The sequence below is a fragment of the Rutilus rutilus genome (assembly GCF_951802725.1).
Source record: "Rutilus rutilus genome assembly, chromosome: 17".
Classification (NCBI taxonomy): Eukaryota; Metazoa; Chordata; class Actinopteri; order Cypriniformes; family Leuciscidae; genus Rutilus; species Rutilus rutilus.
Window position 1 is genome coordinate 17978622 of NC_140230.1, and position 102389 is coordinate 18081010.

Consider the following 102389-nt stretch of genomic DNA (forward strand, 5'->3'; position numbering starts at 1 on the left):
AGTCACGCTATTTATGCTTCACACAAACACATTCATTAACACATGCAATGGTTCAGGCTCAAAAATCATGCAGCCATGTTTAATCAAACAACTAATCAAGCCTCTACTCTCTAGCCTCTAGCCAATGCATGTCCAAGGACAGATCATTCCACAAGCACAGCTGTGTCAGACATCCAAGACTGGGATTCTAATCATTTACTGCAGCATAACAGAAATGTCCATATAACACAAGATCAAGCTTTATGTCAGCTTTCTAAGGACAAAGTCAATCATCAAAGATTGAATTTTGAGTAAATCTATGACAGCATGTGTGTAAAATGTCATTTAAAAATTGTCTGTGTGTGTGTATATATATATACATATATAGTCTGCTCTACAAAAAAACAAAAATATTACTTGGCTAAAACATAAATCTGTATTATAAAACAAATAATTCTTGGTGATGGCTTCTTTGTTTCTATAACCAACTTTCTGTAATGTCAAGGACTGTTTTTCTTTCTAGTGGAAGGATGACATTTTTGAATTTGATTAATAAAATTGTGTTGAAATTAAAACATGTGACTCTAATGTCACTGCAACGTGTCTGCAGTAATACGAATGACGCAGGAGATTCTGAGAAACAAAAGTCCTATTCGGACGGGAATAGTTTCCCAAACGTAGTTTGAGTTACAAATCTTTTCACCCAACGTCTGTGATTTCATGTACCAATTCAGACAGGACTAACGTCCGTGTCATCCGCCAGAACTCAGTCTATTAGGGACAGGGAACGCAAAGGAAACAAAAGCAAAACACAACAGAACAGACTTAAACATAACCCTGACAGTTATTATGTGTTAACTGTTTTGAAAAAGAAATAATGGACTTGTTCAACTATAATTAGTTAAGTATAGTATGTTGTGTACAATTTTACACAGACTGTAAAAGTATCACAGACCTAAAAGTATCAAATATTCGATATAATCAGTTATATAATATTGATATAAAATAATGTAAAGTATCTTCTATAATTTCTTATCTATTACACAATGCATCATCAAAACAGGTCCTAAATCTGAGATATAGATCTGAGATATAAAGTGAGATATAGTTCACAATGCCAGCCTCCTTTCCCTGTTGTGAAGACCAAATTAACCAAATTAACCATTCAAATGTAGCTGATCAAGCTGATTGACAAGCATGTTCATGAAACTAGCTTAACAAGCAAATCTTGCTTTGTCAAAACAAGTAATTTAGCCATTTAACTAGTTCCTCTTCAGTCAGTCAGTCAACGTCACGTCAAGACCGACGAATAGGAATCTCGCTAGAGAGGCCAATCTACTTTTTTACACTTAAAAAGGCCGCTACAGGGCAGGGATTTGCTGGTCCATACGGACAACACTGCGACCGTTGCGTACATCAACTAACAAGGTGGTCTACGCTCCCGTCGCATGTCGCAACTCACCCGTCATCTCCTCCTATGGAGTCAGAAGCATCTGAGGTCGCTTCGAGCCATATGTATGTCCCCGGTGTGCTCAACTGTGTGGCCGACGAGCTGTGCTCCTGGGAGAATGGCAACTCCACCCCCAGGCGGTTCAGCTGATCTGGAGAGAGTTCGGGGAGGCTCAGGTAGACCTGTTTGCCTCCTCAGAGACCTCCCACTGCCAGCTGTTTTACTCCCTGACTGAGGGAACACTCAGCACGGACGCACTGGCACACAGCTGGCCCCGGGGCCTCCAAAAAATAAGCGTTTCCCCTAGTGAGCCTACTTGCACAGACCCTGTGCAAAGTCAGGGGGGACGAGGAGCAGGTCCTTCTGGTGGCTCCCTATTGGCCCACCCAGACCTGGTTCCCAGAACTCATGCTCCTCGTGACAGTCCCTACCTGGCCCATTCCTCTAAGGAAGGACCTTCTGACTCAGAGACGGGGCACCCTATGGCACCCACGTCCGGACCTCTGGAAACTCCATGTGTGGTCCCTGGATGGGACGCAGAGGTTCTAGGTGACTTACCCCCAGAGGTACTTAACACCATCACTTCAGCGTGGGCGCTGTCTACGAGACGTGCTTACGCCTTGAAATGGAAACTGTTTGTCGAGTGGTGTTCTTCTCGCTGAGAGGACCCCCAAAGATGTTCGATTGGGTCCGTGCTTTCCTTCTTGCAGCAAGGGTTGGAGCGAAGGCTGTCTCCCTCCACCCTCAAAGTACATGCTGCCGCTATTTCAGCATATCACGACCGCATAGATGGCAAAACAGTAGGAAAGCACGACTTGGTCGGCATTAGGGGGGCGAGATGGTTAAACCCTCCTCGACCCCCCTCCATACCCTCTTGGGACCTTTCCCTGGTGCTCCGAGCACTCCAGGATGCTCCCTTTTAGCCTTTGCAATCAGCAGACTTAAAGCTTCTCTCCATGAAGGCTGCTGGTTGCACTGGCCTCTATCAAGAGCCTACAGGCATTTTCGGTCGACGAATCGTGCCTAGAGTTCGGGTCAGGTGACAACCATGTTGTACTGAGACCCCGGCCTGGCTATGTGCCCAAGGTTCCTACCACTCCCTTCAGGGACCAGGTGGTGAACCTGCAAGCGCTGCCCCTGGAGGAGGCAGACCCAGCCCTGGCTTTGCTCTGTCCTGTCCACGCTCTGCATCTGTACGTGGACAGAACTCAAAGTCTCAAGACCTCAGACCAGCTCTTTGTCTGTTACGGAGGCCAGCAGAAGGGAAAGGCTGTCTCCAAGCAGAGGATGGCCCACTGGATAGTGGATGCCATCGCCTTAGCTTACTAAGCACAAGGTGTGCCCTGCCCGCTTAGGTTGCATGCTCACTCCACGAGAGGTGTTGCATCCTCCTGGGCGCTGGCACGTGGTGTCTCGCTAACAGATATCTGCAGAGCTGAGGGCTTAACAGGTTCGCTAGATATTATAGCCTTGCTGCACCCTACTGTGCACCCTTATTGCTCCAGAGTGAAAAACCTGTTGAGTCCTCCAACACCCTCGACCCGGACGTGGTGGAGCATCCAACGCCAGGCCTTTATCCATTGAATCCTTGAGAACCGGGTCTAGGCTGGGTCTCATTTGTGTGACCCTGCGGGGATCCCATATGTGTATTTCTTCCACGGCTGCACCTAAACGGAAGCCCGTGTCTTTCCCAGTATTCATATGCAGTACAACCTTCGGGTTAGTCCATATGCATATCTCCACTTAACTCCTTCGGGGAAGAATGTGAGTTCTTGCTGGATGGGGTCAGCAGCTGTGGCCCTTTGGTAGGGATTCCTATTCGTCTGTCTCGACGTGGTGTTGACTGACAGACTGAAGAGGAACGTCTAGGTTACATATGGTAACCCTCGTTCCCTGAAGGAGGGAACGGAGATGCCACGTCCCGTCGCCACATCTGCTGCGGCCCGCTGGGGCAGCCAGCTTATCGGCTCGGCTCTTAAGCAAAAAACTGAAGTGCAATCGCACCTTCTGCTCATTATATACCCGCACTAAGTGGCTGAACAGCTGATGCAAATGATTGCACGCCAATGTGCATTGGCTCGTTTAGTTTCACTCAAAGTAGATTGGCCTCTCTAGTGAGATTCCTATTCGTCGGTCTCGACATGGCGTCTCCGTTCCCTCCTTCAGGGATATAGTTAATGGAAAGGATTTTTTTACGGAAATATCAGAAATTAAAGTGGAATGCCTTACAAACAGAACAAACGAACAAAATGATTTTCATGATTTTCAACTCTGTTAATGTAAGGATGATAAAAAATGATGTAATACTGATACATTGAATGGGTTGATATAAGTTAAAAGATACTTAAAATGGTTCATAAAAAGGAGAAAGTTAAAATACACTTATGGTCTGTAGATCGGTAATCCATTGCTTTTTGGGTAAAAGAGGCTAAAGAGATTAATAGGATAAAAAGACGATCTGTTTAAAATGCTGTTTTATTTAACTTCTATAACATTTTGGGGAAATGCACCTTAAATTACAATATGCAGTGTTTGCTTGTTTACATAAGTTTCACTTTCTTTTTGCCGTAAGTTTAAGTACCAGTTTGTGATTGGAGGATCTGTTAACGATTGCTAATGCCTCGTTCAGCCTGTGTACGGAACGTGTGGCTTACGTTCGTCCATTACAACATTGGACTTGACTGAAGCTACATCGTGTCCATGTCGTACTTTCTATTTCCTCTTTTACAGAGGCGTAACATTAAAAGTTATGAAACTTCTTTCTTTAAGAATAGTCTTTTGAGCATGATTCATAACACTACTTCTGTGATGTGATGAAGTGTGAAATAAAAGGCCATTTTAGTGTACCTAAAGAGTCATTTTCATGACTGTTTCTTAACACACATAAAGGGACTATGTGTAGCTTTTTAGGTATTTTATTATCTAAAATCAATATTTTTATTCATAAATATGCCCTCAATGGTGTACAAATACCTATGCCAATGATCAGACTAATCCTCGTAAACGAAGAATTTATTATCTTTATATACATGGGACGGGTAGGTCCACGGAGGCTTCCATGTAGTTCCGCCATCTTGAAAAACTATAATAGCAGAGAGGGACAAAAAGTACTAGGCCAACGCGTTTCCACAACGCGTTTTTCGTTCAGAGCCAGCGTCACGTGACTGAAGCCAGCAGAAGCGGAGGAGCAGAGCAGTGTCACTGCCCCGGCAAGTTTAAAAGGCTGCACTGTACGGTTATTTATACACCGTTCATTCATACATATGCTGAGTCACAGGATGAGTCCTCGTCGTCGAAAAGGTCCAAAATAGACCGTAAAAGGAAACGTGACCGGAGATTACAAAAACAAGGGTTAATGTCGGGATAGCTAATGCAGGAGAAAGCTTTCAAAAGAGACCCTGAAGTTGCCTGCTTTCTTCTCGACAGGTAAGTCAATGTTACGGTCTTAATTACAAACTTTTTTTTCATTGCTTGGTTGTGTACTTTATTATATAGACAATAGAACATTTATAGTTAAAAGTTAAACAGGCTCTTTGATGAATAGCAGCTATTGAGTAAAGTAACGTTAGAGAAGGCTCTGATGATGATGACATCTAACAATGCACGTATTTCAAAAAATATAACGAGTAAAGAAGGCATTACTTCTAATTACCATAGTTAATGTTTTTCACAGTCAGTAATTCATACTGTAACATTCTTTTTTTCGTTGTTTCAAGTTTCAGTTTGTTTTAAATAACAAACCAGTTCACCCGAAGAAAACCTCGAAGTGCTATTATAAGACATCCTGTCATAGCTTTTTGGTACATAACGGCTACGGTAGATGCAAGGCGCATTTGAAAAAGTGAGGCGCTGGAGAGCATTATTCGTTTGAATGCAAAATACAATTTCACCACTAGATGGGAGAAATTCCTACACACAGTCCCTTTAAAGAATTGTATAAATCTTTTCTTATTTGTTAATAATGTTCAGCTGAAATTTCAAATGATCTCCTAATCCAACATGAATTCTAAGTGTACTTATGCAATAATAATTATTTTCATTACAGTTTCCATACTTTCTCCCTCAAAATTAATAATAAGAGAATCGTTTACAGTACAGTAAAGGAACCAAAACAGTAAAGTGAATTGGCAATGGAACCAGAATCTAATATACCCTCCTAATAAAAAAAACATATGCTGGTGACCTGCAGTACCACTCTTTTCAGCAGAGCAAAAATTACGAGGGAGGGAACAAAAACTGATCCAGTGTGATCTCATGAGTGCTGACTAATTATGTGTTTATCTCACCAGTTACAGTGAACCATATGGTGCTGAATTCATTTGAGCAGGTGGACAAAACCCAATCCTCTCCAATTGGACAATGTCAGTTCTTCTACCTTACTGTTTTAAGACAACCCCTCAAAATCAATATGACTAATGTCCTGTATGCCAAGGGGACATTTTTGTATTGCATTGTTTCTACTGTATTATATAATATTATATTGTTTTATAGTTATAAAAATAATTTTTAAATTAGTTCACCCAAAATAAAAATCATATTATTTACTCACCCCCATCACCCAGACAATGCCAGTGAAAGTTTCTCACTATCTACTACGTATCTTCCACCTAAAATATCCCACTCATTTCTCTCTCACTCACCATTCTGTCCAGGTGTCCTCCTCCGTCTCCTCTTTCAACTTCTCCTCCTCTAGTCCAGAACAACTTGCCCGCCTCAGGGCCAAAGGTGAACCAGGAGGGAGGTCAGAAAAAGAGAGAGAGAGGTTCTGTATATGATTCTGGGGTAGAAAAGGCCTCTACTCTACTTTAGTCCACATAGAGAAAATAAGAGATCTTGTCCACTAAGCACCTTAATCAATCTGTCTAATCACAGCTTCTATTACTCTTCACACACAAAGAGTAACTATAGGGGGTCTGCAGTCACATGACTGAGGAATATCATCCTCTTAGCCTCTTAGTTGTCTCAAATGTAGTAAAGTGGGCTTAGTGGCTTTAAAATACTGTGGAATCATTCGCTATGTTATAATTCACTATATTCACTTATCATCACATCATTTCTTTCATGCTGCCTGTACTGAAATGAATTGTAAGGCGAGTCTCATGTGTGCCTTGGGTGCAGATCGCTATTAATATGACACATTTAGTTGTTGCCTATGTAGAGCGTTCCAAATCAGTCACTTATATGAAGTTCCATTTCTGTTCGGATGCTGCTATAGAAGACAGTGAGAAAGAGCACTGGGTTTTGGAGCAGAGGCTGAGCTATTGTGTTTATAACATGCAGACGCACAGTGAGGCCTGTTTCTGATACAACTTATCACACACTTAAAATTCTAATAAGTGTGATGTGTCACTGAACAGAGAGCAGACTCCGAATAAGTATTTAGGAAACTTTATTTAGCAGCCAGCAACCTCTGTGTATCAAAACGATCTTGTATTTGATCCCAAATCCCAAATTTGATCCCAAGAATTTTGCTCTTGTTTGTGACATAATGGTCTTTTTACTAAGCAAATCCCATTTTCATATTTTCCCCTAACCATGCCCCTAAAATTAACCTTGGGTCATTCTAAACCCCGGGTAAAAGAAATCCTGGGTTATCTTGATTCAAGTTTCACATTGCTCATAATTTACCCGAGGTTAACAATTAATCTTGAGTATTCATAAACTGACGTTTCAGACTGTACATTCCTAACCCTGGGTTAACGTCCTTATTTACATACTTGCAGTGTCAGTGTCTCTGACTGGACGAACGCTTCATGCAATGTTTACACAAAAGCTCTAACGTTGCGCATCATTCTATTACTGTATATATTGCCAACTGTACTATCAAGTTTATCCTGAATGGACCTTCTTCACTCCAGTTGTCACGTTTTCTGTCGCCGTTTGACATTTTACCCTTCAAACGCTGAAGATACTGTTTAACACAATGCACACACAGTGTTTCCGTGACTGTCCAAAGCATGTGAATACGTTCCTAAATAGTTCCTAAATATTTCTGTCATTGTAGATGGTTTCCAAATCTCACCTGGCGTCATATCTGAGCTTCTCAAATCGTGACACATTAGCACTAGAGTGTGCAGCATTAGTAATACGAGGTGTAATCTGCAATATGATCCTGGAGCCCTGGTTAACTCCAGCTGCTCCTCAACATTGCATTTCGAAACAAAATGTAAAGTAGTTACACAACATTTTATCAGTCCTTTGTTTAAAATCAACATGACATGCACATTAACCCTAATTCCGCAATGCACATAGGCCAACCTGGTATAACAGAATTCATCAGTGCATGATATTCCAAAGAAAAAAATCTCTTTAGCTTCAAAATCAAATCATCTATAATCAAATCTATAATCAATATGTAATCAAATAACCAAAGTCTAAAAACTTGTTCCGCCTATAAAATAACTTATTGTCCGCTGACATCACCTAGGCCATGCAGGCTATTGGATAATGTTAATTAATAGCCACATAGCGTATTAGACATTCAGGTTTGGCTGTGTTCCAGTACGTTAAGCCCACTTTTTACAATCCAATTAATTCCTCCGTTTCACTTCAAAATACATCACATTACAAAGTAAAATGTGTTGTGAATGTCATTTCATGTTGACTTTAAGCAACAGTTGTGTTATTAGTATTTGTGGAAACTATTTGTGTTGAGTGTGCTCTACTCTACATGGAAACGGCCTTTACTCACCAGCCATGACAACAGTGCACATGCTGCCATGCTCATCATAGTCAGACACATGGTTACAGACAGAAATGGAGGGGTGGAGTTTGTCCATCAGACTGTGTGAGCAAGGAAGAGACACGTGCTAATAAGTACATGCACACATTTGACTGTGATTGGCAGAGAGCAAGGAAGGATCAGAGGAAAGTGTACTTCACCTGCACCCTCTTTAACCTTCCTCTTTTATCCTTCCATGCTCTCCGCCTGCTCATCCTCCTCTCTTCTCATTTATTTTTAGACGGCTTAGTCGAGGGGTGGAGGATGTTCCCGAGGCCTTCTGTATCAAGCACACAGATCCTAAATGAATGATTGTATGTGAAATGGAGTCATTTATCCAGGTTTCTTATTCTTTGAATTTATTTATTAAAAATTATTCGTGATCAATGAATTTGTGTCCCAGGTGTTGATTTTTATAAAAGAAATGTGTTATATGCAGTTCACATTAAAACATTTTACAATATGTCGTCTTTTATTTTTGCTACTTTTTAAATACCTTTTATGTATAAGTTTAATTTTACCCAGATCAGCAATTTCAAAACAATGATAATATAAAGATTATTCAACATAACCCAATTCAATATTTTGTGAAAATTATGTAAATTAATTTAAATTACATCCCACAGTTCTGCCACCATAACAAAGAGCTTTGCGACAACAGTTTGAGACATCGGTGAAAAGTATGCTTGAGGTGAAATATCTATATCTATATATCTATATATAATTCAAAGGCTGCTCTTCGAGTAATAATCCCAATTTTTTTTTGTTCCGAGGGCAGCTCTAAATCCAGAACACAGCTGTCATATTAATGACATACCAGCCAACCACACAGTTCAGAGCCAGACACTTTGTCCTTCTCTCTATTTCTCTCACACTTTCTGTCGGTCTACTGATGAGGCTGAGAATTGTTGCTGTGGTGATGTCATTTGTTGCCTAGCAACAGCTGTCCCTGGGCAACCCGCAACCAGGGCCTCTGCATGAACATTTGGGATTATTTGTGGGGATGTCGATTTCATCAGCGGTTTCTTGCAGCACTCTGCAAAGGTAGGACACGAGACTATGTGAGAAGAGATAAGATGAAGAAAAGACACAATGGGCTCTTAATTTGAATAAATCCTCAAAGATCTGCAGTTTTCAATTAAATTTGTACTAAAATTATTATTCTAACCTTTTATCAAAATAGAAAAATGTAAAATAAAAACATTTTCACTAGTGGCCTTTTGAAACCCATTGAATGTAACAAAGTCAGCATGAAATGGAAGTTTAGTCTTTTCTTTTCTTTTGTGACAAATATCCAAGTGAAAGGGCTTCTTGAACCAGAAAAATGTAGGGCAGTACTTGATTTTGTCCAACGGGAATGGATTGGATCGTTGTGGTTTTTATTGCTACAATCTCATGTGAGTGACAGGTTACCCCGACCTCGACCTTAAATCCTTTAATGAATTCAATCTTTAATTATTTGTGTTCTTATGGTGTTTGTGAATGTGAGAACACCCATGGGGCACAAGGGTGTGGGGGGTTGAGAGCCCCGGGGAGTTTCTACAGCTCTGGACACCTTTCAGTCCTACTGCTGACAGGCTCCGTCTTCAATTACTGCCAGTAAATGAACAGAAAAAGCAATGCTGAAGGGGATGATGGAAAAGCTTGTTGACAGCAGTAGCCCATTTCACCACATCCTTACAGCTATGTTATGTTGACTATTTATGCTCATCAATTCTCCACAAATTCTCTATGTCTGTTACACTTGCAGTGTACCAGTATCTCTAAATCACATTTCATGCCATTATTTTTGGCCCTAACTTTTAGCCCATTCCACATGCTGTTCCTATCACAATTAGAAATGCTTCAACTGGAATGTTTCAAGAAGTTGATAAGACTTTTATTTAAGGTAGTTTTTTTTTAGTTATTTATTTCATTTTAATTGTTGTTGCATCTTTTTCTATTTTATACTCATTGTTGTGGCGCTTTGAGAGCAAAAAAAAAAAGCACATTACAAACAAAATGTATTATTATTATTAGCCTTGTATTGTTAGTTAGCATGTCTGTGCTGTTTCTACGATTTTAGACTGTAGGAAAGATTGTTGACTGACCTCAGGGCACTCGTTCTTTATCAATACACAATCTGATGACAGTTTTACATGATTTTCGGTTGTGGAAGACCATTTACCTGTTAGTTTAAGATGGTTATTAGCATGCTACTGCAGTTATTGAGTGTTCACCACTGAACACCTGCGGGAACTACGAGTGCTCTTTATCTGTGAGCGCGCGCCCTCCACTGGTGTGATGTAAAACAAACCACCGTCACAGCAGCTACGCAGTGAGTATATTCTTGTGTTTGTGCGTTTTACAGTGAGTAGCCTAATATTGTTGTTGTTTTGGCTGTTCGTTTAGATACCTCTGGAACATTAAACGAGACTGTAATTATCTTGGCTGCAACTGAATGCCTACTATCGGTAGGCCTAAATATGGTAGTAATGGCCCCAAAACCAAAATAAAACAATATTCATGAGACAATTACATTTTTTTTAATGATAGTTCTTTAAAAGTAACTGAAAATTGCCGTACTTTTATAGCAACGTGAGCTTGTGAACTCTTTTGTACAAAATGTCAGATTTCCATATTTCCATTGCACACACAATTTTAAGACTCTCATCCATTCACGCATATTGTTGAGGATAATACACTGTCACTGATGCATACATAAAATACCTAGAAAGCGCATCACCCCGTTTATTGATCGTAAACAATCATAGCAGTAGGCTACACTGGAAAATAACGTAACAAATATTAATATTCTGGAGCAAATGAAAATAATAAAATCAAATCATTGATTCAATGCAATTATATAGTCTGCCATAAAAGTCAGGAGTGTGCAAATGATTATTTGATCAATCTAATGCAATTTACTAAACAAGAAATTAATACAAAAACTAAATCTTGTAAGGTACAAAGTAAAAACAAAAATAAAGAGTTTAGGAACAGAAAGAAGGAAATTTCATTGGATTACACCGCTAATCATAATAACTACAATAATAATGATTCAATAATGTATGTTGATCACACTGGCTCATTTTGTCCGTATGGCTGCTTTAATACACATTCAACCAAAAAATTGCACAATCCTTAATCAGCTACAGAAGGACAAATAATCGTGCATGTTCACAACTACATCTACTCATTGAGGTCTCTGTGAACTGGGCAGTGAAGAACAAGGCCCTTACAGTGTTTGGGTTGATCAAAGCCTTTGCAATCAACCCCATACTTCATATTACAATATAAAACAGTACAATTGTGCTCAAGTTACAGTATAAAAACCTACTCGGTATGATCCCTACACTATCACAGCTGGTGACATGAAACTGCTCCCTCTAGTGGCAGAGGAAGTGATGTAATATATGTCTTTCTCTCCCATCATTCCGTCTTCGTCTTCGTCTCCGTCATCATGGTAAGGAGTCTTATTGTCCTCCCAGGAAGGCTCATGATGATCCTTGTCATCATAGTATACTAAATGATCCTGTCAGAGTAGAGAAGATTGTAGTGTTGTGATTAGAGTCAAAGCACATATGTGTTTCTATGACAGAGAGGATTATGATCTGTGAGTAATAAGCCTGAATTATGCATGGAAAATGAACATGCCATCAAATATGTATGATTTACCATCTTAAATGCTACAAAGGATTAGAGGATATAGAGAGAGGGAGAGAAATGGCCTCTTACTGTCATTGGCTCCTCTTTCTCGGTGTCATGGTGCATGAGCTCAGGATCAGACTCAGGTTCACTGATGCTCGGCTACAAAAGGAAAAGAAAAGGGTCAATTGCTGCGCTTTATGGAAGCTTGTTTCTGTCACTGAATAAAAAAGAACAAAAGTCTTTTTTTTCTTTTTTCTCGCAATTGCGAGTTTACAACTAACACTTCTCAGAGGAAAGAAAAGTCACAATTGTGAGATAAAAAGTAAAATAACTTTTTTTCTTTTTTATTCAGTGGCAGAAACAAGCTTCCATAATTATAGGTGAAAAGTTTCTTCTGAAAGATTTTCAGATTTTTTGGTAGATTTATTTCAGACTGTCCTAATCCAGTTTGAGGATGGAAATCCATCCAGTGTTGCTATTGTCAAAACAAAAAAAATATATATATTTATATATATATATATATACAGTACAGGTCAAAAGTTTGGAAACATTACTATTTTTAATGTTTTTGAAAGAAGTTTCTTCTGCTCATCAAGCCTGCATTTATTTGATCAAAAATACAGAAAAATGTATTTATTTCTGTGATGCAAAGCTGAATTTTCAGGATCATTACTCCAGTCTATCACATGATCCTTTAGAAATCATTCTAATATGATGATTCATTATCAAAGTTGGAAACAGTTCTGCTGCTTAATATTTTTTCATAACCTGTGATACTTTTTTAGGATACTTTGATGAATAAAAAGTAAAAAAATTTTTTTTTGAAATAAATCAATACTTTTATTCAGCAAGGATGTGTTAAATTGATAAAAAGTGATAGTAAAGAAGATTTATATTATTAGAAAATATTGTTTTATTTTGAATAAATGCAGTTCTTTTTAACCTTTTATTCATCAAATATATTAGGCAGCAGAGCTGTTTCCAACACTCATAATAAATCAGAATATTAGAATGATTTCTAAAGGATCATGTGATAGACTGGAGTAATGATGCTGAAAATTCAGCTTTGCATCACAGGAATAATTTTTTTTTTTTTTTTTAAATATATTCAAATAGAAAACTATTATTTTAAGTTGTAATAATATTTCACAATATTACTGTTTTTTTTTCTGTATTTTTGATCAAATAAACGCAGCCTTAATAAGCATTAGAGACTTCTTTCAAAAATATATAAAAAAAAGTAATGTTTCCAAACTTTTGACCTGTACTGTATATATATCATTAAATTAAATTAAATAATACAAAAATAAATGGAAAGTTTTTAATTAAAACAAAATTTGAAATGTTGTCTGGACAACTAACTGAAATAAAACTTCTTAGATCATAAAACAGGAACTGAGCAAAACTAATAAAAGAATCACAAGAATTTCCGTCTTCCTTAAAAGCACTTTCACTATTTTAAAGAAAACATTTCATGCATTTCCACTAAAATTCCCATCATATCCCCTTTTGCTTTGATTAGATTAGATTAGATTCAACTTTATTGTCATTACACAAGTACAGGTACAAGGCAACGAAATGCAGTTTAGGTCTAACCAGAAGTGCAATAGCAGCAAGTGCAGGATATACAGTGGTTCCATAAGTGCAGAACATGGATATGTACTGAATAAATATAGAGTTGAATACTATTATAAACAAAAATTTACAGATAGATTGTCCTATGAATATAATATACAGATAACTATTACTGTGAACAGAGTTTACAGCTAGATATGTACTGGATATAATAATATACAGATGGCTATTACTATAAACAGAATGTTTACAGATAGATATGTACTATGAATATATATACAGATGGCTGTTACTATAAACAGAATGTGAGCATAATATACAGATGGCTATTACTATAAACAGAATTTAACAAATAGATATATGTATAAGTTAGGCTAATGAGCAGTATAACAATGGATTTAAAGTAGTGCAAATAAAGTTTGGACAGAAGCTATCCGAGTGAAAGTGCAGTGGAAAGTAATTGATGTAATTGATGACAGCAGCACTCAAGCTACATTAACTTCTGATGATCATGATCTCCAGCATGATTTGAGATAATCCAAAGAGCATCTTGTGCTTCAATGAATGCAAGAACATCTGACTGTCTGTACAAAGATTTTTAACATGATCAACGTTACAAGTATACTTGTTTGATTAGTGACGGAGGTCACACTTTATATGAGGTGCTTTAAACTACTATGTACTTGTCAAAAAAATGATTAGGTAATTGTACAATGTTGAATTACAAAAGGTTTAAAGGTATAGGGTAATGGGTAGGGTTAGGGTGTAATCAACAGTGTAATTATAGATGTAATTACAGAAATATATTACAGCAGTAATTACATGCAGGTATTTTTAAATATAAGTACAATGTAAAAACATGTATGTACACAATAAGTGCAGTGTGTCAAATTATTTTAATGTTTAATGTGCATTATAGTAAAAGAAACAGTAGCGTGCAGAATATTGAATATTTCCGATCCATTTAATGTCAAGACACCACACACACACACACACACACACACACATATATATATATATACTGTGTATATAGCAAATTTAAAAGGAACTCAGCTGCATTTGCTCAAAGTGTAAAATAGAGTATGAATCTCTCGGCTCTACTCACTCTGTCTGAATATGAATATGTCTTCGTAGGAGGAGGAGGTTTGTGAGTGGGTGGACGGCTGCAAGAACAGACACAAACAGACGATCAGTAAAGTGGGAAACATTCACCGGTCATTTATACGCAGTGTTGGGGGTAACACATTACAAGTAACCTGAGTTACATAATCAGATTACTTTTTTCAAGTAACGAGTAAAGTAACGCATTACTAATTTACAACAAAATATCCGAGTTACTTTGTTTTCTCATTTATTGGCTGAAACCACTCCTGTCCCCATGTTGAGAGAAATCGGGAGCATGCCCAGCCCATGTAAAAATAGTAATAAATAAATCAAATAAAAACGCAAAAGTAACAACGCATTACTTTCCATAAAAAGTAATGCAATTAGTTACTTTTTTAAGGGAGTAACTCAATATTGTAATGCATTACATTTAAAAGTAACTTTCCCCAACACTGTTTATAAGTAACTTGTTTTTACCCCAGGGTACCAGTCAAAGACAGAATATGAAAGAGGTGGCAGTACTTACTCTGTGTTTTTCCTCTGGCATTTGCGGACCATCACTATGGTGGCAATTATGGCTATGAGGATGATCACACAAATAATACCACCAATAATACCTCCAGTAGAGGCACCCTGTCTTGGCTCAGGAAATTCTAAAGGGAGAGACAGAGAGACTTAGATCTCTATGAGTCATAGAATAACAATTAAATGTTTCTTTTTCTTTTGAAATAAAACAGTTCAGTGCACTTCTGTACAAGTATACTCTTGAGTTGCTGACCTCAAATCATTCTCCTCAGTCAAAACAGCTTGCATGACCACCCGCACAACATTGCCACATCTACACAACTTCTGGTAGTTTATAAACACCACTTAAATCCTGCTGTGCTGTTTTCTCACAGCAGATCCTGCTTTCTTAGGCTGGATAAATAAATCCCAGATTCCACACACATGGAGTCATGCTCATCTGTCTTGTACAGCTAGTTTAACATTACCATGAAGATCTTCTAATCTAAGCCAAGAAAAATGATACATTCATTTCTGATGACATTATGCAATTTCTTTTCATTTATGATTATAATTATTATGCATATTCAATGCAGATTGATGGGAAGAGTGCTCATCTTAGAAATAAAATCAGAGATAATGTGAGAATAATGTTTCACACCTCTGGCATCAGGAAAGACATTTTCATGTCATTTTTTTCCTGAAATATATTTGTGCATTTGTCATTATGGAATGTTATTTTTATGGTATGTGTAAAATATTTGATGTCTACATGGTATGTTTGGGCTCAGTAAGAACCATTTTATACAGTGTCCATATACAAATATTAACTTAACAATATGACTAACTGTATAATTATGTCAAAGCTGTTCCAGGAAACAATTATATATTAAATATAGCCTACATCAGTATTACTTGCTGCTCCTGGAATTACACTATAATGTAATTATAATAATCATTGTATTAAACATTAAAATTGTAAATCATTATTTTATTAATTATTACTTAATATTTTATGTAAAAACTAATAGATATCACCATACTTCCCCAGTTGATTGAATACATCAAGAATTGCAACAAAAAAAAGTTGTATTACAAGTTTTCTAAAATGTTTTATTTAAATATGGAAATGAGTTAGTATCTAATTAAATATGCACTAATTTGCATCATTTCCAGAAATCTGAACATTGGATAAGAGTTTCAGATTCTTGGTTCAAAATTCTTGTTTCATTTTTGGTGACTTCTTTGAGTCAAAGGTCTTAACAGGGGATTCCTAGTTATTGATTTTATTTTTTTTTTTTTTTTTTTTAATCACTGTCAACATGACAGTTACTGGAAAAAACGAATTTATTTGGAATCTACAGACAATAATAGATGAATACAATAAAATACAAAAAAAAAAAAACTGTAAGTAGGCCAGGTATGTTTTCTTTCCACTAAGTCCCTTTGAACAAAACCACAGTGGCTCCCAACCCCAACACTGCACATTTTTGGATGCCTCTCTTATTTGATCAGGTGTGTTTGATTTGAGAGATATTTATTATTTAAACTGTGCAGTCATGACTTTCATGGACTCTATAGGACCAAGGTTGGGAACCACTGTGCTGTGCTAAGCTAAATAAATACATGTAAAATAACTTGATGTTACACTAGATGGCGGTACAGCTGTAAAAAAAAAAAAATTCCTCCAGGACAATTTATTCTAGACACAGACTCCCTGATGCCACCACCATAAAAGTGCAGCGTTTACCGTGAAAATATATCCGCTCGTCTCTCGGATCACTCACTTTGCTTTGCAGGTGTTATACTGACAGGCAGGTTAACGTCTGGCGTAAGGCCGAGAGCCTGCCTTGGCGATTTTCCACAAGTCATCGACATGGGAATGAAAGAAGAAGTAAAAAGAAAGAGAGAATCTTGGCCAGCTAGACAAACCGGTTTAAAGGACAGAATGGATGCTTTTATTTACAAGAAAGACAAAAGTTTGGCTGAAGGAACGTGTGCGCGTCACCGTCACGTCTCGCTGAATATCTGCCTTGTCAATCACATGTCGTTCTTTCACTTCGTTCGTCTCGCGCTGTCAATCTCTCGTTCTTGTCCTAAAGCGCTCTTTCCTCTTTCCTCTCGCTTGGTTCAGCTGAAATCTCATAGCAGATAACACATCCGAGAATGTAACGCATATAATTTTATAAAAAAATAAAATAAAATAAAATCTTTAGAATACGGTTTTCTGTTGAACCGCAAAACTGAGCATGAACATTTTTCGTAGAATGATCCTAAACTGGATATTTTACCGTTGCCCATGGCAATATACCAGTGTATAATTGTGACCCACCTAATTATGACGTAGTAGGCGTTGTATTGACCTAATCCTAATGCAATTCTAACCCTAACCCTACCCATATAGAATATCCGGGCCTCATCTGGGCACTCAACTATAGGACAAAATGTCATAGGCTGTTAAGACGGTTTTAGTGTGACTTGTGGCCCATGTGACCTTTGCCGCTGCCACAACTGAGCCATATGTGCCATAGTTGAGTGGCCAGATGAGGCCCGGATATATATGCTATTGCCAGCCACGCTCAGGTCGAGTCTTCGCCGTCATTCCATGCGTTACGTGGGCCAGAAGAATGTGGGAGATGTGGGCCACAACTGGACCAGATGTCATTTGCTATCTGGGTAACCCTAACCCTAATGTCACTTCTTGGTCACATGAACAACACCTGTGTTCTGACCCCCACCAGATTATCATTACTACCAATTACTACCCCCCCAACCCCCCAAGTCCCCAGTATAGGTAGGTTTAGGATTAGGGGATGGGGTTAGGATTAAGCAATCAGTAGTGTCTTCAACGAGTTGGGTAATAATTTGGCAGGGAGTCGAAATTCGTCTCAAAATCTGCACTACTTCCATTAAGGTGGGTTCACATTTAACGTTACTCGTCGAATTTTCGCAGGTGAAATGCAGTCATTTCAACAGGAATCCACGAGATTGAGAATTTCGTGTGTATTCACATCAGAATCCTGATCACCTTGTTGGGGTTTATTTTGTGATAATGACCATCTGAATGTACATTATCCCTAACACCACATATACTAAATAGTTCATAAAAACAGCACATACTTGAGCATGAATTACAGAATTATCCCTTCACACAAACAGAATGAGCAAAACTCCACTCAAATCTAAGAACACAATCAGGGAGACAGCTGATTCATTTGAAGAAAGAGCCTTTAGCAGTATACCACTAACACAGAATGAGATGGAGAGAGAATATGAGGTGTAGAGGAAGTGAAGGTCACTGCAGACAGAAGCAGAATGAGGGAAGAATGTGTGTGTGTGTGCGTACGTGTGTGTGTGTGTGTGTGTGTGTGTGTTTGCGTGCGTGCGTGCGTGCGTGCGTGTGTGTGTGTGTGTGTTTGCATGCGTGTGTGTGTGTGTGTGTGTGTGTGTGGAGCAATGGCGCAAGAAAGCAGGGAAAAAACTCAATCTATCATCAATGTGACATCTCCGTTTATAAACTCCAGTCTACAGCTCAGAGTCTCAGGACGTCCGTGTGAGGCTGTTTACTGCCACATAAATGGTGGACACAGATATTGCAGTGCATTAACTTAACAGTGTCACAGAGACCAAATTTGCTATGTCATGTTAAAGGAATATCTCACCCAAAAATGAACATTTTGCAATAATTTTCTTGCACTCATTTCAGTACAAACATGACTTTATTTCTTCCAAATTCCTACTTTATATTGTACTGAAAATTACATTCATTAGATTTTTATATAACATCTTATTTCATAATTTTATACGATTTACTTTATTTATATATATTTTTTATATTTTACTATGTATTGTTTTAATTTAATTTAAACAATAACACATTGACATGGTTTCCAAACATCAGTTTCAATATACTCTTGAAACGAATTGGTAACACTTTACAATAAGGTCTCATTAGTTAACATTATTTAATGTATTAACTAACAAACTAACAATGAGGAATACATTTATTTCAGTATTTATTAATCTTTCTTAATGTTAGTTAATAAAAATTGTTTATTGTTTGTTCATGTATGTTCACAGTGCATTAACTAATGTTAACACATACAACTTTTGATTTTAATAATGTATAAGTAAATGTTGAAATTAACATGAACTAAGATTAATAAATGCTGTAGAAGTGCAGTTCATTATTAGTTCATAATGTAGTTAACTAACTAATGTTAACTAATGAAACCTTATTGTCACAAAATTTTCCTCCAATGTTGCATGGTCAAAACCAGATTAGAGATAAACGTGTAGTTTTGTTTATTTTTCCTGTGGCCTCGGCTCATAGTTCAGAGTAACTGAAACTAAAAGCATTTTGAAAGCTCTTGGGCTCAATAAACCACGGTATGCAGTAATTCAGTTATGGTGATTACAATCGAGTCACATGACCCATCTCTGTCACGACAATCCTATTTCACACGGTGTGTCTGAAGTGGCAGGTTGATGGCATTAATTTGTGGAATAAACAATTTAAGGTGAATTATGGATGTGTCAATATGAAAAGACATACGCAATTAGGGGGATTATGGCTGTAGACATGATGCTCTGTCAATGTAGGACTGCAAATAGACTGTGATTGTGTGTGTGTGTGTGTGTGTGTGTGTGTGTGTGTGTGTGTGTGTGTGTGTGTGTGTGTGTGTGTGTGTGTGTGTGTGTGTGTGTGTGTGTGTGTGTGTGTGTGTGTGTGTGTGTGTGTGTGTGTGTGTGTGTGTGTGTGTGTGTGGAAGAGAAGCCAAGCCTCCAGATCCAGGCTTAATGGAGTTAGATTATCAGCATCCATTCTGACTGAGTGGAATTTGACATCAGAGAACATTTCCCATGAGAAACTGCATCCCGGTGAATAACAATAAGAGACAGACAGATCAAAGAGAGATGATGACACATCTGACACTGGAAAATCAAACGTTCTAACACACATTTTGACATATAAGCCAGCACACATGATGAATCCAAACTGTGAAGTTTGTGTAAAGCCCAAATGAGAGTGAAGGTGTTATCAAAGGTGTCAGCTTTTTTTCTTTTCTTTTTTTTTGAGTGGGCAGTGGTTATCTTGACTCTGTGCCCTAAGTGAGACAAAACATGACTGAAGGGGTAATGGTTTTTAAAAACTTAGTAGTAAAATGTGAGCAGAAGTCAAGCAGTATAGTTTTGGTTTAGGAACATCAAATTTCACCCTTATTTATAGAACTCTATACAGATTGTTTCAAAGCAGCTGCACAGTAATAAACAAGAAAATAATGTCGCAATGTCTTCAATTATGAAACAAATACAATTTCAACTATAAAGCAGCTATAAAAAGATTACATTATTCAGCTCAATTTAGTTTAGTGTTAATTCAGTTTAGTTCAATAATAGTGCAGTGCATCAAATTATAAAATGAATTTCACTTTCCTCTCAAGATGACTTGCGTAATTGTAATGTTAAGCTATGAAATTATGCTATATATGGTGGCAGCACATACTGTTAAGGTATTTCTAACCTGACAAAATGTTCTCCCTATGTTTTAACACATTCAACTTGACAGTTTTTTTTCTCTGCATGCTTTTTCATTGTATGGAAAAGAGTAGCTTTGACCTTTTGATAAGTTCTTTTGAGTTAGATAATGACAGAATTTCCAGTTGAAGCAAATGATCCGAAAAAGGCTGAAATGAAAAGAAAAAAGACATTTTTATCAACAATTTTTAATGGATTCTCAAAAATGCAAGGGTTGGCATGTGCACGGTTATCATGCCAACGGGTTTATCTAATGCCTTCTCCGCCTCTGACTTTGAAGGGACATGTGGTTCACAAGTGGTCACTATTCATTTCACTTGAGCTTCTGCAAGCACTGTAATATCCCGCATATATGCCATGCAATTTGACTCACCCCATCACTCTTCATGATAACAATGCGGCACAAGTGTGTGCGTGTGTGTCTTCAGCAGTCTCATTCATCACACTCTGCCCAGCACTAATCACAGCTGAGGCCAAGACTCAGCCCATGCATTTAAACTGTCTGAGGATTAAACTGATGTCAGCGACACAGAGTCTCTGTGTGTGCACGAGTATGTGTGCGTCTCTCCGGGGAGGCAGTGAGGTTTCTGCCACTGCGCATTAAGGAAGAAGACAGTAGCCACAGGAGCAGGCCGGATCCCCATCTCCAAGGTCACTGCTCCCTCAACACCTACAGCTCCTGACGTCACTCATGCGATTTTTCAATATTTCTGACATTGTTTCTGACAAAGACTGATTTTGTCAGAAGTTACAGTAGGCCTACGTCCCAATCATTCATCCTGTTGTGGTCCAGCACGCAAACATGTTAACTTGATGGACATACTGTACAATAAACTTATTTTTATATAAACATTAGGCTATACATAAGTTCATTCTGGCATTTATATACAGTTCAACATCGACTTTTCAAGGTGCGACCAAAGACTACATGGTGCGGTCACATTTAACTTTGTTCAGCGAATTTTCGCAGGTGAAATGTGGTAATTGAAATTAATTAGCCTTATTTCAATAGGAATCCATGCGATTAGGAATTTAGTGTGAGGTGAAAGATTTCCCTATGCAGATTTCACATCAAGTTTTATTGATTGTGCAATAAATTGCAATAAATAAATCGAAATTCATCATGTTACGCTGCTTGAAAGTGAATTCTGTGTGAGCTGCACATGCTGCTTCATACATCGCTACACTATTGACCCTTTTCACATTTCCGAGAGTTTCTCAGAAGCAGAAGTCGTCATAGTTGGGTAAACTTTCATAATGGTGATTGAGAGACTACATTAAATATATATTTTCCGTGTTCCCATTTGCGCAAATAGCAAAAGAAAAACTCCACAATAGTGTTTTCACAACTTTCAAAAAGAGGAAAAAAATAGAGATTGATAAAGGCAGTCAGAAGAGAGAAAGACGTCAATTTTACCGTCACTCCCACAGCTCACAGCAGGGTTAACACATTTTTTTGTAATTTGATGCAAAGGTAATATAATACAAAGTATAGTGTTATAAATGTATAGGCTACATTTAAAAAACAAATAAAACGAAAATATAAAAAAACTTTGCAGGATTTACGATGACCGTTAAAACTAGATGGATGAATGTATTGGTTCAAAAACACTGATTCATTCATTCAGGAATGAAACAAGTAACTCCTAACGAGCGAGTCATTGAATCATTGAATCAGATTCGTTCGAAAACACTGCCGGAACGCCAATGTACCGTAACTATTTCTTTAGAGCAAAAACAGACAAAGTAACCGGCAGTGTGTTATTATGTGTGTTAACTTATTGCTTATTGTTGTAGGCCTAAAATAGACTTTATGCATACTGGGATTGTATTTAATTTTGGACAGGAATGAAAACTCTGTAGCCTATACTGTTATTTAAGAACATTACATCAGAAAGACATTCAGTATACAAATATTACATAAAACGTTTTGAAAGTTGTGAATTAGGCCTACATGTGATCTAGGAACTTCATACAGCGCATCTTAGTCTCCCTCACAGTCACAGCCTCGATTTCAACGGTGTAAATATCTATATTATATAGGCCTACACTTGCAGATCACACTGTGGCATGCTTACGATTGCAACGGTGTACTCAACATAAAATAACTTAGGGTACTATGTATTATTTTGTGTATGAATCATTTTTGCAATTGAGGACAACCACATGTCCTCAAGGGGATGTTTTGTCACATTTAGCTCACATGAGGACAATTCTGTCCCTGAAGTAGGCTATAGCTAAGTAAACACACATTTCTGTCAGGTTTTAAAAATGACTCCGTGTCCTTATAGTCATCAAGATTATTTTTAAACTCGTGATCTCACATATACTAAATGCACATAAACACATGCATGCTGCTAATTAAGTTTTGAGGAAACACCACACTTTCTGCTTTCCCCTGTATTCTCTCAGTCTTCAGGATTATATTTAAACTTGTGATGTCTAATTCTTTCTCTCTCACATAAACACCCACAGTCAGACATATGGAGCTCATGAAGCAAGAAAGGGCAACCACCGCACTTCCCCTTACATTTCTCTCAATCATTAAGACTTTGATGAAGTTACGGAGAAGTTTGGGAGAAGGATCTTCATCATCTACACATAGGTATTTAAAGTTATGTCTCACTATTTTCCAAGCATTCTTCTTTCAATCCAATTGCTTCCTATACTGTCTCAACATTTGAGCCTCTATCTTGTCTATTTTGAGAATGCAACAATTAATGTTTGCAAAATGTAAACATGGCTTAATCTATTTATAGCCTAAATCGTCTTTGTTTTAAATTGAATCTCAGATTTTCAGTGTGAACTCACACTCAACAGGAACCTGCAGTTTAAGTTTAAAGTTGTTGATTGTATGAAAAAAAAGGGAAAGAATGACAGTTTCTCACAAAAAATGTCTAGCTCTTCTCAAGTGAAAGTTAATGTGTTACTGCCGAGGGCAGACAGTGTGTTAACCTTTCTAACCTCTGTCTATATTACACACATTCACACACACGCACAGGAAGTCATTTATCCGAGCACACTCATTAAGATTTCCATGTATTAGCATTTAGCAGTCGCTGCTGGGCAGTAGTGCTGCAGTCGCTCCTGTTTAGAAATGCAGATGTATTAGAGCTCCGTGGTTTAAGGCGCCTGCCCATGGCCTAAACAGCCTCACGACGGAACCAACCAGTTCCTGATTACCAGGCCATTACCCCAATTACACAGCCGCATTCAGCCACAGGGGCCCGATCGCTCCGTGAGCGTGTGTGTGCTCACTGATGTGTGTGTATTTGTTTACCTGTTCGTTAGCTGGGAGTTATTCAGCTTCATTAGTGAGCATTCATGCTTTCTACAGTCGTAATTGCTGTGTTTTCCCGCCACAGTCCACAGTCACATTCCAAACTCACCCCAACACAACTGCTTTAACCGGAGCAAACACACCCCTACACAACCCAGATATTCAAAGCATCCCAAAGCTCACAACCACACACCCACATCCCTGAATATCTGAGATTCTACCAGCATCATACAAAAATACCAGCATTGTATGATAAAAAGCATCTTTTAGCCTCAAACCAAATGTGCTATATTCCAGATGCCGTATATGAACAGCCCGAAACCTTTAATTACACTGAGGCTATGTCTACTCTACACTAATCCGGATACATTTGAAAACGCATCTTTTTTCCTGTGACAACTCAACTTTTTGAAGACACTCTCCAAGTGGATAAATTTGAAGCGATGCCATGTGACACATTGTGCCGATAGATATCTATGTTTATGCCAGTAAGTGCTTGCTATTCATTTTCACAGTGTTGCTAAAGTTATATGTTACTTTGTAGGATCTTCATAATTACATTCCTGCAACGATGATAGAAATTGCTGTCCTTCGGCAAAACATGAGGGTAATTGCGTTTAGACATGGAATGGCGATTGAGTGCGACCTGGACTCACTAGGAAGTGGTAAGTTTTGTTTGCTAAATTGCTACTAAAATAATCGTGCCAGAAGAAGATCTTTATTATGTCTGGTCTCGATAACATGTAGACATAACCTGAGACGAGAGAATCTTCAACTTTGTCCTGTGCCACAACACCCACTCCATTATCTGATACAAAAATAACAATGAGCGGAGAGAGAGAGAGAGAGAGAGAGAGAGAGAGAGAGAAAGGAGGACAGTAATGATCATTACAGGCGTCCATGTTGTCCCTTTCTGCCATGGATGCTGCAGGGCAGGTGGGTGTCATTTTTGTGGGTAATGTCCATACAGCATTGATTAATGTTAAGCTCTTTCTCTCTCTTGTTCATTTTGAAATTATTGCTCATCTAGCTATTGGCCTGGCCCCAGTAAACACGCTGCTGTATAATGTCTGTGTGTGAGACAGAGAGAAACCATGCAGCTTATATTTGCAGCTTATATGACTGTCGTCATCATCACTAATCAGAGCAACCAGGCAGAGCAGGACAGCAGACTATTGAAAGCCTGTTACACACACAAGCCAAGACCAGTGTCTGCTGTGTTTGAAGAGCCACAATGACCCGCAGTCGATTCTTTCTACACATACATTATGCAAACGGTGTGCAAAACTCTTTATGCACACTGAATGATTGTTTTGCTTGCATTATTATTCGGGTCAATGAGTTGAATAGCATTTTTTAGAAATAGAAATGCAATTCATATACAGTGATTTCTATGAGCATGTTTTTATTTTTTTTAAATAAAATGTATTTTGTATAGGTAACACTTTACAATAAGGTTGTAACTACATTAGTTAATATGAACTAAGAATTAACAATACCTACAGCATTTATTGATCTTAATTAATTTAAACATTTACTAATACATTATGGCCCGGTTTCACAGACAAGGCTTAGATTAAGCCAGGATTAGGCCTTAGTTCAATTAGGACATTTAAGTAGCTTTTATAAATGTGAAAAAACATTACTGATGTGCATCTTGAGACAAAACAATGGCACTGACATATTTTAAGAAATGTTGTATTTGTTCACATTAGTTAATGCACTGTAAATTAACATGAACAAACAAACAATGAACAGCTGTTTTTTTTTATTACTTACATTAACAAAGATTAATAAATACTGTAACAAATGTATTGCTCATTGTTAGTTTATGTTAGTTAATATACAAATATGACCTTATTGTGAAGTGTTACCATTGTAAATATTTATCAAGACTACTTTGCTTCTGATTAATATTTGAAAAAGCTGTCAATCATATCAAAGTAATTTGGTGCAACCAACATGCAGAAAAAAACAGCAGGAAATTATATCACAGAGAGAAGTCGATGAGTGGAAAGAGAATTTTAGACTGACGTAACAGTCATTTTTGACACGGTTTTCAACAACAACAGCAGCTTGCTCTGTACATAATAAGTTATTACGCCATTTCTACGTCATTGCACATCCGCAGAACTTTACAGTTTTGGTTTTTAATCCAATCAAGTGTTTACATGTCCTATCAAACCATCCCTTACTTTAATATTTAAATGAAATTTATATTGGATTTGGCCAGTTCATGCCGACTGATATGGTTACATGTGACTTTTTTTAATTCCGACTGTGCTAGTCCGATTAAAAAATTATCTGCACTGTAATTTGCACTGTAAAGATTATTAGAACTTTACTAAGAACTTAAAGTAAGTAACCTGGTTGCCTTAAAATGTTTAGTTCATTGAAATTAAAAAATTGAGTTAATACAATGAAGAGGGAGATTGGTTTAATCAACAGAAATTCTAAATATTATGTTATCTGAACCACATGAATTATCTATAGTGTAGATAATGATCTATTTTCTATATAATTATATAATATACTTATATATACATAGAGTGAAGTGAAATTATAATTATCTATAATAGACTATAATCTATTTCTATAGTGTAGAAAGTGCTCTGTTTTGTTCCGTATTGTTCTTGCTCTGTCAATCAAGCACAGTTCTACAGAAGAATTGGATGATGCTTATTTTCTGCTATTTATTTTCACATTCAATGCACCAGTCTTGTCTTTTGTGCCTGCTAAACTATTTCTAAATGTGTTTTTGAATGATATGAGTCCTGCTAGGCAGCTGAGCAAGAGTTAAACTGAGCAATCTCCCGCTCTCAGCTTGCTTTGAAAGCAGCGCATCAATTTAGATGGACTTAATTAAGCAATCATTTGATCTGATTCATTTGATGTTTTCATTGCAAGAGCCAAATTTACTATGGATTCAAGCATGATTTCATCAGCTTTTGACACCGTCCCATTTTAAGCGTCCACTCTCTCTCTCAAACAAATACTGGACCACCACAACCTCAATAACTAAAAACATAAATCAAAACATCTACCTCTACATCTATGATCTACCGTCATAAAGATCTGCTCTCCATAAAATTTAACGAGACCACTATAGCAATAAAAGCTACATGTTAAAGGCCCTGACATTTCATAAATCAGCCAAATGTTATGTTAGTGCTATCACGTCGCATTGCAGGCTATCTGTATGCATGCACATATCTGAGAGTTTTCACAACCAACAGAAGCTGTGCATCTGACCATCACACTCCACTGTACCCTTCTGTCACAGCTGCTATGGAGACGGAGGGTGGATCTGTCAGTGTACTGCCATGGCAACCGTCTCTCCAGAGTGTCAGTGGATGAAGAATAATCAATACGCAGCGTTAAGTGAAGAAACAGAGATGAGATTCATATGAGGGATGAGTGAAGTCTGTCATGAGAACGCACAAACACTGAATCAGTGTGTCCATCCAGTTCATAAAGAGTTCATTTCCCCTTCCTCAGCCTCTCCCTTTATCTAATACATGGAGACAAATCAGTATTGTTCACTGAGGCATGTGCACAGAACTGTTGTTTTGAAAGTGTGCAACACCAGGCTGACCTCATAGTTAAATATTTGGGCTTGTAACCAAGAGGTTTTAGGTTTGAATCCTGCAGTGGACAATCTGAGCCCTCACCATTGATGAGGATGGATTTGTTGGTATCTTTAGCTCGTGTTATACTATAGCATTTAGATCATTATCATTAATGATTCACTTTTAAAAAAAACAACAGATTTTGTGGGTGAAAAACAGACTTAAAGGGATAGTTCACCCAAAAATGTATATGTTGTCATCATTTACTCACCCTCATGTTGTTCCAAACCTGTATGAGTTTCTTCCCTGCCATGGAAGTCAATGGGGTCCATCAATTGTTTGATTACCAACATCTTTAACATATCTTCTTTTGTGTTCAGCAGAAGAAATACACTTATAATGTTTGGAACAACATGAGGGTGAGTAAATGATGAGAAAATTTTCATTTTGGGTTGAACTATCCCTTTAAGGCCTGTTTACACCAAGAACGATAACTATAACGATCATAACTGTATTAGTGTTCACACCAACACACAGTTATAGTTGGAAAAAATCATTGTCAAAGTGATTCCAACTATATCTTTCCTCTGTGCCGCTAATAGTTGTGGTGTGGAATCCGCTATTTTAGAACAATTTTTTTTAAACAATATCATTATCGTTATCGTCATAGAAGCAGTGAATATAATATATCAAATATATAACATATAGGTATTTTATAACTGCATTTAGTTTGATATTAGTAGGTTTGGCTGAGACATTAAATCATAGCAGAAATCTACCTCATTTTGTTTTCTTTCCTTAAAAAGGGAATTTGTTGAGACGTTTCTTAGAAATACATACAAAATGACATTTTATCAGATTTTTTAGTTTTGACAGTCCTACTATAGCATAATTTCTGTTTTATTGGTTCAACAAAGCAAAATTATATACTTTATATATATGTACACATACATACACACATACAGAGATAAATGACAAATTAGTAATAGATAGTGAATACAAAAACTGTTTTTGTACAGTATCGACTGTTTTTAGATAAAAAAAACATTCATAGATGGCTATTTTAATAATGCTTATAATGATATCTACAATAACACAAGATCAATGGAACATATTTCTTGTTTGGTCAAAACTGCAAGATATAGAGAAGTATATCTGAAAAATATTTGAATGCCAAGATGTTTTTTGGCAAACACGCCATAGTATGTTCTCCCCCAGCTCTTGTCAGAAAACGCTGTCAGAGTTGTCATAGCTGATTATGTGGGCCATGAAGGCATTCGTAACACTGAGTCGAAATGACATGTTAGTGTTGGACAAATAGCCTATATGTTTATTTAAGGTTAAATTGCATTAGGTCAGAGACTGGCTGGCACTAGTCATTTTTGGAAATGTCAGGTCCGTAGCAGCTATGAGCCTAATGACTAATGTTTCTCAGACTGGCCTATAAACAGCTACTGTGCCACAGCACAAAAAATTATTTGAGTGGAATGAGGAAACAAGCCATCTTTTATAAAGCTGTAATGGTTTCACCACACCTGCTGCCATACCTGCTCATGCGACGTTTTGCAAAAGCAATAGCCAGAGGCAGGAGGAACATGGCGCTACAGGTTAGCTCTGATAACCATCTGGGCCGTAATGGTTGAAAGGCGACCAAATGATGACTCAACAGGTGCGAGAAACGAGAGACAAAGACATATTGTCAATGAATGAATCTGTCTGGAAGAGAATTGAACGAAACGTGTTAAATTTCTCATTACAAATGGCAAGAATGTCTGACTACCGAAACTACAATCCTCATACAAGTGAACAGCCACCCCAGCCAGTGTATACAAAGCACACCATACAATCCGGTATTTCCTGTCCTGCGGCTCAAGCTTTTACAGAAAAGGTCAGATTTGTAGGCCGCCTACAGCACATACAAGCCTTATCTTTTAATATCCATAAAGAAATGGGTTAGCGGCTCAAATGGTCCAGAAGCAACGGTTAGACGTGCCCTATAAAAATCAGAACAGCAGTAGCCAAGACATTTATCCATCGTCCGGTGCGTCCGCAAACGGTTGACAGGAGTCTGAACAGCGAGAAGGAGTGTGCATGACTGTTTCTGGGCGGCCCATTGATCTAGATTGACATTTGTGCGATTTAGCTCGGCTTGGTTGTGAGTGTGTGTGTGTTTGTTTGGAGCTCTAGAAGTCCTGCTGAATAAATAAGTAAGAGAGCGGCCGTCAAGGCTGATGAGGAGTTATTTCTGAAATACAGCATGTCGCAGAGCACCCTGCTCTGTTTGGGCTGCAGGGCATTCTGGGGGATCTCAGTCTGAAAAGCTCTGGCCATGACCACAGTTAGATGGAGCAAGCACTGTCCAGTCATACACATCAAAAACTATGTCTCACTAACATACCTACAGTATAAGCCGAAAATTATTTTCATGTTATGGTCGATAATGTATACAATTTGTATATAAAAAAAATCTAAATAAGTAAAAAACTGTTTTATCGAAATATTTTATCTAAGTAAATGTACGCATCAAAACATGATGAATGGATATCTAATGGATATTAATTGTAAGATTTGTTACATTTGTTACAAACATATTTTATACACACACATATATATATAAATATATATAATATATATATATATATATAAGATGTTTACAATGTTAGAAAAAAATTATTTCTCAAAAATGCTGATTCTGAAAAAAAGTTATGTATTATCACCATTGATAATAAAAAGAAATGTTTCTTAAACTCCAAATCATCATATTAGAAGGATTTCTGAAGGATCACATGACACTGAAGACTGAAGTAATGATGCTGAAAATTCAGCTTTACCATCACAGAATAAATAACATTTTAAAATATATTAAAACAGAAAAGAGTTAATACTGTTAATATTACTGGTTTTACTTTATTTTGTTGAGCATAAGAGACATCTATCATAACATCAATTTTGATATTTTTAGGTCAAACCGTTCTTGTCTGTCAGTCATATAATGCAGGTCTATGGTCACCACCTCAAAGAGCATGCACAGAGTCCAAATTAAAATAATTCCCCATCGTAAGTACACATTGATGGCCTAAGACACGAAACGAGCGGTTTGTGTGAGAAAACGAACAGTATTTATATCGTTTTTACCTTTTGTACACAGCGACGTCCAAGTGATCTGAGGGCGCGGGCGCTTCCTAGTGTGTGACGTGTACGCAGTCTGGTGCATAGATATATACACTAGATTTCGCCTTGGCGACGGCAGTTCATTGAACGAATGCCGTAGCCAAGGCGACATCTAGTGTATATATCTATGCACCAGTCTGCGTACACGTCAGATCAGATCACTTGGACGTCGCTGTGTACAAAAGGTAAAAACGATATAAATACTGTTCGTTTTCTCACACAAACCGCTCGTTTCGTGTCTCAGGCCATCAATGTGTACTTACGATGGGGAATTGTTTTAATTTGGACTCTGTGCATGCTCTTTGAGGTGGTGACCATAGACCTGCATTATATGACTGACAGACAAGAACGGTTTGACCTAAAAATATCAAAATTGAATCTACTGCGGAAAAAAAGACACCTACATCTTGGATGCCCTTGAGGTAAGCTAAAACATACCAAAATTTAATTTCAAAGTGAACTATCTCTTTAAAATCGACCAATACAATAAATTCAATTGATAAATTCTTCTCCTAAGAGCTCATAATAACATGCCAATACATTTAAACACAATTTTGTTTCTCGGCTTCCTGGAGGATATATTATTGTCAGGTAATCTGAATGGACGGCTGGCCACTGAACATGCTGTGGGCTGTGGGTGAGTGTGCCATCTGAGGCTGACAGTACATGTGCATTTACCCATCAGGGAGTGCAAAATTGTACCCGCCATCACAAAACCAAACATTAGATCCCGGCAGTTCGGCTTGCAATCACTCGGGTGCACACGGGGTTGCTGGCATGTCAACGCTCCACAAAAGCAGCACACACGTTTGTGTTTGTAGAGCGGTCTAACTCTGCCATTTCCAGCTGTAGAAATGAGACAAGGGCATCTGAGAGAGAGCAAGAGCCAAAAGGCTAGGCTATGAAGGACAAGAGAGGAGAAAAGGAGAGAGATGAAAACAAATGGAGTGGGGAGCAGTGTCATCTCTCTGCCCGCTGGCCTTCCCAGCTGTTGTTCTTTCCCCTTCACATTTCATCTGCCTTCGCCCCACCACAAACCCCTCATTTTCTCCGTCTCAGTGTCTCTCTCTTTCTCCCCCACATTCCCTATTTTCCTCCGTGACTCAGTGAAACAGGTCAAGTGTTACTGAATTTCCCCTCCAGCTCAACCTGCCTAATACAAGACATGACTATTTAAAGGGATAGTTCACCCAAAATGAATATAAATATTGTGTCATCATTTACTCACCATCATGTTGTTCCAAACCTGCACACCTTTTTTTTTTTTTTCACTGTATAGACAAAAAACACTAAAACATTCTTCAAAATATCTTCTTTTGTGTTCTACAAAAGGTTTGGAACGACATGAAGGTGAGTAAAGATGACAGAATCTTCATTTTGGGATGAACTATCCCTTTAATGGTACTTTTTTACTCTTTTTGAGGTTGGTATTTTGTGGTATCCATCCACTTTCATTACAGGTCGAACAATGAATTTTTTTTGATGAACCATCTCTTTAATAGTGCTTTTTTTGGTAACAGTTTATTTTAAGGTGACATACTTACACATTAATACATGTACTATAGTAATAACAAAGTAATTAAACCAAACCCTAACCGTAACTCTATAGTAAGTACATTATTTGTACTTATTTGAGAAACTGTACAATGTAACTATGTCACCTTAAAATAAAGTGTAACCCTTTTTTTTCTGTGCCCTTGGAGTTTGGCAGAATGTGGTCTCCATCCACTTTAATTGCAAGTCTGAAAAAACAAACTCGCGAAAGTTCGGAATGACAAGAGGGTTAATAAATGATGACAGCATTTTCATTTTTGGGTGAAATATCCCTTTAACACATTCACAGAGCCCATAAAAACTTGCAATCACACAGATTGCGCAGGGCAGCTCATCATCACCGACCCATTATATTTTCATAAGCTGCTCGACATTAAGCCAGACAATCAGCCATCGGTGCTTCATTTGATGTGTGGTCCATGTATACACACCACAAGGGCTGTGGAATTGACTCTACAGGGAAGCAGACCGGCTGAAGTGTCGTCCAGTACAATCATATCCATGAATATGGCTCATGCAGTCGATTGGGCGTGTGAGCGTTGAAGGGTGACAAGATGTTTCTGAGTATTGTGCTGTGGAATAGATACTGAGAGTGGTGTGCGGTGTTATTGTGGACCCATTATTTGGCGGTGCGGAAATAATCGAGTGATGGAACCAAGCTGTAAATAACTGCTGTTAAAGTGCAGACTGTTTAAAGTAAACAAACTGCATGTTATAAACACTTTAGACATCATCTTTGGTATTCTGTGAAGGCGGCTCGAATGTTTTAAACCTGATGGACCTGTTTAATTCAAATGTTTGAAATACCAAAAGATGACTTTTAATGAATGTGACCTTTTGAGGATAATGTAACCAGTAACCACATCACTATAATTTAATGTGAATGCAAATTATTTCATGAAAGCAAATCACTGATTCATTCCTGTAAGTACAGAATAGCTCTAGAAGATAATTAATCTGCATGTTGAATATTGACACCTGGATTCTCAGTTGATTGCGCATTATTAACCTGTTTATGTGTCTAAGACAAAATATATTAATGAAATTCTGCTCTGATCAAAATAGCCATTCATTTCATGCAGTGTAGTCTGCAGTTCAAGGATAATCGTTGTGTATTTGTAAATGTGATACAGGAACAGAAGCAGATATATGAGCGTTGCACAGGTTGATGGGCTCATTTGAATGACATATGTTGACAGAATTGTAACAAAATGGCTGCTGAAATATTTGCCATCACAGGAATAAACTACATGTTTTAAAATAGAAAACAATTTCAAATTGTAATATTCCACAGTATTAAATAGATTTTTGATTTACAGAGTTAATCTTTGGTGCGGCACATGAAAAAAAATCAGCATGTGGGTTTGGAATGACATGACGCTGTATAAATAATGAATGTTGATTTCTGGATGAATTATCAATCCATAAATTACAGGAACGTCTGTCTGTCTGTCGTGTGTGTGTGTTTCTGTTATTCGTATATCTCTCGAACCGTTAGTCCGATGGATTTCAAACTTGACAGGTGTCTTGCTATGGGCACGAGTAAGTGCAGTGCCAAATTTGACGTTGCATTAGAAATGCAAAAGATATTGTTAAATATATCGGTGAAAGAAGCACACATTGAAGATGTTTAGATGATGTTTAGAAGGTTGTGGTTTAAAAATAAACATTCTGACATAAACACTCTGTCAGCTAAACATTAAGTCAGCTACACTGTTTACTTCTGAATATTATATTTTATTCACGGCCATCATTTGTAGTAGCCTATTCACAAACTGTTTGCTCAAACGTAGCGTTTTCTCCGAGTTCACTGTGTAGCCTGCTCCCTGAATCGTCGCGCTTATTCATTTGTGGATGTTAACTGAATCTGTAAGTCAGCTATGCTGTTTACTTCTGAATATTATATTTCATTCTGGTGCGGTTAACGTTATCGCTACTGTTTAATAGTAGCCTATGCTATTCACCAAGGCCATCATTTGTAGCCTATTCACAAACTGATTGCTCAAACATAGCCTGGTCTCAATGCTAAGTTATTATTGTGTCATGCGCGCTGAAGTTAGCCTGTAACTATGTGATGTTGAATATGCTGTTAAATAGTTGCTCTGCCTATTCAACAGGATAGCTCATGTAGGCTATGCAGGCTTAAACAAGCTTAACTCTCCTCTTACCGATCGTGACGGCAAATCCCCATCTTTGTGTTCTCCTTTGTTGTGCTTAACGTTGTTTTATCGGTCGTTAACTGGATAGTAGTCAACAAGTCAAACATAGCCTGATCTCAATGCTAAAACTGGCTATGATGCTCTTAACTATTAACTGATTTTGCACAGGCACTGCACTAGTTCCTTTTAACATGAGGAGTCTATTGACAAAAATGCACTAAAATGACTAACCATGTCTTTGATATTGGGACGCACAATCCTAGTGTCTGGGTGCTGGACTGGGCAGTGAAGTGTTTAGTGTAGTGGACTGTTTTGATGTGATATTGAGCAGTGGAGTGTATGTCTGGACTAGTTGTTTAGCGTGGAGGATAACAGTGGATGCTGTGGAATGGTTAGACTGAGTGTTTGAGTCAGTCAAGCAGAAATGAGCAGCAATGAAGCTGCAGAGATGACCAAGACGACGAAAGAGAGGAGAGAAAAGCGCGCTCTGATGGCTTGTCAGATGGATTATTTCAAAGCATCCCACACTCATTCATCCACATCACTTCATCACTATACACAACCTTCAAAAGAGAGAGGGATGGTTGAGAGATGGGAGGAGCTGTAGATGGACAGTGATATAAGAAGATAGAGGTGAACAGCGATGGAAGAGAAAACAGGAGGAGAGGCAAAAGAGTGATCGATCTTCAGATTTTTAAAGGAATAGCCATCATTTATTGTACTCACTCTCATTCCTCTCACTTCCTTTCTTTCCTCTGTGAACCAGAATGGAGACATTTTAAGCTTTCAGGGACATTTTCAAACTTCAAAAAGGCTGCAAAAGGACCATAAAAGTGTCATGAAATCAATCTTCTCAGCGAATCAGTTGGTCAGAGTTTTCAAAAGCATCTTACAGTCACAAGTTCTGTCATTAGCAATGTAGTTCAATGATTCAGTGTTTCCTGAAACCATAGTTCCAATGAACATTCACAAAAGCATCGCAAAGTTGTGTGGTTGGAACTACAGTTCTTGACCTAAGCAAGTAAGCATAGCTTATATTAGTCTCTTGATTAAAATAAGCAAGAACGCAGTACAATCTAAATCTTTCTTTCCATATACTCTGTGTATCAATTTCATTCTTTGACTTTTAGCTTGGATGTTAAATAGGCGAATGCTTTTAGAGTCAATGATTGGATCATATTTGCAGTGATAATTATGTTTCTAGCATGTTATATGTTTGCCAACAGTTCTTCTAACCCTAATTGATGGAGTATGTAGCTTTTCATTTCTTAAACAGCCATGTAGGAAGACACATCACATCCAGGATGACAATGTCAAGATTCATCAGGCTCAAATTGTGAAGGAATGGTTGGCAGGGAGCATGAAGAATAACATGTATTGGCACCTCTGAGCCCACAGCTTAAATTCATTGAAAGTCTTTGGGATGTGCTGGAGGACACTTTACAGAGTGCTGGACTCTTGCATTGTCAATACAAGATCTTGACCAAAAATGTATGCACCTCTTGATGGAAATAAATGTTGTTATTTCCATCAAGAGGTGCATAAAATAAAGAATAAAATAATTCCTCAGTTTCAATGTTATTTACAGAAATGAACTGATATTAAAGGTGCATTAAGCAACTTTTCATGTTAAAAATACCCGTTTTTCGAACCCATACATGCTTAAACATGATGGGCTGAATGAGCCCTTCTATGATCACTGCGATTGCCTCTATAATCCTGTACAGTAAAATAAATAAGAGGGATTCGGGACGGAATCGACTGGGCGTGACGTCATGCGCGTTCACGCTCACCTGGTTATGTCTGGCAGGTTTGTGTATTCGCCGCCATTATCCGCATCAGCGAAGACAACTCGAGCGACTTTTGCAAAAGTAGAAGATGGATTCAAAGAGACCGGCTTCTAGTTCATCCCAAACCCCAACGCAAACTCCATGTAACCGCGTGCACAACTCTGGTTGCAGTTTCGCGTGTCGCCAGAAGGGGGCATAGTTCTGCAAAAACTCAGAGACTTGCGCAATGCACCTTTAATTTGATCTCAAAACAATTAATTAGCATTATTATTCCACCATCTGCGTGACGTCATTAACAGCAGTTCTACATCGTTGAACCATTGTGGTCCAAACAACAGTTGAGCGACAGAGTTTCTACTAGCCTGGCTAACGTCAGACCTCGTTTCATTGAGACGTGGTCTGGGAACCACATGTTCATTTTCTCGTATTTGAGGCGTGGTTTACGAATGCCCAGAGCCGTTAATTGGGCGCTACGAATGTCTATCAAATGCGCCTGTACGTAGCTCATAGCCAATCGTTTCAATTATACCAGATGACGTATGTAGAGCGACAGAAATTTGACGAGGAAGAAGATGATGGGTCAAAGATTTATGTGTACACGATGGCGTTCAGCGAATATTGCCGTTTGTGCAAGACAAACATGAGGGTAGAAGGTACATATAAACACTCTACAGACATGTTTTTCTTCGCGTCTGATGCCATGTTGGATCCATAGATATAAACAAACTGCTTCGGTGTGTCGCATAGACGTCGTCATCGTCTTGCTGCTCCCTCCCCGTTCTGTGATTGGTTCCCTTTTTGAGGGGAAAATCTGGTCCATGGTGTCCAGGCTGCCTAGCAGCGTGAATAAACTTGCGTTGCGCGCAAGGCAGCATGGGGAAACCCAGGCTAGTTTCTACAGTTTCAACGATACATTATTTGGTTCAAAGGCTCAGTGACATGACTTTTAGAAGACTATTATTTAGCTCACTAGACCTTTTGGGCCACTTTTATGATGCCTTTGCAGCCTTTTTGAAGCTTAAAAGTGTATGTTCATATTAACTGTAATTGCATGTAAAAGAGAAACCAGGATAGTCTTCAAAATTCTTCTTTTTGTGCTTTATGAAAGAAGGAAATACAGGTTTGGAACAACATGAGGGATAATCAATGATAATGATTTATCATTCATTTAATCTTGCTTCTAGATATATAACACAGTTTCAGTGTGTGGAATAGTGCATGAGAGAGGTGCTTTGTGTATCAAGAGTGGCAATGTGCCCTTGCCTTTTGGAAGAGGGAGAAGTGTGTGTGTCCTTTCAGAATGCGCTGAACACAAAAAGTCGCCCTCCTTTCATGTCACGCTCTGTTTTTGCAGGTGGGCCATCTCTCAGGGGAGGGGACAGGATAAGTGAGAGAGTGAGTGATTTGAAGAAGACAATTTCCAAGTCTTCCACAGACAAAAATGCAAATAAATGAAAGACAAGACAAGTTCTTCTGCTCTACCTGTCCCTTTTCCCATCACTCATAAACAGTATATATAAATATATATTAAACCCACCCTCCTTCTCCTCAAGTCTGCCTCATCCGTGTCCTACAGTCATTCTGTTGCTGCACAGGTCCACTCATGTACCCCCTTCTGGGAGATCTTCCACATCACTCATCCCAGCTACTTTTCCCCTGCGACTACTCCAATGTCAGCAGGAGGCCAGGACTACTGCTGTCTTCATGTTGTGTCAGAATGATTGTGTTTATGAGATGAATGCCACCACAATGCTGTAATTGCTAGTGGGTTTTTCTGGAAGCTCTGACATTCTGAGTTTAGGGTGTGCCAATTTAAGAATAGTGGCCGAAGCAAATTGGTATTGGTCATGTTGACTGTACTTATGACTATATTTATTTAGCATTTTTGTACTGTTCATGAAGAGTAGAGTCGCAGAAATTAGTAGAAGAGCGGGTTAAGATGTGTCATTCCCTTAATCTGGTAAATGGTGCAGAATATTTGTCATGTGATTGAATATTTAGAAAGGGCATGTTACAGTATATACTGTAATAGGGGTGGGACAAAAAATATCGATAGGGCAATATATCGTTGTCCTTCTCCGTGCTATACGAGAATCGGTATGCTGGCGCCAAATATCGATATTTAAATGAATAAAACAAGGCGCTCTAAATAGGATTTTCCTGCTCCCAGCATCGCCACTTCATGTCTCTTCGAGGTGGCGCTCAACAAATGAATGAGGGAAATGTGGAGATTAAGCTAGCCTAAGAAAAAATACAGCAGTGCGAGTAAAATAATAGATGCCCCAGCCAGCCAGTTCAAAGTCTGGACCCACTTCGGCTTTCATACCATTGATGGGACAAACAAAATCGACAAAGAGTAAGTGATATACAAGAACTGCCTGGTAAAAGTAGAGCACAGGTAATACCACAAACATAAGCCACTTGCCACGGGCATTTTGTTTTCATAGTTAGACATATTATGATGTATCATTAAAGGATTGTCTAGCAATATATTGATTATCGCAGAATTGCTGTATCATGATATTATCGGTATTGTGAGCCATGTATCGTATCGTGAGGTACCCTGTGATTCCCACCCCAGTATATAAAGCTTGTTATTGAGAGATGCAGATGAGAAAAAGTATTATTCTAAGCACTATTTATACCAAAAATTAAAAATGTTTTTGAAAGAAGTCTCATATGTTCACCAAAGTTGTTAATTTGATTTAAAAAATAATACAGTAACAACAGACAAATTGTCTTTTTTTTATAAATATTTTCAAATGTAATTTATTCTGTGATAAAAAGCAGATTTTTTTTTTCAGCCATTACTTCAGTGTCACAAGATCCTTCAGAAATCATTTTAATATGCTGAATTGCTCAAGAAGCATTTCTTATCACAGTTGAAATCAGTTGTGTGGCTTGTTGTGAAAACCGTGATTTAATTTATCCAAGCAAATCCACATCCACAAATCCAGGTCAAAAAATACACATCAATGCACACTAGTGAATTTGGAATGCATACAATCATTTATAAGATAAATCCCAAATTATTAAATGAAGGATGCTTCCCAAAATGGTAGATGCTTCGAGGGCAAACTGTGCATTTATGCGTGAATAAAATGCTTAAAGCATCACTTGCACACCTACATGTAATGTCCTCTCTGCTTCATTTTGTTGCACTAGCACTACAAAAGCTTCATCTCTTTGTCAGTAGGTGATAAAGAAAAAAAAATTAAATTGGCCACCGCATCACTTATTTCAGAACTTGAATGCACGTCTCATCATAATTACGATGTCTGAGCTCATAAGTGGAAACTTGAGGTAGCGTACCTGACAAAAAAAAAAAAAAAGACGAAAAAGCAAACAGCCGAGAGTGGATAATGGTTACAGAGTCAAGACAGAGGTCTGGTGTTACTATGGCTACCTGTCAGATTGGGTATATATCATCATCTCTGCTGATTGATTATGTGCTCTGTCTTCTGTTAACACGCCAGCGTCATCCACTAATCATTTCACTTAAATGTCAGTGTGTGTAAAAGGTCACTGGATCTTCTACCCCTACCCCATCATGGAACAGTAGCAAACTGAGCGTGAATTGCTCTCCAGTACCCAATGATCAATCACCCATAATCAAAGCAATTGATCAGGTCAGACAGGCCACCAGAAGAACCCCCGCCTGGCCTAATCTATCTATTCATCTGTTTTCTGTGTGTAATGTCGTAGCCTCCGGGTGCCCACGGGAGACAAGGGATACCAGACGATCCTCACAGCCTGACAGCTCAGGGCAACGCGGGTCAATCCAATCTCCCACTGAGCGCGGGTGCGTGCGCACACATGTCCAATTCACAGAAACACTACAGATGACGGAAGTGTCTCAGCTTCAGGGCCAAATCACACCAGCACATCCTCGCTCTTCGCTCGGGCCTTCGTTCCGCTCGCTTTTTCATCTTTCCGAAACCGTCCCTCTCCATGACGGGGAATAAAAATAGAGCATTCGGAATAGACTCGTCGCTGGCTATTAACCACACATCCACATGTGAGGCATGTGACAGGAGTTAAATAGAGTTTTGTGCGTGTGCGCCTGGTTTAGAGAGGGGGATTTTTCAGTTCATGATCTCATGAACTCCTTTTAGCCCAGATCCATCCCGGAATACCATTGACAGGGCAAGGACCCTCAGTCACAGGCACAGCCCCAAAAAGGACACAGCTATAAATGAATAACTTAATCAGAAGTTACAGTAAAGACATTTATTATGTTACCAAAGATTGCTGTTCTTATGAACTTTCTATTCATCAAAGAATCGTGAAGAAAATGCATTACGGTTTCCACAAAGCAGCACAACCGTTTTCAACATTGATAATAAAAAGATTTGAAAAAAAAGTTTCTTGAACACCAAATCAGCACACTGGAATGATTCCTGAAGGGAATAAACACGTTATGACAACACATATTTTTACATTGCTTTAACTCAACAAAATAAGTTAAGCAATTTAAAAGATTACAATATTTTGAAGTCAGTTTAATGTAGTTTTAGTTCAAATGACTTAAACATCCAAATTTATTGTACTTAAAAAACGAATTAATTTTTTACAGTGAATGATGCTGAAAATTCAGCTTTGCCACCACAGGAATAAATTACATTTTCAAATAAACATTTACATATTTCACAATATGAAATGGATTTAAATGTAGTTGACGTTCAAGCCCTGTCCACATCTGGTTCTATCGGAATTCAGTTACAGAAACAATTTTATGATTGTAATGGATAAATATAATGGCTTTACTGGACATACTACTGACTATCCTGTGGCGTGAGAGGCCGCAGACAGGGAAAAATACAAATCAGTATTAAAAAATCTGTTACTGGTAAAACATCTAAGCTATTATGACATATTTAGGGCCCGAGCACCGATGGTGAGAGGACCCTATATTGTTTTTGCTCCATTTATTATTATTCTTCCGCTTCTTCTTCTTCTTCTCCAAAGTGAATCGCTTTTTTGAGGGCCTAAACATGCTCGAAAACTCATGAAACTTTGCACACGCTTCAGAAGTGGTGAAAATGTACATGTGATATGGGTTTCAGAATTGTATGGGGCAAAATGGCTCAATTATTGCCCCTACATTTTGCCCCGGCTCTACATTTCACGTACAGGTATGCAAATCGGTACATAAATGTAATGACCCAAAAAAGTCTCTTGGAGCGTAGCCCTAAAAACAACAGGAAGTCGGCTATTTTGAACAACTTCTCAGATTTTGTGCAGTTTTTGCCATTTCCAGACGTTGTACTTTAACGAACTCCTCCTACAGTTTTGATCTGATCATCTTCAAATTTGGTGAGTGTATTCTTAAGGCCTTTGCGACGTTAAATTGCGAAGATCTTGAGTTTTCGTCGATGAATGTACTCGGCAGCCTGACAAATGTAGATGTGCAAACCCAATTTCAGCCTCTGGGTGAAATATGCATCATCAGATAAGTTCTCTGTCAATATTGCTTGCAGTCCCGATGTTGCTAGGCAACCACAAACAGCCTGCAGTAACTCAGGCATACAATGTCCAATCTGCCCCAAACTTCACATGTTTGATAAGAGTCCTGTCCTGAACACATGACCATGCTCATATTCGGTTATAGTAATAGCACCACCTGCTGGTAGCAGGAAGTGTGGCAAATACAAATTACTTTAACATAGTCCTCCTATATTTACATGTACTGGTGGCACGGGTGCGAGGGCCCTTTTCATCGCTGCTTGCAGCTTTAATACTGGTTTGTTTTTCTAATAATACCATATGAGTTTTGGTTACCAATGTCATTGTAAAAACGCACTATTAGTAACAAGAAAGTGTCCGATAATAGGAAGGTCACCAAGATGAAGCGAGCCACTGGTCATGTGATCTCAACAGGGCAACCTCCATTAGGTGACCTGTACCATATAAAATAAACCAGCTTTTATTAAGCTACTGGTATGACTGGAGCCTCATCTCGAACCATTAAAAAAAAAAAAAATTCAGGTTTATCATACAGGTTTAGAATGGCATAAAGGTGAGTAAATAACTACATTTTCATTTTTGTGTGCTCTGTCCCTTTAAGGCTGAAGCATTTTCAATGAGGAATAAAAAAATGACTGAGCGCACCTTTAAGCTCACATCTGTGTTAGGCCTTGATTGTGTCTCAGGACAAGTGAAACACACCATTACACTGCAACATAAGGCTATTATCATGATACATTCACCTAGTGTTGCGGGAAGAGAGAGAGACGAACTAAGAGAGGAAAGAGGCAGCTGGTCTTCACTCCAGGTTGCAACTCAGAGCAATTAGAGCAGGCAGATGGCTAAATGGCAGAGAAAAAAAACCTCCAACTCCAAACGACAGTGACAAGTGTGCCAGGAGCACAGAGATTCTGACCCCGTCAACTGAAAGAGAAAGAGAGGGAAAGGGAGGAAAAGTGTCACAGAATCTAGGGCACAGCTACTTCTGGAAGAAAGCGTCTGTTGTTACATTAACAGGCACATTTCTATCAGGGTCACCTGCGAATACGCACACACACACACACACCACACACACCACTGAGAGGAACTCTACTTGCTGAATACCTTTATCATGACACCAACTCTTTCGGTTTCACTCCCCCCTCTTTCACAAAGTGTGCTCTTGGTTAAATTTTAACCTGTTGAGATATGAGATCTGTTGCGTTGGTGTAAACAAAGAGGCTTTTTGAGAGCAAAGTTCCTGTAAGGCTAAACTATGCCGAGACAGTCAACTTCGTAACCTAAAGGGAAGAAACTAGAATACGAACTCTACCACATTCTTTTTTTATAGTCTGTGTGGTTTATTTCTGACTTGCATAAAAACAGGTTTCAGTGATGCATCTGAATGCGGGACAAACAAAAACTCGGAAAAAATAATGACTTCGGAAAATGTTCCATAATGAAGGCGTTTTTGATTTCGTCATCAATAAAGACAAAACCAAGAATGTGCTTTATTAACCATAATTAAATCATTAATTAAACCATACTGCTGATAAAAATATGACTTGGCAGGAAAAAATATTATAGGATACTAATGCACTAACAATTTTTTTTTTTTTTTTTTGGAGAAGAAAAGTCTAGAATATGACTGATCTAAATCAGCCAATCATTAATGTTGAAGATTGCCTCACACGAGCTGTATGAGCTAAAGCTGAATCGCAAATGAACACCAGTAAACTATGAAAGCCAGTTTCTGCCATAAAAAAAAAATACTTTAATTAAAAAAAGTCAAAATTGTGTGATACTGTAAAAAGTTCAATTACCTTTTTTTAGTTAACATCATGAAATTCAGACTTTCTGACTATTTCTTGCACTTCTGAGATTATATCTCACAATTTTGAGTTCAGAATTATTTTTCATTTGTGTGCACTATATAATATCACTATTGTTATGTTACTTGGTTGTCACATTCAAAACATTGTATCAGTTTGATTTTGCGTGTTTTCCTTTCAACAAAAACATTATTTTCAACTAATATTAGATGCCTTAACTGCGTGAAAATGATGTTTTGCCCGGCGTACCAACATATTTTGCTTTGCAAAGGGCAAAGATGTAAAAATAGAGCTTTATGTGGATGCTTTGTGCCGCTCTCTTGCGCAGCCCATTTAGCTCTATTTCAGTTGGTGGTGTTATCTGTGACAAGGTTACTTATCACCTAACTATACATTCACAACCCAGAAACATGACTGAAAACATTGCAGGAAATGATCGAGCCCCAGAGCATTCAGCACATACCAAGATCAGTCAAATATCGGTAAGACTTTAATAAGCAACCAAATAAAATAAAAAAAGACAAAATTACAAAGACTGCGAAAACATTCAGACAACCAAAATAAATCCAAAAAGCAACGCAAGGCGATAAAGCATTTAGTAGTATAGATGTGTTTTCTGTGTGTCCATGAGAGTTCAAGAGCACTGCTCAACAGTTTACAGCACAAACACGTTACAGGCATCAATAAACCACTCAGAATAAAAAACAATTAAAGCACAGATCATTTAAAAAAAATAGAAAAAAACAGTAAAATCAACAGATACAAAACTCAATAGCACTTTACAATATGGTTCAATATGTTAACACGAGTTAATGCACTAAGTAACAAAATAACAATGAACATTTTTACAGCGTTTATTAATCTAGATTAATCTTCACTTCTTTTAAGATGTCAAGTTGTTTAAATGAGCACGATCCCTAAATTAACATGATCACTAACCTAGGTTAATAAATGCTGTAAAAATTTTATTCAATGTTAGTTAATGATACCTAATGCATTAAAAATGCGAACAAATTCAACATTATTTTAAAGCGAAACCAATTAAAACTAGGTATCCTTCATGCTTTCAGCAGTGAAGTACAATACACAAGGATGTGACATTACCGTTTAGTCTTATATCATGTTTATATATTTATATTATGTACACAGGAGGAATGGTTTGTGACTGGTGACATTAAGGCTTTTAAATGTGTGTGCATGTGTTTACCAGAACATCGAAACCAGACAACGAGAAACGACGTAACATCACGACTCCACACTCTCTGGAAATCTACTTAAACCGTTTCGCATCTCAGAGGATACTTCCTTAATATTCTCAAGGCATCCGTTCCTTCATTACGGAATTCCTGGTGGAGACGTTGAGCTGGAAGGTCAGTGCGTTCTCCTCTAATGAGGAGCTAAAGCGTTTCTGCCTCTCAGAGCACGAGTGACGAAATCACTTTCTCTACTCACACATTCACTGATTGTGGTCTGACCTTTCAATCAGGATGTAAAGTAAGCTGCGTCGAAACCCCGGCCTATTCGGTGCCAGACGGATCAGAGCGCGCCAGACCGGCCCGTGTCAGACTGACCACCCTTTTCAGAGGTGAGAACTTCAACTTCTTTCAGTGGCATTGATCCAGACGTGGCACTAATAGGGTCAGTGAATCAAGATGGAAGCCCAGGGAAACAACACTACGGTACCCAAAATGCCCTCTGATACTCGGGAATAGAGGAGGACACTTATAGACTGTTGGTACAAGGGCAGAGAAGGAATATATGAGTGTGTGTAGTGTCCAGTTTAAATCACACTGTGTGTGCGCGAGACCCTGAGAGACTGGAGGAATAACTCACTGCCCTCGAGTCAGACACCATTTAACACGCTGACTCATTCTCATACACACATACACTCAAACTACACCCCATAGAAAGCTTCCATATGTGAATCTGTTTGAACTCGATACTAGATTACAGATATAAATATGTGATATGTGCTCTCATATAGTTCTGTACGCACAGAGCCGTGGTTGACATGCGCAACATTCGACCTGGATATTCACCTCGCCCCGTCTTCGTATTTACAACATTTAGAAGTATAGATATTTGTTGTCATTTTTAAGAAAAATAAAATGTGTACATACAGTAGTTTACAAATCACCTCACATCGAACAATACACAAGATCGTTCACTCATTCAAGAGCTTCTTCATTTTATTTCCCCTAAAACAAGGCAGTGTATCTCACCGACCTAGAGGAACGCCAATAAAACAGGGAAATAACAGTACATGATGCGTAACTGTGGTGTCGGATGAGAGGTATATATAGCTGCGTGGCCATGGTAACAATGGACACGGGCTATAGTTATAAATATAGATTTGTTGGTAACACTTTAGAGTAAGGTTTCATTTTTCAGCATTAGGTATCATGAACTAACTAACTAACTAACTAATATGCCCACAGCATTTATTCATCTTAGCTAAAGTCAATTTAGACATACATTTCAAGTTAATAAATTAACATGTATTAACAACACACTATAGTATATTAATAAATGCTGTTAGTTCATGATAACTACAACAAACTGAACCATATTGTAAAGTGTTACATATGTGGCACACCATCACTTCATAAGTTTTACAATATATTTAGTTGAATCTTTCTTTTCCGGCAGGGTTAAAAGTTCACGGTGAATAAGGATGTGACCCTGACTCGCTGTTTTTATTACTACAGTAAATCTGCTACATTGTTTTGTGACTGAATGCATAAAGAAATTGTACATGTGCAGGGAAAACTGTAAAATGTGCTGCCATCTTTTCCTGACTTAATGGACTGTGGGTGAGAACGAAACACATGATTCATTAATATTTGATTTGATTAGCCCCGAAACCAAATGATTCCCGGGTGAGTCATGTCACAGGATTGAGATATTGAGTGAACTGTACACGTCATCTCATGTTTGACTCTTTCATGATCTACACAATACATAAGGATAGCTTCCATAGAACGTGCTGAAAGAGAGAGGAATGTGCTCTAACCAAACTCAACTAAAATCAAGTTTGAAACTGGTTTAAGGTTGAAACCATGATCAACAGAAAATAAGAACCTGTTAAAACGATTACATAACAGCACAGTGGATTTATATACATAACTTCATGTGTGTGCATGTCATATATATCACGCAGTGTCAACATCTGCAGTTTCGTATTACTCAGAACTTGTCCCCATGACAACCAGAGCAATAATTAGGAATGGAAGCCTGACAGTTTTGCATTTAGTAGTCTCTATTTACTTCACCCGATCCTTCAATGTTTTAATCTGTGCTATATCCAGCGTATTAATTCATCCATTCATCAACTCAATCCATCCATTAATCCTTTTCTCATGGTATTTGATGCCGTAATTTGTTTTTACAATGAAATTAATATTCGTTGAGAGGGAGAAACGCAACCTTTCTGGAAGAGGTCCACGATCACTCTTCAAGAACCTCTTTCTGCTCTCCTCTTACACATAGACAGCAGTCCGAGAGATCACAGAGCCATCCCTCTGGGACTCCATGTCATCATCTATGTCATCTTCATGTGGGCGGAGCTGTAGGATGGGTCCAACCCCACTGAAATGGTCATATCGCTCATCCTCTTCTTCCAGTTCATCAAATTTCTTCCTTTCTACCTCATCCATCTCTCTACTAAGCAGGATATCCTCCGCTGTGTGAGTGCGCGTGGTCTCGAGCAGAGCCACGCCCCCCGGATGCATGCCCTGATTGGCCGTTTTCTCGTTAAGCCCCACATCTCCTCTGTAAATGGGCGTGTTGTTGTTCCCGTTGTTTCCGGTACCGTTTTTGCTCGACTTAGCAGAGCCAAAGAGGCGGGTAAAGGAGTCGTAGGGAGCACCGGTTGGCTTGCCGGTGCCGCGGTAACCATGCTGTTGGCGGCGATTATGGGCTACCAGGAAGTAGGCGAGGACACTTAACAGTACGATGGCCAGAAGACACGCGAAGATCACGCCTGCGATCACACCTGCATTCGAGGAGGGAGGTGATTGCTCTAGAGACAGAAAGGTGAAAAAGAGAGAAAAGAAAGGAGAACAGAATTAGACAGAATTAGATTCATGGAAAGGAAATGGAAATTAAATTTTTGGAGATTTGTTGCCTTTCAGTCCATGTCTATTAGCGCTGAAGTCATCTTCAGCAGACTAAAAATATCGATGACTCATCCTGTACTACAGAGATTTCTGTCCAATCAAATGCTCTCTAGAATAAAAAAAATGTCCTGCCACCTAAATTTAAAATACCAGCTGCAACTGACTAGTTTCACACACTAGTTTCAACTGACTGAAACCAAACCTTGGTTCATGTCAAGTGAAACATAAAGGGACAGCCCTTTGATATGTTCTATAATAGTGGATATTTTGATTCAAGTGACTTCAATCGTTTGAACCGTTCAGTAAAAAGATTAATTCATTGACACCTTTAAGTGTCAACAATGTTTTTTTTGTGTGATATGAATGAGTAATTAAATAATTCACCTTAACCAGTTTGTTAATAGACAACAAAATATCTTATTACCCTTTATTGAAATTTGTGTATACATTTTATAATTTTTTATAACCCTTTTTCTCTACTTGTTGTGAACGAGACTGACTCACATGCCAAACTGAACATATGACATGGCCAACTCTAAGTTCTCGTTCACAAGCAAGATTCATTAGTTCATTCAAGCCCTACTTCATTCAGTTCGTTCATGTGATGGCTCGTTCAATGTGTTCCCCAGAGTCTTGTTAAGACTCCAAACAGACACTCGTTCAGTTAAGAGCATATTTGTTTAGTCAGTGCATCCAACAACAACAAAAATATCAGAGTCAGTGCATGGAAGAGAAGAACAATTTTTTCACTTAAAAGATTAATTCAAAAACACTTAATCATTCACAAACATCTAATGTAAGTGTTTTCATGGGGTCTTTACGAGGACTAGGGAAAAATTATTTCCACATTGTTTCTCACACATAGTCCATGTATACACTTAAATGTCTGTGTATAGCCCTATTCGGATGGGACTAGTTTTCATGGATTATTACGTTAGAGAAATTGGTGTTTCACAGGCATACTTTGTGATTTTAATTTTAAAACCTTTTGTGCACCAAACTTTCGCATGCTTTCATTTTCATTTCAATACGGATGGAATATGTATTAAAAAATACAATTATAAAATTAATAAAAGAGCCAAATCGCGTAAAACTGCAAAGCCCATTTTAATATCAGTGTCAGGTAAGATTCTTGTCTAGATTTCTATGTTCACTTATGTGGGTTTATTATAAACAGCCACTTCTATAAACCCATGTGAAGTTTGTTTAAATAGGGTTTTAATAATAAATGAAAGGTAAGTAATTCATTAAAAAACATAAATCACGTCTAGAAAACACACACTCTCACCTCTGTAATAAACACGGATGTTAGTCCCGTCCGAATCGGTACATGAAATCACAGACGACGGGTGATAAGAATTGTAAGTCAAACATCGTTTAGAAAACTAGTCCTGTCCGGCTTATGTTGAATCAAGTGAATGCATGTGGGAGGGTGACATTTATGTGCAATTCCTTAAGGGGAACTGCTTTCCATAAGGCCAGTTTGCAGAATTCACAATTACAACTGCACAATGAAGAAGGAAACACAGCACCAGCATGCAGTTTCACATAAAACAGAAAAGATGATGGACAAAGGGACGGATGACTGGTTGACGGATGGATAGACAGACGGACGGATGGATGAGAGGAGGGAAGGCGTAAGAGAGGAGGCTGGGATTGACAGGGGAGACAGCAGACAGACGCATCGGCCTTGAAGCCACAAACACACAACAGCGCACAGCTTCTTCCTCGCTGCCCAGCGAATGAGTGTATGAGAGGAGTGTGCGAAGACGTGACTAGCACTGCTGAAAGAGAGCAGTGCATGTGTTAACACCCAAAATAAACAACATCATAATCTCGAACTCTTACGTTTTTCATCGATTGTCACCGTTTTTTCTTGTGCATCTTGCACAGACACACAGCTAACGGGAGAGAAAACAGGAACACAATCATGTCTGACTGCCTCAGTTGCAATGTCACCGTTAGCCACCCACTGTGGCGTACTTCTCTCTCCCACACACACACCTCCACCTCCCACTGGTACAGCAGGAGTGAGCGTGTTGTTCTGATCTTTGAGTCAATCTCTCACTGCCTGCCTGAGTCCTCTGAATTATACATGACAGCCTGATCATATAGCGGCCACACACACACACACACACGGATCTACATGGCTTCATTATCAGAAGATTTCACGCTCGCACACAGCCGCGGAGGGGTGCTTGCCCGTGCCGAAGTCGCAGTCACAATCCCAGGGTGTTGGCACACAACCGAAAAGGTGTTCTGAGTGGTTTTCAGCATGTTGCTATGCGATTTCTAGGGCATTCTGAGAGGTTTCTAGCAAAGGCACTGACCAAGAAGCACCAAAATTTTAATATTTTTATGCATGTTTTCTTCCCCATAGGAAGTTATTAAGGAGGCAGCTTTAAGTTGGCATGATCCATTTTTGGCTGCATCTTTTTGATCTTATTTTGTATGATTTATCAAGGCATACATTATTTTATTTTTTGACCTCATCATTTTTAATAAAATTGTTATAACTTGACCTTGGTGAAACGAGAGACTTTTCGATAATCTATTCACTCGGTTATACGTCATTATTTGGAAGAAAGATCTGCTGCTACTTCTGTTACATCACGACTTTAAAAGTTGCTTAAAGGGATAGTTCACCCAAGCCTTAGCGAACACCACTAATTATATTGTATTACCACTAATGTAGTCTCTTCATCTTTCTCTAAGTACTGGCAGTATATTAATAAATGTACATATTAGCGCTCTGAAAGACTCTAAGTGAATGGCTGAGTGGATGAATGAAGCTCATGGAGCTTTTCTAGACAGACGAGACCAAAAAAAAAAAAAAAAAAAAAAAAAAATTCACATCCTCACATCCTCTTTTCATTTTTCCGTCACACCACTAGACGGGAGAGAGCAGGACAAGGCAGAGGAATAGATTTTTTTTCATGACAGCTGGATGGAGAATATGACAGAGTCTCTAGAGTTGAAAATGAATGATGGAGGAGAGGGAGAGAGAGAGAGAGAGAGAGAGAGTGTGAGTGGAGGTTGAATCTAGGTTAGCCTGAGAGCAACATGAGGCACAGTGTTGAGAAACGATTTGGATTCGAACTTGGATCCCTGCTCTGGCTCTAGTGGTGGAGTTACAAAACATGCTCCGAGGTATCTCTGTACCGCTCTCGTGCTTTCAGGAGGAACACCGAGACAAGATCTATGCGGGCCGACCTTAGTCACCATGGAGATAGTTGCTGTGGGCGAAAACAGCCACGCGACCGAGAAGGTAGTAGCCATTTCATGGCTGTCAAAACGGCTGCACTTAAGCAGAACCACTTCACGGCTAACCAACACTTCCCGCGGCGCTCCACAAAACATATCTCCTCTTGCACCTGATTCCTCCACTACATGCCGCGAACGCCAACTGAACACAACAAATTTTGTCCGCACATGCACAACACAGCCTGGCTCTGCTTTACGGGGCTGATTAGCATTTCCCTTCCGCTCTTCCTTTGACAGAGGAGGATAAGAGGCCGGGAGCTGAAACAGCAGTGACTGACTTATCCTCACCGAGAGCCTCTTGCGGAGGGGGAGATGGTCGGAGAAGGAGGGTGGGTAGCAGTTTTGGAAGGCACAGAAGTGGCTCAGACAAACAAAACGAGAGAGTTTGAAGTGAAGAGGATGAAAGTGATGCGAGCGGAAGAGGGGAGGAGAGCGAGAGGATGCACGTGCGATGGGAGAGCCGTAGGTTCCCAGGGGGGTTGAAATGCCACCAGCGTTCATCCGCTCCACCCTCCTCGTTTGGTTCAGTCTCTTCCTGCTTGCCCTTTTCTCTTGTTTTCACTCCATGAGAATATGGGAGGGACCAAAATTGGAGGGAAGGCAAGATGTTGTCAGTTTAGTGTTTGGTAGGGGAATGTACATTTCCAAATGAGCAAAGATTTGCCTCAAAGCCACACAGATCTGCAAGGACACGTATATGTAAGAGAGAGAGAGAGAGGATAGCAAGGGGAATGGAGGAAGGTAGAAGGCTTTTAAAACCCAAGTTGTGAGAGAAAAGCACCTTTCCTCCACATTACCTAAGAGCTATTAGTCTTGCTCAGCACTAAAGCAGCTCAGTCTCTCCGCAGTCAACCATGTGGATATTTTATTCCATCAGCCTGTCACAGGACATCAGAACGGGCCAGAAAAAGCCAGAAGAGGACAATTTTGCACCCAATGACGGCGATCAAACGTAGTGCTCACTTTGGCCATTAAGCTATGGGAAGGGCAGGAGTAGTTTACTAGAGGTCACAAAATCGAACCCACCCCCACCTGAACACCAGTGATAAAGTCAATAAAGTTGCCATATTCAAGAAATGTACAAGTGGATAAAAAATAAAGATAAGATAAAGGAAGAATCCTAATGGAATCAAATAAGAATACTTTAACTTTGATTTTGTCAATCAAGACCAGATGAAACAATGCCCCATGATTACAATTAAATGACTATTGCACTATTTTTTTAAATAGACAAAAGAATATGATTGATTTAAATAGTCCAATCATATTATGTTGGGTTATGACTGCCCAACTGAAACACCAGACAGTTTACTAGTGGGTCCAGTCGCCGCACAACGTCAAAGGTTTGGGGTCAGTAAGAATTAAAAAAATAATAATAATACTTTTATTCAGCAAGGACATATTAAATTGATGAAAACTGACAAAGACTTTTGAATTGTTATAAAAGTAAATGCTATTCTTTTACATTTTACAAGACTCCACAAAAATATTAGGCAGTAAATTAGATAACAGTTCATTTTAACTGTAATACTATTTAACAATATTAATAATTTACTGTATTTTTTATCAAATAAATGCAGCCTTGGTGAGCATAAGAGACTTCTTTCAAAAACATGAAAAAAAATCTTATGTGTGATTTTCAATCTTCAGTGTTTGAGTAAGCTATAACCATGACACAATTTCACGCATTGTGAAATTGCTTTAAAATCATGCAGCAGTAAGTGATACAATATAACAAAACACCCAAATACAGCTGCACTCAACCCAACCCCACCCAAACACAGTTGCATCTGCAATCACACACTCCTCTCTTCGGAAAACGTCCTTTAGAATTCTACGGAACCTGTGTCACATTTTCAAGATCAACAAAAGTCTCAGACTAAAGTAAAAACGCCACCATAGAGAGGAACAACTGAATGCTGAGGGATGACAGCGCATGCAAGGTGATCTTGATGACAAATAGAGTGACGAATAAAACAAACATACAGACAGACAATGAAAGTGCCAACAAACTGCCTTATGCCTGAACTGTAACCCCTTGCTTGTCTGAAATTGAGTCTAAATTTCCAACTAGTACCTCTGTCACCACCTCACACTCACCACTGTATAAATGTGTGAGGGTCCTGTTATGAAATTCTATAGACAGACTCACCCTTCACGAAGACGGTGATTTGATCTCTGCCGTATCCCAAGCTGTTCCTGACCTCACAGATGAAGGTGGTATTTATTGTGTCATCCACCTTCTGGACAGCGAGACGGTTTTCCTGCACCTGCACTGTTTCAGGCATCAGCCCGGACAAACTGTGGGACAACATTCAGACAATATTATCATGACTTTTAAAATACCTCATGACTATCAGCATTATGTCCGGTTCACTTTGCAACTTATTCTGGCCAGGAACCACCCACTTAGACAGGAAGAAGCAATCTGACTGACAACAGTCTGTTTTGTCATGCCGTTTAGAGGCGGGTTTATTTGAAATGATTGATACCACAATAATAGACTGGCATTGAAAAAAAGTGTCAGAAGTTGTTTTAAAGCCAGCTGATTCAGAATAGAGAGTGCCATATTGAGAAAGTGCTTTCCATTTTTGGGTAAACACCAACATTTTTACAGTATTGCTTGTCAGACTGTACAATATATTCCCATTGAAGTTTTGAGTAAAAGCCATGCCACACTGTGCAACATCAATAATACACATCATAGCCAAGACTTTGGTCCCAATCGTCCAATTAACATCTCATAGAAGTCACCACACTGTGCGACTGATACTGACTGAACTTTGTCTGATACTGAGATTCTTTGCATAGGCTAGGGGTGTCCTGCTCCTGAAGGGCCAATGTTCTGCAGAGATTAGCTCCTACCTGCCCCAACACACTTGACTGGAAGCTTTTAGTAATCCTGAAGACATTGATTAGTTCAGGTGTGTTTAATTAGGATTGAAGCAAAACCTGACTGGAAGGTGGCCTTCTAGGAGCAGGACTGGACATCCCTGAACACACCTGAACCAGCCAAACAAGATCACTAGAGACTTCCAGGCAGGTGTGTTAAAGCTAAACTCTGCAAGTAAGTGGCCCTTCAGGAGCAGGTTAGGACAACCCTGCACAAAGTGATCAAAGCCTGCAGATTTTTACTCTTTAATAAGTCTTTTCAGACTAAACAGAACTTAAAGTGAAAAGAAATGCTCACGTTCTCCAGGTGACAGTGGTGGGGTGGGGGTTTCCATCAGACTGACAGGTCAAAAATGCACTTGTCCGGCCCCTGTACCAGTTGTTATCGTACCCAACGATCTGCACCTGGGGAGGATCTGATAAAGAAAGAAAGACAGAGTGAATAGGAGGATCGAACAACTAGCCTTTAATGAATGAGTTCAGCCTTGCACCATTGAAGTCTTAGGTAAATCGAACACTGATACGGTCTGTCAGCTAACTCCATGATGACCTCATTGACCCTTAGCTCATGTTTCTGGTCCAAGCAGCACTGTAAAGCCTCAGGGTAATTTGCTTGACGACCTTTACTAATGTTTGGCATATTCTGAGACACATTACTGGCCTGGACCGATTGAGACATGACTCACTACAGCAATTATCAGCTATAGCAACAGGCAATGCTAAGCATAACAGCATTTGGATCAGTAGTTGCTGGTGCAGTTAATGGTCTGATTGATATCTTACATTCAACAACAAGTTTCATGGGGAAGGTTTCAGGCTTGGACATGGTACGGTGCGACACTATGCAGCTGATGTCTTTGCCATTATCCGCTGGTTGCGGAGCCAGCATGTAGGTGCTCTGGACGGTGACCGTATTATCCGCATTGTCCGTCTTCATCGGCGTCGTCGCATTTCCGTTAAGCGCCGTGGACCAAGAAATGGTCGCTGCCGGACGGCCATTGGATGATTCACACCGCGCCACAATGAGCGGGGTTGTGCCGGCAGTAACTGTGACAGTTGTAGCCATGTTCTTTGGTTTAGCTGTGAGAAAAAGAGAGAGAGTTTGACCTTTATTTGATGCTATAATGTGAAGGAGGGTAAGGGAGGAGGAGGGGAGGAAGTGGAGACGGGAAGATCACAGATCGGCTTGTCCTGCCACACGCTAGCACAGCGCTCGCATTGTACTCACGTTTCGCTCTGAGAAAGACATCAAAGAGAGGGAAAGGAGAAAAGCAGGGGAGACGGGGAACGACAGGGAAGCGACGGCCTCTCAGCATGATAAGCAGGCAGATCAATAGCGGAGAGAGAGAGAAGGGAGGAGGCAAGCGAGCGAGAGCCCGGCCAAGGTTACTGCCACATTTCACACACATTAACAGCAGCACAATTGATCTGACAATACCATATATAAATCCCCTTTAAGCCCACAAATGGACACAGACGTGAGTATGCGTACACACACATACTCTTTGAAGCAAAATAAGGCTGCAACTTACAAATATTTTTATACCGCGACCAAGCTGTCACTTGTAAATCGTGTTTAAAAAATATCTTTTTACTTTTTTTTTATTAATATATTATTAATTATAATAACAATATCATTTTATGAATGCACACTAGGCATAGTGCTTATGCTATACACACAAATGTACATATAAATCTCATTACATATTCATCTAATCAATAATAAAAATTTGTTGTTGAAATTTTCTTGGTAAATCTTTAATTATTTAACTGATTATTTGTTGCAGCTCTTAAGCAAAGCCCCAAGTTTTAATGTTTATTGTCTCTGGTACAAACAAACACACACTCACCCAGCATGACCAGTGAAGACACTCCCTGTTCGTTGCCGGAAGGGTAGGTGGCATATTCACAGATATATCGTCCCTCGTCTGTCATCTTCACATCTGTAATCTGAATGGATGGGTTTTCCAAAGTGGGCGGGTCTGTTACAAAACGGACACGCCCATATAGAGGGGATTTGGTAGGGTAATTTGCCCCAAAATTTGGATGGAAGACTGCGATGTTGGTTCTCTCTACATCAGTCTGTTCAAAGATCCATGACACCTGCATGCCAGAGGAAACAAATCCAAACTTAATTCAGCAGGTGACCAACCAAAGCAGGTGATGATTACAGCACATAAACACTTTCAGAAAGTTCTCACTACGAGCCCAACAAACAAGTTCTTTCTACAAACTCTTGTTCGTTGGGTTCCACAGCTCTGCTTAAGACTGGAAGGTAACATGAAGTTGATTTCAGACCTGCGTGAGCTGGGTTTCGCCTGGATTCGGAAACTGGCAACGCAGTGTCACAGCCTGACCAGGGTATGACACGACTTCTGCATCCACCCTCACGCGCTGAGCCAACGACCCTGGAAAGAGAATGAGAAAAAGCCATGAGAACAGGAAACAACCTTCACTTCTGTTTGGATAAATTCAGATGACCCGCGACCACCTCGCCGAGCGCAGCCAGAGAGAAATTTAGCACATACTGGAGTAGTCTAGGAGTTCAGGGATGACAAAATGAGAAATGATAAATGAGGTTACAACCAAACAGCAAGTAGGCCAATGTTTCTGATCTCAGCCAGGATGTGGGAGATGGTGCGAATCTAAATGTGAATGTGTGTGTGCAAGCGTGTGTGAAAGTTTCTTCGAAAAAATAGCATTCAGCTCGCTCTCTGCCTTAAGCATTCATCATCCAACACAACCCTGACAGAGCACATTCAACAGCACAGGAGTGTGTTCGTGTGCGCACGTCAAGGGGGGTGTAATGTGGTAAAGAAGTGAAAATTGCACCCAAAACACAGTAAAGTACCATGGGAGTACTGTATATGTCAGAGCCTTTCCGACTTGCAGAGATCTATTTCTGGGCTAGACATGCTATTTGTTTTTTCCGCTTTCTGCTTAGTGTGGTATCTTGTCTAATATGTGTGGTATCTTGTTTGGTGAGATGGTTATCTTATTTGGAATTAAGGTACAGCTGTATTTGCATAAAGTTTAGACATGATGGAAATACTTATTTGTCCTTTTCTGCTTCTTAGGGCTGGTTCACACAGAAAGCGGTTTTGCTTTGAAAAACGGAAAAAAGACGCAGGCAGTGGAATGGGGGAAAAGCGCAAGGCCTCGAGACGCGTCTTTTAAAAGTTGTACTTATTTTAACATGTGTGTGCCTCGTTTTTAGAACGTCGTGTCATGCGCGAAACGATGCAAAGACGCGAGACGGTCATACATTGAAAAATAAAGTGGAATGTGGAATGGAAAAAAGTGATTTTCCGGTACAGGATGAGAGCTTATTAATTACGAAAACTATTATTTTATTTCAGTAATTTTTTTAGTAACTGTTGTTAGTTTCGTTTCGTTTTAGTTTTTCATTTATGTTGATTAAATGGTTTTCTTTTATGAAAATAACCTGATACTGAATTTTTTATTTTTATTTTTTTAATTAAAAGTTATGTTCTGATCTATTATTCTCTCATACCATTATATTTTTCAATGACTCAACGACATTAGAAAGTGAAACTATTGCAGGTGTTTTTCATTGCACATTTTTCAATTTAAACAAATCTTTGTCTTTATTTTGTGTTTAAATGTTTTTATTTGGTAGAGATCATTTGTAACTACACTTTTTTTGCAAACAAATAAAACTGACAACTTGACAAAAATGCATAAAAAAACAAAATAAAATAAAAAACACACACCTCTAACCCCACCCAAAAGTGCTATCCAGTGGTAAAGGCAGGTAATGAAGGCATAGTAAAAATTAATCACTAGCTTGCAGAAAAGAAATAAAAGGGGACCACATTTTTTCAAATAACAAAATCTTGTTTTTTAGAGCATACCTAATTCTTTCTAAATGTAGTGTACCAGTCAACTCTGTCAGCCAGCCATAGTTTAAGCGTTGGGACTTCCTTTTTCTTCCAAAACAAAAGAATACGTTTTTTAGCAGAAATTAAACCGTACGAAACAAAATGTTGTTGTACCAGTGTAAGTCTCAAAAACTCTTCAGAAACTCCAAGTATAATTAAAATAGGATCTGGTTCAAAAGGTATGTCCAATGTATCTGAAAAAACCTGGAAAATCTTATTCCAGAAACTTTGTAATTTTGGATTTGTCTTTATTTTTAGTGAAATTATTTGGTTTTAATAGTTTAAAGGGGGCGTGACCAAAAAAGTTTGAGAACCACTGCTCTACAATGATACTATAAAAGTGGCAAATCTACTGCATAAAGGTTTAAAACTCATTCATAAAACATACTGTTGATCACCAAATACTGCATCACTACACTACTGACAACAGAAAATGGAAAGATTTCTGTAGTGTAAATGAGCTTAAGAGTGAAACCGGAATGAAAAAACCCTACAGTAATGTAGGTATAAAACTAGTTAGACCAGTTTGTCTGCTAACCAGCTGAAAGGACTGAAACTCGCAAATTGATAAAAACACCGCCACGTCAAAACTGTGAAGGTGAGAAAAGAAGGAAAGAAAAGGGTATCAAAAGGAAGCTTAAAATAGTAAACATGTTTTATGAGAACGCTCAATTGCTTCCTTATTTTTATCTGGAACATACGGTTCAAAAGTCCACAAATATGGGATTTGAAATTTCTAGGTCACAAAGTAATTTGTGACATTGATCATTTGACTCTGTATAGACCATCAGATGTTTTTTCCATTGAAGCTCAAACGTGCGGAGTTCTTACAGCTTGAGTGCTGTTGCCATTAAAGCAAAAGAGGAAACACAAATACTAAGACAGTTATTTTTCATTCAACTTTTCACCCAAACTGTAATGCTAATAATATAACGTATATAAATAAAAAATGTGTATACATTTTTTTTTTTTTGGACAAAACTGAAGCCCACTGTTTTTACCCACTAGTGGTCTTGTGCACCCAACTGTCTCTCCTTTTTGTCTTCCGCAGGTGCTCAAACTGAGACGAGTGTGTGTGTGTGTGTGTGTGTGTGTGTGTGTGTGTGTGTGTGTGTGTGTGTGTGTGTGTGTGTGTGTGTGTGTGTGTGTGTGTGTGTGTGTGTGTGTGTGCGCGCCCACCGAGGCGATTACTTCTGAGCCTGCGTTTAGCACCGCTGAGCCCTGTTATTGAAAATCTCCCTCTCGCCATCTCTCTCTGGATGGAGAGTGTGGATATGTCATTACACTGATGTGTAGAGGGAGTCAGCGGTCCATCAGAACGCTAAACACACACTTCTCACCTTAACATACAGCAGCACAGTGTGTAAATAGAAAGAAGGGAAGTGGGTAGAAGATAGAGAGATTCAATAATAAACTGAAAGCACAGGAGAGATGCAGACAACCTCAGTCAGTGTAGATGGCGTATTTAATTTCACGCAAATAAAAAGGCTGTAAGGGATACACGTATGGTACCATATACTGTACATACTGGTTGCCTTAAATCCAGTGTCACATCTGGTTTTTCACATCCTACAAATTCTTTTTTGTGAAAATGTTTTGGAAAGCCATTTTCAATGCGTTGCAGGAGTTTTCAAACTGGGAAGTAAAATAAAAAATTATAAAAACGTTTTACTACATTTCCACTTACTAAATTGAATGTTGTCTGGACATTTTAGCTAGGGTAACCATCATAAGAGGATCGATATATTCGGGGCGCCTTTGAAAACCCCAGTACTGAACAATCGGCACAGTTACACAGCATTACATCCCATTAAAAACACAGTTTGTCTATCCATCAACTGTTACCATTTGTATAAAATTAAATACGGCATCTGCCCGGATTAAGGTCCAAAGCGGCATGTTAAACACAGTGAAAGACAGAGGCTGTGTGTCACCCTTGTTTTCTCTGTGCTTGCCGCCTGCAGGTGACATGCCACACACACACACACTCAGAGGGCGTTTATGTAAATCACACACCACCATTCGGGGGCCTGTCACCCATCATCATGTCACACACACACACACACACACACACAGAGAGAACACTGCTGTCTTAAATCTAGTGAGCTCCTGCTTCTCATCCCTCCAACCTGGGAGAAAAACTGTTCAGTCCAGTGCGAGTGCGGACAGTGACAGACGAGTGCCCAGAATGAGAGTTTAGATGGCAGACAACGCGCTGTGACTACCAATTGCGTGTGTGTGTGTGTGTGTGTGTGTGTGAGTAGACCTTCATTTTATATCGCAAGGACAGATGACGGAGCATTCAGGTTCTGTCCGCAGAGCTTATTATCGCTCACACACACACATAATCGGAGAAAATGCGTGGTTTGCAGGAAAATGGAGATGTCCAGTGGGTGAATGAGAATCATTCATGACACAGCTGATGTGTGCAGAGAGAGGAATAAAGATTGAGGGGTGGGAACAGATGGAAACGAACAGCTGGAGGGGGTCTGTGGGGAGCGTGTGTTAGCGCGTACAGTAAACATGTTTATTTGCATACGCAGATGTCTGGAAGTGTGAAACTGGACCTTCTGTTTTGGGGGACTTTTTCCACTTCTTATTGATAGAGAGAGTAGAATGGAGACAGGAAAGCTGGGAATAAAAGGGACCTTGGCTCAAAGACACAGGCTAAATTCAAACCGTGTCAATGGATCACTCCCTGCATCTAAATACACTTTTTTAACATTGATAATAATAAGAAATGTTTCTTGAGCAACAAATCAGCACATTAGAATGATTTCTGAAGGAAAATGTGATCCTGAAGACTGGAGTAATGATGCTGAAAATTCAGCTTTTCCATTATTTCCATTATTCCGTTATTTCAAATGGTAATAATATTGAACTATATATCTGTTTTTACTGTATATTTGATCAAATAAATGCAGCCTTAGTGAGCATAAAAGTTTTTTTTTCTCTTCTTTTTAACAGAAGTGTGTATTGCATAATATATTGCAACAAAGTACATTGTTCTTATTTTAAAGGAAGTTTCTTACTGGAAACCAAGACAAAAATACAGTGTGCAAAGTGCAGCATGTCAAAAGACTGGATGTCAGATCTCCCAATGCTCAGTATTCATGAAACAGTAGGTGAACAATCCCCAGATGACTTATTGCATCTGCTGAGATTCTGAAGTGTGCTACCAGTGGACACTTTGCTGTCCCATGAGGCCGCAGGAGATGAGAAGCCATCAGATACAAAAAAAAAAACTAAAAGTATAACAAAAATAGTAGAGAACTCAGGCTGTTTGTTTTAAGTCTAACTGTTTCTTCTGAACACACAAAAAAATATATTTTGAAGAATTTTGGTGACCAAACAGGTTACCATTAAAGGGTTAGTTCACCCAAAAATGAAAATTCTGTCAGTAATAGGCTACGTGCACAAGCGTCGTAACGAACTTCCGCTATTGTCAGAAGTCGGCATATCAGTTTCCGGTTTACGACGGTCTTCATCGGCATCCGCTATGAACAAACAAGATGAGTGCTGCTGTTGTAGGCTACGAAACAAAGAGTTATAATGTGCGTGACACATCTAAGTTTGTAAGAACTGTAGGTCGATCTAACGCCCGTTTCACACATACTCCGTGTGCAGTGTGTTTGTGTGGTGCAGGCGCTATAGTGCTTCACATATGATGCGTTTGCAGTGAATAACTGATTCACGGCTGTACCACAAACACTTACTTACGGCATTTCTCAAAATATTTAGTTAGTCATATACATTTGGAACAACATGATAGTGAGTAAATGATGAAAGAAATTTGTACTTGTTATATTATGCTTGTTTAACACCTAGGTAAATTATTCTCATGGTATGTCATATGTCAAAGACAGGTCAATGGTGGATGTATTTATATTTAAACATACTTTAGCATATGCTTTAACATAATGTAAATATGTGATTTCGTACAAAGATGTATCTGGAGCACATGCCCTTCAGAATACACTAATCAGTGACAAACAATTGTGTCTAGTGTGTGATCATTTCGACTATAAAATGCACCAAAATGAAAATTCTGGGCCGAAACCGAAACCAAAAGTAAATAACAAATGAATAATCATTTAATTAATCAACCTTATTTTTTAATCATCACTCAAATAGCTAAAACTGAGTAGTACAAATATTTAAATTGCACACAAGGAAGGCAGTTTTAAAAACAGAATTGTTTCTGCTCAAGCGTGTGCGGTCTTATGAGGAGCTCAAATGATACTATAGAGACACACACACACACACACACACAGAGGAAAAAGAGCAGTTTTCACACAACCCTGTTCCCTTTTACCACACACACACACACACACACACACACAGACTCACAATTATGAGCTAATGAGGCCTGAGAGAAAGAATGAGGGCCATGTGCAGCTTGAAATGAAGCACAAATCATCATCCATTTGCCTCTTTGTACAAACACGTGCAACACACACAGATTGAGAAGAGTGACACATGACCAGGGCGAAGGGACTTCCATCCTACAGGCTAAATTATTCATCTGCCACTTACGACCGAGAGAGAGAGACAAGAAATAACAAGATGCTTTTTGCAAGGACTGAAAGAGAAGCGTTTCACCCAAATAAATCATAGGCTTCTCATTTTCGATTAGGAGTGACACAGTTTGTGCATCACTACAGTTATTCCTCGTTTTGCTGGACATGTCGAGCCTTCGCCTGCATGTATTCTGGGCTTGTAGCAGATGTCAATCATCAATTCATGTCACTTAACATGTCACTGGCCAGGGGTGACCAATCAGATGAGACGAGATAAAGAGACGAAAGATTGCGGTTTGTTTGTGTTCACAAATCCTTAAGATTAGAGACAACAAAAACCATCCACAATTGACTCAGACCACACTGAATGCTTCAACAAACACACACATAATACACACGGAGCTCAGTGGTAATCTGAAGACTAATCTGGAAGCACTTTGTGTGTGTGGAAAACACACTTTGTCCTTGTGGGGACAAAATGTCAGAAAATGTCCCCAGAAGAGCTTTTTAATTTCATGTGTAATACTTCATTTCATTTATTAATATTGACGACGTGTAAAATAATTGTACAAAATTAACTATATCTAGAAGTGAGCTCACAAAACACATTCATTCATTCAAAGTAGCTGTTTTGCATCTAGACCGCAAAGAACTTCCTTTTTTCAGAGGTCATACTGCAAACTTAAGTGATATGTGGAAGATCGCATGACTAGCCTTTGAACAAAATACAGATTGAATCCAATAATTAAACACTTCTGGTTTCTCTTTACTTCTGCTGCCTTGCACACACACAAACACACTTGCCTCCATCTGTGTGTGGTGTGTAATAGGATTCCTGCATTTTCCAGAAGGAGGGAACCCGTTCGGTTAGTCGCTTCTGGGTAAAGTAAAGAGATAGCACAATCTCCAGCCATAGCTAAGAGACCGCAGCCAATCACATTATACAAGGCTTCGATCGTGTACAATACAAGCTCACAGCAGGCTCGCATTTACCTAAACAATCCTCAGAAGAGCTGATCTAGGAGGCAGAATGACTTTTGTTTAGTCTTACTTTCTTGTACTTACTTTTTGTGTTCGGTTTTGTGAATGTAATTAGTAAAAAAAAGAAAGAAATATTCAACACATGTGGTTCACACTTGGCATGTTTGGTTTGAACTTTGGTGCGATTGCTCTGTTAGATGGTTCATTTGAATAAGTGAACGCTGAAATATGAATGAAACGAAGACGAATGAAATTTGAACGCAACATGGACCAAAGACATGTAAATGAACCAAAAACGGGACATGATGTCACAAGATGCGACCTTAAAAAGGACAGAATGCTCAAGCATACCTGTTTTTTCTTGTTATAGTCGCGATGTTACCCATCACAGTTCGGTAGGCATCGGAACCACGTCTCCTCACGGCGTTTGGGTGTGTGACTCCTTTACACATTTTATAAACGCTTCACAAGTTTTCAGTTGGTCAAAATACCATCAAATGTAGGTTACACACATACAACGAGCGTATTTAGCCCAGCACACAGCATTGGTTTGGATGTTTGGCAAGTTCCGTCTCAAAATATACGTCATAAAAGCAGACCAATCAGGTTGTGAACATATCCCAATGCCTTTAGGTTCGGTGTTAAAAATGCCAAAGAGAACGCTAAGCGGGGAAAAAACAAACCAAGTGAACCAAACTTCAAGTGTGAACACAACCTAAATTGAAAATGAGATGAAAATACTGTGTGAACTGCAAATATAATGGCAAGACGACATCTTTTTTTCTCTTTTTTTTTAGATGTCCTTGGCGCGACACATAGTGACATTTACTGTATAGTCAGATTGCAAACAAATGAGTCTTTTAAATTATTCTTTTTAGTAAATCAAAACATACAACCAGTGTAGCACCTCTCAAGAATAAATTACTCTTATTATTCGGCCTTTTCAATGAATCATCCAAAAAGACTGGCAGACTTTCTAAATTATTTTATGAGAGTTTGTAACCAAAAGTGTTCATGAGTTTATAGTTTTGTAATAGTTTTATAAAAATGTAAATTTGAAAATGTCGTTAAATTAGCGAAAAGTGAATTTCGTTCAACCCCAAGTACAATAGTCAATATTACTGAAATACACCACCAAATGAATCAGAATCTAATCAAATCTAAATAGAACTGCAACTCAAATCAAACAGAGGGCTTGTAAATTAGAATCAAGCTGAAATGTTAGGCTTTTATCAGGACTTTTGTAACTATTTGAACACATATGATACCGTGTCTTGACCAGGCACGATGCGATAAGTTCCATCGACAATAAATGTATCTGTTCATATTGAACGTGAACTGCAATCCCAGCCAATCAAAATGTACATCAAATGCACAACCCCAAAGAAATGAAAACCAATCAACTGACAAACCGTCCTGTTGTTCATCAGCTTTTCTTGCATGTCGTTTGTTAACAAGTAGTCCTTCAAGCATCATATAATGTTATGTTTGCAAATGCTATAAATTCAAGTATTATAAAGTTTTAGCCAGGATTGTTTAGAGTACCGAGCACAAATCAAAGTCCACAGACCCCCTCAGACGCATTCACAGCACGCTTTCTGAACGTACATTCATTACGGTGTCTGTAAACACACAGAGAGTCAGTAAACACTCGGCTCAAAGGAGCTAAATGGCCAGTGTTAGCACAGCACACAGACACAAAACAGCCCATCTGAGGAGAATAAGGGGCCGTTGGGGTGAGCCGTGCGTGTGGACAGACAGCAGCACATTTACAAGGCTAAGACACATTCCACTGAACACATTAACCAAGCATTTCACTACTTCGGTGTAGCAGTGTTGGAACGAGGTTTAGATGACATCACTTTATGGTGAATAAAGAGCTCATAAATGGTAATTAGCTCACAATGACATTGCTAGGTAATATTTGTACTCCACTTAGTCTTTTTACTTAATGGAATTTCTGTGTCTCATGAATACTAATTATGACTTGGTTCTGAGGTGTTAATGCGACGCGCCGTGTTCTTTTTTGCTCAATTCGCTAAATCTGAGAATTTACTTGATACCTTCGATCTTCTTTTTATATACATATTTGCAACTAAAGAAAGTGTTAACTTTTCTTGAAGAATAATAATAAACATTGTTCTTCCACCTGATTTGGTATGATGATTGGTGTACAGATATATTCAGATTTACACATCTCATCTGACTGTCAATGTTCTCTGTATGTAAGTGTTTAGCCTTTTCGTCTGTAATTTTGTAGGTCCGTAGACAGTCGTAGGCATGCGGAATATTTGATGTAAAGGGTGGAATAACATTTAAGTGGTCATTAGTGGGAATCAATAGGCACGGGCAGACTGCGGGTCCAATAGCCAGGACTATTTCGACTCAGTTCGGTGCCCACTGATAGGAAGTTGCTTTCAAAGGTCCCGTGCTTATTCGTGTTCACGCTCTGCAGTCTAAAGAACGTCAAAGGTTTCTAATTACAACGTGCTTTGCAGCGTTGAGCACAGCGTTTGCGCACTGCAACTTAAGTGATTGACAGCTTCAGCGCTCTTTGCTCGCTTTCAGTAGCCTATATAATCTATTCGCAGTTTGAATAAAAGTTTTATCTTTCATCCTGCTAAGAGGATCAATGGCCACGTTGGCTATACACTGCAGAGTTTCAGCAGAGACAAGCGGATTAGTAAATCCGCTAAAATATCCCCTATATTATATGGCAGTAAAGGTTCACATTTGGCTATATGTTCTTTTAACTTATAGAGCCCTCTAAACATCTGTATAGCCTATGGTGTGATTTATGCACACTTGTTCAAAATAGCCTGGTATTGGCAGATTGTTCACATCACGTAGGCAAAAGTTTTGTATCATTTACACGATGGATGCACGTTCTCATGGTTTGTTCTTTTAATTATTACCATATTGGGCTGTGTGTCTATTTTTCTTAAATGCATCATGTTGTTTGATTGCTTGTGTTATGTGAGAAAATATTTTTTGTCTATTTATTTGATGTGGTAGATTTAATGGACTACATAGATACATAAAAGCGTCTGCTAAATGTAAATGTAAAAGTAATGCAGGTGCGGTTCGGGTCGCAGTCTTTATGTCAAACGGGTATTGGCTGAAAGTTAGTAAATGTTCTGCTGGGGTGCGTGTGTGGTAAACTATAAAGCTCATTTGATTTAAACCATTATCATCATTATAGATAAATCTTGCTAATTCACAGCAAAAGAATGCAGAAACAGAAATATCCAGATCACAAATCTGTGCTGCTTTTCTGTGAGATGGATGGAGACACACACCAACACACACACACACACACACACACACACACACACACACACACACACACACACACACAGACAGACAGACAGACACACACACACCATGGCGGATGAGGTCGGGTTTGACATCTACTCCATCACGATGACCACGATGTGTTTCAAAAATGTTGATAATGTTTCTCTTGATAATACTGGCACAGAGCGACTTGTCTTGTGGAAAATTAAATGTGAATCCTCTGCCTTTATCAGCATGTGTCATGTCAAAGTCGAACAATAAAAGAGGAAATCAATCAAGAGATCACTCACTACCTACATCTGCTGATAGCACACACACAGCACCTAACACCCCCCATTAATTAAACTAGCTCCCTATAATTACACTGAACTTCAAAGAGGGTGACAGAGAGAGAGAGGGAGAGAGAGAGAGAGAGAGGGAGAGAGAGGGAGAGAGAGAGGAGACGGGGGGATAAACCAGAAGAAAATAGAAGGAATGAACACGGGGCTGATTAAATGAATACATGCATCCGTGTTGTTGACTTCTGGGAGAATGTAACAGAAGTACAATATATATTAAGCAGATCACCAAAGAGCTAAATATGACATGTACGAGAGGCGCTGAAGGAAACACACACACAAGCAGCAATAAGCTGTTAAATGAGCTGGCTGCCGGCATCTCCTTTTAAAGGATGTGAGGGAGATTAGGCTGAGGCGGCAGAGATTTGCCACCACTTTTGATTAGGAACGGATCATCCTGGATTTTCTTCACATCACACGAACACACCCGCACATCAGAGACGCGGCTAATTACAAACGCACACAGGCGCACACAAATGCCCTCACACGCTCCAGCAGCGATGTCTAACTAATTACCTGCGGGAAATGACAGGATCTGCAGGTGAGAGGAGAGACGAGATGAGATGAGAGAGAGACCCTTAGAACTTTAACACCTGAGAGAGCAGAGGTGACCGTTATCTGTTTAACACCAAGAAGAGAGAAGACGAGAAAGAGACGAGAAAGAGTTGAGAAAAAGACGAGACTATTATGACGTGAACACCTGAGAAAGGAGGAGAGAAGGTATGGAGACAAGAGACCCAAAGAGATGAGACTTTTAACACCTGGGACAGATGAGAAGTAATGAGACAAATGGAAAGAGAAAGAGATTAGATGATTTTCAAGAGAAGAGACGAGACGGGATGAGACTTATCACTTGGACACATGGGAGATAAGAAAGTTAAGGAGACGAGAAGAGATAAGAAAAGAAGACATGGCAAAACAAAGACGAGTATCACTTAAACACTTAGATGAGATGAAATGAGATGAGATGAAAAGAGACGCAAAAAAGACGAGAAAGAGACAAGATGGTTACTATGGGGGAAAAGATTCAATCAATCATGATGATTTCTTTAATGATTCTGAATCGATTCACAAAAATCGGTACGCCTATCATGATGGACAAATTTTGGATTTAAATGCGAGGTGCCTAAAGACTCCGACCCCTAAAGGAGAGGTTTATAACAACACCTGGAAGAGGAAAGAGAAACAAAAGGTTATCGCCTCCACATCTGCTTCTCTTCAATCACAGCGACATTCCAGAACAGACCGGTGAAGGAACTCAGCTTATCTATGAATGATCAGCCAAAGAAAATCCGGACACGAGGAGTCCTGAAAAACGGGTCGTAAACCCATCACTCTGTTATTTCCAGGGATAAGGAAGGGTGGAACGGGAGGTGGGGAAAAAATGAGAGCGAGCAGAGAAATGCAACAGCTGTTTCCCATCACATCTGCACAGAGACACAAGCATCAGCTCACAGACACTGCCCTGCGGAGGAGAGAGACAGACACAGGGTGGTGTGTGTGTGTGTGTGTGTGTGTGTGTGTGTGTGGATGGTCACGGTGGGGGTGAGCGGTAGATGAAATATGGATAGAGAGGGGAGGGGTGGAGAGATGAAGTGAGAGTTGGAGTTGAGCTCTGTTGCTGAAGTAACCTGCTCTGCATTCCCCTTGAGTGAGTCTTTCACTCCCTCAGACAGCTGAAGTTCCTCTCGCTCGTGCTCTCGCTCCCTTTTTCTGACACTCGGAACAAGAAGGGCCTGTGTGAGTTCAAAGATGAAGGAACCCAAAGGAAAGTGTGGGAGTGTGTGTGTGCAAATGTCCTCATCAGACCCTGCTTCACCGTGAAGGCATGGCAGTCGCAGCGGCAAGGAGAAATAGGACATCCATCTAAAGCTACGCCACCTCGCACCAGCAGCAGGGCTGTTTTTACATTCATTTAGAAAAAAATTTAACTAACATTTGTACATGAAGCAAATACACTGAAAAACTGTGGACTGAGGACAAACACAAATTGCTGCCACTAGTGTAGCTTGTGTTTCAATGAGTCATAAAGATTAGGAAAATCTACTTTGCGAAAACTTACTAACACACAAACATCTGACGGATTGGGGGGGGACACTGTTTCCATGGCAACAGATGAATTAACACCCCCCCCACACACACACACACACACCGCACCCCTCTGAGTTTGCGTCTCCGGTAACCGCTGGGGATGGAGACACACACGGTTAGTGGTAGGCTTATCTCATCCCAGGTTATCATTGAGAGCAAATGGCTGAAAGATAATAATGAGTCAAACTGAGAGGAAATGAATCAGACTGGAGGTCTCATGTTGAAAAACACACTAGAGCGCACAAACGCACACACATCTGCCTCTGAATCTCCCTCTCACCGGCTTTCAAAGCGTTTTGTTGACTGGTAATGGCCGCTAAAATATACAAACGCTACATTGTTTGCTTTGCTTTCAGCCTGTCTTGATTGATCTCTCAACCGCAGAGAACTGAACCAAAATATTTGCTTGCTAGTTCAAAGAGCCATTCTTTACAGCATCTCTGGATTTACTCACATGCATGTTTACTTACCAATTTAAACAGGACTAAATTAAAGCTAATTAGTTTTACTACAGACTTTAACTTTAACCCAGAATCTAACAATAGCCTACATCTAACAAGTAGTATCTAACAAGTAATTACAGGAACTTAGTTATATTAGGAACTGTCCACTTCTAAACAGTTCTATGAACTACTCTCCCCCAAACTCGGTTTTGCTGTTTGCGTTCGCACTGGCCAAGTGGCCATAGGAACTGGTAGGAGGGGTAAGGGAGTGACGCAAGCACGGCGACTTTTATTTTGACGGCGCGACGGACCTTTATTTTGACGGCGCTGAGAACGCCAGAGCAAACAGTGCTCGCATTCTCTGTGTTCATTAGTTAGCGATCTGTCTAACATGTTATTAGATAGAACTGTTATAGAAAGTACACAGTATATGAAAAAAAAGTTATTAGCCTATGCCGTGTGGTTGATGTCCAGTGTTGCTAGCTGAGCAGAAATACATAATCATGTTTGGCTTGGTCCCCTTCAAAGTTGCGTTGGATTTTCTCTTCAGCATAAAGGTTTAGAGGCCCATCTATCACTGTTTTCCATGTTTGTATAGTTAGTTTCTGGAGTAAATATATAGGCTATAATCTGTGTGTTTACATTATAGCTGTTTTAAAAATGGCAGGTGCTGGTGTTCCGCGTGTGTTCGGTCAATCAGCGAACACTAACGTCACGGGTAGTTCCTATAGTGCTGGTTTAGACCCTACTCTGAAGTAGGAGCTAAATTAGTTCCTTCCTTCCTAGAACTAAAGTCGTTCCTAGTCGGCGTGTTCGCACCGCAGGAACATACGGGTACTTTAGCCAATAGTTCTAGGAACTGTGAAAAGGTTTCTCAACGTTTTGGATTTACTTTATTCATGAACTTCTGGTGACATTTCTCAAGCATTTTGTTTCCCAAACGCACATGCATCCGCGCACACACACACACACACACACGCACACACACGCACGCGCACACGCACGCGCACACGCACGCGCACACACACGCGCACACACACACACACACACGCACACACGCACACACGCACACACGCACACTTCCACCAGCGTCTGTGCACTATTTAACCCTGTCTTATTCTATTATAGTGCACCAGGTGTAAGGTTGTGCTCACACTGTCTCTCTTCTTTCCATCTGTTCTCATTTCTGCAGTCCAACTTGCATGCTCTAATTAATTTATTCATACATACATAAATACACATGCAATGAATTCTGAGATTAACTGCTATAAGCAAGATTAGCATTAATTTTTTTAAGCTAATTTTTAAAAAGTAAAAAATGCATTGTACTTTGATAATCACAGCAAAAATCTTTAGTGTATTTATGCAAATATGCTTCAAAAGTCGACATGAAATCGTCAACCCATTTAGCCTCCATAATGTGATGTATTTCAGAGTGAAATGGGATTTTTAATGAGACATAAGGAGAGTTTGATTTTATCATAGCAGATAACATGCCAGCACTGATTAATTATTCACAATAAGACCAGGAAAGTGCATTAAGGCAAAAATAAGATTCATTTCAACATCACATTGACTTTAAATAACACCTACATTCTTCGACTGCTAGCTAGAAACTATTTAAACTCTGTTAAGTACTGCCAGGGACCATCCATGCACAAAGGTTTTCACTTTTGCAGTTTGAGTTCCCATCAAAGCGAAGGACTGAACGAGGGGATCTCAGAGAAAAGCGGAATGCTAAAGAAAGGAGATTCGTTTCATCTGCTCTTTTCGTCTCATCAGGAATGACATCAAATCAAATCTCTCACACAAGGTGAGGAAAGAATAACCACGCAGCACAATAAGGTTGTTTGAACAAATCCATTTCCATTGCTTGAAATCCATCAGAAAATGTTTTTGCATAGCCTCTGTGTGAGAGCTGCTTGTTTGTCAGCCACACTTCCTCTGAATGTTAAAATATCAATCTTTCTCTCTCGCTCCCCGACACCTCTCCTTCTCCATCAACCATCCCTTCATTCACCCACCCATCTATTCATCCCTCTCTCCCTCGGCATCTAAATAAATAAACATTGAGAAGGGAACGAGGGAGACCAGGAGAGAAAAACTAGGACACTACAACCTGGGACCCATAGACCTCCCCCACACACAGACAGACTGAGAGAGACAGGAAGGAGTGGTATACCGGCACACATTTAGGTAAAGGAAGGAAGGAAGGAAGACGTGAGGGAAAGAGGAAGAGGAGTGTATATGTGACCTTGGACCACAAAACCAGTCTTATGTGTAATTTTTTTTAAATTGAGATTTATACATCATCTGAAAGCTGAATACATAATCTTTCCATTGATGTATGGTTTGTTAGGATAGGACAATATTTGGCCGAGATACAAATATTTGAAAATCTGGAATCTGAGGGTACAGAAAAATCGAAATATTGAGAAAATCGCCCTTAAAGTTGTCCATTTCTATTGGCGATAGTGCTGCATCCATTCACAAAAATAAATGTTTTACATATTTAAGGTGGGAAATTTACAAAATATCTTCATGGAACATGATCTTTACTTAATATCCTAATGATTTTTGGCATAAAAGAAAAATCGTTAATTTTGACCCATACAATGTTTTGTTGGCTATTGCCACAAATATACCCGTGCAACATAAGACTGGTTTTGTGATCCAGGGTCACATATATGTTGAGGAAAGAGAGATAACAGCAGGGGAGAGATGAATGGTGGACACTGGCACTATAAGATTATTAGCATTCCTGTAGCTCAAACTGTAGAGCATAACGTCATGGGTTCGATTCCTGGGGAACGCATGAACTGATAATATGTATTACTGGATAAAAGCATCTGCCAAATGTATATGTAACCGTCAATGTTATTAATAATCCAAATCAGATAAATAGACTTCCATGGGGAGAAGACAAGATTGAATAGAGATTTCTGGCCTTTTAAGCTGCATCTGCCTAATCAAAATGCTCCAGTGCTAATCACTTAGAGTCGATTTTACATCCTTTGCTAGCTGGTCCGCCTGGGGCTTTTTTCCTGTTCTTTTCTTTTTCGTTCACTCACAGGCCCGTGTTGCCCTGAGGGCTCGGTTATGGCACAGAAGAAGAATAGCTCACAAACTGAAAACAAATTTACACTTATATCAAGTTAGTCTACTCATACATATGATATACAAGCAGATGTTAAGCTTGCGTGCACATACAAAGCTGCATGAAAATACTCAACCACACACAAAGAGATCAGGAAATTCCATATGAAAATAAGAACTGTGCCTTTCTAACTCCGAAGGGTGCAGGTCATCTCATGTGTACGAGTTTGGCACACCCTATACATAGACACAGTCACAAGGATCAGTTTATTTTTTAATGGAATATTTGATAGATAACAATTAGCCATATTTTGTTTAAATTAAACAATTTGAAAAGTAAATGCAGCCTTAGTGAGCATTAGATGAAAAATCTTACCATGCCTTTTAAATGGTATAGTGTATATATAAATGTATTATAAATAAACATCCTATAAATGTTAACATGTTTTGTTACAATGTTTTCTTGAAATGACTGTAGCACGTAGCCTTTCACTAATTGAGGGATTGAGCTGCTCAGTTTAATTTCGATTGACCCCAAGTTGCGTTATTTTCCCGCAGTGCCCTTCGAGGGCACAAAAATTCACCCAGTGTGTCAGCACTTTTATTCCCCATCATGCTTTGCTTCTCAGGGAGCACAGAGGGCCATAAAAAGGAGAGCCAGGGTGAAAACTATCCATTATCCCCTCATAAAGAGCGTGAGGAACATTTTCTCCTCTCTTCATTCTTCTGTCCTCTAGAGAGCAGAGGAAGAGAAGGGTGGATCCTCCGACGCTGCCATATCACTTACCTGTATAAATGGACATGGCTGAGAGAACAATGAGGGGCTTTCTTTAGTCTCCCCCCTCACACACACACACTTGTTTGAAATGCAGTGTGATTCTAGAAGAGGTAGGGAACAAACACAATGGCTCCTCTGTTCCTCCATGGTCACCATTTCATGTTCCCTTTACTCATCACTGATGAACTGAGCTGTGACTGACAGGTACTATATGTTAATGAATAATTATGTGTAATTTAGAGAGGAATTCAACACAAACAATACAATAATGCATTATAATGCATCTACCATCTTTATCAACTGAACTGGTGCGTAATGTGGCATAAGACAGCAGTGGTGCTTTTGATTCATTCTAGTGACTCAAATCTTTTGACTCTGTTCACATATACGTTTACATTTAATCATTTAGCAGATGCTTTTATCCAAAGCGACTTAAAAATGAGGAACATTATCAGCCAAACAGATTCGTTCAGATTCATTCATTTTCAGTGTTTTACATCAGTAGGTGGAGGGAAGTCGATGTCTTTTTGTCACTCAACAGATTTCTCCAAAAACAGAGTAACAATTGTAATTTATTAAGTGTTGTAGAAATAATGTGACAGATTTAATTTTTTCCTCCATTGTGATGACAACCGATACTCACATTCTTCCGACCACTGGCGCACATAAAAAACCCCAGACCGAAACACCTTTACTGAATGTACGCAATGTGTGACGCATCAAACAATAGCTTAAAGTAAATCTAGCAAATACGACACCTACGCAGAATCTATTGTCACAGGTGTCAGTGAATCCTCTCACTGATTCTTACAAGTATTTTGACCTTTAAATGAATCACCAAATGGTGCTCTCTGCCATCTCCACATGTGTTTTTCTCTTTCAACAATGGAAAATGAGCTATTTCGCTGATTTAACCTTCATGAACCACATAATGTGACAAGAAAGGAAAGAGACAAGAGAAGAGAAAGACTACTGGGAGAAGGAAAGAGAGGTCAGACCCAATTTTAAGAGAAATGGTGTGATTGGAAGCAGAAACGTGGACCTTCTTTTAGAGGAGAAAGGAAAGGGCAGAAGACGTGACTGCATCCAAATATTCGAGAGAAATAGACTGGTTGCATTTGAAAGAATGATTTTACATGAAAGGTAAATCAGGAACGAGAATCACGCCTGGGTTCTCCCGTCATAATAATAACTGCAAACACAGCACAGAAACACAGTACTCTGAAGAAATATCAACTGTCCTGGTTTTACAAAGCAAACTGGATTAAACAACATCGCGTGAAAGTCCACAACAAACAAAAAGAAACAGCAGAACAACAACAAAGCTGAGGAAGAGAAATGAGAGAGAAAGAAAATATGACTAGAGAAATAATGAGTCAGAGAGAGAGAGAGAAGAGAAGGGAAGGTCGCTGGAGAGTGACAGACTGAACATCCCAGCAGTCAGACAGACCCGTTAAGTGGACTGAATCCTCAAGATGGAAGAAGTGAGAAAGAAGGGATAAAGAGGAAGAGAGAGACTGGTGGGAGGATGGACTGCGCTCGTTTGTTAAATGGCTGACAGGAGCAAAAGAATGAGACAAAACATCACAGAGGGAAGTCTGAAGAAACACAATGAGGATCAGAGGTCAGAAGAAAACAAGAAAACAAAGAAGATTGTTCGGCAAACATACCTAACAAAATGTTAATTGTAAGTTTGTATGTTAAAATGAGGCTTAAAGGGAAAGCTGATCTTGTTCTAAACCTCTATGACTTTCTACGGACTATTTAAATTCATCCTCCATTACGCGGTCCCCATTTACATCTCATATCATTTGGAAACCCTTGCATTACCAAGGCAACAACTAACACATTTGTATTATTCCAAACTTTTTTTATATCAGCCCCACAGTAGAAAATGAAACCATATCTGTGCCTGCTGGGCCAGATCGGCATGGAATGGTTAACCAACAAAAACGGTTTAGACAACAGTGGAAAAAGAGCTAGTTTTGGATGAACTGTTCCTTTAAATTCCAAACTTTCAAAGTCACCTAGGCAAGCTCCAGTTCTCCTAGGGAGAACAATCTCGGGAGAACTTAATTTGGGTGATTCATACACTCTTTTTCAGTTATTTTACAGTATTTCTTCTCAAATATGCTGACCTTATAAAAAACTACATAGAACATACACTAGCATTCACCAAATGTACCCAACAGAACTCACAGGAGACGGGCAAAATTATCTTAAAGGTCACTGCTGTTTTTCTCTGACAGCTCGCTACATTGGGCATGCTAATGACATTAGCGTTCTCTGAGGAGCGCTGTGCCGCTCGCGCTCACAGGAATAAGATAATTCAGCTCGCTGTGACTGTGCTGTAGTTACTGTATCTGGTCTGGAATGAGGCTGCACAAAAAAACGAGGCCATTTCTGGTTGGCTAGGACCCAGTCCGGCTTCCATCACGTCGTGGACTGGCCCGACATTCTGCGGACCAGGTGCAAGCTGCTCAGGAAGAGGAGGAGAGGAAAAGAGAGTGAAAGACAAGGGCAAAGTGGCGCTAACGTCATTGCTAACTACAACTGAGTGCAGGGATTAAGAGTGTGAAAAGGATGTGAAAGTGAAAAGAGGGTGGTGGGGATATAAGAGAAAGCATAGAGAGTAAATAAAAAACGAGAAGATAAATCATCACATCTGACGTCCTCTGGAAACGAAGGACTATATTTCACAGTGATGTCAGTCCGACAGGGCAGAGGCTTAACGTCTTTAATAAGCCGTGTCGACTCACAAGGGCATCACTGGCCTTGCTGATCGATACAGGATCAATAGAGCAAAGCCTCGCTTCCTTGTCTGCCTCTGGCTAGCCGACTCCAGATGGACACGCAAAGGACAGTGAGAAAAAAGGGAGGGGGCGGGTGCACAGAGGAAGGACAATCTTTTAAACAGTATCAGTCACTTCATAAAAGAGTGAGTGAGAGAAACCGAGGCTAATAAGAGGGAAATTGTCTCCTGCATGATTTGTGAATGATGACCGGGCTATTGAAGGTCACATGGTTCGTTAGAGACAGCGGTTTTCATTTTTGCTCCCATGGAGCATATCGTGTAACATAATGATACAATTAATGACTAAAAGCCTGTTCACACCAAGGACGATAACTATAACGATAAAGTAGAGATGCACGATGATATCGGCACAACATCGGTATCGGCCGACAAAAGCTTTAAATGACCATCATCGGCATCGGCCGATATGATCATTTCTGCCGATGAGCCTTGCCGATAGGGTGGCGTGTTTCCTATGTGCACGACCGTGCATGAGGGCCAGCAGCTTAACATGTGGAGGCATTTGGAGCATGGGCGTCAGTTTGGTTTGAAATGTGCTGGGGACAGAGACGCATTCGCAAGTGCATTTTCAGGAGTGCTGGGTACAATGACGCAGTAATTTTTTTTCTCTTTCGTGCAGGTCATGTTTTGAAAGACGATGTCCTGTAGCTTACTAATGTAAACTCTCCAAGCTACTATGCTCTCCACAGAGCATAAAATATTCATTTTATTTTATTTTTCGTGTTCACATTTATGAGGAAAAACAGTGACAGTTCTCGGTTACGGACGTGAGCGCTCTGAAAGCGGCACTAAAAGAGACTGCTTTAAAACTTCCACAGAGACCTCAAACATAAAGCACAAAGCCTTTCTAAGTGAATTTCGTTTTGTATTAATTGTATCTTAATTTTAATCAACGTTTCATCAACCAATTGCCTGGATTTAATAAATAAGTAAAGCAGATAATAGATAATAGATATCACGACACGGAGGCGACCGCGAACTGGAGCTAGTCTCATAAATGAAACGAAACTCAGCATAGCCTACTTGCCTCACAGACCTGAGAAATATATCTATTATCTACAGAACGCTTGAAATCATATTTTTTAAACAGAACAATTCAAAACGAAAGAAAACTATGTAATCCGAAATGTGCATTTCTCTCTGGCGCGTTCACTACTGCGAAGATCGCGAGTCAGCATCGTCAACTTCATCTTTGCAGCCGACACAGAAAACACTTGTTTATTAATAAACAATTAAAATGTCTCCTTGCTATATTTGACATATTCATAATCATTACTTTTGCGGTTCGTTGTGACTGCTTTTAGTTGCTTTATTGGCAGCCGCCACCCTTACATGTTACATGAACAGGTCACCACTGCATCAGCACCGAAAACAGGGGAGCATTTGGTAGACCTGTTCAAGTAGAAGATGTACATTTTTTATTTGAAAATTTATTTTTTAAGTCAGAATCCATTCGTTTAATGAGATTGAGTGTTTAAAGCAGTAGAAGCAGTTTCCTCTTAAAATAAGCAGAACGTTATTGTGCATAGGTGTGGATGCTAATAATTAGCCCTATTATCGTTATAGTTATTTTTATGGTTATCGTTCTTGGTGTGAGCTGGCGTGTGTGTATGCATCTAAAATGACAATAAAATGGAGCATGATATCGCAGGACTGAGATTCTTTTAGCACTACTCATAATATAATGCAACTCTCCGTTGTGGGATTCAAGTCTCGCTTATGTAGCTATTCGGAGGCACCGCTACCCAGCCAGACACGTTCTTTCATGCAACCTCGTCTCTCCACACTCCGCTGTGCCCAGTGTGCGAGGGCGCTCGCAGCGAGGAGTCCTGAAACCACCGGCATGCTAAATTTATGAGACAGCACGAGTGTGCTTTTAAAAAATCCTCAGGAATCAGAACCACTTTCACCCCCCTCGTCCCTCCCTCTGTGAACCTCTTAGGACAAACATGCTCATTCCACTAAAAGAAAGGAAGCCTTTCAGTTACTTCATCATCTGATGTTTCTGCCTCAAATGATAAAGTATCTGCATGTGTTAGAAACACTCAGTAAGCGTCTCATTTCAACTTAATGGGGGAAAAACAGAAGACATTTTCTATATGATATTGATCATAATATTAACAATTAACAAGTCCCCCTAACCCTAATCCAAGCTCTCAATTTGATTTAATTCTGATTTGTTTCTGATTCATTTGGGTAGGCTATATTGCAATTGTAATGTTAATTTTATGCACATATGTAAAAAAATTAATTCTGCTGATGCTAGAAATTATACATGGCAGTCTGATTAAAACCAATGATTCAAACTATACATTAAATGAGCAAAGCTCTTGTATGATTTTAATAGACTTTAAATATAGCGCACAAGCCCATTTAACCACTTCAAATGTGCTTTTTGTTATTTTTAGACTTCTTGACTGCTACCCCGAAGGTTGCGGGTTTGATTCTTAATACTGGCAGGAAATGACTGAGGTGCCCTTGAGCAAGGCAACTAACCCCCAATCGCTCCCCGGGTGCCACAGTGAATGGCTGCCCAGTGCTCCGGTGTGTGTGTCCACGGTTTGCGGTGTGTGTGTTCACTACTCACTACTCCTAATGTGCGAGCACTAACTTGGATGGGTTAAACGCAGAGGACAAATTCCGAGTATGGGTTACCATACTTGGCCTTCACATGTCACTCTCATTCATTCAGAATAGAGCAACTATGACATTCTACTAAATATGTACTTTTATATTTTATGGAAAATGAAAGTTACTGTGGAACATGAGAGTTAAATGATGAAAACTCAGTGAAAAACCTCAGAGAATATGGAGCCAACAAACCAGAAAGAGGAGCTTCAGTATCCCAAAAACCTTCAGGGTTGCAATGTTAATCATAAAACGAACTGGATGGCATTCTGTCTAGAGGGGCCGAATGCTCATCGGGTCCTATTGCTTTTTATGCCATTTGGCTTCATATTTAAAGAGGGCAGATCTGTGGTCATTTTCCCTATGAGTAGACATGACCTACTACAGCAACCTGGCAACTCTCAAAATTCCTATATCAACCTGGCAACCAGCGCAACTGGCTACTGGCCCCTGGAGGGTCACTCATCTCCCAGCATGCAATAGGACAAGGGGGTAAACTCAGCCAGCATGGGGTGTGATAACATTATGTTTTTGTGTGTGTCTCGCTGAATCATGTTTTATCTGCATTTTAGATGCATAAAAACAGGAACAGTTCCACCACACGATCATAAGACACTTTATGAAGTAGATGGTAAACCACAGCAGGAGCAGAACCCTGCTTTCTCATTCCTCCCTGCCACTTGTTTCAGTTCTCACCATCTTGTCAAAGCCACAATGGTCGGTTGGCTTTCCATCACTAGGCGAAAGACTAAAATATGAGGACCAATTTACTGGACATATCAACCCCATGAATCTCTAATACCGTAAAAGCATTCTGAGATCTGACATCTGCTGAACCAGTGAGAGCGGAGCGAGAGAAAGAAAGTGACAAGAATAGAGCGAGACAGTCAGAAAAGAAATGCTTGAAAGAGCCTTGTCCTCTAAGTGCTTCGAGGACCAGACGAGATTCGTTTTAGCTCCATTTTTGAACGAAGAAAAAGCGATTCTGAAAATAACCCTGACTACAAAAGTTACTTATATTATATTTCACCCATCACTCATAAGTCAGACTCTGTTGTGTTACATGGATATCATACGAAGCTTGGTGGTAAAATCTCCAGTGTCCGTATTAGTGCAGGTTGATGTTAATTACAAGGTCAGTCATTGATTTCGGCAGACTTCATTCCCAGAGCTGCATGTCAAACACAGACTTGCGACAAGTGTTAAAAGCTTTGGTTCCCCCATCCACAAATCCCAACACTCATCCAGCCTTATCTCTACAAGCAACCAGAATAAGAGATCCACAATCACTGATGGCTCCCTTCACCCACACACACAGCTACAGGTTCCCAAAACCCCCTCATATAGCCTACACTCAAAGGTTCTTTATCAGCATCTATAGTATCCATGAAGAACCCATCACATCCATTAGAGCAGCAAGATTAATTGTTAAAAGATCGATCTCGTTTCACACACCCGCAATCTTATTTCTAAATTTCTAAAACAACGATTCGACTATGTCTATTACATTTTTTGACAAGTACGATCACAGTGATCTTCATTGATGCTGCTGCTGACACAGTTAACGCAGTTGTCATGTATGAAACAGCTTCGCAAACAGTCTTTTCAACCACACAGTATCATTATTTCTGTGCTACAAACATTCAAAGTCTCACAGAAGTACTGCGATAAAAGTTTATAATTCGGTCTACAGTAGCGATCAAAATAGAGTAAATCACTTTTTGAAAGTAATGGCCCTTAAAATAACGATTGTATCAAGTTCATTGTTACACCAGTAGGTGGCAACAAATTATAAAAAATTTAAAAAAAGTATTTATGAGTGAGTCATTGAATCATTCATTCAAACTGTTTTTTTTTATTATTAATTCTAATTAAATGTTTTAAATAGATAGCAGCAATTGACATTTTGTCAGGACCTCTATTAAAAGACATGTTATTTATAGTTGTCTATTCTCAATTTATCCAGAATTGTGCAGCTCTAACATCCATGGAATCTTTCCACTGCACAAAAGGTTCTTTATAGTGAAAACAATTTCTTTACATTAGTAAAATGTTCTTTACATATAAGAAAAAAGTGGTTATTTTAAGAATTGTTCACTAAAAGGTTATTTAAAGAACCCCAAAAAATCCCACTGTGAAAATCCCCTTTTGAAAATCCCCTTTTGAAACCTATATTTTAAAGAATGTACCAAGATAACCTCGTGTAAGAGTTTTTGCAGGAATGCAGCATTTTTTAAATCAATGTTCTTTCCAGTCTTTCAGTTCTGTCTACTGCTACACCTCCTCCCACGTTCTTTCACCAGCTCAGACACTAATAAACAGCGTGGCCTTGAGGTCAGCATGAGGTGGGGCGGGGGGGGGGAGATTTGAATACACCAATGGCAATCATCGCTCAAACAAAAGCAAGCGGATAAGGACGGCAAGGGACGCAAAAAGAGAGGAAGGGAGGGAAAGAAATGGGAGAAGATGAGAGAATGGCAGCTGAAAAACCTTCAGAGTCGGTTCAACTTTTGTTTGTGTGCTCCTCAGTTTCTGGAAACGGCAAACAATGGAGACGGTCTCGCCTGTTTACTCAACACTTCTTCACTGTTTAACCCACTTGAGCTAGCGCTGTTCCAATCGGTGTGTGCGCTTGTTAGTGTACGTCTGTAACTGCTGTACTCACACAGTTTAGAATAAGGTCATCTTGGCCTCCGCCTCCATCATCGTAGCAGCCTAACATTTTCCCCAACCCCCTCCTCCTCTCACTCAAACGAACACACACACACACAGAGACCACTTGATGCATTCAGCCAGAGACGCTGCTACAGTAGCCCCCCTAACCCTGGCTTTCAATGAAAACACAGCGTCTCCATGGCAACAGGTTCAAGCATTTTTTGACCCGTGTTCACTAGGAGGGTATTATAACACAATCAGTAGCTGCTATTGTGCAGATCTCTGCTGCTCCCAGTAGCCTACATTTCGGTCTGGAACTAGAAAGATGAACTGGCTCAAGTTTTATACTCATAAAACTAGTTAAACCTACTTCCTGTCCATATAGCTCTTAATTTAAAAAGCAATAATGAGGTTATTAAAATAATGCTTTTATATTGGTGTGCATGATGTCGGTCTGATTGTTTTTAATAGGCATGCAATGAAAATGAGTCTGCAGGGGCCACTGAGTCGAGCTCACAAAACAATGCTTTGACCCTTTAAATATTTTGCAACTGCTGTGTATAAAGGCAAAAGCTCCCAGGACACTGAACTAAACGGATGCGAAGGGAAAGGGGGGAAAAGGAAAAAAAGGAAAACACAAGGCCTGTTTATACTGTTTGCTTAAGCGAGGCAATCATGACCCCTTCTTCTGCTGCTCTGTTCATGAATAAAACAAATCCTTTGTTTCGTTATTCTAGTTTTCCTCCTGAAGTGCAGCCGATGTACTGTGAAATAGGCCCAGGCAGAAGAGGTCCAGACCATGAATAAGTTAAAGGAGTAAATTGCTTTTTTCCCCTTATTTAGTTACGACAAAGTACTGCATCCTGTGATGTCACAAACCTTTACCACATCATATCCTCTTAATACACAATGTATTTTCCTATACATTACAAATTTGCCATATATAAGACTATTCATACCTTTTATTATAATCAAAACTAACAAGTTCTACTGAAGATCTTTTACTCCGAGTGTATGCTCGGTTAGACACTGACACCAGCCCAGCTCACTCGCTGTCAGGTGTTGTGCACCTGCGGACCATGACATGGCAACTGAATAATTAAACTGCAAAGACACTGAGGAGCAGCTGAATATACGATCAAAAGGAGCTGAAGTGCGGCGAAATATGACGAAACAAAAGACGGTATACCGGCAATATACCGGTAAATTGATTGATCGTCGGGTCAAATAAATTAACTGATTAAAAATTCAACAACATGACGTTTTGAAAGTGATTTTGATAGCTTTCAGAGATAAGACTAAAATGACACTAAGTTGAAACCGACATTTTTATAAAAAATAAATAAATAAATAAATAAATAAATAAATACAACGTCCGAAACCCCCTGTTGCGTGATGGATTTATTTACGTGTCCTTTCAGTTGGAAATAATATGATATGATGTGAAGGGAGAAAAGACTCAAAGGACGCGAGGAGCAGGGAGAAATGTGGTAACGTTACGAGGGAGAGAGAGAGAGAGCGCCGAAGGACGACTGGATAATGTCCCTAGTTTCGCAAACAAACACACCTGTCAACACGTATGAGGAAAAAAAGCACTTCTCAAGGCCACACCTAGAGAAACATGGCGCTTATCGAAACCAAACTCATACAATCTCCTGGGGAAATAAACAAGATGAATGTCCAAACCGTAAAGTTATTTTCCCTCATACTATATAACACTGGCCTAATTAATCATTTTATTTCAAGAAGAATATAATCATGATTGTAGTCAGAGTTCAGTGAGAGACGTAGCCTACGCACGCACGATTAAGATATAGCCTAACTTACTGAAGGATATTTATATTATGACTCCAGACTATCGCTTTGATTGAGTCTATCTATTTGAATGAGAGTGATAGAGAACAGTGTGATTTATAACCGGCAACAATTTGTGATTCCTTATACTATTTATTTAAAGATCATATAATATGTCTTACCTTGAATAATTAGGAGAAGGAGTGCGATTAACAGTCCTGACATGTTCATCGGAGGGAAGGGTGGACAGTCCACCTTAACAAAAATTGAATGTTGTCCGCTTGTTGAACTCGGTACAGAATCGAGACGGTCAGATGGAGATATAAACTGTTACGTTAGGTGGTTTCTCTAGTTTCTTTCAATGGGCGAGCAGAGAAACTTAATGTTAAGGTGCGTCGCTGACGCCTGTTCAGCAGTCCCTCTTGAGTTGGTTTACAATCTAGCGTCCGAAATCCCTTTTAAATCGTATAAACAGCTTCTGTCCTCCGAACTGCGGTGTCCGGCGGCCAGGTAAGAAGCGTCCTACAGGTGAATAAATATCCAGTGAGTGAGTTGGAGGTTTCTCGGACTCAGGCGGCGGAGTCTCAAACCTGTCGCCCTGGGATCGGACTCTGTTGAAACTCTATCAGGAGCGCGAAGCTCATTGGACACAGTCGTGTGATGTCATGCCTACGTCACGCTTAATTTGAACAGTCACCTAAAATCCAGTGGAGGCTCGGTACTTTCCAGAAACTACTAGGTTTTGACCATTATTCCTTTCAGTTTCAGGCAACTAAACTATAATTCGATCCAATCATGACAGGAATTGTCCTACTTTCAGTTAACAGTTCTCATGTTTCGTCTTATAAAGTGCTGTATTCACTAAATATAAGAGCCTGACACTGTATTAGCCTACGCTACACACCTACTTCGTCATATAATGACGAAATTCCCTGTGTATTTCCTTTGTCTTTTTTGGACGCTGGAGTATATTCTGGAAAACAACATTTAAAACAGTCTAACCAGTCTTTTTGCTGGGTTTCCCGCACTCTTTTTTTTTTTTTTTTTTTTGTATCAGTTCTTGCTGGAAATGTGCTTTCTCTTCGTTTCTAAAACTTAATTGCCAATGTAAAAGCAGATATAAATTAAGCATAATGAGTTTCGTAGAGTTATAAAACGATGCAATAGAACAAGTAATAAGCGCAGAAATATATTTTGGGTAAGTTTAGTTGCGACTTGTGGGTTAACTAGTAAAGTGGCTCTAGCGCTCCCCTTGCTGGTAACACTAGACACTACAGCTATAACCATATCATCGTTGAAACATGTGGCACATTTTACCATTGTATCAGTTTTGCATATCTGCATCTCCGAAAGAACATTGATTTTGTTCAGAATCTATGCTGTGGAAGCAGGCTTACACAAGGCGAAATACAATCACACTGAACAAAACTATACGTTTTAGTGAGATGAGATCAGTTCTGATTGCTGAAATAGTTCTGTCCTATATGGGCAGAAGTGCTTGACTCTACCACAGTTCCATTCAGTTTCTATTACTTTCACACCCCATTAAATAAAAACTGAAGCATCTCTCTCTTTACTCATTCTCTCTGTCATTTGCACTGGGCCAATGGCACATACAGTAGGCTACTTTGACTCTCATTAGCTGCTTTGCCCTAGTTTGCTCTCTCTGAAGTTTCTCTTCCCCAGCTCATTTACCCCTACCGTCTTTTCTCCATTTCAGTTTTCTTTATTTTTATCTCTTTTCTTTAGACCCTTTCTCATTCTTTAGCTCAGAGGTGATTAGAAGCTAAGCTGGTAATGGGACTTGGAGGTGCTGATAAGTCTGTTAACTTTAATTAAAGACATTTACAGGGATGTAAAGACATTTAGCCAGAAGCTGAAGACCATTTCTGATTACATCTCTAAATCCTTTTTCTTATGTTCTCACTCTCTTTCTCTCTCTTTTTACAAGCATATTCCCACACTCTTGGCTAACAGTCCACTCTGTTCAGTTTTATGACCAGCCAACATTTCCTACATTTTGCAGTTCAGAAATGAGCATTTTTATACTTGTACTATATGATCTATTATACTATTTTGTACTTATATGATCCTTGTTATAGCCAGAAGCAGGAGTATGTGACTGCAGATAAAAACACTGACTTATCTCATTATGATACTGTAACTGCATATAAATTACTGTGTTCTGTTTATCAGCCTCCATGTTGCTTCCGTTTTTTATATGTGTGTTGACATTTGTTTATCAGCTTCTGTCACATGTTGTTCTCAGAACTTAGTGTTTTGCCATTTTCCTGTCTTATGCTTGTGGTCAAATGCAAGAAAAGAAGACATACTCTTGCACTTTAGCTAGCTAACTATTAATGTTGTTTCCTAGCAGCACCATGGGGAACTATTTTCATGCTTTCATACTTGTTTGTTTTGGTTCATGCTTTATCATCTCTCCGCTCATGGCAGGTATGAAAATCTATCTAAACAAATTTAAAAGCTTGTTATAGTATAACGATAAAGAATACGTGCAACATATAATAATGTATATATATATATATATATATATATATATATATATATATATATATATATATATATATATATATATATATATATACAGGGTGGGCCATTTATATGGATACACCGTAATAACATGGGAATGGTTGGTGATATTAAAGTCCTGTTTGTGGCACATTAGTATATGTATATATCACCACCCATCTTGAGGAGTTTGCCCCCTCACATATACTAATGTGCCACAAACAGGACTTTAATATCACCAACCATTCCCATGTTATTACGGTGTATCCATATAAATGGCCCACCCATATATATATATATATACATATATCTTGTATCTTGTATTGTATTGAAATGTATTGTATTGTATTGTATTGTATTGTATTGAAATGTATTGTATTGTATTGTACTGTATTGTGTTAAATCAGTTATACTGAAAATGCAACTTTTCAAGTGTGACTATTTCAGGCAACCTAAAGTGAATAAATATTACAGTCATCAAAGAGAATGCATCTTCTGCACATCTATATGATAAAATGTAATATTATATAGATATATATAACTCTGTCTCTCTCTCATATATATATTATGCTGGGAAGCAACATGTTCTGAACAGCTGTATGCCTTCATATTTGATCACATTATTGCAAGGCAGGAAAAGGGTTCAACAGAAAGACCTGAGAACAACACATGAATATATAAAATCTTATATAATCTAATTGTTGTGTATGAATTATCACTGATATATACATATATATATATATATATATATAATTTTTTTTTTTTTTTTTACTTTATTTGGCCTGAAATGAAATTAAGTTAAACCTGAAAAGTTCAATTTCCAAGTATAGCCTAACTCATTTAATTCTATACCGCAAAAAATCAAACATACTTTAGGGACTAGAATCTCTAGATATCTCTGTCATCTAAATGAACCACAGAGACACTAAATTGAATTGAGTTTATATTCATGCGCTGATTAACATAGATAACTGCAGCTTATACTGCACTACAGGGGTTTTCACACTGTGGTTTGGGGACCCGCAGGGGTCTGCAAGGGGATTCAAGGGGCTCCACAGAAAATTAGGGGGGAATTTATGGAAAAAGATAAACTAACAGTGTAATTTTCAAAATGATTCATTATTTTTTAAAGTGTATTTCTTGGAAAGTTTATGAAAGTTTCTCAAGTTAATGTCTTGACTGATTTTTGAATATATAATGTTTTTATATGTTTTTATAGATGTCATACTTTTCAGTAATTGTTTGTGTGTGTGTGTGTGTGTGTGTGTGTGTGTGTGTGTGTGTGTGTGTGTGTGTGTGTGTGACTTCTTGCGTTTAAAAAATATGATCTACAGGTAATCTATGGAATGATGTGGTCATGGTACGTGAGGACTCATCTGTCACCCTATCCTGCTTTGATTCACCACCCAAATCTTCTGTACTGGTTACCTGGAAGATGATGTCAGCGAGGGAGGATCGCTGGTCATATTTGTTATCAGCCAGCTGCATCGATGGACAAACAGATGGGCGCAGTAGCAGAGTATTTGGAGGCAAGACTTTTGAGATCTCTGCGGATGCCTCTCTGATCTTCAAGGCTGCAGCAGCTTCTCAAGGACGCTACTCCTGTGTGATAGAACAGGATGACAAGAAGCTACAGGAAAGGATTGTTCTGCTCGCTCTGATTAAATGTAGACTACACAACCCCACCATGCACACCTCATTCATCATGTCTCAATGTGTCTGATATCTCCAGGCATTCTCTCCCTCTCTTTTGCAGTAACTGTCACTCCCACACCCCCTGTCACAGTGGACAGTACACTGAGACTGGTAGCTCAGGTGTCTCCCTCCTCCGTGGCTGCCTGGGGAACGTGGGTGTCTTCCTCGGGGGAACAGCTATACACTGAAATCTCCCATGACAAGGGCAGTCTGCTCAGCAAGCTGCCTCGCATCACCAGTAAAGACTCCGGAGTCTATACCTGCAGAATCCGTGTCCATGGTAACAATGACACGTCTGTCTCGGAGCACAGGGTGAATGTGACGGTGAACGGTGAGATTTGAAGATATTTTGTGAAAACATGCTAGTCAGATAATCTGCTAAATGTTATCTTTTAAACACGATGGGAAGGATATAATGTTCCGTCTTTTTCTAGAATGCAGAAAAAAAAAGCAGAAAGTAAAAAAAAAACACTCTCATGAAAGAAAAAATAACAGGTATTTTATCTAACAGTAGAAGACCTATACACTTCATATTATCGAGCCCCTAAGATTAAAGATGAAAGTGTGGAAATTGCAGTAATTTGCAAGAGACAATTTCTCACGTTGAGCACACGAATGCGTGTGTCGTTTATTAGAATGGAAAAACACGTTGCCAAGCGCCCCACGTCATCACACATTCAGAACATTTTAAAGGGGCCGTGATCCCTGAACAGTTATGAAGAAACACGCTAAGAACAAAGTGCTGCATTTATAATCAACAGTGTATAGAACTACGCTTAACAACAAAGGTGAATTATGTATGTCACAATCACTACACACGTCCCCCCAGAATTCACCATATCAGAAAAAGAACCAGTCAACGGGGAGGTGGGCGTATCAACCGGCCACAACGGCTGCGCTGTACCGGAGGTCGAGGAGACCCCACCGCAGTAGGTGTCCCGTCATGACCCGGGCGTGGGGCATGGAGTGTAGGAGGCTCGGGAGGAAGGGGCGCAAGGGGAGGGTGCAGAGCAGGGGGCCGTCCGCGTCGTGGGGGTTGGGCCAGGTCAATGGGCCTAGCCACGTCCAAGTGAGCTGGTTTGAGGCGGTCAATGGAGTAGGGCTGAACGATTAATCGCAACAAAACCGCACGCGATTTGCGATTATCTTATGCGCAGCTTGTCAGTGGAGTGCGGCTGATTGGTAGTAAATACTGCCCCATTTGAACGCCAGAGGGCGCTCTCACGCAAACACGATAAATATGCCCCACCACAGAAGTACAATAATGCGCATCATTCCAGGAAATCCCTATCGCTGTAGCTGAATAAACAGAAGATTGAAACGCTTTGATTAAACATGACTTATAAATACACAACTGCCTTATTCTGTGTAAGAAGCACATCATCTCACAGAAGGAGGATGCTCAGCTGTCGTTATGAAGTGAGTTTGGAGTAAATGCATGTTATTAAATGTTGTCTGTTGTTGGACAAGAGGTTCATAAATACTTATGTTTTGGAAAGATGTTTGACGCGTGTTGTTTTTTCAAATGCACGTTATAAGTGACTCAAATTCACAGTGCTTTCAGATGGAGCAGCGTTTACAGAGCCGTACATCAATGACAAACTGAGCATAAAAAATAACCGCAGCCTTTGCGATTTTAAAATCGCGATAAGCCATCTCGATTTAAGTGCGATTACATGGAAAGTGCGATTAATCGTTCAGCCCTACAATGGAGAGTCGCTCCGGTTTACCGCCCCTGTCCACACACAAAATGTTTGTCCCCCGTCTCCAGAATCCGGAATGGGCCCTCGTAGGGCGGGTGTAGCGGTCCCCTGTGGGCGTCGTGGCGAATGAAAACATAGTCAGCCGTCTGAAGTCCAGTGGGGATGTGTGACTGAGGGAGGCTGTGACGGGAAGTAGGGACAGGTGCGAAAAGCCTCGCATTGTCCAGTAGAGTAGACCGCTGGTGAGTAGCAGACCAGGGAACCGTGGTGCTAGGGACAAAATCCCCTGGAACCCGCAGCGGCTGTCCATAAACAAGCTCTGCGGATGAGGACTGAAGGTCCTCCTTTGGCGCAGTCCTGATGCCCAACATCACCCACGGGAGCTTGTCGACCCAGTTGCTGTCTTTGAGGCTGGCACGCAGGGCAGCCTTCACTGACCTATGAAACCATTCACAGAGTCCGTTAGCCTGCGGGTGATATACGGTTGTGCGGTGGAGTTTCACTCCGAGGCTCTGTGCGACAGCGTCCCACAGCTCAGACGTGACCTGCGCACCTCGGTCAGAGGATATGTCAGAAGGAGTGCCGAAACGGGATACCCAGGTGCCAATAAATGCCCGTGTCATCTCGACAGACACCACTGACGTCAGTGGCACAGCCTCAGGCCAGCGGGTGGTCCTGTCAACCATGGTTAACAGATATGTGAAACCGTGAGAGGAGGGCAAAGGACCGACCAGGCCCACGTTTACATGGTCAAAACGTCTCTCTGGAACTGGGAACGACTCTAATGGGGCATTAGTGTGGCGGTGTACTTTGGCCCGTTGGCACTCAACACAGGTGTTAGCCCAGTCCCTATCGTCCTTCTTGAGGCCGTGCCAAACAAACTTTGCTGCAATCAGTCTCTGTGACGCTTTCGAACCTGGGTGGGAGAGACCATGAATGGCATCAAAAACTTGTCGTCTCCATCCCGGCAGAGGACTACCTGTGGGGATGTCACATAGGAGCGTGGTGCCGGCGTCGCCAAAAACCACGTCCTCGATCTGAAGCCCTGTAGTCGAGGTCTTCAGGAGTTGCACGTCCGGGTCTGTGGTCTGAGTCGCCGCCATACGGTTGTAATCCAAACCAAGATGGACTGCCCCTGCCACAGCCCGTGATAGGCAGTCCGCCACGCGGTTGTTCTTACCGGCAACATGCTGCAAGTCCGTGGTGAACTCTGAAATGTAGGACAGATGCCGTTGCTGGCGGGCGGACCACGGCTCAGCCACCTTGGCCATGGCAAATGTCAGCAGCTTGTGGTCCACAAAAGCAGTGAAGTGTCGGCCTTCCAGCAGGGAACGAAAGTGTCTGATGGCGAGGTAGAGACCCAGCAGCTCCCGGTCGAAAGTGCTGTACTTCCGCTCACAGGGGCGCAGCTGACGGCTAAAGAAAGCCAGCGGCTGCCAGGCCCCGCCTACCAACTGCTCGTAGACAGCACCGACAGCGTAGTCCGATGCGTCTGAGGTGATGGCGATGGGGGCTGTAGGAGAAGGATGCGCCAGCATGGAACCTTGTCTCTGCTCTCAGTCCAGTCCACAGCGTGCTTGGGTTTACCTTTCAAAGCCTCGTGCAAGGGCCGCATGAGCTGAGCAGCTCGAGGGATGAAGCGGTGGTAAAAATTCACCATGCTGAGGAACTCCTGCAGGGCTTTGACAGTGAGTGCTCCACACCATGCTTCACGGCAGATGCAGAGAAAGTGGGCTGAGTGAGGGCTGGGAAACTGGCAAGTAGACGGTGGAAATCATCGGAAGCTGAGAGCATGCTAGACAGTCGTATGGAGTCGGCCCCACTGAGCGTGCAGGTATACGAACAAAACGTGACGGCGTCAATCAGACGGCGGTTCTTTACGTCCACCAACAGTCCATGTGCACACAAAAAATCAGCGCCGAGGAGGGGGACGGCAACCTTTGCTGTAACAAAGTCCCAGCCGAACTGCTGACCTCCGAAACACAATTCGACGTACCTCGTTCCATATGTGCGGATGGGGCTACCATTGGCAGCTTCCATAGGGGGGCCGTGGCTGTCGGTCAACATGTCCAAACGGGATGCAGGCAGGACGCTCTTCTGTGCTCCCGTGTCGCACAGAAAACGGCGTCCGGAGATGCTGTCGCGGATGAAAAGCAGCCTGCCTACGCGGCCGACACTCATGGCCACTACTGAGCGCCGGCCCTGCCGTTTCCTGCACCGCCGAAACTGCATGGTGAACGGCATTTGTTAGCCTTAGTCCCAAACTTTGCATGGTAGAAACACAACCCTGAAGGCTGTTGGGGGCCAGAAGACTGCTGCCGACGAGAAGTGGTTGCAGCGATGAGTGTGGAGTCGTCCCGCGTCACCGAAGCGATGTGCGCGGGAAAAAGCGCGGCCGCGCAATGTCCCTGACTCGCCAGGAAAAATGTATCAGCCTCTTCAGCCAGTCTCCGACAGTCAGTGATTGTAGTGTTGGCAATTGCAGCTCTCACTTGGGAAGGCAGCTGACGCAGAAAAAGCTGGATGAAAAGAAAATCGGGTCTGTGCTCACCCAAAAGATCCAGCATACGGTCCATGAGCTCAGATGGTTTGCTGTCACATAGCCCTTGAAGTAAGAAAAGCCTGCTGGCTCTCTCAGCGTCTGACAGTTCAAACGTTTTCAACAGGTGGGCTTTCAGTGCTGTATACTTCTCAGTTGCCGGAGGATTTGTAAGAAGGCTCACCATTCGGGATGCCGTTGAATTTCCGAGAGCCGACACAATGTAGTAGTATTTTGTTGTATCCGCGGTAAATCTCACGCAACGCAAACTGCGCTTCAGTCTGGGCGAACCATGCCGATGCCGATGATTCCCAGAATTCGGGGAGTTTGAGGGTGACAGCGTTCGCGGTCATGGTCGTGTGACTCGTGTCGTGTCTCTGGATACGTCCAGCAGACTAATGTCGGGGTCACCAGTGTGGAAATTGCAGTAATTTGCAAGAGACAATTTCTCACGTTGAGCACACGAATGCGTGTGTCGTTTATTAGAATGGAAAAACACAGAGTAAACAATGGCGTTGCCAAGCGCCCCACGTCATCACACATTAAGAACATTTGAAAGGGGCCGTGATCCCTGAATAGTTATGAAGAAACACGCTAAGAACAAAGTGCTGCATTTATAATCAACAGTGTATAGAACTACGCTTAACAACAAAGGTGAATTATGTATGTCACAATCACTACAAAAGGATCAATAATATTTCAATGTTTTTGCGTTTACTCGCAAAACTTCTGCAAAAAAACTGTAAAAGAGTTCTCTTGCAATAGTATTGCGTTTTCCTGCCAAAAAAAAAAAACATTGTGTTTGCTTGAAAAACTTTTGCGTTCCCCTGAGAAACTTTGCGTTTCAAATAGAATTTTCCTCCCATGTCATATTTTTTTCCCACCATCATGATGGCTTATGTACAGGGTGCAACAGTCTCCATTCATTTTCTCCTTTGGGAAATTGATTTTCGACGATAACGTATAGACATTTAAAGACAGACTTCCTGTGAGTTCAGTGGTTGTTAATTGATGGTATATGATTTTCTGAAGCCACAAGTCCGCATTATTTCAACTTTCAAAATGATCGTGTTTAACAACGGAATACATGGTGAAAGACTACATTACCCATCATGCTGTACAGAAAATTCCACCAATCAGAGAGTCACAGAGAGCAAATCACCCCAAAATTCACCTGTTTGTATTACTCCGCTTGTCAGTGTTGAGTGACCCATTTGAATCATTCACTCAACTGATTTGTTTAGAGCACTGGTTCATTCAGAAAAGAAACAAGTGACAGGCTGATTCTGAATACTCAAGACAAAAAAATTATATGCAAAGACTATGTCCAAATTCACAGTATTCATAAAATATTAGCTAACAAGTACTGGGATGACTTACTACTGGTGAGATTGTGTACGTATCGAATGGACACTTTACTATCCCATGAGGCCACAAGAGATGATTTGTGAATGGTATAGTTAAGTGACGCAACTGACGCTGGGGCGCATGACATTGACAAATGTAATACATCTGAATTGCATTCATACCACTCACATTTATACTATATCAAATGTACTTTTTTAATGTTCACAAAGTAATTACTTATTCAGCAGCGATTTCGGACACAGCCACAGTCTTTATGAGTCACTGAATCATTCACTTAACCAAGTCATTCAAAAACACTGATTAATTCAAGAATGCATAGCTACTGTGTGTTGCTTGCAGAAGCAATGGTTGATTTTACTTGGACTTTGTTTGGAACTATATTTACTGATGAAACAAAAGTAGACAGTACTGTAACTGCCAATACTGTGTCTAAAATGTAGATTGCTTATTATTATTTAATACAAACAATGTTACAGAGCTGAGACTACACTACATAAAAAAGCAGGGAATATTTCATCGTCATTATAAACAACATCTAACTTCCTCTCTCTCTCTCCCACTCTTTCTTTTTCTCTTTCTCTTTCAGAGAGAGCTGTGTTTTCTTTCACAGACATGACACATGGTAATAGGCTCTTTTGTTTCCGGAATACTATTGTGAATAAAATGGGACCATCCTTATGTGCCATTTACCCAGCCTACACTAGTCAAACCTAAATATTCTCCTTCAGGTTATTTTAACTAACTGAACAAGGAATTGTTTTCAGCTAACCTCAACGTGCTTTAATTATTGATTGATTGTACAACAATTTAATAAACTATTTTGGTCCAAAATGTTGTGTCAGCACATGGTTAATCAGGGTTATTAAATCTGAGAGGAGAATGTTTCTGAAGAGCTTTTGCTGAGCTTAATAACATAATCCCCATTTTCATGCCTGTCTCGTTTCTGATATCTCCCACATGACTTTGCTCTGGGACTCGTAATGTTCTATTCGCTTGACTGTGTCAAGAACAAAGAGGCTAAAGTGACTCGCAGCACAGTGGACGGGATCAGTTCAAATTGACGATATTGTTCTTGTATCACAGTCCATTTTTCACTCGATTGGCTTCTTCAGTTTCTTTTTATACTCTTTTGACTTGTACTTTGTATTTCTGACTTTCTGTTGTGTTGAATGAGTCTCTTTCCCTATGTCACTTTACCTTCCTTTGTAATCTCTCCTACCCTGTGTCCTTTACAGGAGGCCCAAGGTCTATGGCAGCCCTCTCTCATTCACTGGTCACTCTAACCTGTCCCCCCATTCTTGGTGACTATGTGCTACTCTACTGGGAGTATCCTGATTCAAAAAGAATGGAGCTCATATTTCAGTTTGACCGCTGGAGGAGGAGCTCCACCAACACGACCAAACACCACCTCCGATTGATAGACCCCGCCTACCTGGCTGCTGGTGGGAACTTCTCCTTCCTGTTAAGCCCAGCCCTGAAGCATGGAGGACTCTACTTGTGTGAGGTCTTCCTGGATGACAGGGCTTTCAGCCAAGGCAACAGACTGAGTGTTTTACATGGTAATATTTTTTATGTACATCGAGACTTTTTGACATGACGAAAGGACGGGACTTGATTTTGTTTTTTTGAAATTGGTTGTATAACTGTCATTCTAACGGAATGGTGGTTGTAGTAAGCGCTCGACGAAAAGGGATATCAAAAAAATAACGGTCTTTAATAAAAAATCTCAGGAGACAGAAAATGTATTGACAACCACGCAAACTGAAACTATGCAGAACAATGAACTGAACTAAGGGCTTAAAACCCCATAGTCAATAATTTAATCCCTTAAAACTCATCCTTGATCACCAAAATGGCATATTTAAATGTTTATTCCTGTGAAAAATATTTATTTATGCCTTAAAATTGCTTAAATCTAACTCTACACCCCTGCTTCATGTAGTATGCATGGAACCATGAATATGCAAATGAGCCACAGGTGATTTCAAACCACGTTTTTGAAGCTGTCTTTTTTCACTGCAGTTTTAAAGGGGTCATATAATGCCATTTTTGTACAAGCTTATATGATTCTTTAGGGTCTAAATTAAAAGTTTGTAAAATACTTTAATTAAAAATTCTGATTAGTATTGTAAGAAAACACTAATTTTACCTGGTCAAAAACAGCTCTGTTTTCAGCACGCCGTTTAAGTGCATGTGTCTTTAAATGATAATGAGCTTTGCTCACCCCGCCCCTCTGTTCTGTGTGTACACCGTTTGTAACACAATAACCATAACGCGTTGTTCATTATAAACGTGGGATTATGAATTATATTGAGAACGTCGTACATAGAAAACATGCCGTCATGTACCCTGAGTGTAAACAGCCGCATTCATCGTGAAGCGTGCAGCAAGCGATTTGCAAAGATTAATATAAATATTAATATAAAGGTTAATAAAACGTTACACTCACTTCAGTTCTTCTGGAGGTGCAGCAGGAACACGAATAGTTGGTACTGATCCTTTTTTCAGGAGCAGCTTCTTAGCAAAACCAGCTTTATACTGCCCCTCGTTTGTAAAGCAGTCTGGTGTGTGAAATGATTCGCACAAACATGAAAGTGCCGTGGGGAATATTCCCTTCGAAAACAAAACTCAGCCACTGCGTCTTCAGCGGTTCGGATTTAGGAACATCAAAATGACTGCTGTGTTCCTTATTACACCCAAGAACAGAACACCACAATCGCTTAGACGCCATTCTGCTCATAGACAGTGCTCCAGCGTATCAACAATGACCGCGCCGGTCTGCGCGGACTATGATTGACAGCTCACTCACGAGCGAGGGCGGGTCTGTGTTGAAACGCTGCTGCCAATCAACAATCATGGGAGGGGCGTCGATTTTGTGACGTCACAAAATCGATCGGCTTGATTTGAGACGGGAAAACATATAAGAAGATAAAAAAAAACCACTGGATGTATTTTTATCATTTTATGATTGTTGTGTACAGGCACGGCCAACACACATTTCAGTACAATCAACTTGTAAAAGTGCATGTACCATTATATGACCCCTTTAAGTAGAAAATACTCAGCGAAGGTGTTGACATTTTTTTGCACATGGTTTGTCTTAAAGCATGTTAAAAACACCACATAAATATATACAACATTAAAAACTAGATTTTCAACACAGGGGGGTCTTTAAATACACAGGGAGTAATGAGGTAACTAAATGAACAACAGGTGAACATAATAAGTAACTAAGGTAACTAAGTAGCAAACAGAACTCAGGCAAAGCATAACAGGAAACAATGAAAACAAAACACAGAGGGTGCTTCTCAAACGGAAGGCTGCATCCTACCTAGACCGAGTCCTTCCAGTCTTTCTGAGGCTCGTAGGCTAGAGTCCTCAGCATTAAACGCTAGAATGAGACGGTCTAGTAAGTGTGGCCTTCAGTGACATTTGATGACGTGGCAGCCGAGATATGCAGCGTTCATAGGATGCAGACTTCCGTTTGAGAAACACCCAGAGAAAACTAACCAGACTAGAGCATAATCCTGACAGTCTGTCACTGATTATGATTAAAGATTAGGTGAGCACATTAATAAAAAAATATAAAAAAATGATATGCACAAATAAATCATCAATAATTTAAATATATGAATTTAAATATAAATAAATAAATATAATTTTTAAGAAAATGAAATCCTATCATTATTTCACCCTCATCCATGTGTTTCTCCAAACACTCATTCACTGATTCTTAATGTTGCATGTTCTTGCATCACTGGTCTTGAATTAATTTTATAAATGCACAAGCTGTTATATCAATCAGAGTAGTTCAGCATCCAAGAGTCAATCAGTCAGTGTCTTGACTTTCATCTTTCGCTCCATTTTTTAATCCGATCTCCCTCCGTTGTTACTTTAATCTCTTCTTCCCCTTATGTCCTCCCTGCTCTCCTTTTCCTCACTCAATTCTTTTACTTTTGTCTCTTCTTTCTATATATATCCCTCTCTCTAACATAATGTTTTTAGTAGGCCTCATTACAGATCTCATTATGTGTAATTACACCTGCCCGTTGCTGCTGACAACTCTGTGGTTTGTGGGATTACAGTTAAAAACTGAGCTCAATTAGCTCAGGATTGATGCTGCTTTGTGTTGAGGAGACACTGTACATCAGTCACAGTCAAATGCAGCTGACCAGCTACACCCGGCTGTTTAATGAATATATATCATTTTAACCCTTCACTGACCATCTTCTGCTGTCTGTTTCACCCTCAGGAAACATCAAGTCATCCCGCACCGCTCTGGATCTGAGTTGTATGTACTCAGAGCGATCACAGGTCAAAGTTGTCAGATGGTCATATGTTCAGGATCCCAGTCGCGTTCTGCAATCAGATGCTGTTTTGGGCCGGATCACAACCTCTGTAGCGCTTCCTGTGACCCCTGAGACGGCAGGACGTTATGCCTGCACTCTGTATCTGAAAAATGGAAACTCAGTGCAATATATGTACACCGTCACAATGGCCAATATAGGTGAGATAAAGATGTATTTCTCACTCTCTCTCTGGCACTTTGCTTCTTCAAGGTATCAACACTTAGCCTACATTTAAAAACTTGAAAATTGACTGAATAAAGGTGAATATTTATTCCAAGGAGTTATTTTTGTTGCGTGTGATAGGCCTTCAGTGTTTCATTGGATTTCCATAATGAATGAATGACAGGAACATTAGTTACTGGAATCATGTAGGTCACCGGAGAGGTCACATTTCACAATGCAGAAAAATTAAGTACCTTGACCAATCAATTTCATGAAACCCAACTCCATCATTATAGATTATTTCAAACATGGCTCGTGAATCTCTAGAGCAGCAGGGTGCAGAAAATAGATCTTCTGCAGTTCTGCTATTGTAAAGGGACTGATTTACTCAACATCATTTATTTATTCATTTATTCCAAACCATTTTTCAATGGAACATAGAAAGAGAAATTTTCAAAAATGTACTAGTTGCTATTTATCTTGAAATTACAATGAATGAAGACTGTGGCTTCCAAACTTCAAAATATGCAAGTATCAAGCCATCCACACAGAAATAGAGGTGTGTTTTTAAGTGGAACTGTGTTTTTAGAATGCGGTGTCAGGTACATTTTTGTACAAGCTAATATGATTCTTTAGGGTCTAAATTAAAAGTCTGTAATATACTTTAATTAAAAATTCTCATTAGTATTGTAAGAAAACACTAATTTTACCTGGTCAAAAACAGCTCTGTTTTCAGCACGCCGTTTAAGTGCATGTGTCTTTAAATGATAATGAGCTTTGCTCACCCCGCCCCTCTGTTCTGTGCGTACACCGTTTTAATAACACAATAACCATAACACGTTGGTCATTATAAACGTGGGATTATGAATTATATTGAGAACGTCGTACATAGAAAACATGCCGTAACGTACCCTGAGTGTAAACAGCCGCATTCATCGTGAAGCGTGCAGCAAGCGATTTGCAAAGATTAATATAAATATTAATATAAAGGTTAATAAAACGTTACACTCACTTCAGTTATTCTGGAGGTGCAGCAGGAACACGAATAGTTGGTACGGATCCTTTTTTCAGGAGCAGCTTCTTAGCAAAACCAGCTTTATACTGACCCTCATTTGTAAAGCAGTCTGGTGTGTGAAATGATTTGCGCAAACATGAAAGCACTGACGTTGATCGTGGGGAATATTCCCTTCGAAAACAAACTCAGCCACTGCGTCTTCAGCGGTTCGGATTTAGAAACATCAAAATGACTGCTGTGTTCGTTATTACACCCAAGAACAGAACACCACAATCGCTTAGACGCCATTCTGCTCATAGACAGTGCTCCAGCGTATCAACAATGACCGCGCCGGTCTGCGCGGACTATGATTGACAGCTCACTCACGAGCGAGGGCGGGTCTGTGTTGAAACGCTGCTGTCAATCAACAATCGTGGGAACGGCTTGATTTGAGATGGGGGAAAACATAAGAAGATTTAAAAAAAAAACACTGGATGGATTTTTATCATTTTATGATGGTTGTGTACAGGCACTGCCAACACACATTTCAGTACAATCAACTTGTAAAAGTGCATGTACCATTATATGACCCCTTTAAAAGTGGTCCTATCATAGGTTAGGGTCATATGATAGGTCTGTCTGAAGAACAATGTCAGACCCATGAATGAATTGTTCTTTTGAGTCAGATCTTTGCAATGTATTATTTATTCATGTATCGGACATCCCTGCTTCTGCTATGAGGTGTGTTCCGTTCATTATATCAAGTTTCATCTCAAGTTTCTTCTGTGTGTGATGGCACTGGAGAGAATTCTGAATGAATGTATTTTGTCAAATGAAGTGAACTTCAACAGATTTCCTTTGCTCTGGGAATAGAGAGCAGTGAACACTCCAGAGAAACCGGAGAAAAACCCAATAGGATTTTCCAATAGGCTTTTGGATTATCGCTAAAAACAAGATCTGAGATCAACAAAAATGTATGATACTTACACGTTTAGTCCATCAAGGTAATTATCACAGATGAACACAACTTTTATGAATTAGCCTATAAAGCCTAAATGCAGTCACCAGAAGTAAAAAGCTAAAGGTAGGCTATAAACGAACTACATCATGGTCCCACGATTTCAACGTCACCATTACTAAGCTTCCGACAACTCTTTCAGATATGACCTAAAAACATTTTCCCAGAATGTTTGAATTAGAATAGTTTATAAGAGCACAATTATAAGCATAATGAGGCTGTAAAAGCAGACTGAGTTTACCTGCTCGGCGTGATGACGTTTAATCTCTTCGACAGCCTCTGTATAGTCCCATTTAGACACTTGTTAGCAATCGCCTTTTTCAAGACACCTAACAGCTTCAAAAAAATCACGAGTGACTTCGGGACGATGGAACCGGAAGTGCTAAAATGCTAATTCACTTCCGCGTTTTGGCCTACAAAGTGACGTCATACCTGCACCACTTTATTGGAGCACAGAACCACTACTTGGAATTTGTCCTCTGCATTTAACCAAGTTAACCACACATTCGGAGCAGTGAATATTGATTTCTTCCGGTATTAAGACTCGAACCAACAACCTTCGGCCGTCTACCGGAAGCTAGTTATTTTAGTCGATACAGGTTTAAATATGAATATTTTTCTTACACGAATGCATCGCTTCACTTCAGAAGGCCTTTATTAACCCGCCAGAGCCGTGTCGAGCACTTTTATCAGGGATGGATGCGCTTTGATGTACTTCCAAAAACAAAAACCCATTCACTCCCATTATAAAGCTTGAAAGACGTTTTTTTATATAACTCTGATTGTATTCGTCTGAAAGAAGAATGTCATATACACCTAGGATGGCTTGAGGGTGAGTAAATCATGGGCTAATTTTCATTTTTGGTGAACTATCCCTTTAAGCTGTTCCTTTAAACATGGTTCAGATTTTTTTTTTTTAACTAAAGATTCACAAATTTTTTTTATTTTTTTTTTACAGTTATTTAATATTTCCAAGAGTTTAAGTCATGGTTAGAGAGTATTTTAACCACAGCAGTGTCATCAGATATAGGCTAACATGTAAATAACAGAGAGACTCAGACTGTCAATTGATAGATAAGAACGACATCTGTTTGTTCGCTGTTTGCATAAATGATGCCACCGTCACCATATGCAAAAACATTAAGTCAAAACCTTATTTTGTTCATTTCTCTTCCTCATCCTCCATATCTCTGCATCTTTCCAATACACGCACTCGGGGATATACTCATTACGTCATGTCTGCAGATGGTATCGTTTCTTCCGTCCTTTCGCTCTGTGTTTGCCTCTAAACTTACATGCACTGTCCCACTGTGGCTCCTTCATATCTAAGAGAATCTATTTATTTATTTATGAATAATATATTTTTGAAGATAATTAAATAATTTCTAACCATTCCTGTCTACTCACATTGACACTCTTGTTGAGCAGATCTAACAGTTTCTCCAGGCCCTACACTGCCACCTGCAGGTGAGTATTGCTGTTCACACACACACACACACACACACGCTTCTGCACACTGATGGGTAACCTAACTTAGCTTTTCTTTTTCAGTCTTTCTCACACTCCCCCCAGCAGAAGATGTCTCAGCATCCTCCTATGTTTCTTCGTTCTCATTTCTCCTATTTCTGATACCCATGATTGCCGTAGCTGTTGGGGTGTTGCTATGGAGACAGGGCTATTGCGTCACCCACCGAAGTAAGGGCCCACATTTGTCCCCCCCCCCCCCCCTGAGTCCATCAAAAATATGACGGCTGTCAGTTCACCCTGGCAGAGATGATGGACAGAGCAAACCACAATGGATTTGGTGTGATGTGATGTGAAACCCCTGTGTGTCTGTGTTTATTCCTGTAGGTGTCGAGCAATCGCTGTCTCACCACTCCGGAGAGGTGGATAACATCTATGAAAATCCTGACGATCTGAGACAGGTGATTGAAATGCGCAGCTCCTCCTTCTCTTCGTCTACCTTGCTGTTTCTATTTCTCCCCCTGCTGTATTATTAAATCTATTTTTACTACCCCTTCTTTCTTTCATTCCCTCTCTCTCTCTCTCTCTCTCTCTCCTTGTCTTTCTCTCTCAATGTATATCTATCTGTGCTCTATTATTAAATCTATTTCTTCCTTCCTTTTTCTCTCCCTCTCTTCTCCCAGCAGACACCTCCCCAAGGCGCAGTCTACATGGTGAGTTATTATAGTCCTTCTCAGGCAGAGCAATGAGTAATAGTGTGTGTGTGTGCGTGTGTGTTCCAAAAAACAGGTCCCAACATTTTACAATCTGTTTGACAGTGTGTGTGTGTGTGTGTGGGGGGGGGGGGGGGGGGGGGGGGGGGGGTTCCATTCCAGTTCTGTCACGCCTGCATTAGTGATATTAGCAGATGAACCGTATCAAACGTCTGCCAAACTATAAATCTGAGATGTCTCCACCCTTCTCATCTTTGTCCCTGTTTCTCTCTCTCTCTCTCTCTCTCTAGGATCTTAAGCCAACGGGTGAAATGGATGTATATAAAGAATTAGATAGGTGAGACATGATTGTCTCTGGGTCATACGGGGGATACAGTGCATGTGTGTCATTGTTCATATGCTCTCTGTGCATTAATCATCCTGCTAATGTTTTCCTTGCGTGCATGCGTGTGTGTGTGTGTTTTCTCATTTCAGATACAACCAGTGCTGTGGTTGAGTACAGTGGATGTTGAGATAAAACAACTGTATCTGAAATAAAATTGTACATACATAAATGTGTGAGACGTATATGTGTAACTTATGACAGCAAACTGTTTTTGTTATTACCATAAAAATGACTTTCTTTCATAGAGAACTTCATTCAAAGAAACTTTTTAAGTTAACTTTTTTTTATTGTAATGTCAATAATAGTGCACTGTAAGAAAAAAATCTGTAGAAAAATGGACACGGAATAGGTAATTTTCTGCCAGGACATTTTCTATTAAGTTTACAGACATTTTTAACCCTTAAACCCAACACAATACAATGCATTATTCAAAATGGGTGGAAAAATTCCTTTATTTACAACCCCAAATCAAGAAAAGTTGAGACATTTTGTAAAATGCAATAATTAATTGTGAAAAGCTTATAGGATATCCAAGTTAAACTCTTTTGAAACAGTCC

General features: G+C 39.7%; 2 protein-coding genes across 9 annotated transcripts; one reads left to right on the forward strand and one right to left on the reverse strand.

Annotated features, from left to right (window-relative positions):
* Nucleotides 1–10652: 10652 nt before the first annotated feature.
* Nucleotides 10653–83572, reverse strand: LOC311276461 (nectin-2). 2 transcript variants are annotated; one of them, XM_084386127.1, is made up of 10 exons: nt 83096–83508; nt 55874–55983; nt 55426–55678; nt 54359–54655; nt 53874–53991; nt 52836–52984; nt 14986–15112; nt 14461–14518; nt 11868–11939; nt 10653–11664 (listed from the first exon to the last, which is right to left on the reverse strand). In XM_084386127.1, exons 1-10 carry the CDS (start codon nt 83142–83144, stop codon nt 11482–11484), a joined length of 1416 nt encoding a protein of 471 aa, XP_084242253.1. In that variant the 5' UTR covers nt 83145–83508; the 3' UTR covers nt 10653–11481. The 2 variants fall into 2 exon arrangements, with proteins under 2 accessions (XP_084242253.1, XP_084242252.1); XM_084386126.1 differs by lacking the exons at nt 10653–11664; nt 11868–11939; nt 14461–14518; nt 14986–15112 and adding an exon at nt 43770–47322 and having other exon boundaries at nt 83096–83572.
* Nucleotides 83573–85136: 1564 nt separating this feature from the next.
* Nucleotides 85137–102001, forward strand: g6fl (g6f-like). Of its 7 annotated transcripts, none has more exons than XM_084386135.1 (12): nt 85137–85367; nt 86777–87109; nt 87199–87468; nt 93334–93369; nt 93983–94306; nt 97000–97254; nt 100699–100737; nt 100822–100965; nt 101122–101195; nt 101418–101447; nt 101738–101784; nt 101922–102001. In XM_084386135.1, the coding sequence occupies exons 1-12, from the start codon at nt 85274–85276 to the stop codon at nt 101941–101943; spliced, it is 1668 nt and encodes a 555-aa protein (XP_084242261.1). In that variant the 5' UTR covers nt 85137–85273; the 3' UTR covers nt 101944–102001. The 7 variants fall into 7 exon arrangements, with proteins under 7 accessions (XP_084242261.1, XP_084242258.1, XP_084242259.1 ...); XM_084386132.1 differs by having other exon boundaries at nt 85196–85367; nt 100843–100965; nt 101922–102000; XM_084386133.1 differs by having other exon boundaries at nt 85196–85367; nt 100846–100965; nt 101922–102000.
* The last annotated feature ends 388 nt before the right edge of the window (nt 102002–102389 follow it).

Coding starts and splice junctions, on each gene's coding strand:
- LOC311276461 (XM_084386126.1), bottom strand. CDS start 83,144: ATGAACATGTCAGGACTGTTAATCGCACTCCTTCTCCTAATTATTCAA. Junction 55,984..83,095: donor CCTTCTCCTAATTATTCAAG/GTAAGACATATT, acceptor TTCTCTTTCCAG/GGTCGTTGGCTCAGCGCGTG. Junction 54,656..55,425: donor GTCTTCACTGGTCATGCTGG/GTGAGTGTGTGT, acceptor TTTTTCTCACAG/CTAAACCAAAGAACATGGCT.
- g6fl (XM_084386135.1), top strand. CDS start 85,274: ATGTTGTTTCCTAGCAGCACCATGGGGAACTATTTTCATGCTTTCATA. Junction 94,307..96,999: donor CAGACTGAGTGTTTTACATG/GTAATATTTTTT, acceptor TTTCACCCTCAG/GAAACATCAAGTCATCCCGC. Junction 101,196..101,417: donor ATCCTGACGATCTGAGACAG/GTGATTGAAATG, acceptor CTCTTCTCCCAG/CAGACACCTCCCCAAGGCGC.